Source organism: Schistocerca serialis, chromosome 1 (genome assembly GCF_023864345.2).
Source record: "Schistocerca serialis cubense isolate TAMUIC-IGC-003099 chromosome 1, iqSchSeri2.2, whole genome shotgun sequence".
NCBI classification, from domain to species: Eukaryota; Metazoa; Arthropoda; class Insecta; order Orthoptera; family Acrididae; genus Schistocerca; species Schistocerca serialis.
The window spans coordinates 286585177-286729355 of NC_064638.1; the positions used below are offsets into that span (position 1 = coordinate 286585177).

Here is a 144179-nt window from a genome sequence, read left to right on the forward strand (position 1 = left end):
CATTCTGTGACAGATGACTGACTTCAAGTTAAGGATTTATTCGGCGTAGGGGGGCCTTTCCAGAACACTCCTAAATACCCGCCCACTTGTTTATCTAGGGTCCCATCTACACTCCTGGAAATTGAAATAAGAACACCGTGAATTCATTGTCCCAGGAAGGGGAAACTTTATTGACACATTCCTGGGGTCAGATACATCACATGATCACACTGACAGAACTACAGGCACATAGACACAGGCAACAGAGCATGCACAATGTCGGCACTAGTACAGTGTATATCCACCTTTCGCAGCAATGCAGGCTGCTATTCTCCCATGGAGACGATCGTAGAGATGCTGGATGTAGTCCTGTGGAGCGGCTTGCCATGCCATTTCCACCTGGCGCCTCAGTTGGACCAGCGTTCGTGCTGGACGTGCAGATCGTGTGAGACGACGCTTCATCCAGTCCCAAACATGCTCAATGGGGGACAGATCCGGAGATCTTGCTGGCCAGGGTAGTTGACTTACACCTTCTAGAGCACGTTGGGTGGCACGGGATACATGCGGACGTGCATTGTCCTGTTGGAACAGCAAGTTCCCTTGCCGGTCTAGGAATGGTAGAACGATGGGTTCGATGACGGTTTGGATGTACCGTGCACTATTCAGTGTCCCTCGACGATCACCAGTGGTGTACGGCCAGTGTAGGAGATCGCTCCCCACACCATGATGCCAGGTGTTGGCCCTGTGTGCCTCGGTCGTATGCAGTCCTGATTGTGGCGCTCACCTGCACGGCGCCAAACACGCATACGACCATCATTGGCACCAAGGCAGAAGCGACTCTCATCGCTGAAGACGACACGTCTCCATTCGTCCCTCCATTCACGCCTGTCGCGACACCACTGGAGGCGGGCTGCACGATGTTGGGGCGTGAGCGGAAGACGGCCTAACGGTGTGCGGGACCGTAGCCCAGCTTCATGGAGACGGTTGCGAATGGTCCTCGCCGATACCCCAGGAGCAACAGTGTCCCTAATTTGCTGGGAAGTGGCGGTGCGGTCCACTACGGCACTGCGTAGGATCCTACGGTCTTGGCGTGCATCCGTGCGTCGCTGCGGTCCGGTCCCAGGTCGACGGGCACGTGCACCTTCCGCCGACCACTGGCGACAACATCGATGTACTGTGGAGACCTCACGCCCCACGTGTTGAGCAATTCGGCGGTACGTCCACCCGGCCTCCCGCATGCCCACTATACGCCCTCGCTCAAAGTCCGTCAACTGCACATACGGTTCACGTCCACGCTGTCGCGGCATGCTACCAGTGTTAAAGACTGCGATGGAGCTCCGTATGCCACGGCAAACTGGCTGACACTGACGGCGGCGGTGCACAAATGCTGGGCAGCTAGCGCCATTCGACGGCCAACACCGCGGTTCCTGGTGTGTCCGCTGTGCCGTGCGTGTGATCATTGCTTGTACAGCCCTCTCGCAGTGTCCGGAGCAAGTATGGTGGGTCTGACACACCGGTGTCAATGTGTTCTTTTTTCCATTTCCAGGAGTGTATTCTTTTGATAAACATTTTTGTAAGGATTTTGTAGGCGATCAGGAAACACTTCTATAGTTGTTAACGTCCTATTAGACCCCATAGTTGTCCCATTAGTCTCCTTTCTTATGAAACAGGTCCAATCAATTCCGTTTTCCCTCTAACAAATTATATAGCATAGTTTATCACCTAATCCATGTGACAGATCATACGTATGTTTCACATTTCATATTTTATTGACACTATCTTCCTTATGTGTGCTTTAATAAAATCTTTGAAGTGATTAGTATTATTCATTGCTGACATCAGAAACTATCTGAGACATAGCAGCTACCGAAATGCGGAACAGTCACTAACGTAAATGTCTCCGGTTGCTAACAATCAGAGATAGCTTTGTTGGTCGTTGGCAATTAGTATTCTGCTCTTAAATTTTCTCCTCTAGAATAATGAGAAGCCAGCAAAAAGCGGCAACCGACGTATCTACAATGCTTTGACTAACACTAAGGGCCGGCCGGAGTGACCGAGCGGTTCTAGGCGCTACAGTCTAGAACCGCGCGATCGCTACGGTCGCAGGTTCGAATCCTGCCTCGGACATGGATGTGTGTGATGTCCTTAGGTTAGTTAGGTTTAAGTAGTTGTAAGTTCTAGGGGACTGATGACCTCAGAAGCTAAGTCCCATAGTGCTCAGAGCCATTTTGAACTAACACTAAGGACAGCCGGAGCTGCAGTACAGTCTGGAGTCCAATACCTCCAAGCATTTCGCGCTTATGTACAAATTCAGACACCTAAACTATTCTTTTCCTTCATCATTCTGCTTCGTCCAAAACAGTCCTCGGGCCATGCAAGATAGTCCTCTCTGAATATCAAAGTCTTGCATGGTGGCTCCAACAACACAGGGTGTTTCACAGTTTCTATTACAGAGTTCTGAGGTTGTATAGAGGAGTTCGTAGATATAGTTTTGATAAAGAAATGTCCGGATGTGAACCGTTTGAATATAAAATAAGTTTGAAGAGCAGACCATTATCACATCTCCCGCTTCACAGCACTCACACAAACTGAGAAGAGATGGTGGTGGCTGCGGTGTATATAAGTCGCTCAATCTCAAGGCCATCGGCGCCCGTACCCAGCTAACAGTACATAAGTGTGGTTATGTACAGCTACACTATTGATGACAAACAGCTGGAGACAGCGTAAAATATCTACGTGTAATTATCCAGAGCGAACTTAGGTGGAGTGACCATATAAAACAGGTAGTGGGGAAAGCAGACACAAGACTCAGATTCATCGGAAGAATCTTAAGGAAATGTAACTCATCTACGAAAGAAGTGGCTTATAAGGCGCTTGTTCGCCCGATTCTTGAGTACTGTTCATCTATCAGGCATCCCTATCAGGTAGGGCTGATAGAGGAGGTAGAGAAGATCCATCGAAGAGCAACGCGTTTCGTCACGCGATCGTTTAGCTGGCGAGAGAGCGTTACGGAGATGGTAAACATACTCCACTGGCAGACGTTACAAGAGAGACGTTGTGCATCACGGAGAAATTTACCACTGAAATTTCGGGACAGCACTTTTCAGGAGTCAGAAATTAGTGCCAATACAGAGGCTTAGCCGACAGTCCTTCTTCCCACGCACTATTCGCGAGTGGAACAGGGTTGGAGGGATCAGATGCTGGTACCGAAAGTATCCTCCGCCACACATCAATAGGTGGATTGCGGAGTATGATGTAGATGTAGATGAATTGTGAGGAGCATGCAACAAAATACAAATTAGAACATGTAATCCGCAGCCATTCTTGGACCCTCTCACTGCCACACAAAACAGGAAAAGACGTATGCCTGAAGGCAGTGTGTGATTAAAATACATAGACTGTAAGCACACAACATCTAAATTAGTGGCATTAAGAAATTAACCTACACGATCAATTGGAAAATAAAAGGTGAAGCGTGAGAAGAGGGCGCTGTCGTCAGTCCATGTCGTGATTCTGACATCACATATCATATTCGTCAGACTAGAAGAATGTCTGCTAGAAACTGGTATGTTCGCAACTATACTGCGCAACACAGTTAAAGAACCACTTTTTCGAAGCCCCTTAATTGCCTCCCACTGAGACGTAGAATTTTGAAATTTTTATTGCGTCAAACAATGGCTATACCCCTGAATTAACTGATAACATTTTACACAAAAAAGAAAAATGTTACACTATGTGAATGCCCCCTTTACAGCAACAGTCATATCTAAAACCAACTGGTGTACTATCCCATATTTAGGAAAGTTATCCGACGAATTAGCCTGCATTTACAAAACTCCAGTTTACGCAAGATATAGTACAGCATGTATCCTTTTCAACACCAAGGATAAAACAGGTCTATTTAGTAACAGCGGTGTTTACAAGATCAGTTGCTATGACTGCAAAAAACTGTATACTGGTCAAACAGGCGGGGCCGTAACAATTAGGCTGATTGAACACAAACGCAGCTGGAGGTTGCATAAGTCAGACTGCACCTTTGCCGGACATGTGCTGAAGGAAGGACACAAACACCAAATCCACACAGAAGTACTACATACAGACAACAAAGGAAGAAAACTAAACCTATTGGAAGCGCTTGCGATAAACGAATACTTAGCCCAAAATCTCTAGCTGGTTCTAAATGATAATTACAGCTGACCAAATCCCCACTTTTAAGCTTCAGATGTTGCTATCAACCAGCCAGATACCCACAAACCGCCACAATGACACATACTGCTACACAAAATTAAACCATAACATATTCTATTAGCCGGCCGCGGTAGCCGAGCGGTTCTTGGCGCTTCAGTCCGGAACCGCGCGACTACAACGGTCGCAGGTTCGAATCCTACCTCGGGAATGGATGTGTGTGATGTTCTTAGGTTAGTTAGGTTTAAGTAGTTCTAAGTTCTAGGGGACTGATGAGCTCAGCTGTTAAGCCCCTTAGTGCTCAGAGCCATTTCAACCATTTTCTATTCCTTACCCCACAAACTTCAACAATATAACTTATAATACTTTAATACTGTATATTATAACTATGTACTATGTTTAATATTTCCCAAGCATAAAAATGGTATTTACAATGTAAAACATGCTCGTTTCTCAATTTAAGTTGAAAGTGCTTAGTTATGGCATCATAACCATGTATCCTGTGATGATGTGAGACTACGTATTCTAATTATTGTGTATAATACTGTCCATTGCCTAGTGTTTAGTTTACAATGGTGAAAAAATGATTATTCACCACATAAATGAAAAGTACTCAGTTTAACTTTATCCCAGAACAAAAATCAATTTAGCCTACAATACTGTGTAGTTTAATTATTTATTATGCTTAACATTGTCCATTGTACGAAGTGTAAATTCAACATTAAGTAACAAATTTAATGCATTACACTCTATGCAAGTGACTGTTTCTTGTCCTATAATGTTTGGTTGCGTAAGACGCTAATCAGTTGTTTCCTGAAGATGGCCTAATAAGCCGAAAACTAGTTCGAAATAAACAAAAATCAGTCGGACAAAAACAGTGTACCTTTTCTTAAGCCTCAAATATGCAATTGTTCTCTTAAGAAGTAACGAAACAATCCATAAATAAGTTTGAAATTTGTCGCAAAGGCATTTACAACCTCCCTCCGTAATGATGCGAAAGTGCGGAGCCCTGTGACAACATACTCGGGCTCAGTGACGCTTCAAACAATAAGGTGTCGCGAAAAAAGGTCAGAGCTCAGAAGTTCATGTGAAGTGTAAGGTGGGTTAATGACGTCACAAATGCATCAAATTTCACCACAATTAGCCGCGCAGAGTGGCCGCGCGCTTAGAGACGCCATGTCACTGACTGCGCGGGCCCTCCCGTCGGAGGTTCGAGTCCTCCCTGAGGCAACGGTATGTGTGTTGTTATTAGCATAGGTTATTGTTGTGTACATGGTTCCGCGTAGTCAGCGCGTACACAACTTTCCCACTAGAGCGTGCCCCGCTAAGCACAACAGTGCAGGCGCAGCGCTCGTCCGTCTCCGCACTACGAGATGGCGCTGTCTTAGAGACGGACCAAATTCTGCTGCCGCCGATCCCCGTATTAATATGTAACGCAGCCAATGAGATTGCTGCTAACGTAGAACCTTTTCTCCTCGCGGATCACACTCGCGCAATGATACATGAACGCGCGAGGTATTATAACGAGTGTACAGACCCCCGATTAGTCAGTCTGCATCAGTCTGCATTAGTCTATAGTCAAGTTTCAGTCTGCGCCTAATAAGATTATCATATTCCTGTACAAAGCCATGAAGAGAAATGTATAGACACTTTGTCAAGTATCAGAGATACGTAAGAATAAGATTAACGTACCAAGACCAAAGGAACTTCACATTGTCAATTGTAAACAACATCCAGAATCAAGTTGTGTGAAAATTAATCAATTTCTGTTTAAAGTTGGTCACCGTCAATCTGCTACTCTAAGTGTGCAAGTGCTATTTCTATCGTCTGACCTGACGGCAGAAGATAAACACGCCACGATAAGTCCGCGAGACATATTCCTGACACTCACCTACTTCGTTAGAGTGACAAGTCAAATAATCTGATGGTGTGTGTACCGAAGGTCTTACAGTATGCACACCACAGTTAGTTTATGTAGTGTGCAAGTCTAGAGACCGATGACCTCAGCAATTTGGTCCCTCAGAAATTCCCACACATTTGAACATTTTGAACATCACCACAATTATGCCCAACGCCACCGTGCCCGTGTCACACAATGGTCGTCACACGTCCTCTTACCCACATTTCGCCCCTTCTTTTGACGCCTTGGCAGTGGAGGTCAGCACTGTAACGTCAAGCCTTGAAACGATGCTATTTTCTTATGCGTGGCCGACGAAAACATATTAGACACTGAAACGTCCCCTTTTGAAAATTATAAATTACTGTGCTGGTAAACCTCTTTACGTTATTTGATTATCAAACAGCAGAGCAAAACTGAACGTGCTCAGACATTTCTCTCTTTACTTATGCTGATCATCAGTAAACTGACACACAATATTTTTAGCGCAACGCAATCTGACTTTCAATAATCCCTACAAAAGAATGGCCCTGACTAACAATAACCTATACCTTTCATGAATCACTTACCTCACAAAAATCTTCGTTACTCGAACTACTGCAATACAGCGAGCGCAAATACTTCCAGCTAAATAAAAGATTCTAACTACGGAAGGCAACTAACTACTGATAGGAATAGTCAGCAAATGAAAGATTTTGATAGAGAACAAACAATGTATTTACCTTAATAGTGTTCAAAAGTCATAATATATATATGTAATTTCATGACATCTGGTCTTACAAATTTCGTTTTTCTGGCGGACACACGCCCAGATCGTCCGCTATCAAGACTCTGCCATCTCTCTCCCCATATCCACCACTGCTTGCGGCCCACCTCCAACTGCGCAACGCTACGCGCTGTTCACACCCAACTGCCCAACACTACAATAGAGAATATTCCAACAATGCAAACCAGCCACAGACTGCACACAGCTCAGTCAGTGATTTTCATACAGAGCGCTACGTAGAGTTACCAACATGAAACCCTAAACAATCTACTTTCAACACATCGCCTCTCAGAACTGACACGAAAAGGCTTGCCTCTCAATTGGCTGCAATTGCGGGGTTTCGGAAAAGTGGCCCTTGAATTGTGTTGCGCACGATAGGAGGGTCGGCAGTCATGCTCCATGGACGCGCTGCACTGCGACTTTGAAGAGGACGCCCTTTCTCACGTAGAAGAGGAAACGCCCACGAGTACTCGAAACATTGCCCATGCCATCTATTTCTGTCTGCGCTGCGTGTGTAATGTCAAGCAGTGCCAAGCAGGTACTTTGGAAGTTATCCGATTTTCAGGCTTATTTTGCATTCAAACGGTAAATTTTTGGACTTGGGCTCCTTCTCAAAACTGTATCTCCTAAGTCCCCTCTACAGCCTCTAGAAATTCGTAAAAGGAAATGTGAAACACCCTGTGTAGGTTTGTATGCTGTGTGCCGATTATTAGCGCCGAAAAAAAGTAACGCGGCGTCCAAGGCTATAATCATTACCTAGAGTTCTCTTCCGTTCGCTCTACTCTCAGTCTTGTTCACAGGTTCAAGCGAATGGCAGTAACATTCAAGAATTGTCTGCGAATATTAGTTCGCTTGTTTTCGCTACTATTCCCTCCGGTGCAAATCAGATTTAACGCTGTTACCGGTGATACTTCCGTCTGACGTGAACTTGTAGCCGAGCAGTTCCACAGTGTTCCTTGACAGGACTTGGTGAGGTGGAACAGTGGCTAAGATAATAGACGTGCTTCTGGAAGGAGTCCTGCTCGAATGCCATCTGGACACACATTACTACGGCCATTAAGTTTTGAGAGTGACGCCTGGGGTTTAGGCACCCAAAAGAACTTTGACGTCTCACAAGCTGCCCAGCAATACGGCATACACCGTGCTGGCTAACACGCGACACGCTCGGGCCATTAGCCAGAATTTTGTAGCACGTACCGTGGTCCACTCCTACTGCTGCTGCGAGATCACCTACCGTTTGCGAGCGGTTGGCACTCACCAACAATTAATTTAACCGCTTGAGTCTGGCGTTCAGGTCGGACCATTTGTGACCGATCAGTTCGCACCTCATCGTCCAAACCCTTACTCTCTCTCTCTCTCTCTCTCTCTCTCTCTCTCTCTCTCTCTCTCTCTCTCTCTCTCCCACTTCTCTTGCGAAAAAAGTGTTCCAACGGCGAAACACTCAAGTCTGACGCTCGCAGTTAAGTCAACATCACAACAACAATCGAACTTCTGCTTACAGTGCATGCGCTAAATTGTCTCTCGCCGGGACGACGAGACTAATTGACGTGGATACCATACCACGGCGCTCTAGTGCAGTGGTTCCTAACCTTTCTTAGACATCTACCCCTGAATGTAAATAGATATTGATGTGTTGGCAAATGTGCCAACACCTTGTAGATAGAGGAGGCCGAAATACACGCTATCTAACGCAGACGGGCGTGAATTCTGGAACAGGATAAGTAGTGAATGCTAATAAGAAAAGTATGCAGCTCCTCGAATACTTAACTTTTATTCCTTCATGTGAATACAGCATTCTTGATGAGACATTTCATACGATAACTATCAAACTATGTAAGGCTAATGGCGCCTTGCTAGGTCGTAGCCATGGACTTAGCTGAAGGCTATTCTAACTGTCTCTCGGCAAATGAGAGAGGGGCTTCGTTAGTGTAGTCGCTAGCAAAGTCGTCGTACAACTGGGGCGAGTCCTATTCCGTATCTCAAGACCTGCCTTGTGGTGGCGCTCGGTCTGCGATCACACAGTGGCGACACGCGGGTCCGACATGTACTAAATGGACCGCGGCCGATTTAAGCTACCACCTAGCAAGTGTGGTGTCTGGCTGTGACACCACAGATATTAGTCAGCACCATCCACTACGACCGCTGATGCTTCGTCCACCATGCACCATTGCAGCTTTAACGCCATAATAATCTTTAGAACGAAATTAGAACGAAAAATAATTTTCTTTCAATACTTTTATTTTCAAAATGATGAAAAAGATGAATATTTAGTTATTGTGAGCCACTAACTCATGAATCAATGAGACAATTGATACTGCTTGTATCTAATAGTCTTTTTTATATTTGAGTTCTTCTCAGCCAGTGCACATTACAAACCATACTCGAAATCCGAAGTTCCATATTTATATTTTCATTGGTGTCGCAGTATAAAATCTACTTTCACATTAATAAATTGTGAATTCTACATTTCTTTTCGATGTGATGTGCTCGATTAGTGTGTGTGTGTGTGTGTGTGTTCGTGTTCGTAATGAATAATTAATCAAATCCCGCTGCATCGTGAGTCCTACTTCTTCTCAGATAAGAAAGCTAACTATCAAATGTTCAAATGTGTGTGAAATCTTATGGGACTTAACTGCTAAGGTCATCAGTCCCTAAGCTTACACACTACTTAACGTAAAATATCCTAAGGAGAAACACACACACCCATGACCGAGGGAGGACTCGAACCTTCGCCGGGACCAGCCGCACAGTCCATGACTGCAGCGCCTGAGACCGCTCGGCTAATCCCGTGCGGCCGCTAACTATCCAAAGCGAGAGTAAACACTCGTTGCAAAACATGCTTCCCTGCGCTTTTCTTCTCCTTAGGGGCACTTGCTTTACATGCTCCCAGTAACCCAATTTAAAATCAATCAAAATAAAATGTGTGAACAATTCTTACTGCTTGTAAATCGCTAGATTCCACTTCCCAAGTGGAAAAAATTGGAAGACTTAATACTTCCTGTTTGACAACTCCGATAGTAAAAAATGGTTCAAATGGCTCTGAGCGCTATGGGACTTAACATCTGAGGTCATCAGTCCCCTAGAACTTAGAACTACTTAAACCAAACTAACCTAAGGACATCACACACATCCATGCCCGAAGCAGGATTCGAACCTGCAACCGTAGCGGTCGCGCGGTTCCAGACTGAAGCGCTTAGAACCGCTCGGTCACAGCGGCCGGATCCGATAGCAAACATAATAATAATAATACTGTGTACAGCGCTGTAATAGTGCTTGTACAATTACTGCGGTGTCGTTCTGTCAATTAGTTCTTTTAAATAGCGAAGTAGTTTCTAATCTATTGTAGGAATTATCTACATCTTGGAGAAGAGATTTTCATGAGATATTTAGTGTTTCTTACGTCTTTGCCTCACTTTTACCCTCATCTATGTATGGAACAAAGCACACAGTATGTGTGTTGTATGTGTACTATGTGAGGAACCCGTAACTCCCTCCACATAGTCTCATGCATTAATATTAGTAATGGAGAAAAAAGTAGTTAATTGATAATAATATTTAAGGAATATTCCGTCGATTATTGGAGGAACACATGTACATTAATAACTTGAATACATAGTATTAATATTCCACAATAATATTTATTAGTTCGTTTGAACCGGCGTTCGGCTTCTTAGGCCATCATCAGATAACTTAATATTAAACAGTTAGTCCACACAACTTCACCCGAGAATTCGCAGCCGTGCAAAGATAAGTGACATTTTATGACTATATCGATACAAAACACAAGCATTATGTAATACCGAAAGAGACTCTGAAAAAATAGATCTTATATTACAGTATATTCAAATATTAGAACTATGTGACTGTATAAAACAGAAATGTTCTACAAGTGAGTAATGGTAAAGGCTATTATGCCATGTGGACAAACTGGTGAATGTGACGAGCAGATCGAATAAAGGGAGGGGAAGAAAGAAGTCTACGGAATGTGGGTGTGGAACAGTTATAACAAGATGACTAGTTTCTCCTCCCTTTATTCGGTCTGATATGTATAATCAATTTAGAGTCTTGGAAAACAGTGAAAATAATACCGTAATGACCTTTGGAAAACAATTTAGATTCATGTCTGAAACACAGTCCAGCCCTTTTGGTTTATACCCCTAGGAAAGGAAAATTCCCGTTAACCCCACAGGGGTAATTACTCGCACGTTGGGAATCACTACGCTAGTGTACCACACCGCCGCTATGCGACACGTCTCAGAACTTAATGTTCTACTATGTATATTTACGTTTTGCTTGTTTTCCCTAAATGGCTTAAGGCGAATACCGGGCTGGTTCCTTTGCAAAAGTTAATTTTCTTCCTCATCCTTGCCTAATCCGCCCATAATGACTTAGTCGGTGATAGGGCTATGGGCCCAAATCTTTCTTCTTTCTTCTTCGAAGCCGCGCGGGATTAACCGAGCGGTCTGAGGCGCTGCAGTCATGGACTGTGCGGTTGGTCCCGGCGGAGGTTCGAGTCCTCTCTCGGGCATGGGTGTGTGTGTATGTCCTTAGGATAATTTAGGTTAAGTAGTGTGTAAGCTTAGGGACTGTTTGCCAAAGCAGCCTTTAATCCTCTCTTCGTCCTTCTGCTCAACAATTCTCAATTACAACATAAAGGCGACCCTACACTGCAATACAAAGCATTCATCACCGTACCTCACACACACAAGCATTCACGTTCCAGACTATACAGGAGGAAACGAAGGAACAACGCATCAGTATTTCAGTATTTCCCAAAAACATCCAAGAAACTGGGTCACAACATCTGAGTAGATTGGACTGGTGGAATGTATCTAATTTTAAGTTTCTTTACATCTCTCATTACTATATAGCATCTAGCCCAGGCAGAGAAATTAAATAAATAAACAAGATCTGCAATTACTGCGTAGTGTAGATTAGCTTTGCTGTTTAGTTCTTGCCACACACTACTTCTTTTCTACCTACGATTCACGATTCATCTATCCGACCGTTCAATGTCTGAAACACACAAGTTAAATCACATAATACCTTGATTATGTTCGTAAACTCACAGTCAGTTTCCATGGTTCTCATCTGGTTTTCTTCCATTTTTTTTTTTTTTCGAACCTCCGTTTCATACCCAACTGCTGAACTTGGAACTTATTTTAAATCCAGTTTGCCGCTAGGTTAGAGTTAATAATTTGAACAACGTCCCCAGCTGAATAAAATAAATGTCTTGTACGTTTGATTCATTCTGAGTTAAGTTTGGCTGGGTAAACTACGATACTTGTGTTTCTCAAGCTATTGGGCAACAGTGAAAAATTTTGACTACCTACCACAAATACTTATTTCATCGCTGTCTCTGTCACGCACACATGTGGGCGCACCCAGCTAGAGGAATGGGAGGGCAACCGCCCCACCCCAGCTCCCTGCCACGCCTCATCACCACATAAAAAAAAAAGTATCTTTGCAAATGGAACCCGCATCCTACCATTCCAAACAGACAAATGTATCAGTTCAGTACCAGTTTGTAGGAAGCCAGCACGTGTAACTAGGGCTGTGTTTGAACACGACTCGAACTGCTCGAACAGTTTACGTCACAGTTCGGGAGATCACGGTTTCTGTTTGATGTTCTTGTAGGCCTGCAATATAATGGCTTTTGTTGATACTATCACAACAACCTTCCTTCACGTTTTTAATGCACTCTAGATTTTGATATGCAGGACATAAAATCCCATCTGAAGCCTGCGATCATTTTATGTTAACAATTGGCAACCAATGATGTACAATCGCAATAAAGTCATGAGATGTTCAATTGACTCTTTTATTAGAACATGTTACGCGTTTCGGAATTACACCCATCTTCAGACATCACAAACTTAAATCTATCAAACTTCGAACCCATCAAAATTTTTTGATGTCTGAAGATGGGTGTAATCCCGAAACGCGTAACATGTTCTAATAAAAGAATCAATTGAACATCTGATGACTTCATTGCGATTTTACAGCATTGTTTGCCAATTATTACTGCAGATTTTAACAATAATAACTGAAACATGGATTGAAATATCTTCTAGGATGCAGGTCATACGTAACAGCCGCAGGTAATAAATGTATAAAAGATTGCGATCATGATTCGGTCCATTTCTCGAGCTTTCGCTCGTCCCGCGATCTAGTGAGGTGTCGTCGTATTATCTCCAAGACGGGTCATTCCTCTGTAATTTATTCTCGGGGTAAAAATTACAGTCACTTTACTATGATACATTTCGGTGGTTCTGCATTTAATTCTTGATTAATAGTCTTGATTGTTTCACCTGGATGGTGCAGTATTCTTTTGTAACTGATTAAGACATGGTATAGTTTTTATCGCTTATTCTAATATGTGAACAGGGACTGAACTGCTCCTTTACAACCTATTTGCTTAATCATTAACACTTCTCACAAATGAATGAAATATTACACTGGATTCAGTCAAGCAATTTTGGTGGACGACATTTTCGTCTTTCGCTCTTGCGTTTACTAAAATTCAGCATAAATATTTATACATCCACACATATCGGTACTGCTTGAAGTAGTATCGTGAATTTGTTCAAAGACGCAATAGGAGTTTGTGCATTGGTAGGATTTAAGCCGTTTCGTCCACTATTTCACAAAATCGTCAAAGTTATGCAAGTCATAGCTCACTGTTGTGGCTGGTTTGTAGTTTCTTACATATCCCTTGCACATGCCCCGCGCGAATCAAATTTCACGTGATTGTTCGAACAAGCCCGATTCCGTTTAGAGCGCAGTGGCGTATCGGGAAATATGGAGCCTGTTCAAAGGCTAGTATCGTTTGCTCAGTCCTACGTGTAACATATATTGACGTAGTAGAATGTGTATCCAGAGACATTCGTCGTGAAATCTCTAAATCCTCCTCTCTTCTGCTCCAAACTCGGGTAATGAATACTCTCCCTTAAGCGAACGATACGAAATGGTTAGGAGAAAAAGAGCGTTAACTAAAAATTTTGGCATTTATTACAAAGACATTGTTACAAAAATCAAGTGATAACATTAAAATTCGCCCATTTTGTTTGCGTGTGAGCTGTGTCCGAGATTCGGCCTCTACTTGCGCCTGCGCACAGGTGACGGCTGCGTGGCCTGCTGGGGCTCTGGTTCCGGCAGTAATCCTCGCACCGCTGCCATCAGCGCCTCCTTGCTGAGCGAGCAACGCGCGAACTTTGCCTCGCAGTTACCGCCTTCTCTACCCAGCTCCACCGCCTGCTTGATGCTCGTTCCGTCCAGCAAAAAGCTTGTCAACGAGTTACTGTAAACAAAAGAATGTTCATTAACCATTTGCGGTTGCATTTGATATGGTTGCTAGTAAATTTAAGAAATATGCATATTTTACAGGTAACAAGCAAATTCTCCTTCCCTCCATTGTTGCTGTCGCGCGTACATTTGAACGAGTTCAAGAATTCAGGTACCTACGGTCCATACTGGACAATAAAATGAAGTGACGAAAAATAAATGCTAATCGCGTGTTCTTTAGTCTGAACGATTTATTCAAGTCACATCTAATACCACAGATGAATAACATTCAGCTGCAGCCCAGACCTACGATATTTCCGAACCGGGGCAAAAACTCGATAGAGGCACTCCCCTCCCCCTAAAGCGTTTGAGATATGGAGTAAAAATTTTAAAAAGAATCGATTCTTCAGAAATATATTGATTTTGAAGTGCACATCTTTCTAAGAGTTTGATACATAAAACATTTATCTTCGAGAAAATGTAAGGCAAGTTACTTGGTCTTAAGTGTGCCAAAATGCAGTGTCACGCCTCTTCACACAGGATTCTTCTATCGCAAGTCACTGTATTTCGCTCTGTGGAATTCAAGCATGTATATTTTGTAATGAAAGCCATCAAACCCATATTCAGGAAAGTCGAAATTAAAAGCCCTGTGGTGCCTCTCCTGCTCCCAGTCAGCCAGGTTGACATCCTAACCTTCCATAAAAAAACCTCACAATTAATACTGGGTGGGATTATTTGTAATCGGGAAAGTAAGAATTCTTCAGAGAATTTGCACTCTTTATTGCCTATTCGCTGATAACTTCCTCTTTCGTGTGACATAAAATTAAACATAAGAAACATAAAACCAGTAAGGACAACAGCCCAAGCTAGATAGTACACATCTCTTTAATTCTTAGGTCCCAGCATTTTTTCTCTCTAATCTTGCTACAGCTTTGCACGGCGTGCTACCCTTTCTGCAAAACAATCTATTATCTCACTAAAATTCGTCAAACGTTTTGCTACATGAAAAATCAAAATGTCGTTGTCTAATACTGAAAAAGCTGTTAATACAAATAGCACCCAAGAGTGGTGTGGTTTCTCGATTTGATTATGTCTGTTTTGTCACTGTCTGCTAGATAAAACGAAATAGGTCTTCCTAATGTTGCAGCAATTGTAAGCGAGACTGTTTTGACACAAATGGTCATTGTTATCTACCTCATTTACACGAATAACACGACAGTATAATTCACGAAGTATTAATATCAAATGCCTATTAGGCCCACAACAAGCAAAAAGTTTTCATGTTAGGAAACAGTTTCACATTTCATTCATATGCTCCTGTTTCCCAAACATGAGATCGAAAAGCAGTAGCAGTACGAAATTTTTACATAAATTTGCAATCTTCGTATTCTTACATATAATTTGTGTGATGCGCCAGTTTCTTCTCCTTCCTCGTTCTAACAAACAATCTAGTCATCACTGATCCTGCAGCTATTCCTGCCATTGTCAAAACTTATTCTACGGTTAACTTCAGTAAGCCTGCCATAATCACCAGTTTAGTTATCCCGCGTTTATTCTCCAGTTAGAGTTTTATGTGTTCGTACAATGCGTTTTCCGCACTATTCCGAGTATAGAACATAAGCGGCTGCTAACCGGGCACTGTACAACTGCCCTTAGTAGTGTAGTGATCTGGTAAAAATTTTCTGTCAAAATTTCATTTTGCTGGATACACCGAGAAGATAATACGTAAGCTTTCTTACCTGTTAGTCCTCTTAATCGTTTATTTCTACTCTGGTAGTCTCAATCTATGGATTTCGCTAGTAATTATAACAAGGCTTATCATTCACACTCCGAATCAATCACATAAATAAACAGTGATTGGCATTCACCCGTTCGGGTTTATTCGATTTAGTTCGTATAGCCCCATCTCCTTTTGTCTGCGGGAAAGTTTTTTTTATTTCTAGATGCCACAAGGATTTACTTGGCAGACATCACGTACACAATGCACACATTCAAAAATCAACTTATGATTCGTTCAGAAATCTAATTAGAATGTGTTCAAAAATGTGTTTCAAAATCATATGAATAACCGATAGACCAAAGTGCGCTGGATGGTAGGCGTTTTGTGAAACAAGGTTTTTTTTCTTCAGCCTTTTCAGTTGTATATGACACTGGTACCGCTGGAAATTTTAAATGGTTGTAAAACCTGAGCAACATCAGCAACAACTGAAGAAGCAATCTGTGTTTCCGGGAGAAAGGTACTTCGAAAGATCTGTGGATCCGTCTATAATACCATGGAAGGTAAATGGGAATGAATTATGAAAGAAGAGCAGTACCAGTGGCCTGAAAGCCACACACTGGCCAAATATTAGGGGAGAAAAGTTACAGTGGTTTGGCCATATTTTTCTAGCTAATGGATACGTCCCTACCAGACTCTTTAACTGTCAACAATGATGTATACATAGTAGATGGTTTTACTTTGTCTCGAACAATTCTTCTCTGATTTTGGAGTGGAATAATGAGTAAAACAGAGGTAGTTAATTGCGAACGAGAGCGTGTGCAATAGTGAGTTGTGAAACATACTGTGTTAAATTTAATATATTGATATTTAGGCTCACTATTGTTAACAATGATTCCACACAGATTATGTAAACAAATGTTTCTGTGTTAAATACGTCAATTATTTTTCGAGTATTTATTTGAAGCTATTGAATATATGACGAATACTGTGGATTTCTGTATTTACTAGAGATTTCACTACATGACAAATATATTTGTACAGACTTTCCTACACAAAAAAATCTTTGTCTATGGAACAGGAAGTCATTATTAAATGCTCCTTAAAATGTTTTGTGATGTAATTTCTTCTTTGAGTCAGTATTCGTCAAAACCTCAGGGATTTTTTAGAATCGGCATTTGCTATTCTGGAATAGGCTAGTACACTTTATGACCAAAAGTATCTGGACACGCCCAAAAACATACGTTTTTCATATTAGGTGCATTGTGCTGCCACCTACTGCCATGTACTCCATGTCAGCAACCTCAGCAGTCATTAGACATCGTGAGAGAGCAGAAAGGGGCCCTCCGCGGAACTCAACGGACTTCGAACGTGGTCACGTGATTGGGTGTCACTTGTGTCACACGTCTGTATGCGAGATTTCCACGCTCCGAAACATCCCTAGGTCCACTGTTTCCGATGTGATAGTGAAAGCGAAACGTGAGGGGACATGTACAGCACAAAAGTGTACAGGCCGACCTCGTCTGTTGACTTACGGAGACGGCAGACAGTTGAAGAGGGTTGTAATGTCTAATAGGCAGACATCTATCCAAACCATCACACAGGATCCGCTGCAAGTATTATGACAGTTAGGCGGGAGGTGAGAAAACTTGGATTTCATGGTCGAGCGGCTGCTCGTTGTTGTTGTTGTGGTCTTCAGTCCTGAGACTGGTTTGATGCAGCTCTCCATGCTACTCTATCCTGTGCAAGCTTTTTCATCTCCCAGTACCTACTGCAACCTACATCCTTCTGAATCTGCTTAGTGTATTCATCTCTTGGTCTCCCTCTACGATTTTTACCCTCCACGCTGCCCTCCAATACTAAATTGGTGATCCCTTGATGCCTCAGAACATGTCCTACCAACCGATCCCTTCTTCTGGTCAAGTTGTGCCACAAACTTCTCTTCTCCCCAATCCTATTCAATACTTCCTCATTAGTTATGTGATCTACCCATCTAATCTTCAGCATTCTTCTGTAGCACCACATTTCGAAAGCTTCTATTCTCTTCTTGTCCAAACTATTTATCGTCCATGTTTCACTTCCATACATGGCTACACTCCATACGAATACTTTCAGAAATGACTTCCTGACACTTAAATCAATACTGGATGTTAACAAATTTCTCTTCTTCAGAAACGCTTTCCTTGCCATTGCCAGCCTACATTTTATATCCTCTCTACTTCGACCATCATCAGTTATTTTGCTCCCCAAATAGCAAAACTCCTTTACTACTTTAAGTGCCTCATTTCCTAATCTAATTCCCTCAGCATCACCCGACTTAATTAGACTACATTCCATTATCCTTGTTTTGCTTTTGTTGATGTTCATCTTATATCCTCCTTTCAAGACACTGTCCATTCCATTCAACTGCTCTTCCAAGTCCTTTGCTGTCTCTGACAGAATTACAATGTCATCGGCGAACCTCAAAGTTTTTATTTCTTCTCCATGAATTTTAATACCTACTCCGAATTTTTCTTTTGTTTCCTTTACTGCTTGCTCAATATACAGATTGAACAACATCGGGGAGAGGCTACAACCCTGTCGTACTCCCTTCCCAACCACTGCTTCCCTTTCATGTCCCTCGACTCTTATAACTGCCATCTGGTTTCTGTACAAATTGTAAATAGCCTTTCGCTCCCTGTATTTAACCCCTGCCACCTTTAGAATTTTAAAGAGAGTATTCCAGTCAACATTGTCAAAAGCTTTCTCTAAGTCTACAAATGCTAGAAACGTAGGTTTGCCTTTCCTTAATCTTTCTTCTAAGATAAGTCGTAAGGTCAGTATTGCCTCACGTGTTCCAGTGTTTCTACGGAATCCAAACTGATCTTCCCCGAGGTTGGCTTCTACTCGTTTTTCCATTCGTCTGTAAAGAATTCGTGTTAGTATTTTGCAGCTGTGACTTATTAAACTGATAGTTCGGTAATTTTCACATCTGTCAACACCTGCTTTCTTTGGGATTGGAATTATTATATTCTTCTTGAAGTCTGAGGGTATTTCGCCTGTTTCATACATCTTGCTCACCAGATGGTAGAGTTTTGTCAGGACTGGCTCTCCCACGGCCGTCAGTAGTTCCAATGGAATATTGTCTACTCCCGGGGCCTTGTTTTGACTCAGGTCTTTCAGTGCTCTGTCAAACTCTTCACGCAGTATCCTATCTCCCATTTCGTCTTCATCTACATCCTCTTCCATTTCCATAATATTGTCCTCAAGTACATCGCCCTTGTATAAACCCTCTATATACTCCTTCCACCTTTCTGCTTTCCCTTCTTTGCTTAGAACTGGGTTTCCATCTGAGCTCTTGATATTCATACAAGTCGTTCTCTTATCTCCAAAGGTCTCTTTAATTTTCCTATAGGCGGTATCTATCTTGCCCCTAGTGAGATAGGCCTCTACATCCTTACATTTGTCCTCTAGCCATCCCTGCTTAGCCATTTTGCACTTCCTGTCGATCTCATTTTTGAGACGTTTGTATTCCTTTTTACCTGTTTCACTTACTGCATTTTTATATTTTCTCCTTTCATCAAGTAAATTCAATATTTCTTCTGTTACCCAAGGATTTCTACTAGCCCGCGTCTTTTTACCTACTTGATCCTCTGCTGCCTTCACTACTTCATCCCTCAAAGCTACCCATTCTTCTTCTACTGAATTTATTTCCCCCATCCCTGTCAATTGCTCCCTTATGCTCTCCCTGAATCTCTGTACAACCTCTGGTTCTTTTAGTTTATCCAGGTCCCATCTCCTTAAATTCCCACCTTTTTGCAGTTTCTTCAGTTTTAATCTACAGGTCATAACCAATAGATTGTGGTCAGAGTCCACATCTGCCCCTGGAAATGTCTTACAATTTAAAACCTGGTTCCTAAATCTCTGTCTTACCATTATATAATCTATCTGATACCTTTTAGTATCTCCAGGGTTCTTCCATGTATACAACCTTCTTTCATGATTCTTAAACCAAGTGTTAGTTATGATTATGTTGTGCTCTGTGCAAAATTCGACCAGGCGGCTTCCTCTTTCATTTCTGTCCCCCAATCCATATTCACCTACTATGTTTCCTTCTCTCCCATTTCCTACACTCGAATTCCAGTCACCCATGACTATTAAATTTTCGTCTCCCTTCACAATCTGAATAATTTCTTTTATTTCATCATACATTTCTTCAATTTCTTCGTCATCTGCAGAGCTAGTTGGCATATAAACTTGTACTACTGTAGTAGGTGTGGGCTTCGTATCTATCTTGGCCACAATAATGCGTTCACTATGCTGTTTGTAGTAGCTTACCCGCATGCCTATTTTCCTATTCATTATTAAACCTACTCCTGCATTACCCCTATTTGATTTTGTGTTTATAACCCTGTAGTCACCTGACCAGAAGTCTTGTTCCTCCTGCCACCGAACTTCACTAATTCCCACTATATCTAACTTCAACCTATCCATTTCCCTTTTTAAATTTTCTAACCTACCTGCCCGATTAAGGGATCTGACATTCCACGCTCCGATCCGTAGAACGCCAGTTTTCTTTTTCCTGATAACGACATCCTCTTGAGTAGTCCCCGCCCGGAGATCCGAATGGGGGACTATTTTACCTCCGGAATATTTTACCCAAGAGGACGCCATCATCATGTAATCATACAGTAAAGCTGCATGCCCTCGGGAAAAATTACGGCTGTAGTTTCCCCTTGCTTTCAGCCGTTCGCAGTACCAGCACAGCAAGGCCGTTTTGGTTATTGTTACAAGGCCAGATCAGTCAATCATCCAGACTGTTGCCCTTGCAACTACTGAAAAGGCTGCTGCCCCTCTTCAGGAACCACACGTTTGTCTGGCCTCTCAACAGATACCCCTCCGTTGTGGTTGCACCTACGGTACGGCTATCTGTATCGCTGAGGCACGCAAGCCTCCCCACCAACGGCAAGGTCCATGGTTCATGGGGGGGAGGAGCGGCTGCTCATAAGTCACAAATCACGGCGGAAAATGCCAAACCACGCCTCGCTTGGTGTAAGGAGAGTAAAAGTTGGAGGATTGAACAGTGGAAAAACATGTGAAGTGACGAATCACGGTACACAATGTGGCGATCCGATGGCAGGGTGTGGGTATGGCGAATGCACGGTGAACGTCATCTGTCAACGTGTGTAGTGCCAACAGTAAAATTCGGAGGCGGTGGTGTTATGGTGTGGTCGTGTTTTTCGTGGAGAGGGCTTGCACACCTTGTTGTTTTGCGTGGCACTATCACAGCACAGGCCTACATTGATGTTTTAAGCACCATCTTGCTTCCCACTTTTGAATAACAATTCGGGGATGGCGACTGCATCTTTCAACACGATCGAGCACCTGTTCATAACGCACGGCTTGTGGCGGAGTGATTACACGACAATAACATCCCTGTAATGGACTGGCCTGCACAGAATCCTGATCTGAATCCCATAGAACACCTTTGGGATGTTTTCGAACACCTACTTCGTGCCAGGCCTCACCGACCGACATTGGTACCTCTCCTCAGTGCAGCACTCCGTGAAGAATGGGCTGCCATTCCCCAATAAACCTTCCAGCACCTGATTGAATGTATGCCTGCGAGAGTTGAAGCTGTCATCAAGGCTAAGGGTGGTCCAACACCATATTGAATTCCAGCATTACTGGTGGAGGGTGCCACGAACTTGTAAGTAATTTTCAGCCAGGTGTCCGGATACTTTTGATTACATAGGATTGGTGAGAAGAGAAGTTTGTGGCACAACTTGACTAGAAGAAGGGATCGGTTGGTAGGACATGTTTTGAGGCATCAAGGGATCACAAATTTAGCAGTGGAGGGCAGCGTGGAGGGTAAAAATCGTAGAGGGAGACCAAGAGATGAATACACTAAGCAGATTCAGAAGGATGTAGGTTGCAGTAGGTACTGGGAGATGAAGAAGCTTGCACAGGATAGAGTAGCATGGAGAGCTGCATCAAACCAGTCTCAGGACTGAAGACCACAACAACAACAACAGTGTATTAAGCATTATTTTTTGTTGAATATATTATCCATAATGTAGAACGTGTTATTTTATACCGAGAGAGGTAAAATGATTCAAATAAACCGCAACTGGTGTCTGCCTATCTTTTATTGAAAGGAGACTACTTGGCTAATCCTTATTGTGAACAATGGCAGCCCATTCTTCATCAAGAGCCGAAACCAGAGAAGATCACTGATGTTGGATGCTGGGATCTGGAGCGAAGTATGCATTCTAGCTCATCTCCAAAGATGTTATATAGCGGGACTCTGGACAGGTCACTCCTTTTGTGGAATGTTATTCTCCACAAAGCACTGCCTTAAACGTCTCGCTTTACGACAGCGTGCATTGTGAAGACGATTTAAACAGTTATCGCTTCCGAACTACTTCTCTCTCTCTCTCTGACTGTCTGTGTGTGTGTGTGTGTGTGTGTGTGTGTGTGTGTGAGTGTGTGTGCGTGTGTGTGTGTTTGTGTGGAGCTTACGGGCGCTCAAGCGATGTTATCAGCGCCCTTACACATATTATAAGAAACGAAAGTGGATAAAATTACTAAAATGTTATCGTACACGCTCCCGTACTGTTTCTCTATTGTACGCAGTACACAATGCTTTAAAATATGTAGCATCTTTCCGCATTTAGTGTTCTCTTAAACGCAACAAGGTGAGCATACACCCCAGTCACAACAATCAGCCCCTTGTCGTAACACCACCGCCTCCGTACTTCAATGTTGGCTCTGCACATGGTGACAGGCAACGTCCTACAGGCACTTGCCAAATCCAAACCATTCCATCAGATTGTCACAAGGTGTAACGTGCTTCATCACTCCAAATCACTCACTTCCTGTCATCCACTGTCCTGTGGCGTAACTTCTTACGCCACCTCAAGCGTCATTTAGGACCAGCTACAGAAATGTGTGCTTGATGAGGTACCATTGTACCCAATTTTTTAAACTCCCTACGCACAGTCACTGTGCTAGCTGGACTGTTAGCAGCATATTGTTCACCGGTGAATTCTTCCGCTGATTTCGTGGGATGTATTATAGCCACCCTCCGCAGTACTCGACGGTCCCTCTCCGTCAGTACACGAGGTCTGCGTGGTCTCGGTTTAGCTACACACGATCCTTCGCGTTTGCTCTTGACAGTCACATCACCAACAGGCGATTGGGCAGCTTCCGAATGGTTGAAATATCCCATGTGGATTTGTTACTCAGGTGACATCCAGCGACTATTCTACGTTCGACGTGATGGAGCTCTGCTGATGGACTCATTGTGCTGTTACTGTTCCTGTTCTGACCATGCCTTCTTTTATACTGGTAGATTCACCTCTCTCCAGCGGGCAGTTCAGCATTAACAGTGGTGCCCGGATACTTTTAATCAGATAGAGTATCTCCTGATTTTGAAATTTTTTTTGCTTGATTTTCTTGTGTTCAGTAACGGGTGTATCAAGCAGCAAGGAATATTACCCAAAACCAGATTTTCCAGGCTGTATCTCCTCATTCTAAGTGTCACGCAATCGATCGTGTGGGAGCAGAGTGTGTCTGTTACAGTCGTTTCTGATAGACAATGTACAAAGGTGATTGCGTGGTGCTGTTACAGACTTTCAAGAAAGATGGGGAAGTATCAATTCGAGGTAACGGACCCTAGCCTGGGAACGACCGAGTCGAAAGATATAAGAGAAATTTTACTCAAGTTCCGCCTTAGCCTCGTGCAGCGCTCAAACTAAGGACCCCAACTTCCGAACCCTGATCATGACTGACAGAATTCCCGCTGAATATTGCCCCGTATCCCCCGATAATTTCCCCTGCTGATGGACAAGTAACGACGCAGGTAACTTGATGTCAGAGAGACCGAATTTTTTTTTGAAATTTGTGGTTACCCTGCGCGGCTGAGAGACCGAAAATCCACAGTCTACGGTACAGTAATAATCAGTTGACCGAAAATCCACAGTCTACGGTACAGTAATAATCAGTTACATTAACTTTCACAAGTTTGACAACGGCAACATTAACAACACCTATTCGAAACGGCGCCTTCCGTCGTCAATGCAGGCGTGGCATCGGCGTACAAATTTCTGTTGTACCCGCTCCAATATCCCCGGTGTTTCCAGAATGAGAATTTCTACTCTGCAGTGGAGTGTGCGCTGATATGAAACTTCGTGGCAGATTAAAACTGTGTGCCGGACTGGGACTCGAACTCGGGACCTTTGCCTTTCGCGGGTAAGTGCTCTACCACCTGAGACATCCAAGCACGACTCACGACCCATCCTCACAGCTTCAATTCAGCCAGTACGTCGTCCCCTACCTCCCAAACTTCCCCGAAGCTCTTCTGCAAACCTTGCAGAACTAGCACTCCTGGAAGAAAGGAGTGAGGACGGGTCACGAGTCGTACTTGGATAGCTCAGATGGTAGAGCACTTACCCGCGGAAGGCAAAGGCCCCGAGTTCGAGTCCCGGTCCGGCACACAGTTTTAATCTGTCAGGAAGTTTCATCCCGGTGCTGTTTGAACAGTGTTGCAGGCAGTAGATCATCTTGATCTTGACAGGTGTCTCACACTGGAGACTTGTTACACAGCCCCACAAGAAGAAATCAAGTGGGGTGAGATAAGGTGAATGTGGTGGCCACGAAACAGGAACTCGTCTGCCAATCCACTTTTCAGGGACTGTCTGATCCAGGTGTTCACAAACGCTCTGTCCAATCTGAGGTAGGGGCACATTCGTTGAGGAATAACGAGTGGGATATTTTCCAGGAATCTGGGTAGTATGTCTGTGATAAACACTGTGTACAGTGCTGCATTTAAGCGGAGAGGAAGAAGAAACAGGCGTAGTCGGTAATCATTGACTATGCATTCCACACGCTGACTGATAATCTGTGTTGATGACTCTTCACAACTGTAGCAGGGAGATTCTCAAACATGACTATTGCGACTATTTAGCTTTCTGTCACCGGTGAAACAGGCTTTATCCGTGAATAGTACAAACTCAGGAAAGTGAGGATCGACTGTAAGGTACTGTAAGAACCAATGGCTGAACTTGACACGCGACACAAGTCAGCAAGAGTCACAGCGTGTACTTTCTGTGCTCCTTCCATCTCCTAGCCCATACACGAAAATCATGTCCTCACGTTCCATCACCAGGAACAATTCCATCCGGTTAGGACTGATCGACGCCAGTAGTTCAACTTGTAAACACAGGCTACAGTTTACTGCAGTACAGACACTGTACGCCAAGACCGCTCATGTCAGTACACAGTATACCATCTGCATTGGATGACTTGAATTGTTATCCCTATCTCTCCCGTAATGCTCGTCACGCAGTACTGTGCGAAACATTAATTTCACGTGCAACTGATCGAGTGTTGAATGCAGGCGCCTCATCCACTCAAATAAGCACTGCCTCCTCTAAGTCGGCGATTCCTGTTGTTCGTCGACCTCCTCGATCTTCGCACTGTGGTACCAATTTGCCTGTTTCACTTGATTGTTGAAAAATTCTTGGAAACATGGTGTGAGCTGGCTGTCTTCTTCGCGGATATTTGGTCCTGTACAACCCTTTCGTTTCTCTGCTGCTTCCATTTGCTTGCCCATAGACGAAAATCAAGCGCGCTTGTTCCGTCACCTTGTACAACTCCATCTGGTAAGGGATGATCGATGTCCGTACTTCAGCTTGTAAACATAGACTGCAGTAAGGACATTGTACGCCAAGACTGCTCATGTCAGTAGACAGTACCCCATCTACATTGGATTAGATAAATTGCCATCCCTATCTGTACACCGTTACGGTCGCAGGTTCGAATCCTGCCTCGGGCATGGATGTGTGTGATGTCTTTAGGTTAGTTAGTTTTAATTAGTTCTAAGTTCTAGGGGACTGATGACCTCACAAGTAAAGTCCCATAGTGCTCAGAGCCATTTGAACCATTTTCAACAGTACCGGTACATGCATCCCTCTCTCAGAGGTATCAGAACGATTTTCGCCTGTAACTTTTTCGATGGTTTGGTTTGTGGGACGCTCAACTGCGCGATCATCAGCGCCCATACAAAGCCCCAATTTTTTTTCACACTCGAGTTTTTTACACATCCAATCTAGCCACAGTGACGAATGATGATGACGATGAAATGATGAGGGCAACACAAACACCCAGTCCCCGGGCACAGAAAATCCCTAACCCGGCCGGGAATCGAACCCGGGACCGAGTGTTCCAACGGCAGCAACATTATCCATTAGAGAACCAGCTGCGGATGTAACGTTCGACTCGTTCACTTCTGGACCAGGGTCCCTTACCTCAAATAGATACATTTAGCCATGTCCAACGGCCCTGAAAGTTTGTAACGTCATCAGGGAATCACCCTGTATATCAAGTGTTAGTCCGCTGTAATCAGGGATAATATCGTCTCTCATTGTAATCATTGAGATCTACCAGTTGAATGTTACTTTGTAGTTACTTGACACATTTGCCACTACTACCGTATCCTGTACTCATTCGTTTGGATAATACACTACTGCCCATTACAATTGCTACACCACGAAGACGACGTGCTACAGACGCGAAATTTAACCGACAGGAAGAAGATGCTGTGATATGAAAATTATTACCTTTTCAGAACATTCACACAAGATTGGCGCCGGTGGCGACACCTACAACGTGCTGACATGAGGAAAGTTTCCAACCAATTTCTCATACACAGACAGCAGTCGACCGGCGTTGCCTGGTGAAACGTTGTTGTGATGCCTCGTGTAAGGAGGAGAAATGCGTACTATCACGTTTCCGACTTTGGTAGAGGTCGGATTCTAGCCTATCGCGATTGCGGTTTATCGTATCGCGACATTGCTGCTCGCGTTGGTCGAGATCCAATGACTGTTAGCAGAATATGGAATCGGTGGGTTCAGAAGGATAACACGGAACGCCGTGCTGGATCCCAACGGCCTCGTATCACTAGCAGTCGAGACGACAGGCATCTTATCCGCATGGTTGTAATGGATCGTGCAGCCACATCTCGATTCCTGAGTCAACAGATGGGGACGTTTGCAAGACAACAACCAACTGCACGAACCGTTCGACGACGTTTGCAGCAGCATGGACTTTCAGCTCGAAGACCATGGCTGCGGTTACCCTTGACGCTGCATCACAGACAGGAGCACCTGCGATGGTGTACTCGACGACGAACCTGGGTGCCCGAATGGCAAAACGTCATTTTTTCGGATGTATCCAGGTTCTGTTTACAGCATCATGATGGTCGCATTCGTGTTTGGCGACATCGCGGTGAACGCACATTGGAAGCGTGTATTCGTCATCGCCACACTGACGTATCACCCGGCGTGATGGTGTGGGGTGCGATTGGTTACACGTCTCGGTCACCTCTTGTTCGCACTGACGGCACTTTGAACAGTGGACGTTACATCTCAGATGTGTTACGACCCGTGGCTCTACCCTTCATTCGATCCCAGCGAAACCCTACATTTCAGCAGGATAATGCACGACCGCATGTTGCAGGTCGTGTGCGGGCCTTTCTGGATACAGAAAATGTTCGACTGCTGCCCTGGCCTGCAGATTCTCCACATCTCTCACCAATTGAAAACGTCTGGTCAATGGTGGCCGAGCAACTGGCTCGTCACAATACGCCAGTCACTACTCTTGATGAACTGTGCTATCGTGTTGAAGCTGCATGGGCAGCTGTACCTGTACACGCCATCCAAACTCTGTTTGACTCAATGCCCAGGCGTATCAAGGCCGTTATTCCGGCCAGAGGTGGTTGTTCTGGGTACTGATTTCTCAGGATCTATGCACGCAAATTGCATGAAAATGTAATCACATGTCAGTTCTAGTATAATATATTTGTCCAACGAATATCCGTCTGCATTTCTTCTCTTGGTGCGACTCACCTGGACATCTGTGCGATGGCCTCATCCCAGGCGGAGGCGTCGCCCGCCGCCACGCGCTGCCCGGAGTTGCGGATTTGCGAGCAGACGGCGCGCTGCACGCAGGCGGCCGAGTCCACGTGGTGGCGAGACAGCGCCGCGTCTACCCGAGACAGCAGCGACAGCGCCATGTCCGTGGCGGCAGCGGCCGAGCCCTCCTCACCTGCCGACACGCGTGCAGCGAACTCAGTCAGACCGCCGACAGTCTCCAGCTACAGTACAGTCAGCGAGAGGTGAGCCCTCTGGTATTGGAAGCACTGTTACCAGCTTGCGATTGTAAAGCTTAAACGGCTACTGCCGAAAATAATAGTCGTCTGTACAAATGGCTCTGAGCGCTATGGGACTTAACAGTCGTCTGTACAGAAAGTTTGACTGTTACAAAAAGGTACGGCCAAACTTTCAGGAAACATTCCTCACACACAAAGAAAGAAAATATGTTATGGACATGTGTCCGGAAACGCTTACTTTCCATGTCAGAGCTCATTTTATTATTTCTCTTCACATCACATTAATCATGGAATGGAAACACACAGCAACAGAATGTACCAGCGTGACTTCAAACACTTTGTTGCAGGAAATGTTCAAAATGTCCTCCGTTGTCGAGGATACATGCATCCACCCTCCGTCGCATGGAATCCCTGATGCTCTGATGCAGCCCTGGAGAATGGCGTATTGTATCACAGCCGTCCACAATACGAGCACGAAGAGTCCCTACTTTTGGTACCGGGGTTGCGTAGACAAGAGCTTTCAAATGCCCCCGTAAATGAAAGTCAAGAGGGTCGAGGTCAGGAGAGCGTGGAGGCCACGGTATTGGTCCGCCTCTACCAATTCATCGGTCACCGAATCTGTTGTTGAGAAGCGTACGAACACTTCGACTGAAATGTGCAGCAGCTCCATCGTGCATGAACCACATGTTGTGTCGTGCTTGTAAAGGCACATGTTTTAGCAGCACAGGTAGAGTATCGCGTATGAAATCATGATAACGTGCTCCATTGAGCGTAGGTGGAAGAACATGGGGCTCAATCAAGACATCACCAACAATGCCTGCCCAAACGTTCACAGAAAATCTGTGTTGATGACGTGATTGCACAATTGCGTGCGGATTCTCGTCAGCCCACACATGTTGATTGTGAAAATTTACAATTTGATCACGTTGGAATGAAGCCTCATCCGTAAAGAGAACATTTGCCTCGTCCATTGCAGGTGTCTTCGTCGTTCTAGGTCTTCCCCAGTCCCGAGTCATAGGCTGGAATGTTCCGTGCTCCCTAAGACGCCGATCAATTGCTTCGAACGTCTTCCTGTCGGGACACCTTCGTTCTGGAAATCTCTCTACAAACGTACCGCGCCACGGCTATTGCCCCATGCTAATCCATACATCAAATGGGCATCTGCCAACTCCGCATTTGTAAACATTGCACTGACTGCAAAACCACGTTCGTGATGAACACTAACCTGTCGATGCTACGTACTGATGTGCTTGATGCTAGTACTGTAGAGCAATGAGTCGCATGTCAACACAAGCACCGAAGTCAACATTACCTTCCTTCAATTGGGCCAACTGGTGGTGAATCGAGGAAGTACAGTACATACTGACGAAACTAAAATGAGCTCTAACATGGAAATTAAGCGTTTCCGGACACATGTCCACATAACATCTTTTCTTTATTTGTGTGTGAAGAATGTTTCCTGAAAGTTTGGCCGTACCTTTTTGTAACACCCTGTAGATACCAGGGTGAGTCAAATGAAAACCTTAAATTTGTAATAACAAATTGAAATTTCGCGCCGTTATCCTGTAAGTTCGTAAGCGTGCTACAAACAGCGTGCAGAATGGCCTGTATGCGGCAGCATAGTGCAGATGCACACATACCGTCACAGTATCAGTATAAAGATGGCCAACCCCCCCCCCCCCCCCCTCCTTTGCGACTTGCAGCAGGGAAGAAAAAATGGCTCTGAGCACTATGGGACTTAACATCTGAGGTCATCAGTCCCCTAGAACTTAGAACTACTTAAACCTAACTAACCTAAGGACATCACACACATCCATGCCCGAGGCAGGATTCGAACCTGCGACCGTAGCAGTCGCGCGGTTCCGGACTGAGCGCCTAGAACCGCTAGACCAACGCGGCCGGCACACCAGGGAAGAACAGCGTTCTGTTATTTGGTTTTTGCGTATTGGAGGTGTGAAACCTATTGAAATTCATCGACGAATGAAGGTTCAGTACGGTGATGCATGTTTGTCACAGCTGTAAGTCTACGAATGGAGTAGGAAGTTCGCAAATGGTGTGACGTCAGTGGAAGATGCTCCTCTTCCAGGTCATGCACAAGTTGTGACTCCACAGAACATTGCAGCAGTTGAAGCCATAGTGAAGGAAAACCGCCGAGTGACACTGAATGACATTGCAGCATGTTTACAGGTTAGTCTCGGTCAGCACACCACATTGTGCATGATGTGCTCCAGTGTCACAAAGTGTCTGCAAGATGGTTGCCACGGCAGCTGACTCCTGAAATGAGAGAACGACGTGTTGATGCTTGTGAAGAACTTCTTCGGCGCTTTGAACGAGAAGGTGATGGTTTCCTTGCAAGAATCGTTACTGGAGACGAAACCTGGGTTCACTTCCACCAACCGGAAACGAAGAGAGCGAGCAAGGAATGGCGCCATTCCTCATCACCAAAGCCAAAGACGTTTCGAACAGAACCATCAGCAGGGAAGGTTATGCTGACTCTCTTTTGGGATGAAAAAGGCATCATTTTGGAGCGTTACATGCCTAGAGGGACCACTGTCACCAGTGCATCGTACACAGATCTCCTAAAAAATCATCTGCGGCCTGGAATCACAACATGACAATGCAAGGCCCTACACCACAGTTGCAACAATCACAGACCTGCATTTTGAGTGTCTTCCTCGTCCACCATACTCACCAGACCTTGCCCCAAGTGATTTCCATATGTTCGGACCACTCAGAGACGCAACGGGAGGAAAGAAGTTCCGTTCTGATGAAGAGGTACGCCACGCAGTGCATGAGTGGTTGCGCGGACTACCAAAAGAATTTTTATCTAAAGGAATTTATGCACTTTGTAAGCGCTGGAGTACTTGCATTAAGTGTGGCAGAGATTATGTTGAAAAGTGATACAGATTTGTACCACTTCTGTACAATAAATAATATTTAAAAAATATTTAAGGTTTTCATTTGACTCACCCTCATACAAAGGAAAGATGCGAGCAGAGGACTATGGAAGACAGAGCAGGCAAATAATCCTAACTAGGGAAACTCCCCATCGCTTCCCCCTCAGACTTGGTGGTAAGATGGACCAGTGGATAGCCAGTCAAAAGGTCAACACAGATCAAGCATGAAAACAGGAAGAAGGTGTACAGAACTGCGAAAAAAAAATCAAAATAAAAAGAACAAGAAGAGCCATGGCGTCGTGCGTATGTGGTTCCGTTTCTGGCCTGGCAAACAGACGAGCTGTGTTCTAAACTCCCTCGTGCCATTTATTTTTATTTCTTTATTTTTTGTTCATAAGATTACGAATTTTAGTACTTTCAACATGGAGCTCAGTCAGCAATCGTGATAATCTAATATTTAAGAAACTATCAGCCTCTATTGGGGTAATGAAACCAACCTTTACCTAGGTTTCAGCCCAAGTAATTGAGCCTTCTTCAGCAGATAAACCTGATTCTATAATATGTCTACGAGGGAACGGTCTAGAAATAAAACTACCTATGTACCGCATTTTTAAAATGTGACTACGCCTATTTAGGCTGTTTTAGTTTTATTTCTAGACCATGCCTCGTAGATATATTATAGAATCAGGTTTATCTTCTGAAGAAGACTTGGGGTGAAAACCTAGGTAATGGTTGGTTTCTACCGCAGTCGAGGCAGATAGTTTCTTATGTATTAGATTACGAATTGTCCGTCCGGTCATTCAAATGTTCGCTCTCTATAGTCTTAGCAGCTGTCATACAATACATTAGTTATAAAATACGAGTCATGTGGTAAGAATATGTTACCGTGGCAAGTAAATGTGATGAAAAGTGAGAGTAGGCATCTCACAGAAATGAAAAAACAAATAAACTGGTGTGAGCAAATAACTCAAAAATCATGACTTCCAAAACGGAATGCAATTTCAAAAACGTTAGAAACATATGTTTAGACAGAGCACAGAGAAACTGTGTAATAGTGAAACTGTTGCGTTCATTTGTTGCAGCTTATATGACAAACTATGAAGTTTTCATCATTTCCTTGGGAGTGATCACATTCACATTCATACGAACGCCTAAACCGGGCAAGGAGGCATACACTTACCAGGCGTGCAAATTAGGCACGTCGGTGAGAGATTCCTGTCATATGACACACGTACTGTCACTAATGCCGTGTATGACACGCCAGACTTGTTTTCCGATGGAGGATTCGGTTGACTTGTCGCCTTGTCATCAAACGTTTGCGGTTCGCATTCGAAATGCACTTCCTTTCGGCTGCTAATAGAGTAGTTGTGCAGGATCAGTCATCGTTATAAGTCCCTTCCTTACAACTCGGTGTTGCTAACGGACGTTACACCACGACCCAGACAAATTTGAATACATCCTCCCTAAGTTCCTAACATTAAATGCAAGAACTACATCATAAATTGCAACTCTGACAACTGTAGAAAAATTAAACTGTGGCAGAACAAGACTTGCTTCTTCGTAACAAAGCAGTTGGTTTGTTATTGTTTCTAAGATACAGAACAGAGCCACAGATATTCTGTAAAATCAAATAGCATAAATCACAGCCATCTAGATGTATGTCGTGTAAGTTGTAAGTAATCCACAGAATGGTTGTTCACCGAGCTAGTATTGAAGTGTTGCTTCAAAAAGTGGGCGTGGCAGGAAGGTCGCGTCATACATTTAATTATTTTTCAGGTACTGCTTATGCAAGCTCATTATTGAAGCTCTGGTAGCGTTCTCGCTTCCCGCGCCCGGATTCCCGGGTTCGATTCCCGGCGGGGTCAGGGATTTTCTCTGCCTCGTGATGACTGGGTGTTGTGTGATGTCCTTAGGTTAGTTAGGTTTAAGTAGTTCTAAGTTCTAGGGGACTGATGACCGTAGATGTTAAGTCTCATAGTGCTCAGAGCCAACCATTTTGAAGCTCTGGGAACTTATTGTCCTTGATTTCTACCAATAAATAAAAAAAATGGAAATTGACATTTTCGTCAGCTTCAATAACGTACCCCTCAAGGTATGCATTTTAGAGCTTATTTTTACTAGACTTTTTTTCTTATTTTGGTCCATGCTACCAACCCTGAAAGTTGCCTACCCTACTACACTTAGCAACAGCAGTACCGGTACATGCATTCCACTGTTAGAGGTATCGAACAATTTTCACTTATAACTCCCGACCCGATCGTTTCCGAACAAGGGTCCCTTACGTCAGATTCGTCCATCATCCCTGATAGTTTTATCGTCATAATAAAATCATCCTATACGTGTTACTAAATTAAAATTCCCCGCCGTGTCTTTCTTTCTTTATGTGAAGGCTAACCTCAGGTACGACTGTATAGTGGAGGCTACACGTACTGATTGGTTGAGATGGATAGAGGAGGGGGTGGATAGAGTGAGGAGGAATTCAGAGAGCAGAGGAGGAGATGCATGAGGCAGGTAGAAGGTGTGAAGGGGTAGTGGGCAGGTGAGAAAGCAAGAGGGTAGGTGGAGATCGTAGGAGAGAGGGGGAGGAGGGTATGGTCAGGGAGAGGGGGGAGAAAAAATGACCAGAGAGAGAAGGTAGAAGAAAAGAACAAATAGAGGAGGAGGATGAGCTGGAGAGACACAGAGAAATGGGAGAAGAATTGACAGAGAGAGATGGGTGGATGAGATGGACAGACAGGGGAGGAAGAGGTGAACACAAAGAAGGGGAGCAGGAAGTGTGTTCAATGTGTGTGTCGAAAGCATATGTGGGCACAGCTGCAGGGATAAGGCTAGTAATCCAAACAAATACAGGTCTGGAAAATTATTGTCTCCCTAATACGTCATACTACGACTGAGCACCTGATCAAGTTATAACAGGTCTTGAATACGCAAAGTGCAGCTGTGCACTTCAGGACAAACTAATAACAAAAAGTGTCCCATGTGGTCACTGTTCATATGAAGACAGGATCCAACGCATCATCTCAATGATGCCCACACATGATCAAAAATCTGTTCTGTGTTCCGAATGTATTGACAACCACCAATAATGCATTCTTGGAGCTATACTATCAACAGGGCTGGAATACACTAAAACTACACACTTGGTAACGTCAACAGCACCCAATACACTTATTGTCAGAACGCTATTTGCCTGTTCTTAGGCGTCCGTGAAGATGATAAAATCAATAGAAGACATGTATCAGTTTGTAATCTAGACTTCTCTAGTTGCGTTTCGAGATAAGCATACTCTTAGACATTATCAGCGTGTAACATTTGCATGACTGCACTTGTTCATATGTCGAATCAGAGAAATTATTGGTTTCCAGACCAAAGTTAACTGGAATTGTTTGCATGTCTCGTTGTCCTTTACTCACCCCTTTCGTCTGTACCTATAACAGTCCAACAATCCATTCATTTTATCGCAATTATGCTATTTATTATTACTACATAAAAACATTTTAGCCGGCCGGGGTGGCCAAGCGGTTAAAGGCGCTACAGTCTGGAACCGCGCGACTGCTACGGTCGCAGGTTCGAATCCTGCCTCGGGCATGGATGTGTGCGATGTCCTTAGGTTAGTTAGGTTTAAGTAGTTCTAAGTTCCAGGGGACTGATGACTTTAGAAGTTAAGTCCCATAGTGCTCAGAGCCATTTGAACCATTTTTAAAAACATTTTACACATTTTACGATTGCAGCAGAGGACTGGTAATTTGAGCCCTCGTATTTCGAGGTTCCATGTAATTCGAGCTAGTCTTAAGAAAATTAATATTTTACATAAAACTGGAGTAAAAATCTGTTGTCATACTTTTTCTGGATGTACGTTTCATGTGCTTTCGAATGTGTTACATTCTGAACTTTCTTACACTTTTCCGTGTTCAATACAGCTAAAACTGTCTCGCTTAGGGTTTTCTTTCACAATGCACAGAAATAACTTTGGCCTCAGACTGTTACTGCATTTCGATTACAGTTGGACAGTTTCTGTTAAGTTTCGACGAGCGCTCTTGCTCTTTCTTTGTCGTTCCTTCACTAATTGGAACTGCCTGACAATCAGTTGTACAGTCCACAGCATCCTTATTTGTAACGCTATTGTTGTGCCTATTCAGCAACTGTGTTGTATGTACTGTATTGGTTGTGTAATAAGAACTGCACTGTGGTGAGGCCACGTGTGTCACGTTAATTTGAAAGTGTTGTATGTTATGTGTAGTGTACTGTACATATGTACTGTGTATTTTTTAATTCATACATCACAATGAGTGGTAGGAGTAAGAGAAAATCTGTACCGTCGGATGTGAAACTAGAAGCTTTGAAAAGACTAGAGAAAGGAGAAACATTAAACAAATTGCTTCTGACTGTGGAGTCAGTGAAGTGACAGTTGGAGACTGGTGGAGAAACAGAGACAAAATTAAGAAGTTTTCATCAAACAAGTATTCTACACTATTCTGTCAGTGAAGAAATTTGAGTATGAAAAAACGAGTAAATCTTTGTTCGTTTGGTTTATTCAATAAAGACAAAAAGAAAATCTACTGTCAGGGAGTATTGTGCAAGAAAAATCAGTATTTTGAGAAATGAGTTAATGGAAAGTGAGACGATTTCACTGCAAGTTCAAGATCGTTGGATAGGTGGAGGAAGCGATACGGCGTAAGGCAGCTTGAAATTTGTGGTGATAAACTTTCTGTGGATTCTCAAACTGTTACATAATTTTGTGAGAAATTACATAAAAATTATACAATAAGAAAACCTTACTGCTGATCAACTGTATAACTAAGATGAAACAGGGCCAAATTAGAAAATGCTTGTGTAAAACTCTAGCTTTAAAAGTAGAAAAGGCTGCTCCAGGCTACAAAAAAGGTAAAAAGAGGTTACCCCTTCTTGCTGCATCGAATGCAAGAAGAGACCATAAACTAAAGCTGGTGGTAATTGTGAAGGCTCACCGAGGAGAGACACGCTATTAACATTATTAATTTATCGCCTTCCTATGAGCTTTGGTCACTCAGTGAACACTACGTGACTAAAAGTATCTGGACATCCCTCTGTAATGTGAAAACGACCACGAGATGTCACAAGAAGCAGACCCACCAGTAAAATTGCAGTGCTTCTCCAAAACATTGCAAAAACAGAAACAAAAATTATATTTGGAGCGCTTGAATATAGTCAATTCTAAAATAATTATGTGTCTATTAAGAGGCCAAGGGGTTTCTTTTAGTACTCACGTATTGCTATCTACGCCTATAATCATTATCGAGCACTGCTAGCAGCCCATTTTACTTTGGCAGCCAAAGTAAACATCCCACCCCCTACGATTTTCTCACCTACATATACTGTACCTCTTCCACCTATACTATTACCACTAAACTCAATGTCGATAGTAGATCCCCTGAAGAACTCCAGCGGTGGCGTCAATTTACAGACTCCCTCCAAGATGACATTGCCTGTATCCTACAGCACGTCGGTCCTGAAAGCAAAACCACCGCAGATGTCATCCCAGCATCTACAACCTCCTTGTATGGTTCACTGTAGAAACCCTCCATCCAACTGGAAGTGACACCTACCTATTCTACTCGCCCCTCCAACACACTATCTTATTTCCATGCACCTATCCCAGCCTCTGTCCTACAGTTATCCACGACTGCTCCTGCAACAACCGGAATGCCTACCAATAGTCCATTGATACCCAGGTTGGAAGCCACCCCCTAATCTTCCAGCAACATGACTATGTACACCATGCCACGACCTTCCTGCAGCAGGCTTTGTTGGGCATTATGACTGCGCACATCCCTACCAAGATCATATACAGGGCTATTACAAATGATTGAAGCGGTTTCATAAATTCACTGTAGCTCCATTGATTGACATATGGGCACGACACACTACAGATACGTAGAAAAACTCATAAAGTTTTGTTCGGGTGAAGCCGCACTTCAGGTTTCTGCCGCCAGAGCGCTCGAGAGCGCAGTGAGACAAAATGGCGACAGGAGTCGAGAAAGCGTATGTCGTGCTTGAAATGCACTCACGTCAGTCAGTCATAACAGTGCAACGGCACTTCAGGACGAAGTTCAACAAAGATCCACCAACTGCTAACTCCATTCGGCGATGGTATGCGCAGTTTAAAGCTTCTGGATGGCTCTGTAAGGGGAAATCAACGGGTCGGCCTGCAGTGAGCGAAGAAACGGTTGAACGCGTGCGGGCAAGTTTCACGCGTAGCCCGCGGAAGTCGACGAATAAAGCAAGCAGGGAGCTAAACGTACCACAGCCGACGGTTTGGAAAATCTTACGGAAAAGGCGAAAGCAGAAGCCTTACCGTTTACAATTGCTACAAGCCCTGACACCTGATGACAAAGTCAAACGCTTTGAATTTTCGGCGCGGTTGCAACAGCTCATGGAAGAGGATGCGTTCAGTGCGAAACTTGTTTTCAGTGATGAAGCAACATTTTTTCTTACTGGTGAAGTGAACAGACACAATGTGCGAATCTGCGCGGTAGAGAATCCTCACGCATTCGTGCAGCAAATTCGCAATTCACCAAAAGTTAACGTGTTTTGTGCAATCTCACGGTTTAAAGTTTACGGCCCCTTTTTCTTCTGCAAAAAAAAAAAAACGTTACGGGACACATGTATCTGGACATGCTGGAAAATTGGCTCATGCTACAACTGGATACCGACAGCGCCGACTTCATCTTTCAACAGGATGGTGCTCCACCACACTTCCATCGTGATGTTCGGCATTTCTTAAAGAGGAGATTGGAAAACCGATGGATCGGTCGTGGTGGAGATCATGATCAGCGATTCATGTCATGGCCTCCACGCTCTCCCGACTTAACCCCATGCAATTTCTTTCTGTGGGGTTATGTGAAAGATTCAGTGTTTAAACCTCCTCTACCAAGAAACGTGCCAGAACTGCGAGCTCGCAACAACAATGCTTTCGAACTCATTAATGGGGATATGTTGCGTCGAGTGTGGGAGGAACTTGATTATCGGCTTGATGCCTGCCGAATCACTAAAGGGGCGCATATCGAACATTTGTGAATGCCTAAAAAAACTTTTTGAGTTTTTGTATGTGTGTGCAAGGCATTGTGAAAATATCTCAAATAAAAAAGTTATTGTAGAGCTGTGAAATCGCTTCAATCATTTGTAATAACCCTGTATGTTATTATCCCACTCTGACACCCACAATCCCTATTTCTTCTCCGACAATCCTGCAGCTTAAACCGTGCCTTTATAATGTCTCGTGACTGGTATACACTCATATACACTGGCAAATACAGAGACACTTCAGAAATTTACTCAACGCTGAAAATCGGTGGGACTGGCGCCAGACGTGTACCAAATTCAATGCCAACTTCCCATTAACTCTTGCAAGTACTGGAAAGCATTCCACCAACTCTCTGGCAGTCATTCCGTCGTTCACTAGCCACTCCTCCACAACAATTGTCCCTTATCTGACAACTTGAACAAAGCTAACCACTCTGCATGCTCTCTTTTTGACATCTTCTCAATCCCCAACGACCCGCACTTTGATTACTCCCCCTTCCCTACCATCCATGAATGCACAAATACCAACACAAATACTACTGTCCCATCCCTGGCTCCCAGCTTCCAGTATTTGGGCAACATACCACAAACTGAATTGAACATCCAACAGCTCACAACATAAAACAAGTACTTTACAGAAAACGCAACACATCGTCTAGCCACGACTGCATTACATATCAACATCTTAACGAATGCCGTATCTCCTTTCCAGTCACCCTTGCAACTCTTTTAAACCATTATCCTCTCCACAGGATACTATCTTAGCTATGGAAAACCTCCAAAATCGTACTTTTCCTCAAGCTGCACAAACCCCATACTGATACCTCCTCCTACCGTCCCATCTGTCTTACCTCACTGTTTAACGAGGTCTTCGAATCCATCCTCTCCAGATGCATCCACCAACACCTGAACCTACACCGCCCCTTTCTCAATCAACAGACTGGCTTTCTACCACCTTCTCCTGTGATGAGCAGCTCCTGCACCTCACCCATCTCCTATCCCATCAGCTCAACACCCCTATATCCGCTATCTTCATCTCCCCTGACCTACAAAAAGCCTACAAATGTGTATGACATTCTATTCTCCTCTTCAAACTCCAGACATATACATTCTAATTATCAGCCTTATTGCATCCTTCCTCTCAAATCGCCCATCCTTTATCATCATTAACAACACCATCCCACTGCAGGTGTGCCCAAGACTCCATCCTCCTCTCCTTAACTCCTCTACACTCCTGATATGCCCAAACCAACTACATCAATCCACCTCCTTCAGTAGGCTCATGACATCGCTTTCCTTACCCTCTAGCCTACATTACAGAAATCCCAACGACCTCTTCAAATCCACCTCAATCAGTTTACCTCCTTGTGTAACTAGGAAAACAATAATTTCTCTGATGTGACATATGAACAAGTGCAGACACGCCAATGTTACAACACTGCAAATGTCTAAGAGTATGTTTATTTCGAAACGCTGCAAGTAAAGCACAAAATACAAACTGATAAACTGCCATCATTTGATAGCCCCCCCCCCCCACCCCCAATACATTTGAATAAAGTAGGTCACTACTATTCCCACAACATGCCTGTGAGGAAGGCCATGCTGCAGATCAGGGGCCTGAAAATTATTTATTTGCCCCTGACGTACATGCCACAATGCAAAGCAGGTCGCTAAAGCAGGCTGATACAACTCCAACACAAAACACTTGTAACGCAGGCCACACTAAATGTTGGGGCCAGAAAACCATTTTTCCCCTGAAATTTAGTCTGTTCCGCAAATCAGGTTGGTATGGCAGTCAAATACTGTTCCCATACAAGATGTTTGTTGTATAGGACATTCCATATGCCAGACGCTGGGAAAACAAGTTTTTGCCCAATATCTCCGCTTCTATTGGAGCTAGGTTATAGATCCCAAAGGGCTTACACTCTTGAGTTGTGATGTTTCAACCATTCCAAAACCCAGACAATAATTATAGGATGCACCATCCACATATTCTGTCTCCATGGCTTCTACCTTCGCATTTATGACCATCCTACTTAGACTAAGCATCGACCCGAAACTAATGTTGAAACTTCACCTACTAACCTTCTAACAGAAAGCGCAGACTAGACTAAAACTTCTAAAACTACTAACTGGTCGAACTTGGGGATTGCATCACTCGACAGTCCTCCACACCTGCATTGATATCTGCCCACCTCCCCCCCCCCCCCAAAGTCCTCAAAGTCCCTCCATATCCTTGAGCACAATGCACTCTGCCTCGCCTTCCACACCCGATTACCTACCCCCTACAAGGATCGTTTACCTACTCATTAAATTCTCACCTCTCGTCACTCACACTGAACGACCTCTGAATAACCTATACCATCTGCAAATAACTTCAATAATCCCATAATTTGTTCTCTATTTTCCAATCTTTGTATGCTGCCACCACTCTACCAATACCTTCCACCAAACCTACACATATGCACCCTCCACATACTCTCCAAAGACACTTCAACTGTCTTCCACTGCCAGATCATGAAATCTATCCCTACAGTTACCCATCCTATGAAATTTAAACACACCCAAAGCTTCCCATCTCTTGAAGTTTCGTTTCCTCTCCCTCCGTTCCCCATATTTCCCTGTCCCTCTTTTCCCCTTCCACCCTTCTTTCCCTTCCTCCATTTTCTCCACCAGATTTTAGCCTCACCGTTATTCACTCTACTCCAACTGCTCTTATATGCAAGGAGCCACTCCTATCCCATTGGTACTACGCACTAGTCCTCCATCCTTATAGACCACCCTTCTGCCCTTCTCAACGACGACCAATCTTCTCTCCTTCAACAACAGACTACCTGTTCTAGGGTGGGTCATTCAAGTTTCAGTGCCAGTGAAGTGCCTCATGTTACATCAGTGTTCTGCATCATGTTTTTAAATGTACTCTTATTGTGTTCAGCTTTTACCTTTTGTTACTATTGTTTTTAACTAAAAGCGAAGGAAGTCATGTCTCTTACTACACACATCAAAAAAAATTTTGCATCACCCCACTTCCCAGAAAGCCTGAAGACAGACGTTGACTGTAGATATTGTATTACAGGCACAGTCCTTTTGACTGTTCAGAGATGTCACTAAACTCGACCAAAGATGTAAACAACCATGCATGAGCAGCGCCTATTAGACGGAGGGGGTCTGACAGCCAATCAGTTCCAGTCATTCCACCAGGAAGGAGTTACACGGCTCGTGTTGTCTGTACTTCAACCATGCCTAGACGGTCAATACCGCGGTTTGACCGCGTCCGCATTCTTACTTTGTGCCAGGAAGGGCTCTCAACAAGGGAAGTTTCCAGGCGTCTCGGAATGAAACAAAGCGATGTTGTTCGGACATGGAAGAGATACAGAGAGATAGGAACTGTCGATGGCATGTCTCGCTCAGGCCACCCAAGGACTACTACTACTGCAGTGGATGACAGCTACCTGCGGATTATGGCTCCGAAGAACCCTGAGAGCAACGCCATCATGCTGAATAATGTCTTTCGTGCAGGCACAGGACATCGTGTTACGACCCAAACTGTGCGCAATAGGGTGCATGATGCGCAACTTCACTTCCGACGTCCATGGCGAGGTCCATCTTTGCGACCACGACACCATGCTGCGCGGTACAGATGGGCCCCACAACATGCCGAACGGATCGCTCAGGATTGGCATCAGGTTCTCTTCACCGATGAGTGCCGCATATGCCTTCAACCAGACAATCGTCGGAGACGTGTTTGGAGGCAACCCTGTCAGGCTCAACGCCTTAGAGTTCAGCGAGTGCAGCAAGGTAGAGGTTCCCTGCCGTTTTGGGGTGGCATTATAGGGGGCCGACGTACGCCGCTGGTGGTCATAGATGGCGCTGTAACGGCTGTACATTACGTGAATGCCATTATCCGACCGATAGTGCAATCATATCGGTAGAATACTGGCGGGGCGTTCTTTTTCATGTACGACAACTCGCGCCCCCCATCGTGCACATCTTGTGAATAACTTCCTTCAGAATAAGGACATCGCTCGACTAGAGTGGCTAGCATGTACTCCAGACATGAACCCTATCGAACTCACCTGGGATAGATTGAGAAGGGCTATTTATGGACGACGTGACCCACCAACCACTCTGAAGTATCTACACCGAATCGCCGTTGAGGAGTGGGACAATCTGGACCAACAGTGCCTTGATGAACTTGTGTATAGTATGCCACGACAAATACAGGCATGCATCAATGCAAGAGGACGTGCTACTGGGTATTAGAGGTGTGGTGTTACCGCCAGACACCACACTTGCTAGGTGGTAGCCTTTTAAATCGGCCGCGGTCCGCTAGTATACGACGGACCCGCATGTCGCCACTATCAGTGATAGCAGACTGAGCGCCGCCACACGGCAGGTCTAGAGAGACTTACTAGCACTCGCCCAGTTGCACGGACGACTTAGCTAGCGATGCAACACTGACGAAGCCTCGTTTATTTGCAGAGAAGATAGTTAGAATAGCCTTCAGCTAAGTCAATGGCTACGACCTAGCAAGGCGCCATAGCAATTGACAGTTATCGTATGAAGCATGTCTCATCAAGAACGATGTATACAAATGATGGATTAAAGTTAAGTATTCCAGCAGCTACGTACTTTTCTTTATAGCATTCATTCCGTATCCTGTTTCAGACCTCACGCCAGCCTGCTTGAGTTTAACGCGTGCATTTCGGCCTTCTCTAGCTGTACAACAAGAGGTACCAGTGTGTACAGCAATCTGGACCACCACATCTGAAGGTCTCGCTGTATGGTGGTACAACATGCAATGTGTGGTTTTCATGAGCAATAAAAATGGCGGAAATGATGTTTATGTTGATGTCTATTCCAATTTTCTTTACAGGTTCCAGAACTCTCGGAGCCGAGGTGATGCAAAACTTTGATGTGTTCAATTTCTTTTCACTTTTAAACAATTTTTTAAATTCACTGTCAGTATCCCACGTTTCCCTTTAGAGTTTTTCATTCCATTTAGTTTCCTTGCCAGTTGACTGAACAGCAGGTTGACTGTAGTAACCGCTGACCGGCTGCTAACGTGGAAACCTCACTGACTGACCATGCAACAGAAAGCCGATATGGGGCGAAGCGAGATAAAATAACAAAAAAAGAAAATGAAAGGCACTTGATATCTATTGTGGCAATAGTAACACCTACAACGCCTCTCGGTGTTAATAAACCAAAATAGCTCCCAAATTAGCTCCCATGCCCTCGAAATATAAATTCAGAAAATGTCCCAAGCCCCTCCACAAGTAGTAATTTACGATATAGAAATAAAAGGCAAATAGAAGGAAATCTATAGTAGAAAAATAATAGAAAAAGAAAAGAATTTTAATCATAAATTTTGGAAGCATGGGAGGGGGAAAAACGATAGAAATTATTAAATTATTAGTTATTCTTATATATGAGAAAATCAATATTATAGTCACAGAAAGTAGGTCTTGAACACCAAAGATAGCGTTTACTAAAGTATAAATAGACATACAATGCAATTTTGATACTCCAGGCTCTATCCTCTAGTCTGTTCGAAGTCAATTAGGACGTACAGCTTTAGGAAGCAACAATAGGAGCTTTATTAAACCAGGGCGCAAGAATAAATCGCGATGAGATTGTTTTTTGGGAAGCATTAATTTCAGATCAGCATTAGGACTTTTGTCATATTAGAGGAACGGGGAGGTGATCAATAATATCTCTGACTTTAACGTCTCTTCGTGTGAAGATTTAAATATTTTACGGAATTAACGATTTTTGGACAGGTTCGGACTTTGTATTGTGATAGCTTTACTTCACGCGACTAGTAATCATAGTTCGTGACATTTTATGGATATTAAACGGGAACAATCTTTTTATCGAAAGTGACAGAACATTGTTTAGTATCTCTGATATTGACGGGATTCCAGATTAGATACATATTCAAAGAAACCCTTTGAATGCGATCGTGTGAATGAACTGATTTATTAATAATTATTGTTAAATAAAATAACGTGTTAATTTGAAACTGACTATTCGTCTTGAACTTTACTTCGATTTAGGTTCGTAAATAATTAGGTTACGTGATTTTCACCAAGAATAAACTGCAGACTAGTAACTGAAACAAGTGAACGAGAATCTATTGAAAACACTAGTATTAATGTACTTATGGATTTTTCCTTCAGAACTGGGAAGACAATACGTGTAGTGACTCACTGGGGTTAATTTAAGAACTAGCCGGGGTAAAACAAAACCCCTCAATACCAGTCAATGCATAGATAAATTAACACTCCTACTTTCATGCAAGATACGGAAGTCGGGATAGAAAAAAGGGTCGCTACACAATGCAGCACTGACCCACGACAAACGGTCGAAGAACAAGAAGTTTTTAATGAGAGTGTAGAGGCGTGAGCCCAGCTCACGGGCAGTGAGGAGAGTGAGAGTGTGGGAGACGGTGGCGGGCCGGCTACTCACTCCTGTGGTAGCCGCCGTCGTAGCCGTGGTACGAGTGTGGCTGGACGTCGAGCACGTGGAGCAGCTTGGGCAGCAACAGCACCACGCCGAAGCCCAGCGCCGCCCCCAGGAGCACGCCGCCCAGGTCTAGGCGCAGCGTGCTGCCAACGGTAGGTAGGAGACTCGTGGCGCCCACCTGCAAGAACCCAGAAACTCACTGCCAGCCAACACATCTCACAAGGGAACCTCCCCATCGCACCCCCCTCAGATTTAGTTATAAGTTGGCACAGTGGATAGGCCTTGAAAAACTGAACACAGATCAATTGAGAAAACAGGAAGAAGTTGTATGGAACTGAGAAAAAAATAAGCAAAATATACAAACTGAGTAGTTCATGGGAAGATAGGTAACATTAAAGACGCTGGGACTGCAGGAGCTCCGTGGTCTCGTGGTAACGTGAGCAGCTGCGGAACGAAAGGTCCTTGGTTCATATCTTCAATCGAATGAAACATTTAATTTTTTATTTCCAGTTTATGTGACAAACTCTTATGTTTTCATCACTTTTTTGGGAGTAATTATCACATCCACAATAAAACCTAAATCGGGCAAGGTAGAAGAGTCTTTTTACCCATTCGCCAAGTGTACAAGTTAGGTCGGTTGACAACATATTCCTGTCATATGACGCACATGCCGTCACCAGTGTCGTATAGAATATATCAGATGTGTTTTCCTGTGGAGGAATCGGTTGACCTATGACCTTGCGATCAAATGTTTTCCGTTCCCATTGGAGAGGCACGTCCTTTCGTCTACTAATCGCACGGTTTTGCGATGCGGTCGCAAAACACAGACACTAAACTTATTACAGTGAACAGAGACGTCAATGAACGAACGGACAGATACTCTGACGTCTTCATCTGCAGCTGCTCACGCTACCACGAGACCACGGCGCTCCTGAACCCACGAACTCCGTGATGTTGGATATGTGACCCATGGACTACTCAGTTTGTATATTTTGCTTATTTTTTCACAGTTCCACACAACTTCTTCCTGTTTTCTCAATTGATCTGTGTTCGGTTTATCAAGGCCTATCCACTGTGCCAAGTTATAACTAAATCTGAGGGGGGTGCGATGGGGAGGTTCCCTTGTCAGAAGCATGTAATATTTCTGGCTTACAAGGAGACGGCACGACCTTGGGGTCGGGGATTCGTCCGCAATTTTGTGTGGTGAAAGAGGACCCCTAACACCTCACGTGATTAAAATATATGGACGCACTACTCGGAAAATCCCGAGAAAAATCGATCCAAAGTTTCTTAGGTGCCTTATGAGTACAAAATGTTAGTACACTGCCGAGCCGCCGTCTGGCCTACATAGTTAGCGCTCAGACCCTCACGCCAGAGGTCTCGAGTTCGATTCCTCTTCCTGCAGCTTTTTTTTTTTTTCTTCTGTTGCTTGCAAAATTGCAGCGCATTGTTACAGGAGAATCGTGAATTAATTCCCGGGAAGACTGTATAAAAATTAATTCTATAATTCACCACCAATTATCGTCACCAATATTCCGAGACATGATTCAGTGTGCATGGTTTGCCTCAAAATTATCATAAACTCAAAAAATGTTCGTAAATGTTAATGGGGCATGTTCTTTTACAGATTTATTGCAAACGCCCTGTGACTGTAAAAAAAATCCGCTTTTATATGCTGCGCAAGATGTCGCAAAAATTATTGCTTTGTTTGTTTTTACGATAATTACCACTGCGGTTCTTCTTTATAATTATTATATGTATAAAAATTGAATGTTTCCCAATCGACTTTGTTATTTTGATTAAAAACTCAATGTTTTTCCTCATATACTTTACAATGAAAAATGGAAAACCCACCGCCATGAATTGTGTTGTTGGACAAAAAGAAAATACTTTTTATTCAATAATGTAACAAATTTATTAAAGATAATGTACGTTTGGGAAACTTTCAGAATAATTGGTGGAATAACCAAAGAAAATGAAAGAGAAGAAAAAAAATGTGCTGGAGGAGGAATCGAACCCGAGAGCTCCGGCATAAGAATTCGAGCTCTAAACATCCAGGGCAGACGGCGGCTCGGCAGTGGGCTAACATTTTGTACTCATAAGGCACCTAAGAAACTTTGGATCGATTTTTCCCGGGATTTTCTGGGTAGTGCGTCCTAATATTTTAACCACGTGACGTGTTAGGGGTCCTCTTTCACCACAAAAAATTTCGGACAAATCCCCGACCCCACGGTCGTGCCGTCTCCTTGTTAGTCAACCATCATATTAGGCTCCAAGAAGCTGTTCTCAGAGCAGTGGAGATGCAAGAAGTATATAGATGACGAAATGTGGTGTGAGGTACCTGTGGCAGATGTTAGATTCGGTACCATTCCCGTGAGAAAGACCGCCTGCATAATGCTACTCCTCAGTGATTGGCTGCTGTATTCGGACCAAGGGCACCAAAACGTTAAAGTGTAGTTATTATTACGCTACTGGCCATTAAAATTGCTACACCAAGGAGAAATGCAGATGATAAACGGGTATTCATTGGAAAAATATATTATACTACAACTGACATGTGATTACATTTTCACGCAATTTGGGTGCACAGATCCTGAGAAGTCAGTACCCAGAACAACCACCTCTGGCTGTAATAACGGCCTTGATACGCCTGGGCATTGAGTCAAACAGAGCATGGTTGGTGTGTACAGGTACAGCTGCCCATGCAGCTTCAACACGATACCACAGCTCATCAAGAGTAGTGACTGGCGTATTTTGACGAGCCAGTTGCTCGGCCACCATTGACCAGACGTTTTCAGTTGGGGAGAGATCAGGAGAATGTGCTGGCCAGGGCAGCAGTCGAACATTTTCTGTATCCAGAAAGGCCCGCACAGGACCTGCAACATGCGGTCGTGCATTATCCTGCTGAAATGTAGGGTTTCGCAGAGATCGAATGAAGGGTAGAGCCACGGGTCGTTAACACATCTGAAATGCAACGTCCACAGTTCAAAGTGCCGTGTGCGAACAAGAGGTGACCGAGACGCGTAACCAATGGCACCCCATACCATCACGCCAGGTGATACGCCAGTATGGCGATGACGAATACACGCTTCCAATGTGCGTTCACCGCGATGTCGCCAAACACGGATGCGACCATCATGTTGCTGTAAACAGAACCTGGATTCATCCGAAAAAATGACGTTTTCCCATTCTTGCACCCAGGTTCGTCGTTGAGTACACCATCGCAGGCATTCCTGTCTGTGATGCAGCGTCAAGGGTAACCGCGGCCATGGTCTCCTATCTGATAGTCTGTGCTGCTGCAAATGTCGTCGAACTATTCGTGAAGATGGTTGTCTTGGAAACGTCCCCATCTGTTGACTCAGGGATCGACACGTGGCTGCACGATCCGTTACAGCCATGCGGATAAGATGCCTGTCATCTCGACTGCTAGTGATGCGAGGCCGTTGGGATCCAGCACGGCGTTCCGCATTACCCTCCTGAACCCACCGATTAAATATTCTGCTAACAGTCATTGTATCTCGACCAACGCGAGCAGCAATGTCGCGATACGATAAACCGCAATCGCGATAGGCTACAATCCGACCTTTATCAAAGTCGGAAACGTGATGGTATGCATTTCTCCTCCTTACACGACACGAGGCATCACAACAACGTTTCACCAGGCAACGCCGGTCAACTGCTGTTTGTGTATGAGGAATCGGTTGGAAACTTTCCTCATGTCAACACTTTGTAGGTATCGCCACCGGCGCCAACCTTGTGCGAATGCTCTAAAAAGATAATCATTTGCATATCACAGCATCTTCTTCCTGTCGGTTAAATTTCGCGTCTGTAGCACGTCATCTTCGTATTGTAGCAATTTTAATGGCCAGTAGTGTATTAGTTGAACCACTCATTGGAATGACTTCACTTTTTAATATAAATATTTCTCAACAGCTGACTATCAATCAGTCAGTTTAGAATTATTAAAATCAATTTAAATTAAAAACAGAAGACTGACGAAATTGCAGACGAAGCACTTCGGAAGCGTTCGGTTCACGCCTTTTCTGGTATGGCGCGCGAAGTGTTTCGGGCTGTTCGTCACTCTGGATTAGGCAGTCGAGAAGAACAGACATGTTGCCTGTCGTAGGATGTGTTTCAAAAAAAAAAAAAAAAAAAAAAAAAAAAAAAAAAAAAAAAAAAAAAAAAGGTTCAAATGGCTCTGAGCACTATGGGACTTAACATCTGTGGTCATCAGTCCCCTAGAACTTAGAACTACTTAAACCTAACTAACCTAAGGACATCACACACATCCATGCCCGAGGCAGGATTCGAACCTGCGACCGTAGCAGTATCGCGGGGATGTGTTTCCAATTTTTATTTAAGATCCCGTTCGCCACTCTGGATTAGGCAGTCGAGATGTACAGTCTTGTTGTCTGTGGCGTGATATGTTTGCCAGTATTCAATATTAAAAGATTCACTCCGGTAGTCATGAGGCACAGACACGTGCCACAAATAGTGTAAAGATACACTTTCGTAAACATTGTGTTTGATCATGTACTTTGCTGTATCACGAGGTGTTGTATTAAGATCATGTAGTCTTCTCGTGTGGCTATATTAAAATACGCGAGTGGCATCCCAAAGAAGTGATACATTATTTCAGAACAGAACCTCGCTAAAAGTCAGTTTCAGCTTCAAGATACAGAGCCTACGACCTGCATGCTGTTTTCTGCGCTGGGGACATCAACTTGAAGTCAGCAGGTTAGTGAACTATAACAGAACCTTAGTATTCCACACAGTGCAGTGGAAACAACTAGGCGCCTCACGTGTACTGCATGCACAGAACAAATGTGCTCAAGTGACACGTCATCTGCAGTAATGCAGAGGAGGTAAAGGAGAATGATCGTTACTAACACCAACAATCAATTCATTCTTCCTTTCTTGCCGTAAGCACACCTCCTGTTTCTTCATACATAATGGCGACATGTGACACAGGGTTGAGGACACTTGCTGGCTACTATGGGAATTCAGGCAGCGGTTTTCAGTTGTGTACTTCTACAAAATAGCCGTTCTCCTGAAATATGTAATTGTAAAGCAACTGAACTACAAGATGCAGAAAGGAAATATAATGGGAAAGTTAAAATATTCATAAAATAAGCTTCATAGATTGTTTGAAAGAAAAAGTTTGCACATGAAACTTTTCTGCAGCGTTGTGTTTTGTCATAATACTGAAAGAAAATTAATCGGATACACACAGTCGTTTAATGAAGAAAGTAAGAACATATGGACTATCAGACCAATTGTGTGATTGGATTGAAGAGTTCCTAGATAACAGAACGCAGCATGTCCTTCTCAATGGAGAGAAGTCTTCCAAAATAAGTGTGATTTCAGGTGTGCCGCAGGGGAGTGTTATGGGACCGTTGCTATTCACAATACACATAAATGACCTTGTGGATAACATCGGAAGTTCACTGAGGCTTTTTGCGGATGATGCTGTAGTATATCGAGAGGTTGTAACAATGGAAAATTATACTGAAATGCAGGAGGAAGTGCAACGAATTGAGCATGGTGCAGGGAATGGCAATTGAATCTCAATGTACACTAGTGTAATGTGCTGCGAATGCATAGAAAGAAAGACCCTTTATCATTTAGCTACAATATAGCAGGTCAGGAACTGCAAGCAGTTAATCCCATAAATTATCTGGGAGTAGGCATTAGGAGTGATTTAAAATGGAATGATCATAGAAAGTTGATCGTCGGTAAATCGGATGCCAGACTGAAATTCATTGGAAGAATCCTAAGGAAATGCAATCCGAAAACAAAGGAAGTAGGTTACAGTACACTTGTTCGCCCAGTGCTTGAATACTACTCACCGGTGTGGGATCCGTACCAGATAGGGTTGATGGAAGAGATAGAGAAGATCCAACGGAGAGCAGCGCACTTCGTTACAGGATCATTTAGTAATCGCGAAAGCATTTCGGAGATGAGAGATAAACTCCAGTGGAAAACTCCGCAGGAGAGACGCTCAGTAACTCGGTACGGGCTTTTGTTGAAGTTTAGAGAACATACCTTCACCGAGGACTCAAGCAGTATATTGCTCCCTCTTATGTACATCTCGCGAAGACACCATGAGGATAAAATCAGAGAGATTAGATCCCACACAGAGGCATACCGACAATCTTTCTTTACACGAATAATACGAGACTGGAATAGAAGGGAGAACCGATAGAGGTACTCAAGGCACCCTCCGCGGAGTACGGATGTAGATGTAGATATGACATATCAGGCAACTATTGTGCAATAGAGTTAAAGTATCGGCTTTTGAAACTCTGCAATTGTCTCCCAATGCGGCGCAGAAGTTTGAAATTTGTCTCAAAGGTGCCTTCAACCATCCCCTGTATCGGTGCAAAAGCGTGGCGCCCACAGACTCACGGTCGACCAAGAAGACGCTTCGAACAAGGTGTCGACGCTTGCGAAAAAGAGAGCCAGAGCGTGAGTTAATGACGTCACATTGGCACCACATTTCGCATCAGTTCTGCTCCAAGCCTCACGATGGGAAGGTAGTCGCCGCCCGCTTACCAGCATTTCAAACCTTCCTCTGACGCCTCTGCGACGGAGGTCAGAACCGCAACGCCCAGCATTGAACTCACGCCGTTTTCTTGGGGATGGCCGAGGTAAACATTTCTGACACACCGCCGCTGGGAATCGACACAGCAGAGCCTCAGGGGGTGGCATAAATGGCATCAGTCAAACCACCCCTTTTCTTGGGGCGTTGATTTCACATATTTCGCGGTCGAAAACGACAGTTTATTGTACGACGAGCAGTAGGACAACGTTCTTGATAACATTTCACACTGCTAACTGACCTTACGACTTATTTTAGAAAATAGATTAAGGAAAGGCAAACCTACGTTTCTAGCATTTGTAGACTTAGAGAAAGCTTTTGACAATGTTGACTGGAATACTCTCTTTCAAATTCTAAAGGTGGCAGGGGTAAAATACAGGGAGCGAAAGGCTATTTACAATTTGTACAGAAACCAGATGGCAATTATAAGAGTCGAGGGGCATGAAAGGGAAGCAGTGGTTGGGAAGGCAGTGAGACAGGGTTGTAGCCTATCCTCGATGTTATTCAATCTGTATATTGAGCAAGCAGTAAAGGAAACAAAAGAAAAGTTCGGAGTAGGCATTAAAATCCTTGGAGAAGAAATAAAAACTTTGAGTTTCGCCGATGACATTGTAATTCTGTCAGAGACAGCAAAGGACTTGGAAGAGCAGTTTAACGTAATGGACAGTGTCTTGAAAGGAGGATATTAGATGAACATCAACAAAAACAAAACGCGGATAATGGAATGTAGTCGAATTAAGTCGAGTGATGCTGAGGGAATTAGATTAGGAAATGAGACACTTAAAGTAGTAAAGGAGTTTTGCTATTTGGGGGAGCAAAATAACTGATGATGGTCGAAATAGAGAGGATATAAAATGTAGACTGGCAATGGGAAGGAAAGCGTTTCTGAAGAAGAGAAATTTGTTAACATCGAGTATAGATTTAAGTGTAAGGAAGTCGTTTCTGAAAGTATTTGTATGGAGTGTAGCCATGTATGGAAGTGAAACATGGACGATAAATAGTTTGGACAAGAAGAGAATAGAAGCTTTCGAAATGTGGTGCTACAGAAGAATGCTGAAGATTAGATGGGTAGATCACATAACTAATGAGGAGGTATTGAATAGAACTGGGGAGGAGTTTGTGGCACAACTTGACAATAAGAAGGGACCGGTTGGTAGGACATATTCTGAGGCATCAGGGGATCACAAATTTAGTACTGGAGGGCAGTTTAGAGGGTAAAAATCGTAGAGGGAGACCAAGAGATGAATACACTAAGCAGATTCAGAAGGATGTAGGTTTCAGTAAGTACGGGTAGATGAAGAAGCTTGCACAGGATAGAGTAGCATGGAGAGCTACATCAAACCAGTCTCAGGACTGAAGACCACAACAACAACAACAGCATCACTGGAAGTTTTAACCCTTCTCTAAGGACCGTGCGGAGCTCCTTCCTAATTGAACCTAATCGCACCCCTTTGGAGTGCAGTGAGACCGCTTTTTTTGCTGTTGTGTACAGTTTGGAGCCATTAAGGATCGTTCAAAAACATTCGACGAAATTTGAACGGGATCCGGAGCAGCAGAGGGTGCTTATAACATTTTCAGCCCTCCTGTTTCGCGTCCTTCTGTGACGTGATCACGAGAAAGGGTGGAGAGGGTGGGGGGCAGTGCAACATTGACACATATGTGAATAAAACGGCCAAGAGTCTCTCTAATACGCCCACTGTTCGACAACAGACTGTGGGGCACTGCCCAAATTTATTGAGAATTCTAAAACACAACTGTACTGAGACAACCTGTGAAGCAGTCCTAGGCGCCTACTAGCAGGCTTCTCGGATCAGAAGGGTGTCGAGGGGTTTGCCTACATGCAGGCAACTCGGAATACTTCATAGACTGTCTCAACAGGTACATTTTTAAAAGTCTCAATGAATCTCCTGGAAGAGCTTTGCAACAACTGCTCGAAAGTAACGTGCTCCTAAAATAGCGTAAAACATATCGGATTTATTTTATGGGCATTAAATGGAGTCATAGGAGCAACGACAAACATGGCATAATTTACTACTAAAATCATCCATAAAATACTTGAAAATGACCTAAGGCCGAAACTGTACAACCTTACATGAAATAAAATGACTGGCAGCTGAAGGCATCGCGAAATCTTTCAAAAAATTCATCGCAGCTGCAGACCTATCGCATTGAAAATTATAAATAGTTTCTATTCGTATTAATAACAACATAATCTCACTACAATTTTTCTCTAAATCTTTAGGAACTGTTAAAAACATATGACGATAAAATATTTTGGAACAGAGTTTTAATGAAAAAAATAATAATTCTCACAGTTCTCAGACGATGTGCCTAAAAATTCTATGTACTCTATTGGAATGGATAAAATCATGTGGTTAGTTTGATCAAAACTAGATATGCGTAATATTGCCATCTCAACATTACTTGCAATGGGACATGAAGATGATTTTCTGCCTAAACGAAACTCGTATTGAAAACAATGAAGGTCTATTGCGCTTTACAACTGAATAACGGTGATTTCTCTCTGAAATTTTTGACCAGTGTTATTGAGATAAACTTTTGAAGACATTAAAATGAATAGCAGTTTCTAAAGATGAAGTGCACCACCCAGAGATTAGTTTTTTTCTAACGTTCTACTTCTAATAAGCTAAAAAATTAGAATTTTTCTTCGGTGATCTTCACATTTTTGTATATCAGTCTCTATGTGTATAAGTACATTCTTTTTATAACTATTATTACAGTCTAGCTGTTACTATGCTAATTTTAGTAGTGTAATTTCTATTTTTCACCTAAAATGATATGTACGGTGTTCCCGAAACAGTAGGGTCAGAATTACAGGCAGAGTTTTCTAAATTCAGTATTTTGAGATAAGTAATCAGTTATTGGGATTGAATAGTTCACGCAGTATGAGACCTTGAACGAACAATCCATGTGACACTCGTGATTATCAACTGTTCATGTTTCATAGAAAAAAGACTGCCTAGCACATCGATGAGAGTCAATTGTTTGAAGAGTTTACATTTAAAACATCTGTTTACTAAGATACAGATAGAACAACCACAATTCGCATTATTTTATCACCTGTGTCGCCCATCAGACGCGACCATTGTCAGAGAACCTTTGTTCTGGTAGCAACACATTAGGGGGTAAAAGCACGGTTCGATATCAGTGTTCGTTGGGAGCAAGACACCAGGCCAATGATTATCTGACGATACTCGCGTCTGATGAAAACCATACATTACCTACAACGGCATGCCTGTGTTTGTTACATTTGTACTAAGTAGGATAATATTACTTACTAAAGTCAGTGGAGGCTCTTCACTGCACATCTGCAATTATTTTGTAAACGACACGTTTGCAGACCCGTTCATTCTTCTGTCATCGCATACTTCTACCCGTGTCAATTTATTTATTTAGCGTATGGCTACATCTCTAAAAAGTAAGACTGACAATTACCTCAGACTACAAATAAATATCTAGGCCACGAATGTACTCTATTGATCCCTCTGTCATCATCAGGAACTCTGTTGAATCGCCTGGGAAAGCTCTCAGCAACATGGTGAATAGTCTCATTTTCAGTGTCACAGTCACAACTAGGAGAAGTTATTTTCCTCCATTTGTTCAGAGAATCGGCACGTCTGCCAGTGTAAGTTCTTATTCGGTTAAGAACCGACCAGCAGTAATTCAAAAGCAGGTGGCTTGGTCTATGTGAACGACATTTTAAGTTGTTCTGTCGTAGCTTTAATCTGCCGTGAGTGTCTGGAGCAGGCATCAGCATTAAAACCGTGGCCAATTAACATCCTTTCAATTTCCAAGGGCCTGAAGAAAGCAAAGCCTCCCTTTACTGATATTTGCAATGTCTGAGTGAACAGAGAGGTAAGTATATTTCTGTAGTTTACTGTGCTCCCATACCAGTGCACATTCCGGTTGCAGAGCTCCTGTCTGTAGCTAAGTATGAGTAGCCAGAAAGTAGATGTAGGCTTGATAGGACCAGTTACAAGACTTGTGGTATGGCTGAACTGTGTGTCAACAAGTCTCGTGTGAACGCTATTCATCCAACCCAGGAAGCAATATTCTGCAAATGGGTAGAGAAGTCTCAGAGCTGAAATACGCAGTGTTGATGCAAAGGGTCCTCATGATGTGCCACTAAGTTTCTGAGGAACATTATTTCGAGTTTTGATTTTGGGAGCTATTCCTAAAATACGTTGTAACTGAGTGTTCTATTAAGCGTGGCTGCTAGGTATTTGGGGTTTCTGTTATGTCTCAGTAGCTTCCATTCACAGTAGACCCTTAGCTCTTTGTTGGCCAACTTGTTCGGGTGAACGTAGGCACTTCTGTCTTATCGACATTTGGCTGCAACTTCTATCTGCGGGAAAATTTTCCTGTAATTGCCAAATCCTTGATCAATTCTGACTCGGTATCTTCAAGATCTGGATGCCACATTGTGAATGCCCAATCTTCAGTATACCCAAAAATTTTCGATGTGGTTTCAGGCGCATCTGATGTGTACAAACTGAACAGCAAAGAAACCAGTACTGATCCTTGTGGCAGCCCGTTATTTTACTTTCATCTGTGAACTCATCTTGTTGCCAGTTAGCGCTTGAAAACATCGGTTACTGGGCATTTCATTTATTGTTATGTTTGGGATGACGTGTGGAGGTTTCAGTTTGACACCTTTCCTCGACACAAGAACATATGCAGCTGTGGGATATATGAATACCACATATGACTGGTCTTAATTCTGGAAGCCAGCTTCCTTGAAGGCTGTTAGGGAGAGAACTTCACCCGCACGGTTGCGGTTAGCTCTGAATCCTGACCGCTCAACCGGTTTATTTTCAAAGATCTTGTGACATACTGTATCGCAGATCATTCTTTCCAGGAGCTTATACAACAAACTAAGTAACGCTATAACTTTCTGTCTTGTCATGTGGTTTACGTGGTTTCAGTTCAAATGGCATGTTACCTATTTGCAGAATATTTACGAAGACCTCAGCCACCTATTTTTTGACATACTTGCCACAGTGCAAAAGCAACTCTGCGTGAATGGCATCAAAGCACGATGCTTTCCCTGGTTTGATTTCTTTTAAGGCAGTCGTTACTTCTTCAATGTCGAATGACAAAGAATATTCAGTTTCAACTTTATAAGTTTCTTTAAGTGCATTTGATTTTTTCTTAGCCGCAATAGTGTGCGTTCGGACTTTAGAAGATTTGGAACTGGACACGATGATGGCTGCAGTTTGGTTGGTGGTAACAGAATCATAGGTGTGATCTCGCGGAGTGGCTAGACGTAGTTTTCTGAGGAGGGACCAAGCTTCTCTACTAGATTTGCGGAAGTCAACGGATTCAATGGTCTCAGTCCATGTTATACGTATAGCTGTACCGATCTTATTCCGCATCTCATCTGCTGTTTCACTGTATAGTTTTCCACACTCTTCTTTCCACCCAAGAATATATAACTCTTGGAGTACACCTCTTTTCTGTGCTAATTTGAGCTTCAAAGAACCACTTGTAGCTTGAACTTACTGGTGGGATCCATCCTACACATTTATCCAGACTTTCTGAGAAAGTGTCCCAATCGCACTCTTGAAAATTCCATCTCGGTCTAGGAAATGCTGCTGTTAAAGGTCTACTAATCCTAATTACAAGAAAAATTGAGCGCTGTGTGGGAAATCTTGAAAGACTTTTCTCGATATTAAAAGTGGTTGGCTTTTCCTGTTAAATGAGACAAAGCAAAGATCAGAAGTATGATCCATTTTCCAGGCACCTCAGTTGAAACTTCCCTAATACTTAGCCTCGCAGATAAGATGAGTATCATGCTCTTCGGGCCAGTCCACCGAAGCGTTTCCCTTTTCATTACTGTCCCTGCATTTCCACAGTTCATGATGACTGTTCAAGTCCTCCAGAGGTACTGTAGGATGATCCAGAGTTCAGAGCACTTTAGAAGGCCAACTGAGGCTCATAAGTATCAAATACAGTCATATCGGCTACTCCTGTTACAACTTCAAGAGTAAGGTGTGAGTTTTCTGTATCAAAATATAGAATTATATGTGTATTCACACACCTTAAACGTTGTCATAGGTAGTAGGCATAAGTAATGTCCGGGTAATTGTCCTCTTGGACTGAGTTGAGCCGGCCGAAGTGGCCGTGCGGTTAAAGGCGCTGCAGTCTGGAACCGCAAGATCGCTACGGTCGCAGGTTCGAATCCTGCCTCGGGCATGGATGTTTGTGATGTCCTTAGCTTAGTTAGGTTTAACTAGTTCTAAGTTCTAGGGGACTAATAACCTCAGCAGTTGAGTCCCATAGTGCTCAGAGCCATTTGAACCATTTTGCATTTGACTGAGTTGAGTTTCGTTAGCTTCGTTGTTTTCCTGGATTTCAACTAAATCAGTTTTGTTGTCAACTAAGATCTTATGCAGCCCAACCGGTTAGCTGTGCGGTCCAACGCACTGCTTTCCAGATTGGAAAGGAGCGCCTGGTCCCCAGCACGAATCCGCCCGGCGGACTTGTGTCGAGGTCCGGTGAGCCGCCCAGTCTGTGGATGGTTTTTAGGCGGTTTTCCATCTGCCTCAGCGAATGCGGGCTGGTTCCCCTTATTCCGCCTCATCTACACTATGTCGGCGATTGCTGCGCAAACAAGTTCTCCACGTACGCGTACACCACCATTACTCTACCACGCAAACATAGGGGTTACACTCGTCTGGTGTGAGACGTTCCCTGGGGAGGCCCACAGGGGGCCGAACCGCACAATAACCCTGAAAGAGTGGTTCGGTGTGGGGCGGCGGAGGGATGAAGAGGATCGCGGCGTGGGGTTGACCACTGCGGCTGCGGCGGGGACGGAGCCTCTCCGTCGTTTCTAGGCCCCCGGTTACCATACAATACTATACAATACAAGATCTTATGCAACAGTTGGCATTTAACTTTCTAACGCCGTAGTCTTCTAGAGGGATAGTCCCCAGAAGAATCATTTTTCGACTCATTCACTTGCTGATGTGTGAGCCGAAATTTGTTAGGAAATCTCGAGGATTGTCTAGTTGTCAGTATTTTGTTGCTCATTTGGCACGATCTAGGGCACGCGTGCATTGCAATTATGTGATTAAACCTGCGTACGTGAGCAGCAGTCATCAGTGTCAGATTTCGCTGTTGATTGTCATACACCGGGTATAGCAATTCCAGCATTCATTCTAGTTGCCCGTAGCAGATCTGTTACTGGGAAAAATAAATATTACAGGCTTGTAAGGTCGGCAGACAGCCGGTGTAATCGCACACGAGTTTTCCACGTTCACCAGCGGCAAGCAGTTTCGGTCGCCCTTGTCCATCGCACGCAAGATACAGCGCATTGTAAAGAATGTAATTTACAGAGTGTGTGGCTGCAGCGGGCAAAGTGTTTGGTTGGTGTACTCACCGCTCCCAGCCCGGTGGTGGCGAAGCCGAAGCGCGCTTCTGGGTCCTGTGCTGACACTGAGGCCACGCCCTGGCTCTCCATCGCCTGTTGGTCCACCTGCTCCACCGGCTGCTTCGTGCTGCGTACAAACAACTCGCTGAGGCACGGCGCTTGGAAAATATTGGGGACGGGTTCAAATGTAGTAGATCAAAATACAGTCACACTTTGGGGAAATTTGTAGTAAGTTCCTATGTGACCGAACTGCTGAGCTAATCGGTCCCTTGTGTAACGCCCCAAGGACAGAAAACCCCGATTTAAAAAAAACTTTGTGGAAACGTATAGTAGGGAAGTGAGTCATCTTGACAGTGTGTTGTGTACATAGTTCCGCGTAGTCAGCGCGTACACAACTTTCCCACTAGAGCGCGCCCCGCTAAGCACAACAGCGCAGGCGCAGCGCTCGTCCGCTCTACGAGATGGCGCTGCCATAAAGACGGACCAAATTCTGCTTCCGCCGATCCGCGTATTAATATGTAACGCAGCCAGTGAGATTGCTGCTAACGTAGAACCTTTTCTCCTCGCGGATCACACTCGCGCAATGATACATGAACGCGCGAGGTATTATAACGAGTGTACAGACCCCCGATTAGTCAGTCTGCATCAGTCTGCATTAGTCTATAGTCAAGTTTCAGTCTGCGCCTAATAAGATTATCATATTCCTGTACATAGCCATGAAGAGAAATGTATAGACACTTTGTCAAGTATCAGAGATATGTGAGAATAAGATTAACGTACCAAGACCAAAGGAACTTCAGATTGTCAATTGTAAACAGCATCCAGAATCATGTTAAGTAATTTTTATGCTTGCTATTATTTTTAATAAATGTGTGTGAAAATTAATCAAGTTCTGTTTAAAGTTGGTCACCGTCAATCTGCTGCTCTAAGCGTGCAAGTGGCATTTCTATCGTCTGACCTAAGGGCAGAAGATAAACACGCCACGATAAGACCACGAGACATATTGCTGACACTCGCCTACTTCGTTAGAGCGACAAGTCAAGTAATCTGATGGTGTGTGTACCGAAGGTCTTACAGTACGCACACCACACAGTGACGGTAACTATTGACGATAAAATCTACACTGCTAATATGTTGACACCTATATTATTCAAATACTGAGAACAGAATACAAAAAGGGGATATAAAAGGAAAAGATTATCATAGATTCTTTATTAAACATCTCTAGAATAAATTCAAAATCATATGAACGAAGGTTAAATCCAAGAAAGTAATTCAGTCAAAGATAACATTTACCACGGAAGAGAGTTGTAACCGCATCGAAAAGGAAATGCAATGTGACTACAGTGCAACTCGGATATGGAATTGTCAGTTAGTTAGTTGCTCTTGAGTCACTCTAGAGTACCTTTGCGATAGTTGTCCGGACGCAAACGCTATTAGATTGTTTCAGTTTTGGAAGTTTGATAATTCGTGAGGTAGATACTGAAGCATTGCTCAGTCATTCAACTGATGAAAGTTAATCTTTACCGTTCTCAACGCGACGGTATAGTAAGACGAGTGTTAGACTTCAATTAAGTGATATTGGTTTATCGGACGTAGCCTTCGTACTGATGAACAGTCACAAACTTTGAGAGCAATGGATCAAGGACAGAAAAACAATTCGTAGTCTTCAGTAGGACACAATAAAACGAAGACACAAAGAAAGACAAGTACGCCGATTAGTCGAAAGTTGTCGTCAGCGTCACGATTACTGAACTGAAGTTAATCTTGAATGACATATCGGTGTGCGTGTGTTGTAGGGACAAACAATTAATTACAGAAAGAACAATAAAATCTGAGTCAAAAGGTAAATCATACATGTCGCCTAATTCTTTAAACATTTTAAGTGACTAAGTGAATACGTGAATAATGAACAGCGAAGAGTGATTACTTTAAAGCAGTATTACGGCGTATAAAAAAAATAACATTTACTCCAACATAAGTTATCTCTGGAGTTACGTCGGACCGCTGTTAATAACGACGTAGCAACGGCATAGCAACGGAATAGTAGACAGCAAATTTTTATCCTCGCTATGTATGATGTGAAAAACGACCGTAATGATGAAATCAAGAATCAATATTTTATTTCATCACGGAACTAACCGGGCATAAAAATAAAAATAAACTGTTGCAGTTTACTAGTTCGCACAAACTGAGAAGACTGTTGCTTACAGATAACAGAATATTTCTAAACCACGCGAGGAGTTGTGTTCTTACGAGAGTCACAGGTGCTGTTCCACGTCACCCCGACGGAGACGAACACTGTTACGAGTCGCGTCTCCTCCCGGCGAGTGAAGAAGGAGGAAATGGACGTCACACTAGGCTTACACACTACTTAATCTAACTTAAAGCCAAGGACAACGCACAAACCCTTGCCCGAGTGAGGACTCGAACCTCCGACGGGGGGATCCGCGCGAACCGTGCGGCTACCCCGCGCGGCTACAGTCCAGTCACACTAAATTATAAAACATTCAGTCGTGATGTACACAGGTGACCAAAACTGAGCGACGAAACTAACTTTCGTGTGAGGTATCACTGCGAAGTAACATAGCTCGACGAAACTTCAGCTATACATAGAAAGATCTGCTACAGAAGATAACTGTAAGAAATACGCCATGAAACGAACAGAAATTACACTTCTGTTCAAAGACAACAATTACACTGAAGTCACCACGAGTTATGATGGTCCACTGCACATTACAAATGGCGGGACGTGTACACTGAGGAGACAGAAATCGCGGGACAGCGGCATGCACATATACAGATCCTCATCTACATCTACATCTACATACATACTCCGCAATCCACCATACGGTGCGTGGCGGAGGGTACCTCGTACCACAACTAGCATCTTCTCTCCCTGTTCCACTCCAAAACAGAACGAGGGAAAAATGACTGCCTATATGCCTCTGTACGAGCCCTAATCTATCTTATCTTATCTTTGTGGTCTTTCCGCGAAATATAAGTTGGCGGCAGTAAAATTGTACTGCAGTCAGCCTCAAATGCTGGTTCTCTAAATTTGCTCAGTAGCGATTCACGAAAAGAACGCCTCCTTTCCTCCAGAGACTCCCACCCGAGTTCCTGAAGTATTTCCGTGACACTCGCGTGATGATCAAACCTACCAGTAACAAATCTAGCAGCCCGCCTCTGAATTGCTTCTATGTCCTCCCTCAATCCGACCTGATAGGGATCCCAAACGCTCTAGCAGTACTCAAGAATAGGTCATATTAGTGTTTTATAAGCGGTCTCCTTTACAGATGAACCACATCTTCCCAAAATTCTACCAATGAACCGAAGACGACTATCCACCTTCCCCACAACTGCCATTACATGCTTGTCCCACTTCATATCGCTCTGCAATGTTACTCCCAAATATTTAATCGGCGTGACTGTGTCAAGCGCTACACTACTAATGGAGTATTCAAACATTACAGGATTCTTTTTCCTATTCATCTGCATTAATTTACATTTATCTATTATTTAGAGTTAGCTGCCACTCTTTACACCACTCATAAATCCTGTCCAAGTCATCTTGTATCCTCCTACAGTCACTCAACGACGACACCTTCCCGTACACCACAGAATCATCAGCAAACAGCCGCACATTGCTATCCACCCTATCCAAAAGATCACTTATGTAGATAGAAAACAACAGCGAACCCACCACACTTCCCTGGGGCACTCCAGATGATACCCTCACCTCCGATGAATTAGTGTCGCTTACAGAAGATATAAAATGGCAGTGCATTGGCGGAGCTGTCATTTGTGCTCAGGTGATTCATGTGACAATGTTTCCGCAAGACAGGAATTAACAGACTTTGAAAGCGGAGTAGCAGTTGGAGCTCTATATCCATGGGATAGTCCATTTCGGAAATCATTATGGAATGCAATACTCCGAAATCCACAGTGTCGGAGGTGTGCCGAGAATACCGCATTTCAGGCATTACCTCTCACCACGGACAACACAGTGGCTGACGGCCTTCACTTAACGACCGAGAACGGCGGCGTTTCCGCAGAGTTGTCAGTGCTGACAGACACGTAACACTGCGTGAAATAACCGCAGAAATCACGTGTGACGCACGACGAACGTATCCGTTAGGTCAGACGACCGACGCGAGTGCCTTCGCTAACAGCACGACATTGCTAGCGGCTCGTAATCATATTAATCGGACCCTAGAGGACTGGAAAACCGTGACCAGGTCAGATGAGTCCCGATTTCAGTTGGTAAGAGCTGATGGTAGGGTTCGAGTGTGGCTCAGACCCCAAGAAGTCATGGACTCAGGCTGTCAACAAGGCACTGCGCAAGCTGGTGGTGGCTCCATAGTGGTGTGGACTGTGTTCATATGAAATGGACTGGGTCCTCTGGTCCAACTGAAGCAATCACTGACTGGAAATGTTCGGTTACCTGGAGACCAATTGCAGCCATCAATTAATTGTATTTTCCCAAACAACGTTGTCATGTCACCGGGTCAAAATTGTTCGTGATTGGTTTGAATAGCTTTCTGAGCAGAATGAGATTTTCACTCTGCAGCGGAGTGTGCGCTGATATGAACCTTCCTGGCAGATTAAAACCGTGTGCCGGACCGAGACTCGAACTCGGGACCTTTGCCTTTGGCGTGCAAGTGATCTACCAACTGAGCTACCCAAGCACGACTCACGCCCCGTCCTCAGAGCTTTACTTCTACCAGTATCTCGTCTCCTACCTTCCAAACTTTACAGAAGCTCTCCTGCGAACCCTGCAGAACTAGCACTCCTGAAAGAAAGGATACTGCGGAGACATGGCTTAGCCACAGCCTGGGGGATGTTTCGAGAATGAGATTTTCACTCTGCAGCGGAGTGTGCGCTGATATGAAACTTCATGGTAGATTAAAACTGTGAGCCGGACCGAGACTCGAACTCGGGACCTTTGCCTGGCAGAAGTAAAGCTGTCAGGACGGGGCGTGAGTCGTGCTTGGGTAGCTCAGTTGGTAGAGCACTTGCCCGCGAAAGGAAAAGGCCCCGTGTTCGAATCTCGGTCCGGCACAGCGTGAATTCCATGGAACATTTGTGGGACATAATCGAGAGGTCAGTTCATGCACAACATCCTGAACAGGCAACAGTTTCGCAATTATGGACGGCTATAGGGTCAGCGCGGCTTAATATTTCAATAGGGGACTTCCAAAGAGTTGTTGAGTCCATGCCACGTCCAGAAGCTCTACTACACTGGCCAAAAGGAGGTTCGACACGATATTTGTAGGTATCGGGGTATCTCATGACTTTTGTCATCTCAGTGAATGCTCTGCAACTTGTTGCCATGCGGGTCACGAGGTTGGTAAGGAGTTATTGTGTCAGGCCGTTCCATTCCATCACCAACGTGGTTGACAGCCGGTAGGTCGCCGTTGGTGCATTTAGACGTGCTGCTAGTTCTCCTTACCGACATGACTTCTCACTTAAATTATTTTAGATACTTGTCGTCACTCCTCTACCTTTGCACTTCAACACTTTTATTATCGAAGGTTTGACTTATTTTTCCAATGTGAATTCCCAAATGTGCTTTGTAGTTACATCAATGCCATATTAACCAAACGCACCTCAGTTCTCGCCATTATCCGCCTATGCTTGCTTCAGCAGCGTGACGTTCTCCCCACAATTTGAATTCCAGGCCTAAATTTTCTAGTGCCTGTTAACCTTAAACATGTGTTAGATTTAGTAATTTCGAAAGTTTTTTTATCGATACCTTTTCGTTTGAGCTTACGTATTTCAGTGTCATGTCACATTTTAGAGACCGCTGTAGATCATATCCACATTCCAACCGAGCAAGCTGGCGCGGTAGTTAGCACGCTGGACTCGCATTCGGGAGGACGACGTTTCAAATCCTTGCCGGCCATGCAGAATTAAGTGTTCCGTCATTTCCCTAAATCGCTCCAGGCAAACGCCGGGATGGCTCCTTTGTAAAGGGCACGGCCGATTTCCTTCCTCATCCTTTCGAAATCCGCGCTTGTGCTCTGTCTCTAATGGTCTTGCTGTCGAAGGGACGTTAAACTCTAACGTTTCCTCCTATACATTCCACATCCACCTCTTTCTGTAATTCTGCTATGCAGTGTAACAGTTCTTCTCCCTCGTATAGGGTTTGGATGAATGTTTTCCATGGGTATTCAAAAAATGACTCTGAGCACTATGGGACTTAACTTCTGAGGTCATCAGTCCCCTAGAACTTAGAACTACTTAAACCTAACTAATCTAAGGACATCACACACATCCATGCCCGAGGCAGGATTCGAACCTGCTACCGTAGCGGTCGCGTGGTTCCAGACTGTAGCGCCTAGAACCACTCGGCCACTTCGGCCGGCTTCCATGCGTATGCTATTAATCTGAGATTAAAAGTGATTTCATGTCAGAACTTATTGCTATAAAAAATCCAGCTTGTTTGATTTGCAGACTTACCTGTGGGTGTCGTACTTCTTGGGTCCTGCGCTGCTTCCCTGAGTAAGAAGCGCCAGCACAATGGCAGCCAAGGTCACCGAAGCTAACGCCTTACTCTGCAAAAAACACAAGCACACCGGCATATCAGTCTTTTTTGTCGTTTACAGCTAAGTTCGAGAATTTTGGGAGCTTGGAGAACGTCAGACTTCCAAAAACCCCAATGAAATTATCTACGTAGCAGTCCGTAAGTGGTCGCGCAGAAGTTGCAGCTGAATGAAATGTAGGCTCACCCCAGACTTCATTCAGGTTTGTCGCGAGCGTATACAAGCAGATTTAAAAGGTTGCGCACTAACTGATGTAACGAATAGTCGGCTCGAAATACAAGTTTCTATCGGTCTAGTATGAAGATGACAATCAGGCAGTTTGCACTATGCAAGCGCGCTCACTATCTGACGATTGTGAGCATGACAATAATCAAGTGAAGTCTGATAAGCCGCTTGTCCAGTTATAATCAGATGCTGGAAATGAATTTGATGTGACTGATGACCAGGACTTGAATCCTCGTTTCATGACCAGTGGCCTAAACGCACGCCTCCAGGCCGGATTCATCATTTATTATCATTGCTTCCGATTAACACGAAATTTTCATGACATTGGCAGTAAGGTTTTATTATCATTATTTGATTGTCATCATTTCATATCTTTTGCATAAGCGTTGATTTAATTCCCATTAGCTCTACCTATTTGTCAGTGATTCATTTCAGTTGGTATATATCCGTTGTGGCAGGGCAGACCCCTATCCTGCATCATGTTTGGTCCTCTAGTGGTCTCACCGCGATATGGAGAATCACCTGTTTGAAAATTTTGTGTGCTCGGTGGTCCGCAGCTTCTAAGTATTTGCTAAAAGACGTATTGCTGTACACGATAAGCTGCATGAAAAACATTTACTTGTCAGACCAGTATTTGGGCATACAGTCCACCATCGATGGCACATGATACAGAGGACAAACAAATAAATAACTTCCTTTCTATGTACTTCTGCATCAAGTGAGGTTTGTATCAAGTTTGAAATCTCTATAAGTTAAAAACAGAGAACATAGATCCCCAAAGATATTACAGATCTAATTACAGCCATATCTGTGTGATTACGATGGGGTCCATTATCTGTGGTACACAGATGGACGTGACCGTAGTGTTCAGCAAGACCAAGAAGTGTGGCGGTTTAACGTTTAACAGATGTAACGTGTACGCACAACAACCTGTGTACCACAGAGATGATTACATAGAGATGGTTAGAATCAGACTTATTTACATTTCTACTGTAAGGCATACAAAGATGTTCTTATGGCATAGACAAGGATATGTATATTGCATTTACGTTTTTCTCCTCTGTATAAGATGCCACTGACGATGATTTATATGCCTGAATACCGGTCTGCCGGTTAAATATTTTTACATGCGTCTCATTGTATATAGCAGAAAGCCTTTTAACAAATCATCTGTTTGTTCGAAAGTAATTGGAGGAAACGGGGAAAATGTACTCAGAAGACATTTCTTGTAGCAATAATCGGTTTGGTAAAATTGTTACAAAATTGAATAACGCACCCAGTCTGTAAACATCGGTGAAGCAGCTCTATCGTTTACATCAACTTTTCCGTACAGATGCAGCATATCAGCTATTTCAGTTTATATGTAATGGTGCATGTCGTGTTGACGTTTTAATAGTGCTTATCGTGTTGATGTCTGTGACATCACTGCACTGGTACAGAACACGATTACTACATTATAATGAGAACATTGGTCTATGGAAACAGGCAAACAGATGCAGGATGCCTATTAGACACTGTCAATGCATCCACCTTATACCGATGGCTACTGGACTGCATAACTAATTATGCTACGAAAAAAAGAAGCAAAAGAAAATTTGACAGAATCTTTTTCTGTTGACGCCCCGCAGGGTTAATATGCCGTCCCGCACAAGATATTAAGCGCTGCAGGTATTTTCATGTAAAACCTTTATACAGATTCGAAATGGCCGCGGGATTCGATTTTTTAAAGCGCGGACCTGACTATAGCGGACTGCCACGTCAACTGTATGAAGCTTGCAGAGAATATTAATGAATTAGTGGTTCGTAGGTGCGTGCAGTTCAGGATGTGAGAATGATCGGGGTCAAGAAGGAAGCGAGTGATCATGAAACTATTAAGGTATTGATTTGCCAGTTAGACAAAACACGTGTTTCTCGATCTAGTGGCGTAGATTCCTAGCTGGAAAGTTGTCATAAAGCGCCTTCAACATTCACAATCGGCATTTGGACCCTGCATCGTTTAGCTCTCAAGAGACAAGTGAACAAATTTAAACTCCCCTGGCGACGGTCGTAAACAAAACGGCGAAACAGATGACTGCCAATAGCTTATTTGTAGATATGAAGTGAAGAGTGCGAGTAAGCCACAGTGAAAAATCAACCGCAATTCGCCAGTCAGCACGAGAAAACGTAAGTAAACGCTGTTACAAATCCACAACTCTGTCTACAAATAGCATAGCACACTAGACAGTGTTCCATAACAAAAACAAATCATTTTTATCAGACGGTAGCAGGTAACTTTATATAGAAGATTAATAATAACAATTCATTTAGCAGCCAAATACAAATCAAGTACAGTTCGGAATATATTAACTGGAACATTGGTAAGTGTAAAATGGAGCATACGCCAGATTTCTTACATCAGTACATAATTTACCTTAAAGTATTAGGAAGTCTTCTCTGAAAGTATTTGTCTGGAGCGTAGTCTTGAACAGAAATAACCCGTGGTCGATTAGCAGTTTATATAGGAAGACAACAGAAGTTTTTGAAATGTTGTGCTACAGAAGATTTCTGAAGATTGGATGGGTATATTTAACAACTAATTAGGAGGTATTCAATCGAATTGAGGAAAAAAGAAATTTGTCACTGCTTGACTAAAAGAAGCGATAGGTTCATAGGGCGCATCCTGAGATATCAAGGTATGGTCAGTTTGATAACGGAGGGAAGTATGGGAAGTGGGAATTGTGGAGGGATATCTAGGCCTGAAGCAGGCTAAACTGGATGTGAGCTTCAGTAGCTATTGAGAGATGAAGAGGCTTGTACAGGATAGACTAGCGTGAAGAGCTGCATCAACCCAGTCTTCGAAGTGAAGATTACAACAACAACAACAAAGATTTGAGGTTATATTCTAGGGGAAAAATGGAGTATAGACATCTCTGTGTTGCAGATGAAATCTCGTATTGATGCAGACTTGTGACTCATTTCATTTACAGCCACAGGTCACATATAATGTAACAAAAGGAAAAGTCCAGCCACCATAAGTAACCTAAACAACAACAAAATTCAGATGTAAACATATTCATATTCATAAAATTACCAATTATGCAGCAACCAATCGCAAAATCATATTTTCAAGAAAAGAGTGTGGGAATTCTTATGGGACTTAACTGCTAAGGTCATCAGTCCCTAAGCTTACACACTACTTGTCCTACATTATCCTAAGGGCAAACACACACATCCATGCCCGAGGGAGGACTCGAACCTCCACCAGGATCAGCCGCATAGTCCAAAAATCATGTTTTATTTATTCACTTTTATTGACTTTGTGTTTGACCTCTGTTTAAGACAGTATTACTACTCAGGGCAATTATTGGTTAAAGCACCGATGATGGCTGTTAATCAGTTGAAATCGATTTGAAAAAGTGAATAAATAAAACATTACGTTGCGACTGGTTGGTGCATATTTGGTAATTTTATGGTTTACGGTCGCTGCACGACTTGGGAACAACATGGAGCCCACCATTCATACTCATATTCGTACTCCACAGTAAATTTCATCTGATTGGGTTGATGTTACGTAAGGCGTTCAACAGGGTTTGATCATGGGCCTCCTTCTGTTCTTGATATATGTGAATGACATCCCTTCCTATCTGAATAAAGAAATTAAACTGACACTGTTTGCTGATGATACAAGCATCATTATTAATCCAGTAAAAGAAACTCCAATAGAAAATGATGCAAATAATGTCTTCGGAAAAGTTATTGATTGGTTTTCTGCGAATGGGCTTGCTCTGAACTTTGAAAAACACACTACATCCACTTTTCTACTGCAAGGAGTACAGGTCCTTCAATAAATGTAACACTTCAACAGAAGTCAGTAGCCAGTGTAGAGCATACCAAGTTTCTGGGTGTACATATAGATGAGAATCTTAATTAGAGAATTCATGTTTTGGATTTCCTAAAGCGACTAGGTTCAGCAACTTTTGCAATCAGAATAATTGCTCATTTTGAGGATATAGAAATTAGCAAGCTAACATACGTTGCATACTTTCACTCTCTGATGTCATACGGAATAACATTTTGGGGTTACTCAACACTTAGGCAAAAAGTATTCACTGCTCAAAAGAATAATGTGTGTGGCTCATAGTCGCACAACTTGTAGGCATCTCTTTAAAAGGTTAGGAATTCTTAAAACAGCCTCACAGAACATTTGCTCAATAATGAAATTTGTTCTCAACAACATGGACCAGTTTCAACAGTGAGTCATCATTATAATACCAAAAGGAAGGAAGACCTGCATTATCCTCTACTTAACCTCTCTTTGGCACAGAAAGGGGTAAAATATGCTGCTCTAAAACTTTGCGATAAATTACCATATGAAATAAAAATCTGACAGACAGCAGTTAACAGTTTTAAAAAGTAATTGAAATCATATCTCCTTGGCAACTCCTTCTATACACTAGATGAATTCTTGAACAGGAACAAATAAATCTACAGTTATAATACATGCACTTTGTGCCATTTAAGGGAATGGGGTACGTAATAAAAAGTTTAAACGTTTTCTTTTTTTTTAAAAAAAAAAAAACTTCATTCATTTGTGCTTTTCTGATGCACTTGACACGTTCCACATTATAACGGTTACCGTGAGATTGATCAATGTAGCACGTTACTAATTAACTAACGCTTGCTACATGAAGCTGCAAACCAGCTTAGAGAACTGGCTGAAGACTCAGGCGGCTTCCTTCAATGACGAGTGAACTGGAAATTGGTACCATCCTATGACAAATGTGTAAGTCACAATGGCGACTTTGTGGACAAGTAGTTGCAAGGTGTAGCTAAACGGGGTCAACGGAAGTGTCCGATTCCACCCGTCTGCTTTGACCAATGACGTCACCAATATGGCGGAAATGGCTATTCTAAGCGTCTCCAATATGGGGCCTATGATGTCACTACATATACACGGCGACAATAAGACACGAAAATACGTATAAATAAGACAATAACATCTTCCTCCTAAAATACACTCAAACTAACGGGACAACCGCGGGAAATTGGGGTTTTTTGGGAGGGGACAGGCTAAATAACAGTAAAAAACACACCACGATCCCAAAACACACAAAAAGACGAACAAAAAAATAATTACAAAATCTTAAGGAATCGGACACTTCCCTTGACCTGCTAAACGTTGCAAATACAACATTCTTGATTTACACTGTGGTTTTCATTTCTCTATCGATTGGACCTTGGAGAAAAAGAAAAAAAAAAGCAGCCCTTCAAATGCGCTGTAAATACACGCTGTGACGGTCGTGAGCGTTAGTTACCTTTGAAATTGGACATGGTGAGTTGATGTTAGTCAAGAATGCTCTTAAGGCGACAAAGACGCCGTTATCAACACGTCGCTGAGTTTGAACGAGGTCGCGTGATAGGGCTACAAGGAACTAGATGTTCCTTCTTCGATATTGCAAACAGAATTGTCAGGAATGTACACGATTCTGGCAGCGGTGGTCACGGTACGGTCGCAAGAAGACCGAACTCCGGATGGCTACTTGGCACTACCGAGACAATGGTGTTTGGCATGGGGCTCTGGCGCATCGTACCGTATCTACAGAGAAACTTGAGCAGCAGTTGGTACCACAGTGGTACAACGAACGGTTACTTCAAGGACAGCTCCGAGCCCAATGTCCCGTACCGTGTATTCCTCTGTCCCTAAACCCTCTCCATTTGCGACCTCAGAATTGTCAAGTGAGAGCTCATTGGAGGACAGGGTGGAGGTCTGTCGTGTTTTCTCATGAAAGCTGGTTCTGCGTCGGTGCCAGTGATGGCCGTGTGTTGATTAGGGGGAGGCCAGTTGAGGATCAGTACCCAACCCGTCTGCGTGTTAGACACACTGGACCTACACCTTGAGTTATGATCTGCGGTTTGATTTTCTATGACAGCACCAGCACTCTCGTGGTTATCCCACACACCTTGCCTGCGAATTTGTACGTCACTCTGGTAATTCGACCTGTTGTGCTGCCATTGATGAGCAGCATTACAGAGGTTTTCAAACAAATTAACTCTCGCCCACACGCCGCTGTTGTAAAGCAACATACCCTATGGAGCGTCGACATGTTGCCTTAGCGTGCTGGATCACCAGATTTGTCTCCAGTCGTCGGACGACAGCTGCAGCGTCATCCAAAAACAGCATTAACGGTCCCTGGATTGAGCAATAAGTGCAACAAGCACGCAACTCCAGCCCACAAACTGACATACGATAACTGCACAACACAATGCATGCACGTTTGCATTCAACATCCTGGCGGTTACATCTGTTATTAATGTATCAGCATTTCACAACTGCAGTGGCTCATCTCGCGCTTACATTAACCTGTGATCTTGCAATATTAATCACTTAAATACGAGGGCGGTTCAGAAAGTAACCTCCGATTGGTCACAGTGCGGGTTGTGGGGGGAGTAGCGACGCCATCTGTGCGTTCACGCACTCAACAGGTCAGTCGGCATCAAGCCGTGGTCGAGTGAACGTCGTACCTGCGCTAGTTTAGTTTTTGTGGCAGTTTGAAATGTGTGCTGCAATAGAAAACCCCGCCAAATGTGAAGTGCGTGCTGTCATAAGGTTTTTTACAGCCAAAGGATATTCTGCAGCAGCTATTCATCGTGAGCTTTGTGCCGTGTACGGACCAAGAGTTATGAGTGAAGGAGTTGACCGTGAATGGGTACGTTTATTTAAAAGTGGACGAGAAAACATTCATGATGAAGAGAGGAGTGGTAGACCATCATTGGTGACTGACGAACTCGTTCAGACAGTTGATGCAAAAGTTCGTGAAAATCGACGTTTCTCAATGTCGGAGTTGTCTACTGGTTTTCCACAGATTTCTAAGACTCTCTTGTACGAGATAGTGACAGCAAGATTGGGTTACCGTAAGTTCTGTGCACGATGGGTGCCCAAAATTCTTACCGACCACCACAAAACTCAAAGAATGGCCTCTGCATTAGACTTTCTGTCACATCATGAGGACGAAGGAGAACCATTGTTAAACAGAATCGTGACCGGTGACGAAACCTGGATTAAGTACTTGAACCCTGAGACAAAAGAACAATCAAAGATGTGGGCACATTCAAATTCGCCTACAAAACCAAGAAAAGCCTCGCAAAATTTTTCTGCCAGAAAACTGATGGCAACGGTGTTTTGGGATGCCAAAGGGGTGTTGTTGGTTGAATTCATGGAACGTGGTACGACCATTAATCAAGACGTGTACTGTGAAACAATAAAAAAGTTACGACGGGCTATACAGAACAAACGCCGTGGTATGCTGACTTCCAGTATCGTTTTTTTGCACGATAACGCCCGTCCTCACTCTGCTCGCAGAACAACGGCCCTTCTTGAGTCCTTCAAGTGGGACATTATCAACCATCCACCTTACAGCCCAGACCTGGCGCCAAGTGATTATCACCTCTTCATGCATTTGAAGAAATGGCTCGGATCACAGCGGTTTGATGACGACGAAGAGCTCAAAGATGCGGTCACAGGCTGGCTCCAGGCACAAGCGGGTGATTTTTATGCAGAAGGAATTTCAAAGCTTGTGAAGAGATACGATAAGTGCCTCAATCGCTATGGAGACTATGTAGAAAAATAGTGCAAAGATGTAGTTGTAAGATGTATATATTAAAATATTTTTATTTAACTTGGTGTATTTTTTTAAATCAACCGGAGGTTACTTTCTGAACGGCCCTCGTATGTTACCTAGACGAATGTATTCCCGGAGTTTCATTTTTTGATGTTGCGGCTACATCAGTGGTGAAAAATGTTTGGGGAATAAATAAAAATTGTGTTTTAGCAAGAAAGTGGTTATTACTGCCCTACTGCCAAGGCCGTGCGAGCTGAGACTCACCTGTGCCATGTCGCGCCGTGCTGTGGTGCCGTGGTGCGGTGTGTGAGTGCTGGGCTGCAAGACACAGGCCCCCACTTATAGCCGCGGCTGTCGAGGGACGCGTCACGCCGCCTCCTCTTGTCTTGCGTTCTTTTACGCACGCGTGCTCCTGCGTAGCGGATGCTGCTCTCTGCCTGGGGAGGAGAAAGGCCGAATGCCTCTCCGCGCCACACAACGCGCCCGCCCAACGACCGTGGTTAAATAACGCCGCAGTCATAGCTGGAGGGATGTCACTAATCTAAATACACTACTGGCCATTAAAATTGCTACACCAAGAAGAAATGCAGATGATAAACGGGTATTCATTGGAAAAATATATTATACTACAACTGACATGTCATTACGTTTTCACGCAATTTGGGTGCATAGATCCGAGAAATCAGTACCCAGAACAACCACCTCTGACGTAATAACGGCCTTGATACGGCTGGGCATTGAGTCAAACAGAGCTTGGATGGCGTGTACAGGTACAACTGCCCATGCAGCTTCAACACGATACCACAGTTCGTCAAGAGTAGTGACTGGCGTATTGTGACGAGCCAGTTGCGCGGCCACCATTGACCAGACGTTTTCAGTTGGGGAGAGATCTGGAGAATGTGCTGGCCAGGGCAGCAGTCGAACATTTTCTGTATCCAAAAAGGCCCGTACAGGACCTGCAACATGTGGTCGTGCATTATCCTGCTGAAATGTAGGGTTTCGCAGGGATCGAATGAAGGGTAAAGCCACGGGTCGTAACATATTTGAAATGTAACGTCCACTGTTCAAAGTGCCGTCAATACGAACAAGAGGTGACCGAGACGTGTAACCAATGGCACCCCAAACCATCACGCCGGGTAATACGCCAGTATGGCGATGACGAATACACGCTTCCAATGTGCGTTCACCGCGATGTCGCCAAACACGGATGCGACCATCATGATTCTGTAAATAGAACCTGGATTCATCCGAAAATATGACGTTTTGCCATTCGTGCACCGAAGTTCGTCGTTGAGTACACCATCGCAGGCGCTCCTGTCTGTGATGCAGCGTCAAGGGTAACTGCAGCCATGGTCTCCGAGCTGATAGTCCGTGCTGCTGCAAACGTCGTCGAACTGTTCGTGCAGATGGTTGTTGTCCCCATCTGTTGACTCAGAGATCGAGACGTGGCTGCACGATCAGTTACAGCCATGCGGATAAGATGCCTGTCATCTCGACTGCTAGTGAAACGAGGCCGTCGGGATCCAGCACGGCGTTCCGTATTACCCTCGTGAACCCACCGATTCAATATTCTGCTAACAGTCATTGTATCTCGACCAACGCGAGCAGCAATGTCGCGATACGATAAACCGCAATCGCGATAGGCTACAATCCGACCTTTATCAAAGTCGGAAACGTGATGGTACGCATTTCTCCTCCTTACACGAGGCATCGCAACAACGTTTCACCTGGCAACGCCGGTCAACTGCTGTTTGTGTATGAGAAATTGGTTGGAAACTGTCCTAATGTCAGCACGTTGTAGGTGTCGCTACCAGCGCCAACCTTGTGTGAATGCTCTGAAAAGCCAATCATATGCATATCACAGGATCTCCTTCCTGTCGGTTAAATTTCGCTCCTCTAGCAAGTCATATTCGTGGTGTAGCAATTTTAATGGCCAGTAGTGTAATTCTCTGTACAGCCTGGCGGAGGCGTGGTCGATCTCTGCAGTGTACGCAGCCATCTTCTTACGGCGTAAATTCCATCTCCGCGACTAAATAAGATACCTGGAAACGGAGAACGCACTTCGCGGTCGCAGTGTACATACTTTTATTGTTAAAAAATGACCGGTTTCAACAGTCTTATGCTGCCGTCATTTGATCTTATGGAATTTCTTATAAAAGTGTCCCAGTTGTTAAAATGCACACAGTCGATAAAGTGCTCGGACTATCCTGCACATCGGCGGCGAAATGACTGTCCCATGCTTCTCGTACGGCACTGAGCTGCCGGCGAGTGTTCATAGAGCCGGACCCGCTACAATGTTACCATCTCGGCGCTGGATGGCGTAATGCACTAGTACAAGCGAACTGATATTTTTCTGTGGTTACAGGCGTGTGGCTAGTTTTGGAGTGTCATGTTCGCCACCGGTATGCATACATGGTACGCGCATGTTATCAACTGTGTCCATTTTACAAAATGGCTCTGAGCATTATGGGACTCAACTGCTGAGGTCATTAGTCCCCTAGAACTTAGAACTAGTTAAACCTAACTAACCTAAGGACATCACAAACATCCATGCCCGAGGCAGGATTCGAACCTGCGACCGTAGCGGTCTTGCGGTTCCAGACTGTAGCGCCTTTAACCGCACGGCCACTTCGGCCGGCCTGTCCATTTTACAAACTGCGCCCATTTTAATAACTTGATTTTTGTCGAAATATGAGGGGCGTTTGAAAAGTCCGTGCAAAAATAAAAACGTGTTTCTTTTTTATTTTTCGACAGTCTCCTTTTAGACTTATACGCTTTGTCCAACGCTGTTCTAATTTGTTGTTCCTTTCCGAATAATAGAAATTGTCCAAGTCTGCAAAATAGCTATTAGTTGCTGTAGATTACCTCCACGTTTGAATAAAATCTTTGTCCCGCCAGCCATTTCTTTAAATTGGGGAACAAATAGTGGTCTGAGGGAGCCAAGTCTGGAGAATAGGGGGGATGTGAAACGAGTTGGAATCCTATTTCCATTAATTTTGCGACAACTGCTGAGGTGTGTGCTGGTGCATTGTCGTGATGGAAAATGACTTTTTGCTGTCCAATCGCCGGCGTTTTTCTTGCAGCTCGGTTTTCAAACGGACCAATAACGATGAATAATATGCACCTGTAATAGTTTTACCCATTTCCAGATAGTCGGTGAGGATTATCCCTTGAGAATCCCAAAAGACAGTCGCCATAACCTTTCCGGCCGAAGGAACGGTCTTCGCCTTTTTTGGTGTAGGTTGTCCCTTGGTAACCCATTGTTTAGATTATTGTTTGGTCTCAGGAGTATAGTAATGTATCCATGTTTCATCCACAGTGACGAAACGACGCTGACAGTCCTGCGGATTCTTCCTGAACAGCTGCAAACCATCCTTGCAACACTTCACACGTTTCCTGTTTGGTCAAGTGTCAGCAATCGCGGAATCAATCTTGCGGATAGCTTCTCATGTCCAAATGTTTGTGCAAAATATTACGTACCCTTGCATTCGAGATGCCCACAGCACTAGCAGTCTCACGCACCTTAACTCTTCCATCGCCATATCATGGATTTTATCAATGATTTCTGGAGTCGTAACCTCCACAGAAATACAAGTCGCTGAGAAATGAAATAAATAGGAAGTGCAGGGAAGCTAAGACGAAATGGCTGCAGGAAAAATGTGAAGACATCGAAAAAGATATGATTGTCGGAAGGACAGACTCAGCATACAGGAAAGTCAAAACAACCTTTGGTGACATTAAAAGCAACGGTGGTAACATTAAGAGTGCAACGGGAATTCCACTGTTAAATGCAGAGGAGAGAGCAGATAGGTGGAAAGAATACATTGAAAGCCTCTATGAGGGTGAAGATTTGTCTGATGTGATAGAAGAAGAAACAGGAATCGATTTAGAAGAGATAGGGGATCCAGTATTAGAATCGGAATTTAAAAGAGCTTTGGAGGAATTACGGTCAAATAAGGCAGAAGGGATAGATAACATTCCATCAGAATTTCTAAAATCATTGGGGGAAGTGGCAACAAAACGACTATTCACGTTGGTGTGTAGAATATATGAGTCTGGCGATATACAATCTGACTTTCGGAAAAGCATCATCCACACAATTCCGAAGACGGCAAGAGCTGACAAGTGCGAGAATTATCGCACAATCAGCTTAACAGCTCATGCATCGAAGCTGCTTACAAGAATAATATACAGAAGAATGGAAAAGAAAATTGAGAATGCGCTAGGTGACAATCAGTTTGGCTTTAGGAAAAGTAAAGGGACGAGAGAGGCAATTCTGACGTTACGGCTAATAATGGAAGCAAGGCTAAAGAAAAATCAAGACACTTTCATAGGATTTGTCGACCTGGAAAAAGCGTTCGACAATATAAAATGGTGCAAGCTGTTCGAGATTCTGAAAAAAGTAGGGGTAAGCTATAGGGAGAGACGGGTCATATACAATATGTACAACAACCAAGAGGGAATAATAAGAGTGGACGATCAAGAACGAAGTGCTCGTATTAAGAAGGGTGTAAGACAAGGCTGTAGCCTTTCGCCCCTACTCTTCAATCTGTACATCGAGGAAGCAATGATGGAAATAAAAGAAAGGTTCAGGAGTGGAATTAAAATACAAGGTGAAAGGATATCAATGATACGATTCGCTGATGACATTGCTATCCTGAGTGAAAGTGAAGAAGAATTAAATGATCTGCTGAACGGAATGAACAGTCTGATGAGTACACAGTATGGTTTGAGAGTAAATCGGAGAAAGACGAAGGTAACGAGAAGTAGTAGAAATGAGAACAGCGAGAAACTTAACATCAGGATTGATGGTCACGAAGTCAATGAAGTTAAGGAATTCTGATGCCTAGGCAGTAAAATAACCAATGACGGACTGAGCAAGGAGGACATCAAAAGCAGACTCGCTATGGCAAAAAAGGCATTTCTGGCCAAGAGAAGTCTACTAATATCAAATACCGGCCTTAATTTGAGGAAGAAATTTCTGAGGATGTACGTCTGGAGTACAGCATTGTATGGTAGTGAAACATGGACTGTGGGAAAACCAGAACAGAAGAAATCGAAGCATTTGAGATGTGGTGCTATAGACGAATGTTGAAAATTAGGTGGACTGAAAAGGTAAGTAATGAGAAGTTTCTATGCAGAATCGGAGAGGAAAGGAATATGTGGAAAACACTGATAAGGAGAAGGGACAGGATGATAGGACATCTGCTAAGACATGAGGGAATGACTTCCATGGTACTAGAGGGAGCTGTAGAGGGCAAAAACTGTAGAGGAAGACAGAGATTGGAATACGTCAAGCAAATAATTGAGGACGTATGTTGCAAGTGCTACTTTGAGATGAAGAGGTTAGCACAGGAAAGGAATCGTGGCGGGCCGCATCAAACCAGTCAGTAGACTGATGACCAAAAAAAAAAAACCTCCACAGAGAGTCCAGAACGTTCAGCATCTCTTGTGCCCATATGGCCACTCTGTAAATTTTGAAACCACTTATAAACTGTTCTAATCGAAGGTGCAGAGTCACCGTAATGTTTATCAAGCTTCTCTTTATTCGCTTGAGGCGTTTTTCCTTTCATAAAGTAATGTTTAATCACCACTCGAAATACATTTTCGTCTATTTTTTGACAGTCATTCGACTTCCTTGATTCACACGAATGTCAAACACAAAGAAATAGATCAATATGGTTGAAACTTCGTGTGCGTTCTTTCCAAAGATGCTACTAACTAAACATGACCTCGATACGCGTCGGTGGTGCCATCTTTGGGACTTTGCAGAGACTTTTCAAACACCCCTCGTATGTGCACCAATGGAGTGTCTTTTGTGCTCTGACTTCATGTAATGTAATATGACAATTTTATAACACATTGAATGAGATCAGGCGATGGCAGCATTAGACTGTTGAAATTGGTCTCCTCTGAACAATAAAAATGTCAACACAGCAATCACGGCGTACGAAATGCGTTCTTCACTGCCAACCGTACATATCGCCGCACACTGCATCATGTGTATCTTACAAAATAAAAAATGTTTTATTGTTAACAAAGTCTGAAGAAACAGTCATTGGCGACTATCTTGCAGCTGTACTAAATTTGTAAGCCTGGACTGGCGACATGACAATTGTAATACTACCGTTGAATACGTTTGTCTCCTTCAAACCCTGTGGCGGGGAACCATATAAAGTTGCGAACTATGTGATCGAAGTATCGAATGAATAGTATCGATACTGTACTCATGGCTTGTATCGATCGAAAGGTAACGTACTCAAAAAGTATAGAGACTAAGTTATCGATACCTGAAGCTATTGATATACACTCCTGGAAATGGAAAAAAGAACACATTGACACCGGTGTGTCAGACCCACCATACTTGCTCCGGACACTGCGAGAGGGCTGTACAAGCAATGATCACACGCACGGCACAGCGGACACACCAGGAACCGCGGTGTTGGCCGTCGAATGGCGCTAGCTGCGCAGCATTTGTGCACCGCCGCCGTCAGTGTCAGCCAGTTTGCCGTGGCATACGGAGCTCCATCGCAGTCTTTAACACTGGTAGCATGCCGCGACAGCGTGGACGTGAACCGTATATGCAGTTGACGGACTTTGAGCGAGGGCGTATAGTGGGCATGTGGGAGGCCGGGTGGACGTACCGCCGAATTGCTCAACACGTGGGGCGTGAGGTCTTCACAGTACATCGATGTTGTCGCCAGTGGTCGGCGGAAGGTGCACGTGCCCGTCGACCTGGGACCGGACCGCAGCGACGCACGGATGCACGCCAAGACCGTAGGATCCTACGCAGTGCCGTAGGGGACCGCACCGCCACTTCCCAGCAAATTAGGGACACTGTTGCTCCTGGGGTATCGGCGAGGACCATTCGCAACCGTCTCCATGAAGCTGGGCTACGGTCCCGCACACCGTTAGGCCGTCTTCCGCTCACGCCCCAACATCGTGCAGCCCGCCTCCAGTGGTGTCGCGACAGGCGTGAATGGAGGGACGAATGGAGACGTGTCGTCTTCAGCGATGAGAGTCGCTTCTGCCTTGGTGCCAATGATGGTCGTATGCGTGTTTGGCGCCGTGCAGGTGAGCGCCACAATCAGGACTGCATACGACCGAGGCACACAGGGCCAACAAAAAAAATGGTTCAAATGGCTCTGAGCACTATGGGACTCAACTGCTGAGGTCATTAGTCCCCTAGAACTTAGAACTAGTTAAACCTAACTAACCTAAGGACATCACAAACATCCATGCCCGAGGCAGGATTCGAACCTGCGACCGTAGCGGTCTTGCGGTTCCAGACTGCAGCGCCTTTAACCGCACGGCCACTTCGGCCGGCCCAGGGCCAACACCCGGCATCATGGTGTGGGGAGCGATCTCCTACACTGGCCGTACACCACTGGCGATCGTCGAGGGGACACTGAATAGTGCACGGTACATCCAAACCGTCATCGAACCCATCGTTCTACCATTCCTAGACCGGCAAGGGAACTTGCTGTTCCAACAGGACAATGCACGTCCGCATGTATCCCGTGCCACCCAACGTGCTCTAGAAGGTGTAAGTCAACTACCCTGGCCAGCAAGATCTCCGGATCTGTCCCCCATTGAGCATGTTTGGGACTGGATGAAGTGTCGTCTCACGCGGTCTGCACGTCCAGCACGAACGCTGGTCCAACTGAGGCGCCAGGTGGAAATGGCATGGCAAGCCGTTCCACAGGACTACATCCAGCATCTCTACGATCGTCTCCGTGGGAGAATAGCAGCCTGCATTGCTGCGAAAGGTGGATATACACTGTACTAGTGCCGACATTGTGCATGCTCTGTTGCCTGTGTCTATGTGCCTGTGGTTCTGTCAGTGTGATCATGTGATGTATCTGACCCCAGGAATGTGTCAATAAAGTTTCCCCTTCCTGGGACAATGAATTCACGGTGTTCTTATTTCAATTTCCAGGAGTGTATTTAGTATCGATCGATTATTCGAAAAAATACGAACGTTTACAAAATATCATCGTAGAAAAATTGAAAGTATCAGTACTTCGGGGTATGTTTTCAAATTTTCTATGAAGTTTTTTGTATAATTTGTACTTCATCTCATACAAATTCAACATCTGTCCATATTTTGAGATTTGAGAAATTTAAATGAACTTTACAACTTCCAGTCTAGGTGCAAGATACTATTGGTAAGCAATAATCTAATATACAAGACACAGTAGAGCCTGCTCCGTACAGCATAATACATACCTACGTAGAAGATACACTGCAAGCCCTATGAATGTTTTGAGATTGAAAATAATAAGCAATGTTTCAAGTAATCAGTCACTTTATTTAGTATAAGTATTTCACAATATGAAATCCAATTTATGGTTATATATTTCAAACCTCCCATTCTTCCTCTGTAGAATCACTTACAAATAGAAGTTTGTCCAACCGTTTTGGTGATAGCCTATTTCGCGTTTTCGATATAGTACTGCCTGCCTTCGAAAACAATCTTTCTGAAGGCACGGACGTAGCTGGGATTGCCAGGTATTCTTTAGGCAACTTATATAAATGTGGAAATACACTTTTCGTATCTTCCCACTATTCAAATGGGTTCGTAGATGGTGGCGACACGGATGTTGCTAAATATAGCGTCATTTCATCCTTCAGATTTACTGAAGATTGCGGGTTCGTGAAAGAGGAAGTGGCTTCGCTATATATATTTTTTTGTTTTGTACGGGCCAACGTTTTGATGTGAAAGCCGACGAATCACTATCTGTCTCGCTTATAGTGTTGGTGATGACAGGATTTATTGCTATCAATCGCCTTATCGTAGATATTGTTCGGGCACAAGCTCTGGTGTCTTGAAAATGGATGTTTTTGAATCTGGGATCACGTAAGAAAGACGTGGCTGCTAAATGACTATCTTCCACTTGTCCAAACTTGCGCTGAATCTGTTTCATGACTTCGCTTCTAAGGGCTCCTGCTATTTGTGCTTTTAAAGAGTTGATCATCGGTATAATTTTACTGATGGTCGCATGCTGCTCTTCAGATATTTCTTTAGAATCGTACTCCAATAGCTTCAAAACGTGAAGCAGATCTTTAATATTCTGCATTTCTATGACCGATGGAGTAGACGGTGCTTTCCCATTAAGCATCCAAATTTGATGCACGAAAGGAGCCAGATCGATATACCTCTGAAGCATATAACTTACAGAATTCCGAATCTTTACATCTAAGAACAACTTAAAAGTAGTTCCAGTTTGTTTTTGCCTTAATCACTTTGAATCACGCTTGACTTGAAATATTTAACAACGTCTCTTACTTTATTGCACAATAAATTAAAATGGTTGATCGACATAGTCGATTCAGCAATAAGATTAGTGGTATGGGCAAAACAAGATAAATGTTTCCCTCTGCTTATGAATTTCGTGATACCGGCTACCGTATTTGCACCATTATCAGTAATAACAGCGGTGATTTTCTCAGATTTGATATTCATTCCTCGATAAATTTCTTGCATCTGTTCAGAAGTGTAATCACCAGTATGCCGTTGATTCAGCGCAACAGTAACAATGCAGCGTCAAGTAAGTTTATTGTTATCGGAATAGTGGGCAGTGACACGTAACTAGTGGTAGTCGTTATCTCGGTCCATACATCACAGGTTAGCGAGATATGATTTAAAGTTTCGAATATCAGTTCCATTTTCTATCGCATAACGCTATAGAAACTGTCTAGATTTTCTGTAAGAGTGTCTACGCTAGGAATTTTAAAAGATGGACAAACCTGATGCATCAATTTCCGAAATTCACGACCTTTAACAATGTCGAATGGTCATTTGCCCATACAAATATAATAAAGCAACAAATTGCATAACAGAGAGTTAGCTCTCCCTCACTCCGCATACGATAGTAGTGTTTCTCGGATGGAAAGTTGCTCCTTTTTGTTAGACGATCTGCTTTCTGCGTCCGTTTAATTCTCTGATGATTGCACAGGGTTGAAGACCTTATACCCAGAAGTGACGTCGATGTCGATGGCGATTATGGTTGTTGCTCTTTATCATTTTGGTGGTAACCCGATTGTCATTTGTCCCTGTGCCAGATTTCCTTTTTCACTGAAAAATACAGAATGAGTGATTTTTTTTATGAAGCAAAAAGTAAAAACTTCCAGTGTAGAGCGCCTCAGGCATGTGCTTTTTCCTGTATTGTCAGATAGACGATGTTTTAGTTTTTTTTTTTAATAAAAATGAACTGGTTTCAGAAAAATTAAAAATGTGAAAAGTATAATATTTTAAGAATATCAGTAAATTTACCTTGATATTGTGCTTGTGGGATGCTTTTGCTAATGTTCCTTCATATTCGACGTATTCCCCGATGATTTTAAGGTTCTGAAGCAAATTTTGCATTTCACTTCATTGGTGTTCAATCGAGTGTAATACTTCCACAGCTCACTTTTCACGGGCGCCATTCTAGGCGTGCATACTGACAACTGACAAACCAAATTTTATTTTCAAGAAAGCCAAATTGTTCGTTTAACGTTTCTAACAAAAAGTACCACGTGTGGACATATAGTATTTCGTTTGTGATTCGAATAGCCGGTGGCGTCGCGACAGTGTTGCCACCCTAATCTGTGTGGCACCACAGTTGCATTGTTCAGTGTCAACAGTCTGAGCTCTAAAAAGTACACGTCCCTGCCATGAAGTACTCATTGAGTAGAAGAATCGATTGCAAAGTATCGAGCGGAAAAGTATCGGTATCGATTAAATGTACTCGATACTCTAAAGTATGGATACTTTTTCCATGTCCTTGTAAGTATGACGCGCGGAAGTTTGAGTCGGTCGTAGAAGCATGATCGAATAGCCGAAGTTGTAAAGGCGACCACTGGTGACGAGTGGCAAATCTAGGTTTGACTCCCGGTCCGACACAAATTTTCATGTATCATCGATGGGTAACATCTTCATACGTGCTGCAGCTAATGTCAGAATGTAACTGTGTGCCGGACCATGTCTCGAACTCGGGATTTTTGCCTTACGCAGGTAGGTGCTCTACCGACTGAGCTACTTAAGCGCGACTCACGACCGAGCACGACTCACGACCCGCCGTCACAGGTTTACTTCTTCCAGTGCCTCATCTTCTACCTTCCTAACTTCACAGAAGTTCTGCGAAATTTGCAAGACTAGCACTTCTGGAAGAAAGGATATTGCGGAGCTTAGCTGGTCCTTTCTTACAGTAGTGTTAGACCTGCAAGTTTCGCAGGAGAGCTTCTGTGAGGTGTGGAAGGTAGGAGATGAGGTACTGGCAAAAGCAGAGCTGTAAGAACGGGTCGCGAGCCGTGCTTGGGTAGCTCAGTCGCTTCGATCGGAGAGATGGCTGTTCTCTGAAATAAAATACTGAGTGAAGCGATGTCATGTGACGTCCGCTACGACCAAACACAACGAACAATAACGAACAAAATGCAAAAAAAAGTAGGCTCCAAATCCGAGTCACGGCCAGCCACACAATTTTAATCAGCCAGAAAGATTCATATCAGCGCACACTCCGCTGCAGAGTAAAAACTTCGTTCTGGGAATGGCAAAAGATTCTGCAACTGAAAATTAATTTCATAAAAATAATGTTTGTCTGGTTGCCAGAAGTTTCTTTTATGTTGTTTTTTTTTTCAGTACATTAGTAAGCCGGAGGGGTGAGGAGTTGTGAGGGGGGGGGGGGGCTCCAAGGACTCGAACTCTAACGCATAAAACAGCTTAAAACGTCTAATTAGTTTACAAATCAGTTAATGTCTTGAATATTTAACGTCAAGCACAAGCATGTAAACATTTATGGTTGAAGGTGCAAAACCGCTTCAATGGTATAAGTGGATTCTGTCTCTGAAATGGATAGCGGATAGACCTAGAAGTAAAAACATAGTAAACTAGAATATCAAACTTGATGCTGAACTTTTACCGCACGATAAACGCAATAAAAGTGAAAAACTCTTTTTGCTCTCATTATTTTGTGCGGCTGTAGGCGATAAAAAGTTTCGAATAGGTTTGAAATTATGTTAAAAGTTTGTCGGAAGTCGGTAAGTGCTTTTATTATCAAACACTGGATTACTTCAGTTTGGGGTAATTTCCGCTCCGTTTTAAGATTAGATAGTTTCTCGTATCCTGAACTGTGTGTCGTACAATGATATAACGTTGCAGATAGATTCAGTGTTATACATGGATATTGTACGTAAAATTTGTTACCACGACAGTTAGTAGTGAAGAAGTGATAGATTAATAAGTCGTGGCTGATGCTACAGTTTTACTGCACGAACAGCGAAAACGTAGTAAGCGATAAACTTTTTTCCTTTTAATATATTTTGGAAAGTATCAGCGAGAAATGTTTCGAGAAAGTTTGAAATTATGTGTAAAGTTTGCTGGAGGTCGCTAAGTGCTCTCATGCTCAAATAAAGTATGAATATAGACCCGGTACTTTGTGTGCCCTGAAATTAGACTGCCTCGACACCTCTACACAGTTTTTAACCTTACTACTTGACTTACTGCGTTAAATGTTTAACGTAAGAGTACACCTCTTAATGAGTAGTTTACGACAGCACCTTGGATTTTTAAATTCGGTCAATAATTATATGAAATACTTAAAATTTAATTTCTGTTGCCATTGGAAGACGCTACATAGGCATCCTGGAACTTGTACGTGTGATCAGGTGACGGTTTTAGTTGTTCAGTAACATATCAGGTGCAGTCAAATCAAAACAAGACAGATGGAAAAAAGTAAGTAAACTTTTTGTTATTCATAAAGCTATAATATGTTTATCCTACTATGGGACAAGACGGTCAATGCCTTGGGTGTGGAAAAATGTCTGGGGTGCTTAGGGAACCATGACTGTACCCAGACTTGCACTTCTTCGTCCGAAGCAAACCAACGGCCAAGAATGTTTTCCTCCGGGGCTCCAAAAGTATGTATGTCGCATGGGGAGAGATCAGGACTGTATGGAGGACGTGCAAAGCCTTCCTAGCGTGCAACATACTCGAAACAATCCTGCCAACATGTGAGCGGCCATTATCCTGCAACAGAATGACGCCGACCGTCAACATACCTGGGTGTTCGGACTTCAATTTTTGCAACGCGTTCACGTACTGCTGTGCAAAAAATGGTTCAAATGGCTCCGAGCACTATGGGACTCAACATCTTAGGTCATAAGTCCCCTAGAACTTAGAACTACTTAAACCTAACTAACCTAAGGATATCACACACACCTATGCCCGAGGCAGGATTCGAACCTGCGACCGTAGCAGTCCCGCGGTTCCGGACTGCAGCGCCAGAACCGCACGGCCACCGCGGCCGGCTCTGCTGTGCATTCATTGTGATGCTGTGCACCAGAAAGCCAACGAGTAGCGGGCCCTTGCAGTCAAAGAAAAGGTTATCATGATTTTCCAGGAGATGGCATGCTTTTTGTGTCGACTACGATTCGGAAGTTTCGCTGGGAAGCCCTTACACATCCTCCATGCGGTGCCTATCCTTCCCCACGTGATTTCCGTATTTTTGGAGACCTGAAGAAAGACATTTGTGGCCGTCGATTTTCTATGGACGTAGATGTGCACGCCTGGGTACAATGACGCTTCAATAGGCAACCGCAAACTTTTTTCCATGAGGGAATTGACCGTCTTGTCTCACACTGGGATAAATGTATTAACAGTTATAGCGAACAGTTTGGAAATAATAAGAAGTTTACTTGTATTATATTGTATTGTGTATTAACAGGAGGCCTAGAAACCACGGAGAGGGTCTATTCCTGGCCCAGCCACAGTGTTCCACAACCCCACGACGACTACCGCAGTCCACTTCACCCCTCCGCCGCCCCACACCGAACCACTCTTTCAGGGTTATTGTGCGGTAAGGTCCCCGGTGGACCCCCCGTCCCCTCCCCCCCCAGTAAATGTCTCACACCAGACGAGTGTAGACCCTATGTTTGCTTGGTAGAGAAATGATGGTGTACACGTACGTGGAGAACTTGTTTGCGCAGCAATCGCCGACATAGTGTAGCTGAGGAGGAATAAGGGGAACCAGCCCGCATTCGCCGAGACAGATGGAAAACCGCCTAAAAAGCATCCACACACTGGTCTTCTCACCGGACCTCGAGACAAGTCCGTCGGGTGGATTCGTGCCAGGGACCGGCGCTCCTTCCCAATCCGGAAAGCCGTGCGTTAGGCTGCACGGCTAACCGAGCGGGCTAAAAGTATACTTACTGTTCCTATCTCTCTGGTTTTCATTTGACAACACTTTATAGATGCCACAAAGCAAAAAAAAAAAAAAAAAAAACTGTGGATCTTAAAATAAGCGAAAAACTCGGCGGCCAATAATGGAGTCGCCGTTAATGGGACAAAATCAATCGACGACAGGTCATTTAGATATTACTCCAGTGGAGTGCTATAGCGGCGCTACTGTTTACAATATGCGTTTGTTTTGCAGTGGGTAGCGTCAGAAGTTACGCGATGCTGTTCCGAGGCAATTGTGTTGCCTTTACGAAGGCTGCAACGCCAGAAGACCATAGCGAAATGCAGGGAGGCCTACAGACTGACGATTGGTGCAGCGTCCGGCAGTTGAAACTGAAGAAGTAGATGTAACGCACTGGGCATAAACAGGCGAAGAGCTCCATTACTGTCCCATCACACTATTGGCGCCAAATCACCCGAAACAGCAACTACCGTAAAACATCGAGGAGTATCCCCTCCGGAATGACCTACAGTGGGAAGGACACATAAAACCTATCGTACGAAAAACAGACGACAGGCTAGGATTCATTGGAAGGAGCCATACGTATTATAAATATGGATGAACGTATATAATCATTTATGTATGTACGAGTACGTGTGTATGTATATTTGTACCACATATCCTACTATACCACAGACTCCATTTCAGCCAACATTAGTACACATATCATTTGATGTCTGGAAAGAATCACTGTAGGGGGTAAGAACCACCTATTTATCAAAGGGATGGGGGTGGGATTGAAAAACTAGTGTAACCCATGACGCGGAAATACCCTTACTTTACACAGACTTCGAGTTGTTGGAAGCCCCTGCACAAATAGTGATCCTCTATAGCCGTCTATAGTTGCGATAGTGTTGCCGGTGCAGGATTTTGTGCACGAACTGACCTCTCCATAATGTCCCATAAATATTCGATGGGATTCATCTCGAGAGAGCTAAGTGGTGTGCTCATTCGCTCGAATTGTCCAGAATGTTCTTCAGACAAGTCGCGAACAAATGTGGCCTGGTGACATGGCACAATTTCATCTATAAAAATTCCATCATTGTTTGGTAACATGCAGTCCATGAGAGATTGCAAATGTTCTCCAACTAACTCAGTTGTACCAGTTGACCCAGTCCATTCCATGTAAACACAGTACACACCATTATGGAGCCACCACTAGCTTGCACATTGCCTTGTTGACAACTTGGGCCCATGGGCTTGTGGGATCTGCGCCACACTCGAACGATACCATCAGCTCTTACCAACCGAAATAGGGACTTAACCGACGAGGCCACTATTCTCCAGGCGTCTGGGATCCAACTGGCATGTTCACGAGCCCAGGAGAGAAGCTGCAGGCGATGTTGTGCTGTAAGCAAACGCATTCGCGTCAGTCGTCTGCTGCCATAGCCCGTTAGCGTCAAGTTTCGCCGCACTGTCCTAACGAATACGTTCGTCGTAGTCGCACATTGATTTCTGCGGTCGTTTCACGCAGTGTTGCTTATCGGTTAGCAAAGACAACTCTACACGAACGCCGCTGCTCTCGGTCGTTAAGTGAAGGACGTCGGCCACTGCGTAGTCCGTGATAAGAGGTAAGCCTGACGTTTAGTATTCTCGATATACTCTTGGCACTGTAGATCTTGGAATATTGAATTCCCTAACGATGTCCATAATGGAATGTCTCATACGTCTAATCCAGCTGCCATTCCGTGTTCAGAGACTTGCCATAATTACGTCGCAAAACCTTTTCACATGAATCATTTGAGAAAAATAACAGTTCCACCAATGCACTGCCTGGAAACCCGCTGGGCAGAACAGGTGATTAGGATTGTGGAAAGGGCCAAATGCCGGCCGGTGTGGCCGTGCGGTTCTAGGCGCTTCAGTCTGGAACCGCGTGACCGCTACGGTCGCAGGTTCGAATCCTGCCTCGGGCATGGATGTGTCTGATGTCCTTAGGTTAGTTAGGTTTAAGTAGTTCTAAGTTCTAGAGAACTTATCACCACAGATGTTAAGTTCCATAGTACTCAGAGCCATTTGAACCATTTTAAAAAGGGCCAAATTGTAATTTATTGTAGTTTAATAACACATTTACAACTAAAGCAGCACACAGCCGAATCTCTACAACTACGAGTTTCAAACTCCAAATCTTTCACGGCTGAAGGCCTCCAAACAAGAAATCTTCAAAATCAGCAAGTTTCAAGTGACTGAAAACAGGCAGTTACAATTACAAATAAAATAATTAAAATTTATATATGTATCACAGCTACGCTGAAAGCCTCAAGGCAAGAATGGAGAGACAAACATAACCAAGATCCAATAAAAACGGCTGAAGGCCACACTAAAATTTTCAGGCTTTTAAAATAAATTACCATAACCGTTCAAAGGCAGAAGGTCGCATTGTTTAAACTTGGAAGGTAATTTTAAGAATAAGGTTCCAAGCCGCAATGTTTAAGCTTGAAAGATAATTTTAAGAATAAGGTTCCAAGGCTGAAGGCCCACAATTAATTTTCCAAAATTAAAAAAAATAACCATAAGTCTTAAGTTTTAAGTAGCTGAAAGCGGACTTAAAGAAAAGACAACACGAAAGCGGCCTAAAAGAAAAGACAACACAATGGCAATAACCTTTCAGCAAATATCCACTTGCCGGAATTCAAACTTACTTACATAAAACACAGTAAAACAAGAATTTTTCTTTTATCATTGTCTATGATAGATTATAAACAGACAATTAAACACCGGTGAGAAAGACAGTAAAGACAACAGCACTCAGAAACCTCCAGGCTATCGGACTACCCTCGTTCACTTAGGTGAGACAGATGGTAAGCCCAGCTACACTTGATGCGTCGGAACCAAACTAAGAGACAACCACAGACCGACCGACAACCGACCTGCTGGCCACCAATCGGTACAAGAGAATTCAAACACAAAATGTTACGGGCGAGATTATCCACACTCAAATATGTATATTTATTAAGCTGTCAAAACTACACACCGTTTTAGACAGCGATAACAGGTGAGGAAAGGACACTGCCTGAAATTACGTTAGTGGCCAGGGCAGGTAACCGGAACACTAACGGCCACAAGGCAGAATTTAAATCTATACTCGTTGTTAACAAATTTCTCATCTTCAGAAACGCTTTCCTTGCCATTGCCAGTCTGCATTTTATATCCTCTCTAATTCGATATCATCAGTTATTTTGTTCCCCAAATAGCAAAACTCATCTACTGCTTTAAGTGTCTCATTTACTAATATAATTCCCTCATTATCACCCGACTTAATTCGACTACATTCCATTATCCTCGTTTTGCTTTTGTTGATGTTCATCTTATATCCTCCTTTCAAGACACTGTCCATTCCGTTCAACTGCTCTTCCAAGTCCTTTGCTGTCTCTGACAGAATTACAATGTCATCGGCGAACCTCTCGGTTTTTATTTCTTCTCCAAGGATTTTAATTCCTACTACGAATTTTTCTTTTGTTTCCTTTACTGCTTGCTAATTATACAGATTGAATAACATTGGAGATAGGCTACAACCCTGTCTCACTCCCTTCCCAATCACTGCTTCCCTTTCATACCCCTCTACTCTTATAACTGCCATCTGGTTTCTGCATAAATTTTAGCCTTTCGATCCCTGTATTTTACCCCTGCCACCTTCAGAATTTGAAAGAGAGTATTCCAGTCAACATTGTCAAAAGCTTGCTCTAAGTCTACACATGCTAGAAACGTAGGTTTGCCTTTCCTTAATCTATTTTCTAAGATAAGTCGTAGGGTAAGAATTGCCTCACGTGTTCCAACATTTCTACGGAATCCAAACTGATCTTCCCCGAGGTCGGCTTCTGTCAGTTTTTCAATTCGTCTGTAAAGGATTCGTGTTAGTATTTTACGGCCGTGGCTTATTAAACTGATAGTTCGGTAATTTTCACATGTGTCAACACCTGCTTTCTTTGGGATTGGGATTATTATATTCTTCTCTAAGTCTGAAGGTATTCTGCCTCCCTCATACATCTTGCTCACCAGATGGAAGAGTTTTGTCATGGCTGGCTCTCCCAAAGCTATCAGTAGCTCTAATGGAATATTGTCTACTCCCAGGGCCTTGTTTCGACTTAAGTCTTTCAGTGCTCTGTCAAACTCTTCACGCAGTATCATATCTCCCATTTCATTCTCATCCTCTTCCATTTCTATAATATTGTCCTCAAGTACAATGCCCTGGTATAGACCCTCTATATGCTCCTTCCACCTTTCTGCTTTCCCTTCTTTGCTTAGAACTGGGTTTCCATCTGAGCTCTTGATATTCGTTCACTTTTCTCCAAAGGTCTCTTTCATTTTCCTGTGCGCAGTATCTATCTTACCCCTAGTGATATACGCTTCTGCATCCTTACGTTTGTCCTCTAGCCATCCCTGCTTAACCATTTTGCACTTCCTGTCGATCTCATTTTTGAGACGTTTGTATTCCTTTTTGCCTGCTTCATTTACTGCATTTGTGTATTTTCTTCTTTCATCAATGAAATTCAGTATGTCTTCTGCTACCCAAGGATTTCTACTAGCCCTCGTCTTTTTACCTACTTGATCCTCTGCTGCCTTCACTATTTCATCTCTCAAAGCTACCCATTCTTCTTCTACTGTATTTCTTTCTCCCATTCCTCTCAATCGTTCCCTAATGCTCTCCCTGAAATTCTCTACAACCTCTGGTTCAGTCAGTTTACCCAGGTCTCATCTCCTTAAATTCCCACCTTTTTGCAGTTTCTTCAGTTTTAATCTGCAGTTCATAACCAATAGATTGTGGTCAGAGTCCACATCTGCCCCTGGAAATGTCTTACAATTTAAAACCTGGTTCCTAAATCTCCGTCTTACCATTATATAATCTATCTGATACATTTTAGTATCTCCAGGCTTCTTCCATGTATACAACCTCTGTTGTAGTTGCACCTACGGTACGGCTATCTGTATCGCTGAGGCACGCAAGCCTCCCCACCATCGGCAATTATTGTGAGGGGTGTCAGGGAGGGCCGGCCGGAGTGGCCGAGCGGTTCTAGGCGCTACAGTCTGGAACCGCGCGATCGCTACGGTCGCAGGTTCGAATCCTGCCTCGGGCATGGATGTGTGTGATGTCCTTAGGTTAGTTAGGTTTAAGTAGTTCTAAGTTCTAGGGGACTGATGACCTAAGAAGTTAAGTCCCATAGTGCTCAGAGCCATTGGAACCATTTTTTTTGTCAGGGAGGTAAAGTTTCGAAATGGTTTGAAGTTACGTGTAAAGTATGTTGAAGGCCGCCAAGTACTCTCATTCTCCGATACTGGACGAATATAGTATGGGTAACTTGAGCGCCATGTATCACACTGTCTCAAGATATATACTAAGTTTTTAACTTTTATGCTTCACTCAGTAAGAGTAGATGACAGTATTTTAAATTTTTTATATGGGTTAATAATTTCATGAAATAATAAAAATCAAATTTTTATTGTCCATAGAAGCCGCAATCCTGCAATTGGGATTGAGTGACTGTAGCCTTTTATAATATAGACGGATCAGAAGAACGACAGTGTCATTTCTCGTTTGGACCACTTCTGTGGTTTCTCCAAAACACTTCAAATAAATACTGGGACTGGTGCTTCAACATCACAGTCAGTTTGTTTTCCATATTCTTCTCGAACCTAGTTTGTGCTGTATCTCTAGTAACTTCATGTAGATAAGTCTAAGCCCTAGCTTTCTTCTCATTACGTTACGGACAAAAATCTGATAAATCACTGTTTTGTCTCCTCGGTTAGTGGTAGATTTCCTCCTTTGAATTTGTACGCGTGGAACAGAGGAAAGAGGAATGCCGAATAGTAACGTAATATGTACGCATGAACACAGGAAAAATATTTTTAGTGGCAAAAGCGCATGTACGCAGTATGCTATTTTTATTTTAATAACAAAATATCAGAAACTGCCTCTTTACTTCTTACAGCTGATATCGGGAAGGTATGCTCCCTTTTGTCGTTGATATTCTATTAGCCTGTAAGCTCGGTGTAGCGTCTCTCGAGACAAAAGCAGTGATATCGTCTTCGATCATCTTTTCCTGGATAGTTGCAGGACGCGTGCGGTACACATTGCTATTAAGATGTCCCCACGGGAAGAAATCGCGCACAGTAAGATTAGGGTATCTCATAGGCCGTGGAATGTCCCGTTCCGTGGAATTTACGAACGGCTTCAAACAATTGTCGAGCAATATGTGATGTGCCTCCGTCCGGCTGAAACCACGTGTTTTCGATATTAACATCGTGCAGTATCGGTATAAAGGACATTTCAAGCCTATCAGCATACCGAACGGATATTACTATTGATGCAGTGTCACCCCGCGTTCAAAAACGTAGGGTCAGTGACACCATGACATCACACATTACATCAGACTGTAACCTTGGTGTTATGTAATGGACGTTCGTCAAACTCACAAGCATTTTCCTGTGTCCTGTTGCGGAAACTCTTAACTTATCCGTTAAGCTGGTCATGTGGTTCGTCTTATGTCCATAAGTTTATTAAGGAAATTCCCGTATCCGTAGATTTTAGGCAACACTTATCCGCTAAACACCTTATGCGGCAAGGGATTTCGTAGATTTTGCTGCTGCACAATCTGTAGCTCATATGATGGGACGTTAACCCGTGCAGATTTCTTTGTACCCTTCGTCGCTCGATCTCTAGCGCGGTCGCGTTGTCGAATGGGGCGGCGTGTGCTCTCCTCGATGGAAACTCGAACAGCTGCAATGTTCTCCCCCCCCCCCCCAAAAAAAAAAAAAACCTCCCGCACAGGCCATGAAGGCCCAAAGGTACCGACTGGCCTCCGTGTCATCCTCAGACCACAGACGTCACAGGTTGCGGATTTGGAGGGGTATGTGGTCAGCACATCGCTCTCCCGGCAGTATGTCAGTTTCCGAGACCTGAGCCGCTACTTCTCAGTCAAGTAGCTTCTCAGTTTGCCTCACAAGGGCTGAGCGCACCCCGCTTGCTAACAGCGCTCGGCAGACCCGATGGTCACCCATGCAAGTGCTAGGCCACCACGACAGTGCGTAACTTCGGTGATCTGACGGGAACCGGTATTACCGGTATTACCACTGCGACTAAGCCGTTGGCCTATTATGTCCTAGCAGTGCTTCATTTCTAAAGTTTTAAGTACTGGAACACACCTCTTCAACCATGCAATTCCCCACCCCTCTACCCCCTCCCCTTCCCCCCGCCACCATTCTCACTCCACTGCAGTCATAGAAATCACAGCCTGCCGCGGTGGCCGAGCGGTTCTAGGCGCTTCTGTCCGGAAACGCGCGACTGCTACGGTCGCAGGTTCGAATCCTGCCTCGGGCATGGATGTGTGTGATGTCCTTAGGTTAGTTAGGTTTAAGTAGTTCTAAGTTCTAGGGAACTGATGACCTCAGATGTTAAGTCCCATAGTGCTCAGAGCCATTTGAACCAACCATAGAAATCACAAGTTTCGATTTTTGAAAATTTGTAATAAAACCTACAACGAGAAATATTTTATAGATAATATTGTTCTGAAATAAGGTTTTTTAAAATGTAATTTCTTGTAATCAAGACAATAAAAACGCGAGATTTAATATAAACAACAAGTGCTACCGTCTGTCCACGTAGCATTGTCAGTTTGCTCCCTGGTTCTGCTCAATTCATACAGGCAGAAGTCGGTGCTCTTCGTGACTGTGAGGTCACGTTTTCATCTGCTGACAGACACAACGTCCGTAGCAGCTCGGTGAACGTGAGTCCAGCATTAATTAATAGAGTATTTATCGACGACTGACGATGAAGATATTCCTGGCGCTTCGGAGTCACGTACAATTCCAGCTCACCGATAACACAAACGAGCAGGGTGGCGCAGTGGTTAACACACTGGACTCTTATTCGGGAGGACAATGGTTCAAACCCACGTCCGGATATCCTGATTTAGGTTTTCCGTGATTTCCCTAAATCGATTAAAGCAAATACCGGGATAGTTCCTTCGAAAGGGCACAGCCGCTCCCCTTGCCCAACCCTCCCTAAACCGAGCTGGTCCTCCGTCTCTAATGACTTCATTGTCGAATGGATGTTAAACACTAATCTCTTCCTCTTCATCCTCCAATAAAACACGACGTAACAGAGACTCGGAGTCAGACGTTTAGAAGCCGGCCGTTGTGGACGTGCGGTTCTAGGTGCTTCAGTCTGGAACCGCGTGACCGCTACGGTCGCAGGTTCGAATCCTGCCTCGGGTATGGATGTGTGTGATGTCCTTAGGTTAGTTAGGTTTACGTATTTCTAAGTTCTAGGGACTGATGACCGCAGATGTTAAGTCCCATAGTGCTCAGAGCCATTTGAACCATTTTCAGACGGTTAGTAAATGTTTTAAATGTCGTCCGTCTTCTACTCACTAAGTTGTATTACATCTGGGTTTATTTAAGTTCATATTCATAAGTGACCTCGGATCTACGATATTTCCGAACCGGGGAAAAAACTTGAAAGAGGTGCCCCTCCCCTCCCCACAGGGGTTGAGACGGGACGTCAAAAATCTAAAAAATCGCATCTTTCTGAAGATTTTGATGTATATAACATTTATGTTAGAGGAAATGTAAGACATGTTATTTGGTCTCAAGTGTGCCGAACTGCAGTGCCGCGCGTCTTCGCGCAGCATTCTTCTATCGCACGTCACTGCATTCAGTCTGCGGAACTCAAACGTTTATATTTTGTAACGGAAGCCATCAAACCTATATTCAGGTCAGTGGAAATTAAAATTTTCTGTGGTGCTCTTATGCTATCAGTCGCCCTGTTTGACATCCTGCCCCCCCCCTTTTTTTTAAAAAAAACGAAAAAAAACTCACAATTAATACTGCGTCGGATCATTTGTGACCGGGAGAATAACTACTCTTCGGAAAATTTGCACTCTTTATTATCTGTTAGCTCATAACTTTCTCTTTGGTGTGACAAAATTAAATATACGAAACATAAAACCAGTAAAGACAAGAGATAAGACATTACACATTTCTTCAATCCTTAGGTCCCGGCATTTTTTTCTCTCGAAGCTTGCTGCAGCTTTACACGGCATGCTTTCCTTTCTGCGAAAGAGTCTATTACCTCATCAAAGTTCGTCAAACGTTTTGCTACATGAAAAATCAAATAAGCCAAATAAGCGAGACTGTTTGGCACAAATGGTCATTTTATCTACCTCATTTACATAAATAACACACAGAATATAATTCACGGTTCATTCATATGCTCCCGTTTCTCAAGAATGAGATCGAAAAGTAGTAGTACGAAATTTTTGTATAAATTACGAATCATCATATTCTACCATTCTAACAAACAATCTTGTCATCACTAATTCTACCATTGTCAAAAATTATTCACCAGTTAACTTCTCTAACCCTGTTAGAATCGCCGGTTCAGTTATCCCGCGTTTATTCTCCGGTTAGGCGTTATCACGTTTTTGTACAACGTTTTCCTAGCTTTTCCTAGAATAGAACTTAGGTGGCTGCTAATCGCAGCCGCGCGGGATTAGCCGAGCGGTCTCAGGCGCTGCAGTCATGGACTGTGCGGCTGGTCCCGGCGGAGGTTCGAGTCCTGCCTCGGGCGTAGGTGTGTGTTTTTGTCCTTAGGATAATTTAGGTTAAGTAGTGTGTAAGTTTAGGAACTGATGACCTTAGCAGTTAAGTCCCATAAGATTTCACACACATTTGAAAATTTTTTGCTAATAGGAAATGTTCAAATGTGTGTGAATTCCTAAGGGACCAAACCGCTGAAGTCATCGGACCCTAGATTTACACACTACTTATGCTAAGAACAACACACACACCCATGCCCGAGGGAGAACTCGAACCTCCGGCGAGAGGGGCAGCGTAGTCCGTGAGATGGTGCCTAAGACCGCGCGGCGCTGCTAACTGGGGACTAAACAACTGGTCAGTAGTGTAGCGATCTGGCAAAATTTTTCCGTCAAACTTTCATTTTCTTTGATACACCGAAAAGATAACATGTAATCTTTCTTACCTGTTATTCCTGTTAGTCGTTTATTTCCATTCTGATGGTCTGAATCTACGAGTTTCACTAATAAATACCTGTTAGTCGTTTATTTCCACTGTGATAGTCTGAATCTACGAATTTCACTAATAAATACAAAAACGCTTATCAGTCGCACACCTAGTCAATCACGTAAACAAACAGCGATTGGCTTTCACCTGTTCGGATTTATTCGGCTCAGCTCGTATAGTCCCGGCCACTTTTGTCTGCCGGAAAGTTTTTTTATGCCTAGATGCGACAGGGATTCCCCTGGCAGAGACATCACATCTGCCGGAAAGTTTTTTATGTCTAGATGCGACAGGGATTCCCCTGGCAGAGACATCACATACACTATGCACGCATTCAAAAATCAGTTTATGATTCGGTCAGATATGAACTTAGAATATGTTAAAATGTTCAAAAACCGACACGGATATGTTCCAAAATCATTTGAACAATCGATGGACCAACGTGCGCTGGATGCTAAGCGCTTCTTGAAACGAAGTTTATTTCTCCAAGAATATTAATTTGGCGCCCCATGAAATTTCCGTCCGGTAGCAGATTCTCCAGTTTACCCCCACCCAACTCCGCCGCTCACCCCTTGTTCCGGGTCTGTTCATTAGCAACACATTTGAACACAAACTTTCCTATAATATATCTTCATGAAACGTTAATTCCGTGTGACATTTGTACCGTAGCAGCCGATCGGTGGGTGGTGCCTGAGATAGTAGCCCCACACCTCTGCCAGTCACATCATAATGATCAGCCATTGTGATTGTTGCCGTTGCCGGTCACAATTTAATACGTGCATACTATTTTAATTCTCAGGTGCCGACTTATTCCTATGAGCCCAAAAAAATTCCGTGGAAGTTGCCGGAACGCCGGAACGCCGCTCTGCCGAAATTGAACCTTGCATCCTAGCTGATAATGCTGCCGAATCACCCTTTGCGCAACAGTCGCTCGACGACCCTACTTGTAGAACGCTCTCACTGCCAAAGCGCGATCCGCACCACTCCAGTGCTGCGTGATTACTAGGGTTCCGATGAATAGGTATTAAAAATGACAAAATATTTTAATATAAGTTGTATTTCAAAATGTAAAATACGGAAAAAAATGAAGACAAAAAACTGCTATAAATCTCACTTTATTATACTACAAAAAATTCAATCTTCTTCAGTGTCACTGGCATTAATTGCATTGTTAAAATACCCATCATATGTTTTTTTTTAGCTTTTCAGAATGAAAACTATTTCTGTTTGAATGGAACAACGCTTTGTACTGACTGAAAGATCTTTCAACGTTAGCAGGATGTGATCGGAGAAAACTTAAATTTGCGCAATTCTTGAAGTGAGTATGGGATGTCAAGTTCGTTATCTACTCTTCCACACAAAATACTGTTAATTTTTGTCAGTAGATTAAAATTTTTATTTTTCTCAAGTACGTAGTTCAATTTTTGCTTTAACAACTCAGCAACAGGTACTTCTGCTACGCTGATTTTCAGTTTTGTAGCTTCGATAATCTTTACATTGTCTTTCAGTGATGTCGAAGGGTTTTCCAGTGGCTTAATCTGACGCGATAAAAAATCAATAATTGCTTTTGACGTACACTAAATCATTCTGTAGAGTATCATTTTCAAAAAGTTATTTTGCATCCAAAGTAGAAGCAGACTAATCTCCAAATGAAAAATAATTGTTTTAATGTCACTGAAATGCTGAACTTAGTATTAAACTGCTTCTAGCCATGTACCCCATCGTGGCAGTGCTGGTTCTGGTGGTAAAATAAGATCAGGATGCATCTCTCTAAATTTTGAGATTCTACTGAAAGGTTTCAAAAATATTATTTTCGCGTTTAATATTAAACTATCAACATTTTTCTGATTTATCCTTGTGAATTCACTAATCCATTTATTACGTGTGCCAAGTAGTCACATGGCTCATTTTGGAATATAAAACATTCAGATTATTTGGAGCTTTAACCAAATATGGAGCAGCATCCGTAACTAGCAAGAAAATTTGTTCTTGTTTTACGCCATAAAACACTCGTAGCACCTTCAAATAGCTTTGGTGACGTTTGGTAGTTACACTTACGAAGTTCTGCACACACCAACAGAAAGGATTTGTTTGATTCATCTTCAAATAGTCGTCCAATTACAGGGGCGGTGACAAGGGGGGGGGGGGGGGGCTATAGGGGCTATAGCCCCCCTCCCCCATGGAGTATCATATTACACTGGATAAAATGACTTCAGAAATCAGCGAATAAATTACTCCAAAAGAATCAATCAATTTTTTTAATAATTGTGTATCAGTATAGGTTACAATGTATTTCAAACAAAGAAACAAAATAAAAAAGATTGGCAAATGGCTTACCATCTAATCCAATAAATATCATTCAACTTAAAATAGGCGTCTTATTATTTATTAAAACATATTGTTCACCCTGAACTCCAAAGCAGTTACCAAAAAACTTGGGAGCTACTGGCTGTTACATCAGAAAAAAATGTTGTTTGAATTTATGCTTCCTTGTAATGTTTACCTTACGGTTTTTGGTTGATATGTGCTGTGGTATTAGAAACCACTGCTCAGTCGACACGGATTTTTCACATCCTTTACAAAACAGTACTTTACCATCTGTACTCAAAGACTGGTTTGGGAAATCTTCAACAAATTTTTGTAATTTGAAACAGAACGGTTGCTTATCCTTCCGAACTTTTATGCGTATAAAAAAACCACACACACACAGACTGATATACAGAACTTTTATACTTAAAGAATGTAAATGCGTAAATAACTCAGTGACGCGTAGGTGCAAACCTCGTCGCTACGAAGACTGAATGACACGGAGGTGAAGTTGTACATACGGCTAGCGTAATACTTGAGAGGCCGCGCGTTAGACGTTGAGCGTTGAACGGAAACACTCGAGTATAACAACGACGAATCGTTTAATGTTGCAGCCTTTTTGTTCGCATCGCTGGCATGAACTAGCCCGCCTGATTGTAAGGCCTAATTGTTTTGCATCCCATGCGAAAGACTATCGAATGAAGAAACAGAAAACGTGGAGGAATGGAAATCACGAAGACAGCATGTAATTTACTGGCTGTATACTTCTTAGTGAGCCGTCGCCCACTGGTTTCCATTGGTATATGTCGCGGACGTCGAGGGATATAATGCCTGCTTGAGACTTCACTACTTTCTCAAACCATGGAGGCAGGCTCGCATAATCACATTACCCAAGCCAAACAAGGACCTACTACACTCCTGGAAATTGAAATAAGAACACCGTGAATTCATTGTCCCAGGAAGGGGAAACTTTATTGACACATTCCTGGGGTCAGATACATCACATGATCACACTGACAGAACCACAGGCACATAGACACAGGCAACAGAGCATGCACAATGTCGCCACTAGTACAGTGTATATCCACCTTTCGCAGCAATGCAGGCTGCTATTCTCCCATGGAGACGATCGTAAAGATGCTGGATGTAGTCCTGTGGAACGGCTTGCCATGCCATTTCCACCTGGCGCCTCAGTTGGACCAGCGTTCGTGCTGGACGTGCAGACTGCGTGAGACGACGCTTCATCCAGTCCCAAACGTGCTCAATGGGGGACAGATCCGGAGATCTTGCTGGCCAGGGTAGTTGACTTACACCTTCTAGAGCACGTTGGGTGGCACGGGATACATGCGGACGTGCATTGTCCTGTTGGAACAGCAAGTTCCCTTGCCGGTCTAGGAATGGTAGAACGATGGGTTCGATGACGGTTTGGATGTACCGTGCACTATTCAGTGTCCCCTCGACGATCACCAGTGGTGTACGGCCAGTGTAGGAGATCGCTCCCCACACCATGATGCCGGGTGTTGGCCCTGTGTGCCTCGGTCGTATGCAGTCCTGATTGTGGCGCTCACCTGCACGGCGCCAAACACGCATACGACCATCATTGGCACCAAGGCGGAAGCGACTCTCATCGCTGAAGACGACACGTCTCCATTCGTCCCTCCATTCACGCCTGTCGCGACACCACTGGAGGCGGGCTGCACGATGTTGGGGCGTGAGCGGAAGACGGCCTAACGGTGTGCGGGACCGTAGCCCAGCTTCATGGAGACGGTTGCGAATGGTCCTCGCCGATACCCCAGGAGCAACAGCGTCCCCAATTTGCTGGGAAGTGGCGGTGCGGTCCCCTACGGCACTGCGTAGGATCCTACGGTCTTGGCGTGCATCCGTGCGTCGCTGCGGTCCGGTCCCAGGTCGACGGGCACGTGCACCTTCCGCCGACCACTGGCGACAACATCGATGTACTGTGGAGACCTCACGCCCCACGTGTTGAGCAATTCGGCGGTACGTCCACCCGGCCTCCCGCATGCCCACTATACGCCCTCGCTCAAAGTCCGTCAACTGCACATACGGTTCACGTCCACGCTGTCGCGGCATGCTACCAGTGTTAAAGACTGCGATGGAGCTCCGTATGCCACGGGAAACTGGCTGACACTGACGGCGGCGGTGCACAAATGCTGCGCAGCTAGCGCCATTCGACGGCCAACACCGCGGTTCCTGGTGTGTCCGCTGTGCCGTGCGTGTGATCATTGCTTGTACAGCCCTCTCGCAGTGTCCGGAGCAAGTATGGTGGGTCTGACACACCGGTGTCAATTTGTTCTTTTTTCCATTTCCAGGAGTGTAATTCCGCAAAATTATAGACCAATTTCACTGTTAAGCTCTTTAGGAAAGATCTTAGAAAAACTTATCCAATCAGAACTGAAAAAATTCTTCAAGGACAATAGTATAATCATTCCAGAAAAATTCGGATTCCGAGAAGAACATAGCACAATCCACCAGGTGACCTGACTTGTTGAACATGTATGTCAAGCCAACATAAGACACAATACTGGAGCGGTCCTGCTTGACATCGAAAAAGCATTCGATACGGTGTGGCATTACGGCCTCATCTTCAAACCTCATCAATGTAACTGCCCCAGTCATCTCATTCATACCATAGCATAATTTCTCCGCAATAGGACGTTCTATGTTCATGTCCCAGGAGCGACTAGCAACACCAGAACAATAGAGGCTGGGGTACCATAAGGAATAGTCCTGGGACCTATTCTCTATTCGATTTACACAAACGACATCCCCAAACAACTAGGAGGTCATTTATCCCTATTTGCTGATGACACTGCAGTGTACCGCAGTAGTTCAAACCTCCAATACATGGTATGTAAAATAACACCTCCAGACCATCGAGCAGTGGGCAAACCAATGGAAAATTACCATCAACGCGGAGAAGACACAGGCCATACTTTTTACTTATAAAAGAATACCTCCTAACCTCCACATCCGGTTCAGTGACAAAAACATTCCATGCGCAGACACATTAAAATATCTTGGCATCAAGCTTGATAAAAGAATGACATTTAGAGACCACATCACAGATATCTGCAACAAGGCTACAAGAACGATTTTCAGACTCTACCCCATCATTAAAGGCAATAGAATCAACATGCAAGCCAAAAAAGAAGATTTTCAAAACCATCATTGAACCAGCCATCGCCCACGGATCCGAAATTTGGTCAATGGCCGCAGACACCAATATCGCAAAATTACAAAGAGTACAAAACAAATACTTCAGAATTGCTGCTGATGCTAGCCGGTATCAATCAAACAGAGACATCTACACAAATCACAGTATGCCAAAAATTCCTGAAATCATCCAAAAGAAGTCCATTAAATTTTTCCACCAAACCTCAGACTCCAACCATCAGGAACCTGGGACAAAATCCACACGACCACTACCAGGAACTATAACGTACCATTTTAATTACAGCATATAAGCTACAAACACCATAATACTCACAATGAGACACTAAACACATACACACAATCATGACGTTTTCATCCCATCATTTCATCACCAGACAAAAGGCAGGGATCACATCGGATCTGATCCTTTGAACACAGGGGTACATTACCCATCAGACCACCTCCACCAACAACCATTGCAATCGAAATAAATTGCATTTAGTTGCCTTAATTTAATATCATGTTCATTACTACAAACAAGTACCACAGTTGATAATAGTGTGTTTATAAATGTGCTTTCATGAAAGTTTGTAACTTTGGTGAGACGTTTTCACTACAAGAAATGTGACAGCAGTGGACAACATATCAGAAACTGTTCCCCCCTCCCCATCATTCCGAAAACATAATTTCAATGCTTCACTCCCCTTTTGCTTCTTACATTCTTCCCACAATCCCTGGGAAGCAACTAAAAGTCTTGCATGCTATCTGAAAGACTAGACTGCTTCAAATGGTGCAATTTGTGTTTTCGGGTTGTCCATTCCGAGGGCAGGAATCGCGCTTTGAAGTGTCATTTAATGATTTTTTTAATGCTGTTACGTTTTAAAAAGATCAATTTTATATAACGTAGCATTGATAAGATGGATTTCCGCAATTTTAATATTAAAAAAAATATGGACTAAACTTTGAAATTTGCAAAATGAAAGTTACATTTTCAGACTCCAAATGTCAGGATATGTAAAAAACTACAAAAAGATTCAAAATATGTGTTTACATATTAATCTGGCCCCTAATGATTACTAAATGGCAATGTGGCCACAGCTGGGCATCTGTTCCGAAACAACTGCCGGCACTACAGTGTTGACAACACTAACGTTCAATAATCCCCGCTTCCCTGCACGGCACTGTAGTCCAAGATGTGTTACTAAAGTGCGCGTCATTTATGACGGCGGCCGAGTTTAGGTTCGTTCGGCGCATCTGACGTCACAAAACACAGTCAGCCAATGAACAGAGAACGACGTTGCCAGAGCTCGACTGCAGCGCAGAGCACGGACGAGTGACTTCAGTTTTAGAAACGTTCAGTGATAAATAAAGTAATTGAACAAAAGCAATGTTTTGATAGCAGACTTTCTTTTACAGAAAGTTTTGAAAAAGCATTCTTTATACCAATTGTTTCATATTCTATTAATTAATTAAACCAAACAAGCAATAAGCCTCCTAATTCAGGCGATAGCAAGGAAAGGTGTTTGTATCAGTCTCACTAACCACTTTTTCGCAATAAAGAACAGCGGTAATTGTTTATTTCCTATTGTACACCTTGTTCGATGCTTAATATTTTATTTATTTAAAAACAATATCGAAGTGTCTTACTTCATGAATTTTATTCGTTTGAATGTAATTTTTTGAAATTTCTAGTGGCAACTAAAATCGACCATACGGAAAATATACACTATGGAGTTTTACCTCTGCGAACTCTTCAAAATTCGTGCCATGGTTTACTACATCTAATGCTGCACAATAACTGCGTTGAACATCGAAACAAAATTAAGTCATTTATGGGGGGAAGGTATCAGTCAAGAAGATGTGTAAAAATCAAATTTTTGGGCCAAATAGTTTTTGTGAAATCGAATGATAAGGTGTGTCAAAGCAGTCGAAACACCATGTGTGTCCACAGGCGAGCAGTGCAATGATGACAAAATCGCGCACATCGCGGAATGCGGGGAGCACATCTCTCTAGCAGCGAAAGGGTTAATGCAGCCGTGGTGGCTTTACTTCATAAACTGCGCGCTCACCCCTAAACGTAAGTTTGCGAACTATACTATGGCGCTGCTTCTCTTGGCGCGTACAACTGGCAACGCAGCAATCTCCCGCGTCTGGACGGGCATGCGCGAACCGCCAAGATAAAAGAATTGAACTTATAGGCGTACATTACAGTCCTCTAGTAGTAGTAATAGACGTGCATTCTTCGTCTGCTAATCCGGAAACGGGAAGAAGATCGTTGCTTTGCTCGCTGGGCACCGTAACACGGAGCGACTTTCGCTTACAAACACGGGCGGCCGTGAGCACGCGACGCGGACCTTGTCGCAGAAAGCGAGTGTGTTTGACAATGGCGAGCGCAGGGACATCTTCAGGAGAGAGTGAAAGCGTCACGCCAGGCGATCACAATGCGGCTGTGCCCTGCCCTTTGTTTAGGGCGCGGTACGCTTCCTTGGCGATCACTCACCCCGTTTACATGGGCCTCCCAAAGCCGCATTTCCCAATACTGCTTAGGGGTGGTCATGTAAACACTTGAAAATCGATTCTGGAAATCCGTTTCTAACTGCCGGTTTTCCAATTCCGCAATCGATTTTCGTTCCCATGTAAACGCAACCGATTCTGAAACATGCTTAGGCTCTCAGGTTCCGTTTTCTTTTAAGAATTTCCGGATAATATGAACGTAGTGGCTTTTTGTACAGTGGGGGATAGTTGAAATATTAAAGCTGCTAATTGAAGAGAAAAATGGTTCAAATGGCTCTGAGCACTATGGTACTTAACATCTGAGGTCATCAGTCTCCTAGAACTTAGAACTACATTAAACCTAACTAACCTAAGGACATTGTGGTGTCACCGCCAGATACCACACTTGCTAGGTGGTAGCCTTTAAATCGGCCGCGGTCTGGTAGTATACGTCGGACCCGCGTGTCGCCACTATCAGTGATTGCAGACCGAGCGCCGCCACACGGCAGGTCTAGAGAGACTTCCTAGCACTCGCCCCAGTTGTACAACCGACTTTGCTAGCGATGGTTCACTGACAAAATACGTCCTCATTTGCCGAGACGATAGTTAGCGTAGCCTTCAGCTACGTCATTAGCTACAACCTAGCAAGGCGCCATTATCAGTTGCTATTGATCTTGTTAATCATGTACCGTCAGACCGACGATCACTTTTAACGGATTAAAGTTAAGTATTCCACCAGCTACGTCCGTTTTTCTAAGGTCTAATTTCCTTGTCCTGTTCCAGACCTCACGCCAGCCTGCGTGAGCTAAAACGCGTGCCTTTCGGCTTCCTCTAGTTTTCCTGGGTTGGCTCTCCGGCCAATCCACAACAGACATCACACACATCCATACCCGAGGCAGGATTCTATCTTGCGACCGTAGCGGTCGCGCGGTTCCGGACTGAAGCGCCTAGAACAGCTCGGTCACAGTGGCCGGCTATTGAAGAGAAATAGCAATTGTGCTGACTAAATCAGAAACTGTAAATGCGGTTTATCAGGCACCATATTTAATTGAGCTAGCAAATCCGCTTCAGACCTTAACATGTAAACAGGACAGTGATAACCAGTTGCCGAAATTCGGTTTTCGTCTTTAGGAAGATGTGTTGCCTTTAAACGTAGCAACTCCTTAACACAAGCACACCTAGGTCTATACTCATACTGACATTGCGATATCGCGACTAAACAGCGTTAAAACGTCAAACATGCAGAAAGGATGTGATGAAAATTTTGTGATTTGATATCCAAACAAAAATTATTATTAGAAAATTTATGATACAGCAGAAACCAAAATTAGACGATCCATATCCAAGGCATTGACACTGTGACTTAAAGTTATAATTCTTCACTGTTTCCAGAATTTTTTATTGTGTACTTTTAATGTCTAAACTTCTGTTTTCAAAGGAATGGAACATTTAAATAAAACTCATGTAAAACAGCTATGAAAATTTATTAGAAAAGGCTTTACAAAAGTGAGTGGTGCTGGCGCATAGTTTTTCCACGCAACTTATATTTTCTGTGGAAATGTAGTGGCTTGCTGTACGAAGAGGGAGCTTTCATTTGGTACATGCGTTTTAGCCTTGCACCAAGGATTTTTGCATCCAGATACCGATTTCTGCTGATCATAGTGCGGTAAATAATCCAAGAACCATATATACGTTTTACAGATACATGTACTGGGGTAGCTTGATTGGAAGGTCTGCCTCTGTTCTTTATAGTCCTCTTTCGTGTCGTAATCCACGACTCTGCAATATACTGCCGAAAATACTGTAGATCCAAAATTTTCTTTTCAGGAAACCTCGTGCACGAATTCTAGCCATGAACTGGTTATAGTTACAGCCATATCTATGGCCTAAGGAACCATGCGCTTGTCCACTTTCCTCGTCGAATTAATGTTCTATAAAATGAAATCAAAAAGTCATACCTGTCAACACCATCCATGTCAGTGTTGTACAGTTTCACAATCTCAGTTCTCGGAACATCAGTGTACAATTTATTCTTCTTCTCCCAACTTCTACGGACATCCATGGTTCCAATAGCTTCGAAGTTTGAGCCCAAAGTGATTTGTTGTCAAACCACTTTGTGAGGATTACGGCATCGCCATTGCTGATAACATCCTGCATAAGTCCTTTTGGTTCATTTGTCTTTCTGTCTATATTAATGTATTAAAACTGGGCTGAGCATCATGATTATCTTCATCTAAATTTTCCTCCTCGAGATAACCCACTGTCTGGGGAAGTCCAGCATTGCTGTCAGCCACTGAAGAAAAATTGTCACCATATTCAAGTTCTTCAGTATCAGACATATCACTGTTTTCCACAATTTCTAATATCTCTTCCACGTTAAGTTATTGTTTATAAGTTTTGATTACTGTGGTGATAATTACAAGTGGTTACTAACAACAACCTAATTAACATTTAGAACCAGCACACACGCAAAACGTGAATTGTCATAGAAAATCAGGGATGAGGATGGCTATTGACACTTTGTCCACTGTCCTTCACGATTTTTTGAAACTTTGTCATGGCAACTGTAATTTCGCTAACTTGTGATTGTAACTAGTTTTAAAATTATGGAGACCTCTTTCAATAGGAAAAAATACCAGAACTTCGCTGATTATTTAGAAAAAATATATTTATACAATTGTAAAAGCTAAGTAGTCACACTCAGCTACACGCTTTGCACGGCCGACACTTGCAGTGCGAGGTCAAATATCGGTCAACAGATGGCACTGGCATTCAGACTCGTAGAATAGAGTGTACACCACACGGTAAGCTCTCTGGTACGCTACGCCCAGTGGCTAACAAAACTTATACAATATGTGTAGATGTATCGACTGCAAATAAAATAATCCACCACAGTGGACGGATACACTGACAGGGGTTACGTCTGAGCAATAGAGAGATTATGGGATATGCTCAGCAGGCCAAATAAAAGTGGTCCCCTTAAAAGAGCACATTGATCAGTTCGGTATGCCCCTGCCAATTTTAAACTACCGGTCTAAACTTCATACTAGTTACTACCCACCTTCCACACGGAGCACGTCCATATCTCACCACTGACTATTAGTATCAGCCGCACGTAGTTGACGTCAACAAGTGTATAGGCCTGAAGATGACGTTATTACAACGTTGAAACTAGTTGCCAAGATAAAATCGACACCTTAAATACAGCTGGAGGAATTTCTTCATTTTTAATATAAATTTATACCAGCTGACGTCACACTGTCCTCCATTTCAACTATGGATGTACGAAGAATTTTAAACCCAGTCCACTCATTCCACGTCGTCAGTGTGTCCTCTCTCTCCCTCCCTCCCTCCCCCCCTCATGCTTTTCCTACCTCCCCCCCTTCTTTTACCCCTTAAACCATTCTTTCCATAGCTCCTTTACCCATCTAACTTCAGCCTCACTGATACCCTCTCTGCTCCAACCTACTTTGTATCCCAACAGCCACTCCTGCCTCAGCGATACATCCGAACCAGTCCTCCATCCATATACTACCTCCATTCTACCCTCCTCAACAACCATCCTTGCGCCTTCAACAATGGACTACCTCAGAGCAGTGATGGGATGGCGAGGCGCGGCGACTCGAGCGCACCGAGAATTCCTCGAGCCTTTAGTTCTCAAGCAATTCTCGAGAAGCTCACGAGAAACGGCTCAGCGGCGTGTGCCGCTGCGCGCCAGTAGGCTGCGGCAACATACGCCGCGCCGCTGTTGTTTTCTGAATTGAATGCCGCCGCTAGACAAACACGCTCGCTGCTCGCTGTGCTCGTAACTAGTATGTCTCAGGTTTCATTCCAGTAAAGTTGTTGTTCAAATCAATATGGACACTCAAATCGAACATCATGGTGCTGGCAATACTTTACGGAGGATGGAGATAACGTTACTTGCAACATTTGTCGTAAAAATCTCCGTAATGTACCAAAAAAAAAAAAAAAAAACAGGCATGATTAGACATCTTAAACTGCACAATTTATCGAGCAATAGAACAGCGACGTCCGTGGATACAGAGGCTCATTCTTCCAGTAGTGTGAGGCAGACAAAATATCCAGGTACGTATGTTACAAAAGGTGAATTCCGTACAAAAGTTCGGATAGTGTCCGAAGCGGTGCGACACGCTTAAAAAACATTGATTTTTTAATCGTACTCCGATAACATACAACATACCCCAAAATCAAACCTATACTATCCTAGCTTTTGCACGATACGATATGTAATTTTATTGGAGTAGTTGTCGAGCATAACGTATCCCCTTGCAGGAGCACTGATCTAAATCTTACGTTTCTCTTCATAGAGGGAAGTAAACGGCAAAAACAGCTAGATGAAGGACTAGTGGCCATGATAACAGACGATTTTCAACCGCTTTCAATCGTCGAGGACACTGGTTTCGGACGTTTTGTTTCACTGTTGGACCCACAATACTCGATACCAAATCGAAAAAAATGCACCTCATGATTGAGGACGATTACCATAAACAGAAAGAGGCTGCAAACTTGGCCGTGGAAGACTCTACTTGTGTTTCTTTACCGACCGATATTTGGATCTCACTCAATAGTGGGGCATATATTGCTGTAACTGGTCATTTCATTAACACTAATTTGTGCCTGAAAGCTTTAGCACTCGGGACATTCCGTTTCCCGGAAAAGCATACAGCGCTAAATAACGTGATTTCAAAATGGAATATTGAAAACAAAGTTGTAAGCATCACAACTGACAACGCCAGTAACATGACGGCAGCCATACAACTTATTCACAGTGGCAACATAGATACGCAACATGTGCCTTGTTTAGCACACCCCATCAATTTAGCTGTGAAAAGTTCTTTGAACAGCAACAGTGAGCTCTGCACAATGCGGGAAAAGGCCAGAAAAATTGTTAGCTGTTTTAAAACAAGTTTCAATGCTAATGAAAAACTCCATGAGATCCAGGATCTAATGAAAAAACCTGTTCATAAATTGATTCAGGAAACCGAAACCCGATGGAACAGTTCGTTTTATATGCTACAACGTCTAGTGGAGCAAAAGGAATGCATTACAGCCTGTTTATCATCTTTGTATTCAGGTGTAGAGAACCTCACAGCGGGCGAATTTTGAGCGAATGTTTATGTGCACTGGAGCCATTTGAAGTGGTAAAAAGTGAAATCTCAACTGAAAACTATACCTCTCTTTCGAAAGCTATTCCAATAATCAGACACCTAATCCTAACCGTATGCTATGGGAAGTGGGCTACCACGACAGCGCAAGAGCAACAGCAACATCTGCACAACTCACTAATAGCCCGGCTAGGATTAATAGAAACAAACGAAGTACATGGCGTCGTTCTCGACCCAAGATTCAAAACGTTACCATTTAGGAATCCCATTCATTCAAAACATGCCGTTGCAAGCCTAATTGCAGAGTGCACAAACGTGGTAGAGACCGTACGGTCCACCCATTCGGCTGATAACGACACTAGCGAGTACCATTTCGTGCGAAACGCCAGTAGTTCCTTATGGGCTTCTTCCGATGAAGAGGTTTCCAGTAAAAATCTAATGAAAAGCGGTTGTGATAGCATAGACCTGGAGGTACAACGATATTTGGAAGAACCGTACCTACAACGCACGGATAATCCTTTACACTACTGGAAAAAAAATGAAAACAGTTACCCAGCATTAGCTGTCGTGGCAAAAAAAAAAAAAATATCTTGCAATACCTTCAACTTCTGTTCCCAGTGAAAGAATATTTTCGAAAACAGGACTACTTATAAGCAAACAAAGAAGCAGACTAAAAGGCCAGCCGGCCGGAGTGGCCGAGCGGTTAAAGGCGCTACAGTCTGGAACCGCACGACCGCTACGGTCGCAGGTTCGAATCCTGCCTCGGGCATGGCTGTGTGTGATGTCCTTAGGTCAGTTAGGTTTAAGTAGTTCTAAGTTCTAGGGGACTTATGACCACAGCAGTTGAGTCCCATAGTGCTCAGAGCCATTTGAACCAACTAAAAGGCCAATTGATTAATAAAATCATATTTCTAAACAAAAATCGACGGCAGTGCAGCAATGGGATGTAAAAAGGCCTTATGCTGAACAACTTTTGTTTCCTTTCTTTCTTCAGTAAGTAAACACATGTACGCAGTTTGTGTATATAAAAGGTTATAGCACTTCTCTATTACGTTTAAGCACGCATGAATACATGCAGAATGTACAAGGTAATTTATTTTGTAAGAACAAAGCTTCTGTTTCATGCGAATTCTGTGCTTTGTTTTAAACAACAATTCTATTATTTTTGTCTTATGAGACATATACTAATACTTCAGTACACATTAATAACGGTAGTACAGTTTATATCAATCACAGAATTTCAAAGTTTTCCGTGCACGTATGTACGACGAGTACGACCGATGCAGCTCAGTGCTTCGTGTACTGAAGGTTTGCGCAATTTCTCAGAGAGCGCAGCACTGTCAACTTCTCGACTGTACCCGAGACATTCTCGAGAAATGGCCTTCGCGTCGCGCGTTTCTCGAGCGCGATCATAGCCCGTCCCTACCTCAGAGCAGGGCCTTCCAGCTTTAGTGCTGATGTGTTTCTTTTTAACAGTGTTGTGCTTCAAGGTTTTTTAAAACACTTTTTTGATTTTTACCTCTTATTACAACTATTTTTCACTAAACGTACGGAAGTCATTTCTCTTATTTACAAAAACTTCCGTTTTATTTTCACATTTAAAAAGTTTTACATTCATTGTAAATATCTCACATTTCTGTTTACTATTCTTTGAAATCCAGATTTTCCTCTCACGTGGCGGATGAGCAGGTTGATTGTACCGCTAAGTGCATTTCCCGCCCCCGCCACCCGTATGCGGCAAGTGCGGTATGAAATAACAATAAAGGGAAAAAAAGCTTCGGAACCCTGTATGTGGTGTAGAGCAGGCACTTGGTGGTCACATGACGCTCCACCACTGATATAAGTCATGGCGTTGAAGTAATTTGCATGTGCAGTCGGTTGTATGGGCTCAGCGCAGTAAGATGGATCGACATAGCAACGTGACGGAATTGATGAAACAAGGTATCGTGTTTTGGTTTATTCATGAGTACACCGTATGTGATGTTGTCCGATGTATTGATGTGTCCACTCGGACTGTCTAATGACTTTACAAGGAATTGTGTATCACTCAGTCATGTAACAAGGCCTAAGAACATTGGTCGTAAGGAGATCCTGACCGACATGAACCAGAAACAAGTACCACGCCTTGTCAGTGACACACAGTTTCAAACTTGACGTAAACTGTTCGTGATTGCATGTCCATCTCGACCAGCTTTCGAGCGAATACTGCGAAGGGACCTGTATACAATGTACATTTGCAGTCACGTACCTTGCAAAACGCCATTGCTCAGAGCGAGGCACAAATCTGCACGCCTTCAGTGGGCCGAACAACACCGAAACTGGACAGTAACTGACAGGGGAAGAGTCGTGTTTTCCGACTAGTAACGGTTATGCATCTTTTCAAATAATTAAAGACCTCGAGAACTGCAACAGAGCAATTGGGCGTTAAGCCGTTGTGTAGTAATGCAATCAAGACAATAATACAATGATAAACCTAAGATACCAGTGTATATCGATACCTTATAAATAACTTCGTATATAGGCCTAAATACAGGATGAGCAAAAAGCCTTGCCCTGATTATAAAAATTATAACAGAATAACCGTTTGACATAATAATTTACATTTGATACCGTTACATAGGTTGGTGTTACTAGTTTTTTTTTAAGGCCACTTACGTTATTAAACCTCAACGTGTGCTCCCTAGGTAACTCGCAGAATGTCGAGGCGGTATTCCAGTTCCCGCCAGGTGTTTCGTAACGTGTGTTCTATCACAGTATCCACAGCAGCTTGTATCCTAGCCTTCAGTTCGTCGACGTCAGCAAATGGTGTGACCAAGACTATGTCCTAGATATAGCCCCAGAAAAAAAGTCAAGGGGCGTAATGTATGGAGAGCGGGGTGGCCAGGGTGTTGGACCGTTCCTTCCGATCCAACGATCCGGAATGTTTCATCCAGATCCAGGAAATCACGTACTATCAAAGCCCAGTGGGGAGGGGGGGCGGGGGGGGGGGGGGGTGCTCCAAAAAATGGCCCTGAGCACTATGGAACTTAACATCTGAGGTCATCAGTCCCCTATAACTTAGAACTACTTAAACCTAACTAACCTAAGGACATCACACATCCATGCCCGTGGCAGGATTCGAACCTGCGACCGTAGCGGTCGCGCGGTTCCAGACTGAAGCGCCTAGAACCGCTCGGCCACGCTGGCCGACCGAGGTGCTCCATCTTGCTGGAAAATTATCCATGGTTGATATTCTTCTAACTTTTGAAAAACGTCTAAGTAAATGTTAGCGGTAATGGATTTTTCCGCGAAGAAAACGTTCCATAAACCTTGTTGTGCATGAGGCCGCACCAAACATTCACTTTTTCGCTGTCTCGCTGTAACCGTACAGTAGCATGTAGAGACTCTGAATCCCATATACGGACATTATGAAAGGTGGATTCATCGGTAAGACACATGCGTTTTTAGTAATCGTTAGCGCCATCAATCCTGTTGAGAATCTCAGTTGCAAATTCAGCACGTCTCAGCAAATCATTCGGTTGCAAGGCCTGCACGATTTGCACTTTGTAAGCATGCAACCTAAGCCTTTCATGAAGAATCTTCACCACACTTGCCTGCGGTATTTGGAATTCACGTGATGCTTGACGAGTTGATTTAGACGGACTCCGTTGTAACGATTGCCGAATTCGATCAACAGTTGCATCACTCACACGAGGTCTGCCACTTCGAGGACGATCTTCAGCGCTGCTTGTTTCGTTAAACATTGCAGGAGGGCTGCGTCTGTAAGAAGCCCGAAATTTACGCTGAACACTGATGGGCGATGTCGTTTCGTGAAAACAAAGCACACATTGCGCTTTCTCCTGCTTCGACACCATTTCGCCAGCAACTAACGTGACCTAACAGACCACGTCGGTGTTGTGGAGGTCTAGCGCCATCTATTGGTCACAACAGCTAGTAGCACTAATCTATGTACCGGCATCAAATGTAACTTATTATGTCAAACGGTTATTCTGTCTTTATAATCAGGGCAGGACTTCGTGCCCACCCTGTATATTCATGAAAGAGGTCATTTTATACTTAAATATTCGTATTACACGTATTTGAGGCAATGTTGAAGCATTTTGTTTAAATTTCTCTAAACTCCTGTTTTATTAAGTACTTCAAAGATGTACCAGCTATTATCATCTACAAATCTGTAAACCCTTTGGTTTTGTATTATATCAGTGATGTCTCTGTTCTTGTTCGTTGTGCGCAGTCTTGGCGGGAGAGTAATTGTAAAAGGACAGTCTTGCTAGGAACATGATGTCTTGGCAAAAGAGCTATTGTAAATGGCGCTAATGTGTTTTTGTAATACTCTGAAGAGAGAACTATCGTTTGTTAATAGTTCAGTGTGTACAAATATTAGAGAATATAGTTGTCCAAAGTTCAAAAACTTTATTCCATTGAATTATCATTGGAAGCCATCTGAATAACACAATCATTTCACCAGTTAATTTTTGTTAGTATCAGAAAAATAATCCGAGACTAGCATCGTACCCCATAGAATATAACGAAGCCACCAACGAAGTAACAAGATAAGTACTGTAACATTTTCTAACTTTAGACGTGGAGGAGGGATTCGATGCAACTTACTTAAAATAAATAATCAACCTCTTATTATGAGACCGATATTGAACACCAAGCATTGGAGACCCATTACAGTTTGCGGAGGAAATAATTGGGGCTGGATCTGGTTTTGCGATATTTTTGGGGTGTTTGTGGTACTGTGAACATGAATCAGGCTGTTTATTTCAACGTTTTCCGTGACCATGTGTTGTCTTCTTTTCGATCTTCTCTATTAGTAGGGGAAAGTCGGGAAAGAGTACGCACTTAGTATTCAACCGCTTATGTCTACTAGATGAGAAAGATAAAACAAACTTTTCTAATAACAAATTATTGCTGGTATATTTGTAAACGTACGACTGCCTAACTTTCAACATAGATCTTAAAAGTCAATATATGTAAGGCACTGCTCGTCCGTACTCTTAGCCGCATCGCCTGGTAAGAGTACGCAACATGTAGTCAAAGAGTACGCACTGACATAAATCACAAGAAAATTCACCGTATCCTTCATAACCTGAACATTCTTCATTCCACCTTTCAGAGCAATTATCACACTTAAGGGAAGCCGGAGGTGGTCAAATCCAAAAAAATTACGATTTCTTTTGGTACCGAAAATTAATTGGAACATTCCTCTTTAATGTAAACTTTGAATTATTGTTCTACTCGCCCTAGAAGTGGAGTTATTACCATTTTCCCCCACGCCTGCAGAGGAAATGGGCGGCCGCTGAATGCATCTAACACCCTCTCGTGACTTCCTGGCGAACTGCTTGGGATTTTCTCGGCCTGTTACGCATACAGCGCCTGATGTTACGCATACAGCGAGTGTGCAAGGGTTGGCTACATTGTTTTCTGTGACAAATATTACCCGTATTTCCTTACAGCTTACTCCTATTTTCGTCAGAATTTCGAACATCTTGCTCCATTTAATATTGTCGTACACTTTTGTTCTGGTTACGATGCCACGTTTTAGTAACCGTGTATATAAGAAGAGGAAGAACGTAGGGAAAAGAAAATTAACACCAATACCAAGCTGCGATACTACAATGAATAAGAGCGCGGAACATCGTCTCTTTGCTGTTTACCGTTTCGAATTAGTTCAGTGTTGCGCCTGTTGTTGGTAGTATTATACTTCTTGTGTAAAGCGGGTAATATGCAGTATGTACAAGAATCAGGAGGGAACAATAAAACCAATTTTTCATGACTTAGCACAGCCAGAATTGTTACACAAATTTCTACACGGAAAGACGCAGAATCCTAATGAGAGCGTAAACAATTTGATTTGGAAAGTGATTCCTAAAAGGGTGTTTGTAAGCATAAAAACACTGCACTTTGGCATTTATGATGCAATAGCAACCTGCAACCAAGGGAACAGTGTGAAGTGTGAAGTTCTGAAGGCATTAGGATTTACAGCTGGGGTGAACACTGTACGAGCACTAAGAAATATTGAAAGAGAAAGGATAAGAGGAGCAGAAAGAAGAGAAAGGCATATGAAGTATGATGGAACAACAGGCCAGAAAAGAAGACAGAAGAGGAAGCTTTTGGAAGATGAAGAAGAAGACCCTGATAATCCATCCTATAGTGCAGGAATGTATTGAGAAACTTTGATAGCCATTTCCCGTGAATTAGAATTTTTCGAATATAAGGAACATTTTCTCAAAATCCACTCAAGCTGGAGACATGAAATTTTTATACAGCACTCCTAGTGGTCAAACTTACATTGTAACACAGCCATTTGGCAATATGTTCAGTAGTTTCATTTCAGTTTAATTATAAAGCAATTATTTGTAAATTTGGGTCATTAATAAAAAAAAAATAATTGGAAGGAAACTAGAAAAGATACTCCAAAATTCCTGTCATAACTGCAATACTAAACCACTCTATATGTAAAAAAAATTCAAATTGTTCTATTTGGTAGTTTATTCATAAATGTTCCTCAAAGTTAGTGATTTTAACATGGGCAGCATAGGCACCTCCGGCTCCCCTTAATTCAGTCGTCCGTGCTGTGCTCCTTGTAGACTTTACCACATCCTGGACAATTCGAAACTTAAGATCCCTCCTTGGATTTGGATGTGGTTACTCTTTTGATAATGGCGCGGTTAAGTCCAGATTAGCACAGGAGATTTTGTAATTTTGATACTGGTACTTTGTCTCTTCTTGGTGTTGTTTGGTTTCGCTTGTTTCTAATAACGCATTTTTGTACGGAGGCCCAGACGAAATCTCGGATTTTTTTGCCATTTTCTTCTTTGTTGTGGGTCGATCGTATTTTGGCAGTGGATAAATACTGGATAGGCCTACAACTGTTCGTACATCAGCTCTCAGAACTTCATTTGTGTCACGCTCATGCTTTTTTCTGGTGACTGCACAGAAAAATCGTCTGTCAATGAGGAGGAGCATTTGTCCGTGGGCTTCTGTTGAACTCCGATGCCTTCTTCAGTTATTGGGAAGTCTGCTCTCTCAGTATTTCTTACGGAGCAAAGTCTTCTGCTGAAATGCCATTCGGAATCAATGGGCATACTCCCGTTGACTCGAAGGATTTTTCAACTGTTTGAATTGCGGCCACTCTAGAATGTACAGCTCAAAACAGAACACTCACATCTGTCTGCGTAATGGATCTTCCTGAATTAGTAACCGTTAGAAACTAAGAGGGAGGGGGTTAAGAGTATGCACATCTATGCTATCTTACAACGTACTCTTAATCGATGCGCCACACAGTTCAAAAATATATCAAATGGCAGTCACTGCTTGGTTTCGCTGTTTGTCGTGCCGTAGTTTGTTCCTCACAGGACGGTGATTCTTTCGGCAAATAATTTTATTTTCCAGTGCTTATTGCTTATTGCTTACGATGTACAACTTAAAGCTTACATTATTTGAAACAAAAACTTATGTTTACCTGTTGATGGAGTCGCTACAGAATCAGCAACTGAATGCAGTATTTCGTTGTCGGTCAGTGTTGCCAATGTAGAGAAAATGCCACTGCGAACTCTTACCAGACGCCTGGTACAAGTCCTTTTAGTTCATGCCATTTCGGCGACTTGCGTGTCGATGGGGATGAGATGATGATGAAGACAACACAGCAACCAGTCCCTGAGCGGAGAAAATCTCCAACCCAGCCGGGAATCGAACCCGGACCAATTAGCATGGCATTCCATCGTGCTGACAATTTAGCCATCGAGGCGGACACACTATCCCAATGCCATAGCAAATAAGTGGGGCTGTTTGGAATGGTGGATGAAACGAGCAATCACCATTCACGCAATTTCGTGGTTCTGCGGGATCGTACCATAACTTAACCGTTTCGGTGGATACGGCATACCTGTTGAAACTCGTGCACTATATTCCTCGCCGAAATGAGGCCATTACCAAAGCTATACGCTATTAAGATACAGTATGTTTGGGGCAACTAATTTTTTTGTTCGTTGTCCTTTATGATGCTCCAATCAGTTGACAGATGGACGATAAGCGATAATTTTTCATTGCCCACGGTTTTTGCTTTTATACTGTATGGTACAAGCGTATCTATTAGACTCTCTCATCAACGGGTGTCCTTTAAACAAATTTAATTTTGTGTTATATTATTTGCAAACCATTAAGGGAAGCTATCCAAAACCTGACAGTTGGCTGGAATACCACATTGCTGACGTAAGCATGGTTCTAACGGAGGTGGTATCGTCTTACCTTCCTCTGACTAATGAGCTGACTTTACCTAACCAGTTATAGGAGAATTGCTGCTAAAAATGGATTCTATAACGTGGAACTTACACACCAAGTCCCACTTGTTAGGGTCACTACCTTCATTTTTTTTTTTAAAATTGATTCACTTTCTGTCATGCAGAGTACGTCATGTTACTGAAAAGATAACCATCTATGTATATTTCGTACCACGCTCCAGTAAACGTATCAGGTCTGATCCCAATCACTGCCAATATTTTGAATAAAAGTTGCACAATTTTGGCTTGAGTGGTCCTGTATATTAAGTGGTTATCGTTTTGCATGCGGCCTTTTCAGAACAGTACGGAGAAGCAGATAGGACAGTGTATTGGTTTTGGATTCGTCAAGTGACCTTAAAGCTTGAAACATTGTCGGTGCTACAAAAGGCAGTGGAATTGCTTTAGTAAAAAGAAGCAATACTTCATCGACAAGACACGCAGTCATACAAAAACAATTATCTCACTTTCTGGATGGGGGCAGTTCAGAAAAAGACTATAGATGAAAAAGCCTAACGTTATACAAAAAGGACTGTGAAATGTTATATTTTCGATTTCTGTGACGAAACTTAAAAATTTGATGGGAGTGATGGACGAGCTGAAGTTAAATTTAGTAGGCGGTACAAATGCTTTGGGCCGATCAGTTGAAGAAGGATGGAAACTGCCCAATGCAGCAACCGTATTTGTAATATGTCTGTGACAAAGGAGAACGGATTGGCGCCTTGGCCTTGGATTACGAACTAAGTTATGTGCATAAGAGTTGTGTTAAAGTTGTTATGTTCAAAGGTTTCTGTTAAAGTGCCTCGGTTAATCTACCTGCCACTTGGTAATTGAATTGTACTCACATCAAAAAAGTTTTGCATCACCTCGGTTCCGAGAGTTCCGGAACCTGTACGGAAAACTGGAACAGAGATCACTATAAACATCATTTCCGCCCTTTTTATTGTTCATAAAAACCACACATTGTATGTTGTACAACCATACAGCGAGACCTTCAGAGGTGGTGGTCCAGATTGCTGTACACACTGGTACCTCTAATACCCAGTAGCACGTCCTCTTGCATTGATGCATGCCTGCATTCGTCGTGGCATACTATCCACAAGTTCATCAAGGCACTGATGGTCCAGACTGTCCCACTCCTCAACCGCGATTCGGCATAGATCCCTCAGAGTGGTTGGTGGGTCACGTCGTCCATAAACAGTCCTTTTCAATCCATCCTAGGCATGTTCGATAGCGTTCATGTCAGGAGAACATGCTGGCCACTCTAGTCGAGCGATGTCGTTACCCTGAAGGAATTCATTCACAAAATGTGCACCATGGGGGCACGAATTGTCGTCCATGAAGACGACTGCCTCGCCATTATGCTGCCGATGTGTTTGCGCTATCGATGGAGGATGGAATTCACGTATCGTACCGCCGTTACGGCGCCTTCCACGACAACCAGCGGCGTACGTCGGCCCCACATAATGCCACCCCATAACAGCAGGGAACCTGCACCTTGCTGCACTCGTGGACAGTTTGTCTAAGGTGTTCAACCTGACCGGGTTGCATCCAAACATGTCTCCGACGATTGTCTGGTTGAAGTCATTTGCAACACTCATCGGTGAAGAGAACGTGATATCCTATGGCTGCACAAAAAACATTATTCAACACGGTGGCGTTGCTGTCAGGGTTCCTCCGAGCCAGAATCCGTAGGTAGCGGTCATCCATTGCAGCAGTAGCCCTTGAGCGGCCTGAGCGGGGTATGTCATCGACAGTTCCTGTCTCTCTGTATCTCGTACACGTCCGAACAACATCGCTTTGGTTCACTTCGGGACGCCTGGACACTTCCCTCGTTGAGAGCCCTTTCTGATACAAAGTAACACTGCGGACGCGATTGAGCCGCGGTATTGACCGTCTAGGAAGACAACACGAGCCGTTTACCTCCTTGCTGGTGGAATGACTAGAACTGATCGGCTGTCGGACTCCCTCCGTCTGATAGACGCTGCTCATGCATGGTTGTTCACATCTTTTGGCGCGTTTAGTAACATCACTGAACAGTCAAAAGGACTGTGTCTGTGATACAACAACCACAGTCAACATCTGTCTTCAGGAGTTCTGGGAACCGGTGTGATGCAAAACTTTTTTTGATGTGTGTATTTAAGTGTGTGGGTAGCAATTTTTTTTTCCATTCTGTGAGAGGGCATGAAATTCGTTTAATCTATTTTAATCTCTGAAAATTATGACTAAACAGTTATTAAATGTTGGTTTTACTATTTTAGCCATTTGTGTGTTTTGAGAAATGAATGTTTCTGAAACGAACTGACTAACGGTCTTATTTGTGTTGGTATTCTTGATGTTATAAATTTAATCAGTCGTTTTCTTAACGTCAGTATTTGTTAGCCTTAGGTTTTGGCACGAATTCAGAGAGTTGCTAGTAGTTCCAGATGTTCATTGCTTCTATAACTGCGAAATATGTAAAGCAAACGTCTTACTTAAAATATCATAATTCTGAATATTTTCTAAGGATTTATTGAATCTGTTTATGGTACAGTGTTTTTAAGAAAAAATTTGTGTTTTTAAGATATCATTGTTTTAAATATATCTGGGATTGTGTAAGCTGACTGAGTTCTGGAAAAAAAGTTCTCCTTAAGATTCCATTGTCATAAATACACCATATTACCTAAGTCTGCTGTATCAATTTAAGCTTGCCAATTGTAAAATAAATTTTCTGTTAAAAACTTTTAACTTTGAATGGTGTAGCTGCTGTGTTGCACTTGTGTTTACCTTTCATACCACAGCCCTAGTGGTGGCTTTTACCTTCCTATCTGAAATAGAGCCACGACCCTCTGAACCATTAGAAGGACGCGAACCTGCGCTGGAATTTCTTCTCGTCTGAAAACTGTTGGAATCTTTAAAGTGAGCATTTATCTCCATCACTGAACAGCAGTTTGAACTTGAACTTGAACCATCCATCAGCTCCAGAACTTCCGACTGGACCAAGAAGAGCTCATGGTGATCTCCGACGTTGTATCTCTCTTCACAAGCGTACCTCTAAGAGTTTTTACAGGAGAAAAGTTTGGGCCGGCGGTTTCGGTACTGTTTGAACTGGTGCATACGTCAACCTACGTCTTAGTCGACGGAAATTATTATCAACAGATGGGGCAGCGATGGGCTGCTACACGGGAGATGCACCGAGCGTAGACGCCACACAGACAACTTTCAGCCGACATAGTCTGCAGTGGTAGGGCACTGCATCTCACATGGACGACCATGAATTTGACGACACTAAGTTGCCGGAACAATCCAACACCTTCTGGGACTGTATTCTCAAAGAAGCTCTAGAGACCCGACTGCATATAAATAAGGACAGTGGTATTCAATTAAGCAAGGTCTGGGAACCAGCCTTGAGCATAATCAGAGCACCGCGGCACTCTAGACCCTGTACATCAAACAGCAGACGCCACCAGTGGACATCTCCCGTCTGAACAAATCGAGTTCAGACAGCCCGGAAACCACAAGAAGAAGAAGAATAAGAAGCCGCCAGAGACATCTGGCCGATAATTCATTCCTTTACAGATAATCAGAGGCCCATCCAGAACCAGAGGCAAAACATCCCAAACAGCGAGGAATTGAGGAGGAATAGCTTAGTCAAGCTTAACCCCTATGACTCGGGCCAAGGACAGGGCCTGACATTTTAGCGACAGCGACAGACATAACTCAGTCATGAGAAATACCCGAAGATGGGAATAAGTCGGCCTCCCAAAATATCGCTCTTCTTGGACGACGCCACCCGGCTGAATAACCCAGAACTATCCAAGGTTTCCCTACGCCGGGAAAACCTACAATCACAGAATTTTGTTTAATAATTCGATATGCTTTATTGGCATGTCACCTTACCGTTCATCTTCTTACCGCTTCAACAAGGAAGGTATGAGGCACTGATTATTGAGAACTTAACAAAGTATAAGCTGAAGTGGGAATTTCCCAGTGGCCGTAAGTCACAGGTAGCTGGTTCGAATCTTGGCAGTGGATGAAATTAGCATCACCAATATTTGGCCAGACAGCGAAAGGGAAGTCGTACCGTATAGTTCCTAATCATCATACTCGACACCAAACCTCTCATTGTGTAACGTGAAACGTCCCCTTTGAAAAATTAAGAATGACTGTGCTGGTTAACTTCTACGTTATTTGATTTTCAAACAGCTTTACTTATTCTGATCATCACTAAACTGACACACACTATTTTTAGCGCAACGCAATCTGACATTCAATAATCCCCACAAAAGAATGGCCTTACTAACAATAACCTATACCTTTCATGAATCACTTAACTCACAAAAATCTTCGTTACTCGAACTACTGCAATACACCGAGCGCCAATACTGCCAGCTAAATAAAAGATTCTAACTACTGAAGACACTAACTCCTGATAGGCATAGTTAGCAAACGAAAGATTTTGATAGAGAACAAACAATGTATTTACCTTAATAGTGTTCAAAAGTCATCATATATATCAATTATTGACATCTATCTTTACAAATTTCCTTTTTTTGGCGGACACACGTCCAGATCGTCCGTTCTCAAAACTTAGCATCTCTCTCTCCACATCCACCACTACTGGCCCCTCACCTCCAACTGCACAACGCTACGCGCTGTTCACATTCAACTGCCCAACAATACAATAGCGAATATTCCGACAATGCGTCGAACCAGCCACAGACTGCCCACAGTGCAGTCAGCGATTTTCATACAGAGCACTACGTGGCGTTACCAACGTAAAAACCTAAACAGCCTACTTACACTTCCATTGGCATATCCCCTTACTATTGATCTTACCAGCTTCTTACCGCTTCAACAAGGAAGGTATAAGACATTGGTTATTGAGAGGTTAACAAAGTATAAGCTGAAGTGGTTATTTCCCAGTGACTGTGAGTCACAGGTATCCGGTTCAAATCTTGACCGTGGATGAAATTAGCATCACCAATATTTGGCCAGAAAGAGGAAGGGAAGTAGTGCCGTATAGTTCCTAGTCACCATACTCGACACCAAACCTCTCCCTGTGTACGGATCGAGAGAGCTGGTGCAGCACTACGACAATGTATCTCTTTACAAACGTACCTCTAAGAGGCTCCCTAAGTCTCATAGGAGAAAAGTTTGGGCCATTGCTTTCGGTACTCTTTTGAATTGGTACATACGTCAACCCAATCCTTAGTCGATGGAAATTATTATGAACAGACCGAGCATGAAAATAAACTAACTGTCTGTGAATAATGCTGATTCCCAAAACAACACAATTTTTAAATCGCAAACACGGATGAACATCAAGAGGAGCTTCAAACCTCGCCCGCATCTCGTGGTCGTGCGGTAGCGTTCTCGCTTCCCACGCCCGGGTTCCCGGGTTCGATTCCCGGCGGGGTCAGGGATTTTCTCTGCCTCGTAATGGCTGGGTGTTGTGTGATGTCCTTACGTTAGTTAGGTTTAAGTAGTTCTAAGTTCTAGGGGACTGATGACCTAAGATGTTAAGTCCCATAGTGCTCAGAGCCATTTGAACCATTCAAACCTCGTATTCGGGAGGAAGACTGTTCAAATCCCAGTCTGGCCATACTGAATAATTAAGTTTTCCGCGGTTTCCCTAAATCATTAAAGGTGAATTCCAGGATGGTTCCTTTGAAAGGGTACAGCCGAATTTCTTCCGAATGTTTCCCATGTCCCGGCGTATTCTCTGTCTCTAATGGCCTTGTCATCAACATGACGTTAAACCCAAATCTTACTCCCTTCCTTTCTATATGTCTTACCGACAGAAGTCATCTGGCGAACTTGATTATCGCGCGTCTGTTCCAAACATTAACGATACCTAGGTACTGCTCTGGAGGAGTAGACGCACTGCCACGGTCTTTCACCCTCTCCCGTCTTCCTATAACAGGCAGTGTCGACAAATCACAACCGTTGTCGCCTTTCCCACTTTTTCTTCCGAGCGCTCAAGCGACTGAGTAAGGGATTGATAGTAACGAAAGTGAAAGGATGGGAGTTATTGTGTCGGGTGCTGATGAAATCCTCAAGTACAGAAGAAAGGTTAAATACAATTCAGAAGAACATCTAAAGTCTGTGCAAAGATGGGGGATCTGTCTCACAGTGTGACCGAACAATATGGAAAAAGTAAGCAGTCAGAAATGCGCTCAGGTTTTCACACCACATAGAAACATTTTAAATTAAATAAGTCATAATAAATTAATAAGATACACTACGTGATCAAAAATATACGGACACCCCCAAAATCATACATTTTTTCATATTACTTGCATTGTGCTGCCACCTACTGCCGACTACTCCATATCAACGACCTCAGTAGCCATTAAACATCGTGAGACAGCAGAATGGGGCGCTCCGCGGAACTCACGGACTTCGAACGTGGGCAGGTGATTGGGTGTCACTTGTTCGCGAGCTTTCCACACTCCTAAACATCCCTAGGTCCACTGTTTCCGATGTGATAGTGAAGTTGAAACGTGAAGGGACAAGTACAGTACGAAAGAGTACAGGCCGACCTCGTCTGTTGACTGACAGAGACCGCCGACAGTTGAAGAGGGCAGTAAAGTGTAATAGGCAGACATCTATCCAGACCAGCACACAGGAATTCCAAACTGCACCAGGATCCACTGCAAGTACTGTGACAGTTAGGTGGGAGGTGAGAAAACAACGCACACACGTCCGAAAAAACAGATACCATCTTCATAAAGATAAGTCTTACCGGTCAATGATCTTCTTCAGTGCGGATGCACTCGCATTGCCCGAACTCTTACAAGAATCGGTAGATTGACTGCCCGGAGGGCAGGGGCACTACAAATGTAGTGTGTGGACAGTAAGCTGGTAGTGTGGGTCTCACGGGGAGCGTGCCAGATATAAGTCAATGCAGTCGCACTATCCTCTGTGTCCTCGGTGGCTCAGTCGGATGATCGCCGTTACCCAGGCACAACGCCTCTCTGGGGCACTTGCGTCTTTGGACTTTAGTCAATCTTTTGATAGGGTTGACCATTCGTTCCTTACGGCCGTTCTCCACCATATGGGTTTCCCAGTCGCCGTTATCACGGTAGTGATGCGCCTTCTGTGGGGTGCCTCATCCAGGGATTATATACAATGGCAGAGTCACTCCTCCGATAACAATAGGTCATTCCGTACGTCAAGGTTGCCCTCCATCAGCGATTTTGTACACATTTTCCTTCGAATCCTTGCTATGTGGACTAAGACTACGTTTGGTAGGGTTGTCCATAGATCGCTACCGATTCTGTTGCACGGCCTATGCTGACGATGTAGTCATCTGTTTACGTAATGCAGACGATGTTCGAGCTGTTTTGACGTGGGCAGCGACTTATCGTGAGGCGTCGGGTAGCTCTTTAAACGTACGTAAGTCACAAGTTATGTTCATTGGCACGGGATTTCCCGTGGAGTGCGTTACACCTCTCACCACCGTTGATACCATTCGCTGCTTGGTAATAGATTTTTCATCTGATCTCCGGCGTTCAGCCACCATCAACTGCCGACGCCTCCTTTTAATGATCAGAGCAGGTCTTATGGACCATCGCCTTCGATATCTAGATATTCTCCAACGAGCTCGATATGTCAATATATATATCGTATCCCGTGTTCCCCATGTAGCACAATTTCTACCTTTCCCGCTAATTGTGGCACGTCGCATGTTGGCAGCGATGGCATCTTTCGTTAGCTCTGGGCTGTTGTTCAAAGTTAACTATGCAACCCTTACTCTTCCCCGTGAACGAGGTGGGATAGGTCTGTTTCACGTGCCGGATAGAGCTCGCGCCCTATTTGTCAGCTCCCAGATGACGGTATGGACACGTTGCCCAACGAGCCTCACTGGTCTCCTCCTGTCGGCATATTCACCGGTCTCACTGTCAGCCCCAGTGATGATCTCGGATGTTCCGGACCAGTTCCATTATATACGAGGGCAGTTCAATAAGTAATGCAACAAATTTTTTTTCTGAAACAGGGGTTGTTTTATTCAGCATTGAAATACACCAGGTTATTCCCCAATCTTTTAGCTACACAACACTATTTTTCAACGTAATCTCCATTCAATGCTACGGCCTTACGCCACCTTGAAATGAGGGCCTGTATGCCTGCACGGTACCATTCCACTGGTCGATGTCGGAGCCAACGTCATACTGCATCAATAACTTCTTCATCATCCGCCTAGTGCCTCTCACGGATTGCGTCCTTCAATGGGCCAAACATATGGAAATCCGACGGTGCGAGATCGGGGCTGTAGGGTGCATGAGGAAGAACAGTCCACTGAAGTTTTGTGAGCTCCTCTCGGGTGCGAAGACTTGTGTGAGGTCTTGCGTTGTCATGAAGAAGGAGAAGTTCGTTCAGATTTTTGTGCCTACGAACACGCTGAAGTCGTTTCTTCAATTTCTGAAGAGTAGCACAATACACTTCAGAGTTGATCGTTTGACCATGGGGAAGGACATCGAACAGAATAACCCCTTCAGCGTCCCAGAAGACTGTAACCATGACTTTACCGGCTGAGGGTATGGCTTTAAACTTTTTCTTGGTAGGGGAGTGGGTGTGGCGCCACTCCATTGATTGCCGTTTTGTTTCAGGTTCGAAGTGATGAACCCATGTTTCATCGCCTGTAACAATCTTTGACAAGAAATTGTCACCCTCAGCCACATGACGAGCAAGCAATTCCGCACAGATGGTTCTCCTTTGCTCTTTATGGTGTTCGGTTAGACAACGAGGGACCGAGCGGGAACAAACCTTTGAATATCCCAACTGGTAAACAATTGTGACAGCACTACCAACAGAGATGTCAGGTTGAGCACTGAGTTGTTTGATGGTGATCCGTCGATCATCTCGAACGAGTGTGTTCGCACGCTCCGCCATTGCAGGAGTCACAGCTGTGCACGGCCGGCCCGCACGCGGGAGATCAGACAGTCTTGCTTGACCTTGCGGCGATGATGACACACGCTTTGCCCAACGACTCACCGTGCTTTTGTCGACTGCCAGATCACCGTAGACATTCTGCAAGTGCCTATGAATATCTGAGATGCCCTGGTTTTCCGCCAAAAGAATCTCGATCACTGCCCGTTGTTTGCAACGCACATCCGTTACAGACGCCATTTTAACAGCTCTGTACAGCGCCGCCACTTGTCGGAAGTCAATGAAACTATACGAGACGAAGCGGGAATGTTTGAAAATATTCCACAAGAAATTTCCGGTTTTTTCAACCAAAATTGGCCGAGAAAAAAAATGTGTTGCATTACTTATTGAACTGCCCTCGTAAGATACTTCTTTCTTGAACTCAGTTATCTACGCCTCACCTTACCAAGGCAGCTTTTACTCAAGACAAAGGCAGTATACAATGTCCTCAATTAGGTCGTCCACCTAACCCGATTGAACAAAAGTTCCCCCAGGTTGACTGGCGTCATGTATGGCGCGTGGTGTTCGCCTGTTACCTTGACATGAATGTTCAATCTGTCTGGTACCTAACTGTCAATGGTAAGCAAATCAACCAATCTCGCCTTCATTGTATCCACCTCGCCCAATCACCTCTATGTTCCACGTGTGGAGTGCCAGACAATGGCGAACATCGGTTTGTTTGAGGACCGGCGGCGGAGGTTTGGCAATTGATTCGTCGTATTGTGGCTTTTCTAACGCGGGACATTCTGGATCGGTTTCACCCCTTTCATTATTCTTTCCGGAACGTGACTATTTTCCTCGGACAAAGACCAATGCTATGAATTGGATTCGCGGACATGCCATTCACTAACTATTTGGACAAACTGTAGACTCTGTACTCGATTTTTGGACATACCTCAATAACCGTCATTACGTCGTTGTCCGTCACACAAAATACAGACAATTTTTCTCGAACTTCCTTGGGAGTGCTTTCCACGACCCGCCTCGCAGCTGGAATGTTTTAAGCCAAGAGAGAAGATGGTTTCCTGTTTGAACCAATGAACATTTCTAGCAGTTGAACGGAACACATCAATTTCGAGAAGACGTGACTCAACATATTACCAGCGGGGCGCAGAAGGCCTCTGATCAATTACACAACAAAAATAAACAAAAAAATACAAATAAAAATAAAATTCAGAAAAAGGAAGATTTTGTTCTGTTTGTAAGGACAGCCCTAACCTTGAATTCCCATATTTCCCCTGGTATATACGCAGCTCTCTGGGGTAGGTTTAGTCAGGAGCCAACGCCTGAAGTGGGCCAGATTTTTTTTGTTATAGGATAAAAATGTGGGGGTGCCACTTAGTTTCTTTTTTTTAGTTCCATTTTCCTACGGGGCTTTAAAATAAGAGAAAAATATGACAAAGAAAAAAAAGGAAAAAAATGTCGGATAGAGTGCCTGCCATGTACGCACGAGATCCTGAGTTCGAGTCCCGGTCGAAGCACACATTTTCAACTATCCCCGTTGATATTTATCAACTCCAGTAAGCAGCTAATGGTCGTGTCCATTGCGCATTCCGACCGACTTGGCCAATTCCAGCAGGGCTATGCGACACCCCACACGTCCAGAATTGCTGCAGAGTGGCTCCAGGAACACTCTTCTGAGTTTAAATACTTAAGCTGGCCACAAAACTCCCCATGACATGAACATTATTGAGTATATCTGGGATGCCTTGCAAAGCGGTACGCTTGCGTATTTACGGGCAGCCCTGTCCAGGATTCATGGTGTCAATTACCTCCAGCACTACTTCAGACATTAATCGAGCCCATGCCACGTCGTGTTGTGGCACTTATGCGTGCTCTCTGAGTCCAGTACAATATTGGACAAGTTTACCGGTTTCTTTGGCTCTTCAGTGTATTTGACAGAGCCAAGGTTTTGTAGGAAGTCAGTTTTCTGCACCAATCTTTAGTAAATGAGAATTTTAAATAATTTTTCCCGTATAACATTAAACGTCGCACTAACCGCAAAGTTATTATAGCTGCTATTTTCTCATGATCTTGTGAAGGACTTATACAGTTTGGTTTGGCCAGTTTCTGATTAACGCCATAAAACAGAATTAACATTATGTCGTTTTTAAATATTACGAGTAATTTTGCTTGACATTAGCTGTGCTGTAACGTCAGTATAACCATGCTTTTAAACTCAGCGACATTTGGACAGGCATGCAATATTAAACAACCAACGAGAAAAAGTTAATTCCAATAATAAAGATTTCCGTATTTGCGATCAAGTATCGAGTGCTTCAGTTTTGGAGTATATCGAATGGTAAATTAAAGAAATGTCGATCTGATACATTACATGACTCTGCGCCGGAATATCGTGGCAGCAGGTTGCCAACGTCTAGCAGTTCTGAAATATTGTGGAGCGATAGTCATGACGATAAACACGGCATCTGGATGATTCATCAAATTATTTCGAATAGGTCAAGCAACTTACAACATTTCGTTCTATTAAGCTTGTAGGTGGAAAGTCAAACATGGGAAGGTATGGCATGATATACGCGGCGGGTGTACGGCGTGTTGAGAAGTGTGAAGGCAGCCCGTGACACGGCTGCGTGGGCTGACAAGCGGAAGGCCGCCGCCCCTTGTCCTCACCGTCACAGCCTGAGCGTCGCATCCGTCTTCCTTTCTTCTGCTGGCGACCGGCGACCATAACTCAGCGTCCGGAGAGAGTTCTTATCGCTGATGGCACATATGTTCGTACAGCTGGAAGGCTGGGGCCGTTTCCAAATTCCTAGAGTTTTCGGGGGATGGGGGTGTGAGGTAAGATGTTGATAAAGTGCGCACAGCAAATGAGTATAAAGACGCTGTAGCAACCTCCAAATAAATTCCAAACGAAGTGGCTCCAAACGAAATTCTAAGCGGGCTCAAGATTCGTGTTTCATGTTCAGCGACTAGTCAGGTATTACGCTTTACATCTGCAGCTAAATATGCTCTCCGGACAAATGATTAGTCACCCCTAGAGCCGCGCGGGATTAGCCGAGCGGTCTGGGGCGCTGCAGTCATGGACTGTGTGGCTGGTCCTGGCGGAGGTTCGAGTCCTCCCTCGGGCATGGGTGTGTGTGTTCGTTCTTAGGATAATTTAGGTTAAGTAGTGTGTAAACTTAGGGACTGATGACCTTAACAGTTAAGTCCCATAAGATATCACACACATTTGAACATTTTTCTTTTCACCTCTAGAGAAATCATTACAGGCATCGTTTAATACCGTGTAATTCCTTCCTGGACTTGATAACACCTTATATTCGGTTAGGAAGTAAGTCCATAAGGCTCTTCAGGTATGTCATATCCAAGTTAACCCACTCGCTGAAAATTTGTTCGCGCAATTTCCCCATATTGCGGGAATTCTCGAATCGGGTTTTTATCCGCTGTTCCAACATGTCCCACAGATTTTGTATGAGTTTCAGGTCAGGAGACTTTGCAGGTCACACGAGATGTAATAGGGGAGTGTTCAGAAAATCAGTAAAATATTTTTTCAGCCAGATGGACTTTGCTATTGTCGTCTTGAAAAATAGGGGTATCAATAGCATACTCATCATACAGATGTTGACTGAAAGGCAACGCCAGATTATTCAGAATGTTTAAATAAACACGCTGGTTCATCATAAGAAAACACTCCCACCTCCGATTTGAACCTGACCTCGCAAACATACAAGATGAAATGCCTCGTCTGAATTTGGATGTATCCAACAACTTGCCTCAGCTGAATATTGGCAAAAACGTGATCCGTAAGACCACATTACTTTCCGCCAGCCAGCTACTGTCCACGTTCGATGATCTCTAGCCCACTGGCGACGTGCAACTTTATGTGCCTGTGTGAGCATTGGATTCTTGCGCGGTGGCCGACTCCAAATTTTCATTGCATGCAGTTACCATCGCAATGCTCTCTTCTTAACAGGTGGGGACGAACCTCCATTCACTGTCTGCAGCAATTCCTGTTGGGGTTTGGAAACGATTTCGATTCGCAAGTCGTGAAACCTGTCTTCGGTTCCCTTTTCAGGATCTTTTTCCGACCACAATTCTGACATATTTCATGGCTAGGTGTGTTACACAACTGCTTCCAGACAGTTCGCCGCGAACACCAACAAATCCAGCAACTTCACACACCATATGGCGACGGGCACAACCAAACACGACTGCACGTTCTTTGTCACTCTGTCACGTCATTACATTTACCCATGTTTACATACAATGTCCACTTGAATCACAATTGTTTCAATGATCGCTGCTGCCTTATGCTCACGTAGATAAAGTGCGTGCGCGATTGAGCAAGTGACTAGATCGCTGGGCTGTCTGTAAGAATTTAACGATTCGTCTGGCGTGCACACTGGGGTGACTAATTCTTTATCCAACGAGCTTATAGACGTTGTAAGCCACCGTACAGTTCGTCGCGGGGTTAAATGATCGAGTCCGCCCTGCAAGTACTGTGGTTCACAGATCCTTTCCGCCAGGTCCTGCAATGTCATGTTTTTGATCGTTGCTCTTTTCTGCTTGGGATGGTGAACGGAATTTTTGTGCAAGTATCCATGCTGAAGATTAGATGGGTAGATCACATAACTAATGAGGAGGTATTGAATAGAATTGAGGAGAAGAGGAGTTTGTGGCACAACTTGACTAGAAGAAGGGACCGGTTGGTAGGACATGTTCTGAGACATTGAGGGACCACCAATTTAGTATTGGAGGGCAGCGTGGAGGGTAAAAATCGTAGAGGGAGACCAAGAGATGAATACACTAAGCAGATTCAGAAGGATGTAGGCTGCAGTAGGTACTGGGAGAGGAAGAAGCTTGCACAGGATATAGCATCGGAGAGCTGCCTCAAATCAGTCTCAGGACTGAAGACCACAACAGCAACAACAACATCCAACCACATGAGTGGACCTTCTGTTGACTTGGCGCCCTAACGTTCCGTCGGATTTTGCAGGTACCTGTATATTCAAAAATGAAATCTGACTTCCTTCCTCTTTTTCCATTCAGAAAATTTAAAAATTCTGACACTTCTTTTTCTCAGTGGGGCCACATAGCGAAAGTATCATCGAAATACCAAAACCAACATAAATGTTTTTTCTTCGCGTCTGAAAGGCTGTTTCTTCCATTTTTTTCCATATTAAAACTCGCTACAACTGTTCTGACTGGGTTCCCTATAGTCACACCCTCAGATTGTTCATAGAATTTATTGCTACATTGGAAGTAAGTTGCTGTGAAACCATGTTTAAAGAGGTCTGCCACATCCTATTCGAAATACTTTCAACTGTAACATTACCTCATTAAGAAGAACCATAGTAATTTATGGTAACAACTGGTTATTGGCTCATTTTAACGAAAAACTAAAATCTTTCAGATGGAGTCCAAAAGATATTATGTTTAATTATGATGTTATATCGTCGGTGGAGCCTCCAACTGTTTATTGGCAGTGAAAGGTTATGGTTCTTCACCAACATGTCGCGAGTTCTAGAGAGGCAATGTGCTACGCGAAAGAACGGAATACTGCAAATTACGTGCAAATATATGCTTTTACGGCAGAAAGGATGAGGTGTGTTTTTGTGGGGGGCGGGGGGAGCGGTGCAAGATAGGACACTTGCCTCATCCTGAAATCTTAGGCACAGTCTTTTTATTTATTACTTCTTTTGAATTTCTAGCAGCGACTGTATGCTACTCTACTAAACTGCAGATTTAAAATTGTCGAGTGACTTCAGCAATCCAAGCAGGTCTTGTGTTTTTTTTTTTTTTTTGGTTTTCACACCGTTCATGAAAAATTATGCCGATTAGTTTACGGCGTCACATCCGAAATTAAAAATTTTCCCGTTGAATTTTATTAATATGGAGAAGTGAAAACAGACACTAAGAAGTGCTCAAACGAAACGTATAAAACTTTAGAGATATATTAATTGTACCAGGCCGGCCGGGGTGGCCGAGCGGTTCTAGGCGCTACAGTCAGGAACCGCGCGACCGCTACGGTCGCAGGTTCGAATCCTGCCTCGGGCATGGATGTTTGTGATGTCCTTAGGTTAGTTAGGTTTAAGTAGTTCTAAGTTCTAGGGGACTGATGACCTCAGATGTTAAGTCCCATAGTGCTCAGAGCCATTTGAGCCATTAACTGTATCAGAGCTGTAACCATAACTAAGTAGACCAATATCATTGACATAAGTGATTATATACACCACTATATAACGGTCTTCGACCTCACTTTTTAATGTCATTGTTCGCTTATTTTGCTTCCTCGATTTGTTAGCTCGTTCGACTCGGAACTGCGCTACCTTTGATATGACGTTAATTTAGCTGAGCGCTCAGCTTTAATTCTTATCTGGTGACAAAACGTTTAATCAGCTTGTGGGAATAATGAAATGTGTAGGAGTTAATTATTATGTTCACAGACAACATTTTTTTGTTTTTCGGACATAACTACCGATTAACCACTAGCATGACCAAATGTAAGTGTGTGTGTCAATTACATTGAATATATTGTTAACCTGTTTTTTATTTCATTTAAAATACAATTCCTTTCCTTTCAAGATTAGTAATTGTGGAATAATTAAATACGGAAGCCTTTCTTTTGGTCCGTATAATTTTCAAATGGTTTTGTCTTTAAATTCCGATAGATCCTCCATTCCTTTTTGGTTTACGATGTCGGATTATAAATTGACATATTCTTTTCCGTAAGGTAACAACATTAAATTTCACAGTCAGTTTATAGATTACGAAAAGAACTGTCTACCAACCTGTGGGCCGTAGATATTTTAACGTGGCTACTAAAATTGTTTAATAATTCACGTAAAAGCATTGACAACAGAACCAAGATTTTCTTTAACGTTGCCGTCATTGCTAATTTTTTCTAGTCAGAATTTACAGAAAGTTAGTGTTTTCTTTCTCGGTTATTTTACGCAACTTCAATTTATTTAAAGAGAGGCGGTGACGCGAAAACTTTGCGCGGCGGCAGTTTTGCGATATTCTGTAGTCAACATCGTCGTGAACCGTTACAGAACGCTGCTGATGTAGTGTCCGTAGTTTTTTCTCTGAGCCTTCCTCGCACAACCCTTTTCGGGCTGCAGAAGGAGACTGCTCTAATACTTTGAAGCCCCTATTCCAGCACAACATAAGCACTGCAGCGGTGTAAGTGCTCGTCGTCTGTCGCCAGCTTCCATCAAACGTCCCCACCCCACTGCTCCGCACCGGAATCTCCATAGCAATTTACCTTTTGTCTGTAGACGAAGGAGACCCGTGATAGCTTGGAAATTCTATTTTCAGATTTACACGGCAGAGCTGTTGCAGTGGACTCTGACGAACACAACCATCTGCACTTAATCTACGAGTCCAAGTGCATCAGCTGAAACAGAAACGCCAGTTTTATGCTCTCGAATAGAGGTAAAAATCAAGATCGAAATGATGTCCTCGTCGAGAATTTTACCCTTCTCAATTACACTGACGGAGAAATCCCCAACAACAGATGATCATTAATGTAACTTAATAAAATTACGAGAATACATTTGTGTAAGTAAAATGTTTTGTGACTAACAGTGCAAAATTGCGGGTTTATGTAAGCTTCAGATAAGTATTGAAAATGCGAAATGTTGGTACATTAACAATCACTGTACGCGCCAGACCGTTGCAGGAAAGCATGCAAACGAGCATGCATTGTCTTGTACAGGTGTCAGTTTGTGCAATGGAGTTCCATGTCTATTGGATTAGTACAGTCATTAGAGGATCGGTTAATTCATGTTGTGGATAATTTTAGAGTTATCGTCCGATGATGACTCATGTGAGCTCGATTGGAGACAGATATGAAGACCAAGCGGGCCAAACCAACATGTCGACACACTGTAGACAAGAGTATGTGGACAAGCGTTATCAGTAGTAGGGAGATGGGGTCATCGGTGCAATATTGATATCAAATTGATATGCAAATTAATTAAGTTGATCAATTAATTCGCCCCCAGACCATGCCCACCAGCACCCCTGTATGACGTCATGTGTTATTCTCAGCCTGCACGTGAGCCCCAAACCCCCTCTCCCTTCCCCTGCCTACTCTATTGGCGGTAATTTCGAATTTTGGCGGAAATTTCTAATTTTGGTAGGAATTTCTTTGTCCCAAGGCTATGCTGCCGTCCCACCCCTCCCGGGAATCGTCGGTAAATTAAAAATGGCGGTCCTTCTTGGTGGAAAGTCCAAACGCACCCCCGAACTCAATGAGCTGCCCATATGCAGCAGATGAAGGTTAGGTAAGTGTACTTTATTTATTTTGGTTGGGAAACTGATGTAAAGATCGGTCCAAATTATGTAATAATCATAAATATTGGGCCTAATTACGCAACTGTATGCAGCACACTACACGAGGACTGCCCAAAATCGCAAGCCAGCTCAAAAACTGACGTTACCATACAACTGGTGTTATCCTGCTGGGAAAAAATTTCACAATAACATTTGAAACTAGTGACACACACGCTCAAACTCTACCGTTCAAGCTGCTTCATGAGATATGTCACTAACTGATTTCTAAAGTTGGAAATGTTATTCAGTTCTCTAACATAGCGTAGGAGGTTATTCCAAAGTAGATGTTCTGTTACTGAGAAGGACTTCGAGAAAGTGACAACGAACGAGTGGAATAGAAAGCATTTTGCTCCAATGTTAACAGGTGTTTCTGCCATGTTGTTCAGGCAAGAGCTTTAAGGTCGAGGAGGGACAGGAGGGACAGTGAACGTTGATAACATAGTATACAAGACAGATGGTATGGAAATCTCTGCGACTGTCTGCACGCAGCCAGGTTAGGTGTGCGTATGATACTGAAATATGATCAAAGAGTCGAACATCACAGATATAGCGAACAAAGGCATTCTTAACCAGTTCCAGACGTGTGGCTATTGACTGCGCGCGTAAAGTTTTATTGTTTGCTCAACTACGCGCTAGCAGTTTCAGCATTACCTCAGTAAAAAAGTCGAATGCACGGGGTGAGACATGTCGTAAAAAAATCGAGTGTTTTACTTGGTGTTTCAAACAACGGTCAGTACAACGCCTCAGTATTTTGTTTGTTGCACAACAAAACAACACTTACATACAAACAAGCTTTAACTGAAATCGTCAATGCTTGTGTAGACATAAATACTAAGTACCTACCGGCAGTCATTGCATCTGATATCCAAGTAGCTATACATAAAGCAGTTTCTCAGGTGTCACCATTTTCATCAATATTAGATTTCATTTGACGCAGGGCTTGTGGAGGAAAATTCAGCCGTTAGGTCATCTTCCGATTATAAACAAAATAACACAGAGATATAGGTGTTTGGTTTGCCTTTTCTCTTTACCCTCCCCCTTTCCCCACTCCCCGAGACGAAGCTGGGGATATATTTGCTGAAGATTTAATGAACATTGAACCCTAAAGTGAAAATCTTACATGTTTTCCACATTATTTAATTTCCACCAGAAATTTCTGGCTTTCAGTACCATAAGTTCTGAAAGAACAAACAGTGCTTGTGAGGCATTTCACACGGCTTTCAGCATTAATTTTCGTAGTGCACGTCCACGTATATACCATTTTGTTGACGCTATCGTGCAGACTCAGACAACCGCCTAAATTAAAATCAGTAATATACACAAGCACCACAGATTTAACCAGAAACGTGAAAAAACACGTTCTGCATATACAGGATTTGATTTTAAAGAACAGAAATGGAACTAGGACAAGTTTCTAGTTCTCCATGTCTTTTTAAACACCTTAACTAGTGCCCCATTATGGGTAGCAGTATTTTATCAAGCATTTTTAACCATACCTAGCACTGGTTCTGCTTAGCAGTCATAAAGAATCCTAAGCCTCTGAAAATGAGAAGGCAGATGCTGTAGTGCAAACTTAACTTGTATTTTCCTCTGCGCGCAGTTCACTTGCCTCAAAAACCGACCATCATGCGAGCTGACCTATTTCGAAAACTGACCGCGCACAAAGTTGACTGCTTCGAGAACAGATAAAACTTTGTGTCTGCATGCCTTTGGGCTTACCAGTTCCACGCGCCATGACCTTTGCTGAGAAAGACTTTGCAGGCTAACTTCGCTGTAATCAACAACAGGAAGTATGTGTTTATACAAATTTCTTTTTAGATCGTTGAATCAAAAATTTGGAATCAGTATTCATTTCAGTAACAGGCAAGATATACTTTGCATAATTATACGATTTAATATGTCTGCGTTGGAGGGCAAATTAAAATCTTAAAATTCACAATTGGATAATTGTCAATCGTTTGAGGTAAAAGACACATTGTGTACATCTTGTCAAATATAGTTCCTAGGGCACGACTCGTTTTCGAACTGACAGAATCAAATGTACAAAAAATTGCAATTTCAGAATTTTGTCCCATCTTGGAAAAATTTCTACGGTTGCCCGTGTTTAGTAACAGTGTGTTAGGACGAACTTGGGAGCAGCAAGAAAGCCAAGGACTTTTTTTTATACAGTAGCTTCAGTTGTACTTGATAGAATGAACCCTCTTTTAACCTTTTAACTGACAAAATGTTCTGGCCCACATAACTAAGAAATACATGTCGGGATGTAATCTTTGGGAATAGAAATCAATAAAACTTCTCAATTTATTTTGTATTTGTAAGATCACCATGAGTTATGTATTGGTAAATAATCATCCCAATGAAACAGGAGCACAAAAATGGCAATTTCACTGGTAAGTTTTAAAAAAATATGCATGAAATAAACAACGTCGGCTTCTAGTAGCAAACATATGTCCTCAGGATGAAGACGTTTCCCAAAGGATTGGGGTTCACAGACAACTTTAGACCATGCATATAAATCCACATATGCAGCCACTCCAGTATAACAGTCAGTTTCGTGACTTTCGTAAACTGCTTCTTCAACCACAGGCAAAAAGTGTACGTTACCCGCTGAATCTTTGCTAGACTCTTCCCAACAAGTTTTTGACGCTGTTATCTACACTACCATCAGTTAGTGTGGTAGTGTTTGAAACTGTAGAAATAGTGGCCAATTCTTCTGATCGGAGCCTCCTCCTAATTCTGAATCTTCTGCGTGCTCTTCTGTAATCTCTTCTTAGCAGTTCTTTACAGAATCAGCCAGAACTTCAATCATGGAACTATGCCACCTCCATGAAGTCATTCTTATATAATTAAATGAAATATTCATAAATGCAGCTATGGTCCCTCTAACTATTAAAACCAACCAAAAGCAAATAAATAATATGCCTATATCATTCAAGCGTGTGTAAAAACTGTTTTCGTCGTGTTGCTCGTTTTCATTAGTTAACTTACATGTACAGTGTCAGTGGAAATAATTTATAACAGCGGCTAATATTTTCGAGATAATTTGTGAAACAATATTATCTACAATGTTCACTCTTCGTTAGAAGCAACTTTCTATAGCATAAAATCAGAAAAATTGGTTGTAACTATGAACTGAATACACAATAACCTATTGACTTATATGTACGACGCGGAAGAAAACTAGCTGAAAATACTTAGAAACGACTCCCGTATTGATTTTATACTTTTTAACGTAGACAGTGTTACTGTAAATTGAACATACTCTCACGTCCGTCGGTCGTCGTAATTTAATTTATTATTTACTACAGAGATTGATTGGTAATAGTGATTGTAGCTGACTTACGTGGTGGGCCTTAATCAAAATGATATTTCATTCAATTTTGATTTACAATTAGATGCTTTTGTGAAATTCTCTTTTTTAACAATATTAATATTCAGTGGAAATTATTTGTTACGTTAATGAACGTCAGACTCGCTGGATCTTAAAACACGAGCATATAAGTTGATCAATGGAATAAACTTTTCATATTAATTTCCTCGGCTATTCAGTTCACTTTAATGCAAAAAATCTTTAGTTATTAATTACAATTGCGGTCCACACACGCGCGAGAGTATTTTTTCTTACCTCCGTTAACCATTGCATTGTAGTCGGAGTACTGGCTCTGGCTCTCGGCTGTTGTACTGAAAATAAGAATCTTAAAGCTACGTATTTTCTGCAACGTCAGGCGGCTGTGGAGAAAAATGTATATTATGTTAATAGCGGGCGAGTTTTCGCTTCCGCTAAGTTTTATAAGTTAATATCGCCACGTAATGGCGTCGTTGACTGCATCGGCCACTGCGATTGTTGCACTGTGAATTAGTCGAATGCAGGTTAATTCAAGGAAGGCTGACATGAAACCGGGATCACCTCTTACAAATTACAAGTGAACAATAATATTAAATCAATATATTAACTGCTTAATTAGTACAAATATGCTTACATTTGCCAGCACTCGCAAGATGCCCGTCTACACGCAACCAAGACAAGAGAATAAGTCAAAGTGAAGACGACAAAAAAATTAACAAAAGAGCGTATCTTGTCGTCTCTTTAGATCATTTTGTTATATGTCTTTGCTCTCGAAACTTACACAGAGAAATTATTAGAATACGGATACATGAGAAAAATGTATGTTCGCCTGAGCGGCTGGCGTCCACTTATTATTCAATTTTTAAATGTCTCTTCTTTATAAATACTGTTTCTTAAGTCTTTTCTTATTATTTCACTGGGGACGCTTTATTGTCCCTCGAAACGTTTATGTCATAAAAAATGTTCGTTTTTTTGACATAAATACTTCCTATTTCATGTCCACAGTGTTCCGACACACGCAGTTCTTTTCTTTCACATTCTACATAAGTCACATCGTATGTTTCAGTCATTGTACTTAATAATGTTTGTTGCACAGAAAGTAATACAGATGAAGTTATTTACATAACAATATAATATATAATTGGTTACGATATAGTCATGTACAAAACAAAAGGACATAGAATACAATTAGTTTGACAATTATGTTATGACATATTACATTGGTACATTCATTTTGGATGCTTCTTTACTTGGTTGCAGCTTATGCAGTGTTCGAAGGTATACAATTACGAGTTAGTCTGTAATTCTTGCAGTCCTAGGGGTGTCAACTGTTCGCTCCCCATTTGGCGCGGCCGTAGGAAAACCCTGGGGAAAACCTCGGCGGAGCGACAGACTGACCGATTTCGTTCAAAAATGGTTCAAATGGCTCTGAGCACTATGGGACTCAACATCTTAGGTCATAAGTCCCCTAGAACTTAGAACTACTTAAACCTAACTAACCTAAGGACATCACACACACCCATGCCCGAGGCAGGATTCGAACCTGCGACCGTAGCAGTCCCGCGGCTCCGGACTGCAGCGCCAGAACCGCTAGACCACCGCGGCCGGCACCGCTTTGGTTAATTTCACTTCTTTCTTTTTGGGATGTCATTGGAGTAAAGGATGTGCACTCGTTACCTACAATTTTTCGTTGCACTATGCATAGAAATGAGGTCATTATAGTGGTTATTGGTTGCGGTGTCGTGGATGATCTACGCCGCGACGTTTACTCGCGACGGCGCCGGTTGGTGTGTTCTGTGCTCGGCGTTCGCGGCGGATGCGAAGAGGTCAACGCCCGCTCGACGCCAGTGTGTCTCTCGCCGTCGCGGAACGTCAGAATCAGTTGATCGGCTGCACCGTTGGCGATTGCGTTTTTGTCTCGACAGGGCGTGGCGGAGTGGGATGATATCAACCCCCCTCCCCCCCCCCCCCCCCCCCCCGCGCTTGTTGGCAGGAGTCAGCTCTGCTACGCATCTCCGACGTAGTACATGAAACATACACGCAAACAACGTAATATCTCCCTCCCGCTGCAGATGGTTACGCTAGTGGGAAAGAAGCATTTATTTGTGCGGCAGTTGTTAAGTTTTCACCAGTTTCTGCCTTGCAGAATACGCGACAATGATCTCCTGTGAATGTAGTTTTGATGCGTCACTGTTTTCATTACACTTCAGTTTCTGTTCTGATAAAATTATTTATGTTTTCGCCGCACTCGCAGGCACGGGTGAGTGTCCCAATACGTGCTTAGCGCAAATATTCGCCGTTTCCGCGGTTGCTGTTTTGCAACAGTCCACGCATCGTATACCAATCTCGTATTATGTACTCACTGAAATTACAGTCTGTCCCAAAAATATTGACTGTGGGTTCACTTCACGTTAACAGTTCACATTTATAAGCAAATCCACAGTTTTTCGTTCGTAATGTTGGCGTTTGGCGTCTTCACCGCTGTTGAACGTTCACTACTAGCACTTCACTGTCCGTATCACAGTTTTTCACACTGCGTAAAGTAACTGTTTCGATTAGTTCACAAACACTCACGTATTCCATTCAGTCTGAACTTGATTTTGGCTCGTGCTGGATTTTACCAGTCTCTCGCACTAATTACCTCGTTCCATTTTCCACTTACAGAGTCGTACTTGCCTTCAGACTTTTGACTATACAATTGTATTTCCGTCGCATCTGAGGTAAGTCCCCATATCATGTCTGCCCACTCATTGCGTACTTGCCCTCCAGAGCCAGGCTCTACTTAACAAAACTTTGCCTCTCGCATTATTTTACACGTTTTGTAATCTAGGCCTAGCGTGCAAGTTCCTAGATTAGTGTTAGATTTATGACTTTAGTTTATACGATAAATTCGTGCAAATCTCTGCCTTAGCAGATGGCATCATATTTTAACAGTGCTTCCCGTTAATCGCGTTTACTGATTTGCCTTGTACCTTGTCCATAACACATGAGGTACCTTGGCTGATGCACACCTTGGACCCATGTTTTATAGTAAATTATGATTGGTCATATTTCAGGATCCGTATAGACATAAATACATGGAATAACATATATATTATAGTATTGACTTTCATAAGTTCCATTACTACTACAGTTAAAAATATTCATGACACATTAATGAAAAATTCTTCCATCATTACATGCTGTTGAATTTTTTAATAATATTTTCGAAGCATTTATTAAAAATGAAATTTGTAAAATATTCTTAAACCTACGTTTATTTTCCTATCAAAATGCAATTGCTTTCAAATTACTGTTACTCCTTAACATCTACAAAATTGAATGGCACTAATCCTGCGTGCCTCATTGCCTTCACATGTTACACTAAAATTTGAACATTTACACACAAAAAAATACACTATAAACTTAATCTATTATTTACACTTGGAAATATTGCTCTATTGAGCAAATTTCTTCATCCGCTTTCGCCGGCCGGAGTGGCCGTGCGGTTCTAGGTGCTACAGTCTGGAACCGAGCGACCGCTACGGTCGCAGGTTCGAATCCTGCCTCGGGCATGGATGTGTGTGATGTCCTTAAGTTAGTTAGGTTTAATTAGTTCTAAGTTCTAGGCGACTGATGACCTCAGAAGTTAAGTCGCATAGTGCTCAGAGCCATTTGAACCTTTTTTTTTTTTTTTCATCCGCTTTCGCTACTGCCATAAGCGGTCTGCTGTAAAGATAGAGGTGGTTCAATTATCCCCCAATCAAGCTTTTTCCTTATTTCCTTCGGAACTTCCTCCTTCTTTGACCACGGAGTGGTGTAGTTTGCGTGACAGAAAGTATCGTGAGGTACCACTTCGATGTTATACGTGTAGCCCTCGATAACACCAGATTTTTCCGAAAACACATTCTCATAATCTGTAAGTAGCTGAGTCAATTCGTTTTGTTGTGCTTCAGTCAAATGTTCTGACTCCATGACTTTCATGGCTATCAGTTTCCTTTCTTCCTCTCTGTCTTCGGTAATAAACTCTTTATAATATGCTTGTCTTGTACTTCAGTCACAATATAAATTCATTACCTGTATTCCTTCGAATCTAGACTGAAAGCCCCGGCAATATTTACCGTGCACTTCCAGAGTCCTCAACAATGGCAAAATTACACGTCTACCCTCATTCATAAGGCTTCCTTCGCCGCACAAGAGGTCGATTTTTGCGTCCCTCTGGCGTAAAAACTCCATCCCCAGGATGCAAAAAACACCTAATCCCTTAACAACTAGGAACGAGCTTTTCATTGCTCCGTTTCCTACCGTAAACTCGACTTGCACCTGGCGCTTTATGATATGAGATTGTGCACCTACTGCACCTGTTACACGACATTTCTTCACTCCACTAATCTCACATTGTGCTTCTGGTAGTTGTTGTTGCTACTGTTGGGTTGGCTGCCCTGCCTCCCCGATGGTGTATTTTGAAACTGTGTATGGCTCTGGTTTTGCGGTGGTCGGTTGTAACTTCCTGACATGTTCTCTGATGGACCTGAATTGGCGTTCCATTGTGGCGCTGTGTTTTGTTGCCACTGTGGTGTCGGTTCATTATAACCACGCCACTGGTTTCGGTTGTTCCGCCATTGCGGATTGCCATTACTATTATATAGGTTACAGTACGCTTGTTCGCCCACTGCTTGAATACTGCTCGGCAATGTGGGATCCGTACCAGATAGGGTTGATAGAAGAGATAGAGAAGATCCAACGGAGAGCAGCGCGCTTCGTTACAGGATCATTTAGTAATCGCAAAAGCGTTACGGAGATGATAGATAAACTCCAGTGGAAGACTCTGCAGGAGAGACGCTCAGTAGCTCGGTACAGGCTTCTGTTAAAGTTTCGAGAACATACCTTCACGGAAGAGTCATGCAGTATATTGCTCCCTCCTACGTATATCTCGCGAAGAGACCATGAGGATAAAATCAGAGAGATTAGAGCCCATACAGAAGCGTACCGACAATCCTTCTTTGCACGAACAATACGAGACTGGAATAGAAGGGAGAACCGATAGAGGTACTCAAGGTACCCTCCGCCACACTTGCTTGCGGAGTATGGATGTAGATGTAGATAGATGTAGTCAAGCGTCCATTATGATTTTTCTTCCGATTTTGACGGTTATAACCGTTGCCGTTATAACCATTGCCACTGTTTGTGCCTCGATTCTGTTGCCGGTGCTGTTGCCTATTCCCATTTGGTACTAAGTTACTACCGTTACTGTGGCGGT

The 144179-nt window shown here is 43.4% G+C and overlaps 1 protein-coding gene across 1 annotated transcript; it reads right to left on the reverse strand.

Moving 5' to 3' along the window:
- Positions 1-13891: 13891 nt before the first annotated feature.
- LOC126466393 (uncharacterized) lies at positions 13892-73041 on the reverse strand. Its single transcript, XM_050096387.1, has 6 exons — positions 73033-73041; positions 64863-64957; positions 58410-58527; positions 44410-44584; positions 27717-27915; positions 13892-14127 (listed from the first exon to the last, which is right to left on the reverse strand). The coding sequence occupies exons 1-6, from the start codon at positions 73039-73041 to the stop codon at positions 13926-13928; spliced, it is 798 nt and encodes a 265-aa protein (XP_049952344.1). The 3' UTR covers positions 13892-13925.
- Positions 73042-144179: the final 71138 nt, after the last annotated feature.

Excerpts from the sequence above, each read along its gene's own strand:
- LOC126466393 (XM_050096387.1), bottom strand. Across the intron at positions 58,528-64,862 it reads AAGAAGTACGACACCCACAG|CACGAAGCAGCCGGTGGAGC; the intron begins GTAAGTCTGCAA and ends GTTTGTACGCAG. Across the intron at positions 14,128-27,716 it reads GCCATCGCACAGATGTCCAG|TAACTCGTTGACAAGCTTTT; the intron begins GTGAGTCGCACC and ends TTTTGTTTACAG.